Source organism: Lepus europaeus, chromosome 17, assembly GCF_033115175.1.
Source record: "Lepus europaeus isolate LE1 chromosome 17, mLepTim1.pri, whole genome shotgun sequence".
Taxonomy (NCBI): domain Eukaryota; kingdom Metazoa; phylum Chordata; class Mammalia; order Lagomorpha; family Leporidae; genus Lepus; species Lepus europaeus.
The window spans coordinates 12655009-12793974 of NC_084843.1; the positions used below are offsets into that span (position 1 = coordinate 12655009).

Here is a 138966-nt window from a genome sequence, read left to right on the forward strand (position 1 = left end):
AAATTCACAGGTAGGCAAGGCAGCGAGTCCAACAACTTTATGGAAACGGTGACTTCAGAAAGGACACCTGGCCTGGGAAAGTCACCCTGGACTGTGAGTGCCAACAGGAGCACTGGGAGGAGACTCTGAGCCAGCTTGTCCTCCATCACAACCCCACGTACTGCGTGCCCACTGCATTCCAGGCTCCCTGCACAACGTGCAGTGTCCTCATCAGCTCCGTGCGTCCTGCCACATCACAGAGGCCAGGACCTTCACGGACCCCATTCTACAAGCTCAGAGAGGCTGCTCCCTCGCCCTGGGGCACACAGCTGACTGGCAGCAGACACAGAGCATGGCTGGAGACCGTACCACGTGAGGCACCACTTGCCCTATCTGAAGGCGTCTCTCCTGGTTACCCTGGCGACAGCGTCTCTGTTATTTCTGACCTGGGACTGCTAAGGGCCTCAAAGGTTATAAGCTCTGCTCTTTTAATTACATCCACCTGACAAAAGTCACCTTAATTAGAAAGCCTCCACCTAAGAAAATGCAGCCACAGGGGCTGGGCCGAGCTGTCCCCCAGGGCGGGTCTTTCTGATGTGACAGTCACTGCGTCACGGTTCAGCTCTCTGCACCCCAGGCCTGGACAACCCCACCACTCCAGCCAGCTGCTGTCTCTGGCCCCCAGCCCTTCACTTTTGGGGTTCGTCATATGGCCACCGTCACAGAGAAGCCTCAGCGGTTCCACTGCCCACGGGACAAGACAGAAACCCCTGCCTGGCGTTCAGCATCCGCGCCCTGCAGCCACAGCTTCCAACCTCAAGGACTTTTCCAGGCCACGCCTCCCGCTGGCAGCCCAGAGTGTCGGTCCTCCGCCCAGAACACGAGCTGACCATAGCCAAACCTCGGCAGGGGACAAGGGCAGATACTGGAGGTGGTGGCCTGCACTGCCACGCCCGCCCCACCCCCGGGGAGGGGAGCACAGACTCTCAGACCTGATTGGCAAGTGTCCAAGAGGTTAGGGAGCCAGGCCGGAGGCACAGAGAGAAACTGAGGCACTGTTGGAGCCACTCCTGTGTCGCTCTTGCTCTGAGGCAAGAATACGCTTTGGGAGTGATGCCCTACCCGCCCCCAGAAGGGAAGCTTAATAATGCGGCCCACCCCTCAGCCCCCTCGGCATCCCCAATTCCTCTCCATCCCTCTCATCTGTACTTCTGTGACACTCCCCACACCACACCCATCAGAGGGGCACTCACAACGCCCCCAGAGCAGGGTAGGGGTCAGGCCAGCCTCCCCACAGCGCTGTGAGCGTGCAGTGACCAGGACTAGCATCATGGTGGACCACTGAGGTTCCAACCAGAACCCGAGAGAGGACTCCACCCTGGGAACCTAGTGGGGCTGGTCTGCACTGCCCCCCCCCCCAGGCTGCTGTGTGCACCCAGATGGGCCTGGCCAAACCCCTCCCCCAGCCCCAGGGGAGACCGGCGATGCTGGCAGCCTATGACTTATGGCCGGGACAATGCTGAGTGGTAGTGTGCTGGCAGGAGGTGACTGGGGCAGGGGGACGAGGGTGAGAGCTGGCACGGGGTCGCTGCCCGCCCAGGTACCTGTGAGGCCACAGAGAATGCAGGCGCCTTATACAGGAGCCGGGCGTGGACCCAGTGGGAGCTGCTCCCGCCTCATGGCCGCTTCCCTCCCAGCTGTGCCCTTCCGGCCACACCGCCCCACACCCTGGCACAGATGCCGAAACCTGTGCCCTCCAGGCCAGCGCCCTCGGCTGTGCCTCAGCCTCCCTCCTCCCACTTCTCCATCTTTTGGAAGCTTCGATTCACCTTGCATGGGCTGCAGCAGGCTCCCCGACGGTGCCTACCATGCTGTCGCGGCCCCCACCCCCCACCGAGAGTTCTCCTTGTCCCAATCCCTGGCACAATCTCCTGTCACCTCAGGAGACAAATTCTCTTATCTGTGCGAGAAAAGGAAAAACAGACATTCACCAGCGCTGTCAGTGGCCTGCATGATAGGCCGTAACCTAAATGCCCCTCACCAGGGGCCGCTCTGTAAACGAGGCAGCATCCATCTAGCGGAATTCTGTATGTCGGGTGGGAGGAAAGAATCCAGGCGGGAGGCTGCATCTGGGCAGGTCACGGTGGGAGCAGGCCTGGGGGAGGCGGGCCAACAGATTTCAACTTACGCGCTTCATGTTCTAATTTTTTTTTTAATTTATTTATTTGAAAGAGTTACAGAGAGAGGTAGAGAGAAAGAGAGATCTTCCATCTGCTGGTTCACTCCTTAAATGGCTGCAATGGCTGGAGCTGAGCTGATCCGAAGCCAGGAGCTTCTTCTGGGCCTCCCACGTGGGTGCAGGGATGGAAGGACTTGGGCCATCCTCTGCTGCTTTCCCAGGCGCATTAGCAAGGAGCTGGATTGGAAGTGGAACAGCCAGGACTTGAACCTGAGCCTATATGGGATGCCGGCACTGAAGGCCAGGGCTTTAACCTGCCGCACCACAGCACTAGCCCCATAAGTTCTAATTTTTAAAAGGAGCTTCTATTCACTGAGTCACTGATCTTTTTAAAAATTTTTTATGTATTCAAGAAGCAGAAACGACAGACAGTTCACTCCCTAAATGCCCACCACAGCTGACCCAAGCCTAAACTGGAGCTAGGTCTCCCATGTGGCTGGCAGGAACCCCACTACGTGAGCCATCACCTCTACCTCCCAGGATTTGCATTAGCAGGAAGCTGGGGTCAGGAGCCAGAGCTGGGGACCGAACCCAGGAACTCCAGTGTGTGACACGGGTTCTGCACCAGCACCTTAACCACTGCCACAAACACCTGCCCTGGTAATTGTTTAAAATTTTCTCTGAACACTCTCATCTCTCACGCCAACTCGAGGCCCTCTGCCTTTGGCTTTCACGTCTTAGTTGGCCCCTTGTTTCACTGGGAGTGGGGCCAGGTTTCTCTGGTTCTGGAAGAAGACTGCGCTCAGGTTCGCTGTGTGCTGCCTCCCAGGCCCCTGCCGCCATGCCTGGCTCCTGGGCATTGTGACTCTCCGGCGCCCTGCCCTGGGGTCAAGGGCCATGCTTCGTGTGCTAGAGACGCACTATGGTGTCTCATCTCACCTCCTTCTGGCAAGGAGACACACTCAACCTCGGGGAAGCCTGTGCCGGTGAGGGGCAGGGCCTCTCATTCCCCACCAGGACGAGGCCAGGAAAATGGCTCCAGCCAAGTCTGCAGTGAGCCCAGGAGCCTGGAGTCCCCCACACTCCCAAGGAGGGCAGCCCGGCGCAGAGCACGGCCCACGCAGTAGAGGGTGGGGAGCACGGAGCTCCATGAGGAACAGTCTCGGTAACTCCCAGGCTGGCCACTGATCAGCACTGGTCCATTTCTGGTGACCCCTTGGCTGGGAGGGAGGAGAAGTGTGGGAACCAGCAGATGAAAGACTGGCCTCCCAGCACACCCCGGTCAGGCCCAGCATGGAGCTGTCCACACTTGGCGTTCAGCAGCTACCGAGGGAAGCTCGCTGAGCCCACCACGAGAGAGCCTGGCATCTTGGATCAGGACCCACCGTCACAACAAAGAGGAGAGAGGCAGCCGCTCTCCCCTGATGGTTATTTCTGGTATTTCAGGTCCACTCAGTCCACTCCATTGTCACCATCTCCCCACAGCCCTCCCTTTACTGTGGTTCACGCCCAAGGCTGCCATGTTCCAGAGCTGGCAGCAAGTCCGCGTGGAGTGGTCACCACGACACATCGGCCTCCATCCGTTCTCCACCTGCTCTGAGTTCCACCCCGCTGGGATTTCAAGGCCTGCCACCAGCTGTGTTTTTGGAGCACAAGCCTCAGGGACTTCCAAGTCCCTTGGGAGAGACCACTGTTCAACTACCGTAGAATATAGATCATTAAAATTGTGTACGTGATGATGGGTCACCAGGGAGCCAAAAGATGCTACTATAATTTGGATTTGAACTCTGAAATGGATTGTGCAGGATATAGAAGGTGTAAAGAAGACAAGCACAACTCCAGAATTTAATTGGTTGTTGTGTTTTTTTTTTAACTCAGGTACTTTCTTTGCATTGTGGGGTTTGTTGGTTAGGATGAGAAGTTTCCTTCCTACCTATGGGACCACCAAGGAAAGGGGAAGGCAGTTAGGTGCCTGAGTGTTCTGGATGTACGGGGAGCTGGAAAGAAAATCTAAATGAGCCTCACATTGTTTGCTGTTTCCTAATTTTTTAAGGCTCTGTGCTTTATTCATGGTCTATACTGCATTCTTTCATTGACCCATTGAGAGAGGAACTTACAAGTTGTGCCCTGACTTCAGGTTATGCCTGTGTGAAAACATCAGAGCAGGAGCCCAAGCTGCAATCAGCAATGCAACAGCAGGTGGGGCCTCGCCTCTCCTTTGTTCTAGTACTTTCCACCAGGCCTTTTAGAAACATTTGAGGCTTATTTCAGAACAGCTGGCCTCTTCTTTCCATAGTTCCCATAGGTAGAAGTTTGGTCACAAGAAGAAAGCAACACTCCCAACACTGAAGTCTTTGCCACCATTTCCGCAAGTGTACCTACCGTGGCTGCTCACTTTAAAGCAGGGGCCAAAGATAATCCCAAATAATTTGTAATTAAAGATCATCATTTAAAATGTATAATTTTGTAAGTCTAGCAGCGATTAACTACATTAGGGACTTCGATGACACCCGTCACAATTAAGTGTTTTCGGTGTTGAGCCAATTAAGGGTTAACAGGCTGCAAATACCATCTTTGCACATTTTTGCTTAATGAATTCGTAGTGGGAAACTATTCTCATTAGGTTAATTTGTCAACACAACCAAGTTACATCACCAGGACTTTTCTCTGGGCTCACAAATGCAAGTGCCCGTGCACAGCACTGTTCGTTTTAGCGTTGGTTGTGGCCACTGGAACGAGCATTTTCCATGCAAGGAAAGACTTTGAGAGAAGCTGTTGAGGTCTTGGACTAGGCCTGTTTATGTCGCTTTATGGAGCTCTCTGGGGCTTTCTGCCTGTATTTCCCTAGTAGGTTGTCATGCCAGAGAGTAAAACACGGATCTGTGTACCTGTCGAGGGAGGGCGCAGCCCCTAAGACGGGCCTGATGGCCGCAGGGAAAACCTCTCTCCTCCCTGAGCGGGCTCGGCGAGGGAGGGCTGTGTTGTTTCTCTCACGAACTTCAGAAAGCACACGGTCTCCCCCCAGACCATTTCCACTGCCTTCTGAGAAGGTTGGCTATCGTGGCGGCGGAGGGGAAAACACACTGTCTCGCTCCAAGGCTGTCTGTGTGCTAATTAGTGGGCTTAGAATTAGTGCAGGAAAATTAATCAATCTCAATGCCAAGGCTTTTCCAGAAGGAGCGCCATCAATCTCCAGCCGGGTCTTTGAGTTCCGCGTCGTCTGAGTCTTAGTTGTGTCCGAGGCAAGCGCTCCTGCTGGTTTTAAGAGCAGTGGGGGTGGAAACCTCTGGTGTGGTTTGAGCACGAGGAGCCAGGTGGTGGAGCTGTGTTATGAGTGCAACACCGAAAGATAATTTCAGATGAGGACATGACTCGGGACAGACTGGCGTGGAGCGTGGGAACTGTCCACAGTGTTCACACGGTGCAGCACCACGGATGTGAGGACAGCGTGCATGTTAAATGATCCTGTGTCCACACTGAGCAGGAAAATTCTGGAAGAATATACTCAATTCTGATGATGGGGTTATCTCTCCAGGGCAAGCTCATGGGTCGTTTCTCCTTTTTTCCTTATCCCCTCTCCCCATTGTCTAATTCTTTACTGTGAGTATTACTTGGTGATCAGAACAAAGCTATTTTTATTAAGAAGGGAGTGAGTCTGCGAATCCCACTGGCCTGGGCATCAGTGTGGGGGGAAGAACCCACAAAGCCTAGCCAATAAGATGCCAAGGACAAAAGGAAAAAATGTGAATTCACAGTGGTCTAGTTTACTTTTTTAATCCCTAAAAGTTATTTTTGGCTAATTACACGAAAAAAAGACAAGTTTGGGTGGAAGGGGTTTAATCTGGGTTTGGATTTGGTTTTAATTACAGCAGCAGGCTTCTCAAAACGTCGCCAGCACACAACAAACAGGGAACATGGCACACAGTGGAAAAATTACTTATTTGAATGTTTATCACTTCATTCATTCCACAAGCATGGATGAAACTCTCCTAGCCCTATGCCAATGAGCTCCTTGCATGGAGCGGGGACTGGGAACAGGGGTCAGACCAGCCTGCCCCGGAGCAGTCCACAGGCTCATCCCTAAGTGTGTGTGGGGTGAGGTTGGGGGGCTTCCCATGAAGGGGGTTAGCCAGGGCTAACAAACACAGGACCAGCCTACACCAGGGAACAAAGGGAGGCTCTCTGTAAGGTGAGCCCTGAACATCCAGACTGGCGCAGGCAACGCATCAGCAAAGGGTCATCCACTGTCCTCAGCTCAGGGTGCAGCCGATAACAGCCCCAGCTTCCACTGTGCCGTGCTGAGCAGTGGCTGGCGGCCAAGCCACAGGGAATTCACTGTGCCTGCAGATGCAGGGCTGAAATACAGGGACGCCTCAACATGTTCATGGGAAAATGAAATTAGAAGATATTTAACTTGGTGCAAAAACTATTTAGAAGCTTGTGCATAGTTTTTCAATTAGGCAAATGATGCATATGTGTGATTTTCCACCAGCTTTTTGAAGACCTTTGTATGCATGGCTTTCAAAAGTGTTTGCCACCAAAGCAAATATATTTTTAATTCCATTTTCCACCAACTTTTAAAATATTTTAAAGATCTATATTTATTTATAAGTCAAAATTACATAGAGAGAGGGAAAGACAGACAGAGGGAGGGGGGAGGGAGGGGGAGAGAGAGAGAGAGAGAGATCCTCCATCTGCTGGCTCACTGTCCACATGGCCACAAAGGCCAGACCAAAGCCAGGAGCCAAGAGCTTCTTCTTGCTCACCCACATGGGTGCAGGGGCCCGAGCACTTGGGCCATCCTCCGCCACTTCCTCAGGTACATCAGCAGGGATCTGGATCAGAAGCAGAGCAGCCGAGACTCGAACCGGGGCCCAGATGGGATGCTGGCACGTCAGGTGGTGGCTTCACCTGCTGCACCACAGCGCTAGCTCCTCTGTGAACTTTTTGAAACACTGTTGTGCAGGACAAAATCTGTGCTCGCTGCAAGACCTGCCCAGGAAATTGCTCCCTCGCCCAAATCCCTGCTCTCAGCTCCTTCGTCTGCGTGTATCTCTCCCTCATAACAGCACAATGCAGAAAAACATTTGGGGCATTCTGACTTTCCGGTCTGGGTTCTGGGAGGTCATGTATGCATGCATGTGCGTGTGTATGTATGTATGTATGTATGCATGCATGTACATATGCAGTGGGGCTCCATCCGTCCATCGAGAGCTCCATGCACATTGAAGCTGACACTTGGCCTATTCAGGTCACAGTTTGCAAACACAGAGGTTGGCAGCTGGCTCTGTGTCCCTGAGTTACACCTGACCGAGAAGCCCACAGTCTCCCTCCGCTCCCAGCGGCGGGTGCTGTCATGGCTGCACTGTTTGTCCAGCTTGTTGGCAGCCACCTGTGCTGCTGACCTCATCTGGCCTGGCTTAATGCTATCATAAATCTAAAAGTTCCTGATCCCATTTCACCGATGAGGACCCTGAAAGATAAAGTGGTTGAGGCACCTATGCCGGAAGCAAGATTTGAATCCAAACTCTCCAATGCCAAAAGCACAGTGATGCGGCACAGGCCCCCATGCCCGTCGGCGCCCTGGTCTCCACCTGAGGAGCCCGGGCCCTGCAGGCAGAGCACCGCTGAGCTGAAGTGCATCCTGTGCCCTGGGAGCAATGCTGTCCCCGGACGCTGGGCTCTGGAAGCTTCGCGTACAGGAGCAGTGTTCTTAAACCACGGAAACCAGCCATTGGTCAATGAAGAATGGAATGGAATGGAATGGAATGGAATGGAGTGGAGTGGAATGGAGTGGAGTGGAATGGGGTGGGGTGGGATGGAATGGAGTGGAGTGGGGTGGGGTGGGGTGGGACGGAAATGAACCAGTCAATGCAAGTAGCAAGGGTAAATATCATTTCCAGAATCGTATCTGAGTTTCATGCGTGTGTGTGCAGGGCCGTGGGGAATGGCTGTCAGGTTAGCCTTCCTTCCTGCTCCGGCCAGTCCAGAATCCCAGCCGTCTCAGTCCATTTTCTGTTGGTGTACCAAAAAGCCTGAGCTCAGGTAATCCAGGAAGAATGGAAGTGTGTTGGGCCCATGGCTCTGGAGGCTGCGAAGAGCCAGAGCATGGCGCCGGCCTCTGGCAGGTCATCTTGCATCAGAGCATCTTGTGGTCAGACAGAGCAAAGGAGCCGGAGAGAGCCGCTCTGTAACAGAGCCGCTCCCATAATCCCTCACTCATCCATTAGCCTATGGGTGGCTTAGTCTACCACATGGCCATCAAATCACCTCCCACAGGAACCTCTCTCAAACACTGTCACCATGTGATGAGGATTAACTTTCAAGCGTATGCATCTGGGGGACACATTTTAACCATAGTACCAGCATTCCCCACGCACCCAACCCCACGCACTGACACGGGGCCACCTTCCCCCATGCTTCATTGTGTGTTACAGGACTGTTATCACCCAACATGCCATTTAAAAGTGTGTGTATGTGTGTGTGTGTATGGGTGTATGGGTGCGCAGGTGACTGTCCGTTTGGCCACACCCCACTCACTGTCCACTTTCCACTCTTCCCTGCCGGCGCCCTGGGCTTCTGCAGGCTGACCCCATCAAAGGTCACCTCCTCGGTTTTCTGCTGTTTGAGCGTGGCCAGGAGGAGACCTCAAGACTGTTTCTCCCCACTCTGTCCTGGGTCAGCAGGGCACCCCCAATAAAGACTGTGCCCAGGACCACCACCTGCACATTGGCAGCTCCAGCTCTCACTGGGCTCCTCCCCTTGTCCCTCCAGCCCTGAGGGTAGCAGCAGCATCCCACCACCTTGGGCACATCCACTTCCACTGTTTCCTTAACCCAGCCCTGTGTCTGTGGAGTCTTCTATTTGAACCATTGAGGGGGGATTGTGTCTTGCTGGCCCTTGGACAAGGCTGATCCAGTGTGTGAGTGTGCGTGTGTGTGTGTGTGTGTGTGTTTCTATAGGTATGGGTGTGTGGGAACATGCATGTACAAGTATGCACGTGGGTGTGAGTTGCACACATGTGTGTACATGCATGTGTGAGTGTGTGCGCACACTGGATCCCACTGTAAGACATGTTTCTCACAGCACATTGTAACCAAAAGTTTAATGATCCCTGGCCCAGGAGAATTCTAATGCAAAACAGCTTGGGGAATACAGGTCTGGTGGTGGTGGCTTCAGCAGCAGGGGGGAGGGGAGAGGAAATGTGTGGAAAACACAGGCGAGGAGTCGGGGCTACCAGGGCTCAGCCTGGGTCTTCTTGGCTCTGACCCACACCCTGCGTGGGCTCCAGCAGAACTCGCAATCTGAGAGTCTGTTCTGGAAGCTGATTTATTTGGATATTCCAAGGCCCACATCTATGAACTGCATACATATTTTTAATCTAAGAAAATATCAAAATGCCATCAACAGCTTGCTTCAAAGGCTGCACAGTCCCTCCTTGGGGATGATCCTCCTCTGAGGACCAAGTTGCTTTCACATCAGAGCAGCCCCTTGGACTCTGTGCTAAAACCACATCACATCGCGTGCGTCCCCTCTCATTCCCCAGTGATGAGTCATTGTCTTCCCCTGAATATTTTTATACCTAACTCATGATCGGGCTGCTTTGCCAGCACTGTGAGCAGAAGCTGTCCACAGCCACCCCTCCGAGAGACGCAGGCCGGGGCTGTGGATCAGTCCTGCAGATTCTCTGGGGGAGTCCCCAAGTGCACGGCGCACAGCAGGAGGAGCATCCCCTCCCACTTTGGGAGCTGGGAGCCAAGTGCAAAACCGCACGCATCTCGAGGTGCATGATCAGAGAGGCGTGCAGCTGGCATTCTGTGCAGGACTGCCAGCCCCAAGGACAGTGGGGCTCGTCCATCAGACGACCACGCACACTGCATTGCAACCAGCATTTTGCCCCTCTTTTGGAAGTTCAAGCTTGTGCTCCTGACACGGGCATACTTGTAGCGCCCCCACCAGCCTGGGGTGGACAGGATCACAATACTCTGTCGTCGGTGCCCAGCCTGGGTCCAGAGCAAAGGCACAGGGCAACATGCGTGGGCCTCTGGTGAGCCTGAGCAGCAATCCTGAACCTGCTATTTCTGAGCTGAAGGACATTGGACCACCCTTTACCACTCTGAGAGCCGTGTCCCCATCCATAAAACCAGGATGGTAATACCTGCTGCAAAGAATCACCATGGGAATTAAATACAGCATCAGGTGAAAAGTCCTTAGCAACCTAACAGTTGCTGGATCTTCCGAGCCTCCATTTTCTCATCTGTAAAATGGGGGAAATTATATCTATGTCCACAGCAGTCTTTAGGAATAACTCTTAAATGAGACAAGTGGCCAAAGGAACTGCACAGGAGAATGATGCTATAGTTTGTGTGACTTCTCCTGGAATAGTTTCAAACTTAGAGAAAGCGGCAGAGGTGCGATGATTCCCGTCTACCCCTGTATATACCCGAGTCCGTGAACAAGGACGCCTTTCTGCCTCACTCTCTTATTTCCTGTCTCCTATATGCAAACACGCACACAGACATTAAACTGTTTCTGAAAATTCTGAGAATAAGATGGAGCCCTATTGTCCTTTTTTCACTCCACGTTTCGGAGTGGAAGCAAGGGCATGCCTCACCACGATTGTCAAAATCAGGAAATCGATACCAATAAAAGTGCGTTATCTAATCGTACTTGGATTTCACCAACTGTCCCACTAATGTTCTTTGGCCCGGACGCCGATCCAGGATGCCATGTTTCATGTACTTGTCATCTGTCCTTTGTCCCTTGAATCCAGAACACTCCTCACAGTCCTGACCTGGTTGGAAGGGGAGGAAGGAGTATGTGGTAGAATGTCCCCGACTAGGTGTGTCTGATGTGTTCTCGAGGTCGGATTCAGGTTAGCCGTCTTCAGCAGGGACATCGTGGTGGGGGTGTCATACTTTCCCAGAGTCCCATGTTGGGAGGTCGCCAGTGTTGACTGCCTGTCCTTGGCATGGTAACCGTGACCTTGGCTCATGTGATGTCAGTCACATTTCTCTATAGATGGTCACCATTTCCCCTTGATATGAATACAATCCTATGGCGAGATACTTTGTGTTGATATCCTGCTCCCAACACAATTCCAACCAGTAACCTCAGCATCCACGGGTGATCTTGCCTGGGACAATTATGCCTGGAGTGGATGCCAAATGGTAATTTTCAATTCCTTCTTTCTTCACCCGTTATTTGAAAGCTACTGAGATGCGAAGCTCCCCCTTTTATCTCTTCATTAATTTATGTATACCACGAGTGTGACACGGCTGCTTCTTATTTTAGGCCCCTGAATTCGTGAATTCAGAGAACATGTGAGAGTCCGGCACGCCAGTGTGTTCCCTTTTGCCACGAATAAGCCCTACTGTTAATTACAATGATGACCAAAACTTAACTCAGTGCGTGCCACGTTTCAGGCTAACGTTCAGCATTTGCTTCACATTATCTCTTTTAATTCTCAACAGTGACCCCATGAGACAAGTCCCATTATTGTACATGAAGAAGCTTTGGAGAAGTTGTGGGGCCAGAATCAATGGTGCATCCAAAGGCACCGTCTGTCCTTTGAGTCCTTGCACTTTCTGCGGTTGCTTTTTTTTTAATTGTTTTGTTTTAAGAGTTACTTATTTATTTGCAAGCCACAGTTAGAGAGAGAGAGGGAGAGACAGAGAGGGAGAAAGAGAGAGAGACAGAGATATTTTGTATCTTCTGGTTCACTCTGTAAATGGCCACAATGGCCAGGGCTGGGCCAGACCTGGGCCAGACCTGAGGCCTGGAGCCCGGAACTTCCTCCTGGTCCCCCACATGCGTGGCAGGGGCTCCAGCACTTGGGCCATCATCTGCTGCTTTCCCCGGTGCGTTAGTAGGGAACCGGATGGAAAACGGAAGAGCCGGCACTCAGAACCGGTGCTCTGATGGGGGCTGGCTCAGCCCACTGCCCCGCGACACCGGCCCCTGAGACTTCGCCCTCCAGCACTTCCGTGCAGAATCACCTCAAAGCACCAGAGGGACGGTCTTGTCCAGGCTCAGCTCCCCGACAGGGCAGCATCGGAGAGGCCTCCAGGGCCTTGATGCTTGTGCACGCAGGACTGCAGAGCGATGCCTGGCGCCCTAGAATACCCCCAGGCGAGGGCCTCTGAGACCCCGCCCATCCACCCCTGTGCTGCCGGGTGGGGAAAAGGAACCAAGAGGGAGACCGTCGCTGGCCTAGGGCTTCACACCGCGGTAAGGGCCCGGCCACACTGCCTGCAGTAAAGCAGTGAGCAGGGCAGCTCCAGTCCCTGTCATCGCCACAGTGGCCCCAGTGCACAGCCCGGAGCCGAGGAGCCGAGACGCGGAGGAGCCAGGCCGGCCCTCCCCACCTGCCCCTCCGTGCACCCTGGGTCCCTGCCCGCCAAGGAGCCCAACACTGTCCACCCCTCCATCCCGCCTCACTTCCTTCCAGCCCTGAGATCAGGGCACAGCGTGGGCCCTGTTCCTAGCCCTGTCTGATCAGCTTGATCCCAATTAGGAGCAAGTGGCTTTTTGTTCTGTTACGGTAAAATATACATAACATCAACTCTATCATTTTGACTAATTTGTGAAAGATTTATTTATGTATTTGAAAGGCAGAACAACAGAGAAGGAGAAAGATGAGAGAGAGAGAGAGAGAGAGATCTTCTACCCACTGGTTCACTCCCCAAATGGCCACATTAGCCCAGTCTGCCCTGGGAGGAGGCAGGAGTTAGGAACTCCATCCGGGTCTCCCACGTGGGTCGCAGGGAGCAGGGGCACGAATACGTGGGCCATCTCCAGCTGCCTTTCCAGGCACATTAGCAGAGAGCTGGATCAGAAGCCGGGCAGCTGGGTCTCGAACCAGGGCTCTGATGTGAGATGCGGGGGTCGCAGGCAGCAGCTTCACCCACAGCCCCGACCAGGACTATTTTAAACGTATAGCTCAGTGGCAGGAAGCACACTCAGTGCTGCGCAACCACCCCCACCATCCACAGCGGAACCTTGCCTCGTCACCTCTGTGTACGCGGAGCGATAGCCCAACCCCACCCCACAGCCCCGGTGCTCACTGCTCCACCTTCTGTCACTGTGAATTTGACTCCTCTGGGACCTCACGTTGGGGGGGGGGGGGTGCATCACGAGGTATTCGCCCTTCTGTGGCTGCATATTTCGGTGAGCACCATGTCGCCCAGGCTTGTACACCCAGGTCATAGCCTGGATCAGAATCTCATTCCTTTTTAGCTGAATGACACTCGCGTGTGGGCTCATCTGTGTATTAGTCAGCAAACGCTTGGGTTGTTTCGACTTCGGGGCTGTTGCAAAGACGCTGCTCTCTACGGGAGCGTACAAATCCCTCTTCAAGTGCCTGCTGGCGGGCAACACCCCGAGTTGAATTGCTGGATCGAGGGTAATTCTATGCTTCATTTGAGGAACTGTCATACTGTTTTCCAAGAACTGAGTCACTTTTAACACTCAAGTGCCCGGGAGTACCCCTCCCCCCTCTCCACTGTATTTCAGAACCACCGAGTGGATAATGATAATGAGCGCTGGCTTGGGCCTCCAGGGATTTCGAGAGCCGCAGAAAACACCACACTTCCCTGAAAATCCGCCGTCCCACATGGCGGGGGACGGGACATGGATGCCTTGGAAAATGCCGTGGCCGTTCGCGCTGCGTGGGGAAGAGGTCCTTGCCCACGGTGACCGCAGACAGAAGTGGCAGCCCCCCCTCTGCGGGCCTGGAGGGCACCAGCCCCACCAAAGCCGAGAGCACGCTCTGCCCTTCATCCTAATTACCATCCAGCGTCTCCACGCCCCCCGGGGACTGGCGACTTGTTTGTTCGGGCTGACATATCTATTATTACTCTTTAGGTAGTTAGGAGAATCATTTGCAGTGTTCATTAACAAGTATCACCTTATGGATTACTAAACAGCAGCTCTGCTTCAGCTAATGAGCCCCAATAGTGTAATACTTTACATATTTTATAGCGAGACAATTAAGCCCTGTCTTGCTTTTATAGCAGACCTTAAAATAAATCGCCGGCGATACATGGAGGAGACAGAGGTAATGGCACGTGTAGTATGTTTGTGCTCAGAATCAGGAAGCTGGGTTCTTCTCCAGTCAACCCCTCGCGACACACAGAGGAAGAAAGGACAGGTTTTTCAGAGCTTCCTTGCGCAATTTTCCAGCCTCTTGATTGCAAAGTTCTTAAATAACATGTAGGTGGCTCCCAAGCAGAGAGGCAGACAAGAGAAAGACAGCTGGGAGGAAGAGTGGAGCTGGGCCTTGTCTTTGCAAGCAGGGATGGAAGACGGATGGAAAACACCCATGTGTAGTCAACGGTTTCCTCTGCTGGGTGTTGATATCCACCCCTCGCTTCAGATAGTAAACCCGACAAAGTAGGGATTGGTAGCCCCACGGCACAGACAGAGAGACGGAGGCGTGGAGAGGTGGCTGCTTACTCAAGTCCGTGCGACTGTGGTAGCTGAACCAGGTCTCCCTGACCCCAAACGCGCGGCGCCTTCCAGGTCAAGGTCTCTTCTCTCGCATGAGCTTCTCGGAGGTGCTCACTTTCCCAGGAGCGTGGGGTCAGCTCTGTCCAGAAGGTGCGCTCTTCTTCTGCATGGTGCCGACTCAGGCCAAAGAGCAGATGGCCCCTGTCTTGCCTCTTTAGCAAGACCCCCACTCTACCCACAGTTCTCGCTTTCCACCCCCTTTAGCCGTCATAAAGATGTCGATGACAATGAGTTCCAGATGCCAGATAAATAGGGTCACCTCCGCCCCACAACCCTGCGAGAAAGGAGCAGGACAATTCTAGACTCTGTGCTACAACCAGCAAAGGGTAGACTCTGGTGATGAGCGGTTTTACCGTAAGCTACGCCCCAGCCCCCTGAGCCCATCCGTCTGCTGCTCTACTTCCCCTCCAAGCACACCCCGGGGGACAGGTGTGTGTGGGCAGCTGCTCTGGGGTGGGCTGTGGCTACTGACGGGCTTCCAGGAGTCTCCCCGAGCTCAAGACTCACCCAGAACCTGGTCTTCCCACCCGTGAGTGACGGTGGGTCCTTGGTTTTTGCCTTCGAAGCATGCGCCTTTAGCCACTGCTGGAGTCTTGTGGCCTTTTCCTGGAGTAGAGACGTGGCCCCCAGGGCTGGTCTTGGTGCCGTTTACCCTAATGGTTCTCTAGGGGCTGTGGCCAGCCTTCCGTGGCGGAGGCCACCTGCCACAAGGGAGGATCCTGCCCTGGATGAAGCCGTCGGGGACACTTTCCACGGCTGTGCAAAACTTCCATTCGAGCCTTCAAATGTTTATCTGTTGGGGACTGGTTAAGTGCATAGATCCACATATTCACATAGGAGCAAACCTAGGGATCTGCCAAACACTGGCACTTTAGCTGTAGCTGTGAACAAACAAATTCAGCCACCACTCCGAACACCAGTAAGATACTTAGACGATCTCTTCTAAAGTGAGGGGAAAAAAATCCAGAGTCTAATGGATTACCTTTTGTGGAATAAGAATGTATATTCGCATTTGCTTGTATTAATATGTTAAGTCCTGAAGTCTGGGTACGAAGAAGAAGTTACTTCTTCCTGGTCCCTTCCAGGCACAGCTCGAAGGCTGGGGGAAGAAGCCGATAAGAATCTCATCAGACAGACCTCGCAGGCTGAGCCTGTAAAGGCATTAGCTTGTATTTAAAAGTCTCAAATGCCCAGGAAGGGGCAAAACAGAACTCAGACCCAATGGGCAATGACCCAGCCACACCCCGCTACCATCCGTCCCAGTGTGGGGTGGCCTAGCAGACCCGGTGTGGTACTGGGCATCTCCGTTTCTCCCGCCTGCAGTGTGCACAGGAGGGATTCAAGAAAAGACAAATCGGACAGCAAGGAGAAGTCAGGTGTTGGATGTGACATCCACCGCTGCTGCTTCCTACTGGTCCACCGGGAGCCATGGTGGGCACCAGAGGTAACAGTGGTGAGTGAGATGGACAAGGCCCTTGCTCTTGTCCAGCTTATTCCACGGGTACATCCAGGCAACCGACACGTAAGCATGTAAACGGATGAACTCAGGAATGACTTGTGCTGGAGAGCAGCAGGCACTGCAGGGTAACCTGAGTTGACACAAGACCCCCAAGAAGGCAGCCCATGTTGCAATCGGAGGACAGATTGTCCCAGGGAGCGAAGCGAATGAGAGGACGAGGACAGGAACAAACTTAGAAGTGTGAGCAGTGAAGGGTGGCCTGGGAGAGGTGCACGGAGGGGTGGAAGCTGATGAGGTCAGAGACGTTGCCCATTGGGCCGCTTTGGACAGCCTTGCTGGCCCTGGTATGAAGCCAACAAAGTTCATTTCCAGGTAATGAGGAAACCGCCTGGAAGCTTTATTCAGGAGAGTGGTGCGACCCATCTCACTGTCAAAGGGCAGGAGAAGAAGCTAAGCACCAGATAAGACACCACTTCAGGTTTGGACTTGGAAGGATGCATGGAGATGAATTGAAGGAATCCAACTTAAAGCACAATTTTTAAAGATTTATTTTATTTGAAAGGCAAAGGTACAGAGACAGGAGGAAGGAGAGACAGGGAGAAAGAGAGAGCAATCTTCCATCTGCTGGTTCACTCCCCAAATGGCTGTAATGGTCAGGGCGGGCCCAAGCTGAAGCCAGGAGCCAGGAGCTTCATCCAGGTCTCCCACATAGGAACAGAGGCCCAGAGACTTGGACCATCTTCTGCTGCCTTCCCAGGCCATAGCAGGGAGAAGATTGGGGGTGGGGCAGCCAGGACACAAGTCGGCACCTATACGGGATGCCAGCATTGCAGTCAGTGGCTTAACCCACTGCGCCACAGCGCCACCCCCAGACCTTACCATTTTACCCAGTGCTTGCTCTTTCCCTCAAGATCCTGCATTCAGGGGGGTCTTCCAAGAACTTGGGGGCCAAGACTGAGTGCCAGCAGACTGGGAGATGCCAGTGTCATGGACGGTTATACATAGCGAGCCCCAAAGTACCAGTCCCAGGTTTGCCTTTCAGTGGCCTTGTGGACCAAGGGAGGTTCCAGTCTCGGCTCCACTTTGGGGAAGTGGAGCTAAGAACATCTAGTCCACCCACTCCCAAGGCCACAAGAAGAGAAGATAGGCGGGAAGGCGTTCACCAGACATCAGGGATTAGTGTCATCAGCCTGCTACAGCAGGTGAGAAGGAAGAGTGGCTGCTTAGAGCAAGCTTATGACAAGTCTGGGGCCTTTGGTCCCAGCCTCCTGCTGCTCTCTCAGTCAGGCTACCTCGTCTCTCGGGACCTCTGCCTCGACACCACGCAGCAGCTCCTTCGCCTGTCCTGCTCTGCCTTGGAAGCCCCGTTCTCTGTGCTGTCCATCCCTGCTTCTCACGGGCCCCACTGTAATTACACAGTAGACAAAGCTCCCACGATGCCATCTGCCACCTTGTTCTGCATCTGAAGAGGAAAAACTCGTCCCCTGGTTCCAGATCTCAAGCCCAGACCATAGCCTCATGTCTGGAGTGCAGTAAGGGCTCAGGAAGTGTGCACAGGTGAATGACGCCACACTGAGTTTCCAAACTATCATTTACCTGGGTGTATTAGTTAGCTCTTGCTGCATAACCAATCACCCCAAAAAGTAGGGCCCTAACACAATAAACATAAACCACTTCTCATGGCTCGGTGGTGGGCCAGCAGCTCTGGTCTGGGTGACACAACTGGGGACAGATAGTCTGGCAGGGCCCCGCGTGCCTGGGACTGCTGATTTGACGGGAGCCCCTCTTCCCGAGGTCTCTCAAGGAGACCAACTTGCTATTTTCACAAACTTGCAAATGGGTTCCCAATAGCAAGAGGACACAAGCCCAGATGCGTTAAGACAGCACCGCACATGCGTTGTCCGCCGGCAAAGGCAAGTTGCACATCCGAGGTCAATCAGGGTTGGTCTGAGAAGGGCCCATGGAGGAGATACAACCTTAGGGGCCATTATTGTGACCACCTGCCCCTTGGCTGGGCCCACAATCCATAAACTCCTCTGGGAAGCTGAGCGTTAGAGGGCACCAAGGGAGCCAGAGAGATCAAGAAGTGACAGACTGGGAGCTGTTGGGTCAGACTGGAATCTTAAGAAAGGAACTAGAAACTTCTATCAGCATGATCCCACTCATACATCAGCTCTCAACTGTGCATCAGCCAGGATGTGCATAACAAACAGACAAAAAATACCAGTGTCTTACAACTTATACTGTTTTTTTCCCTTGCTTGCAGATCTGTGGGTCCCTTGGGTTCATTTATGGTTTAGGCTTAGCTGGGATTTCTCTCTCCTCCATGTCTCCTGGGGTTTAGACTGAAATGGAAATGGCTTCTCAGAGTACACGCTTCTCATGACAAGGGCGGAGGCACGAAAGAGAGAGTCCAACTGTGCAATCGCACTTCCATCCTCTGCTCACACCACATCTGGGAACATCCCGTTAACCAAAGCAAGATAAAAGACCAAGCCAAAGCCAAGGGGCAGGCAGGTTCCTCCTGTCCACCATGAAATCGTGGCAAGGTGGGGAAGTGGAGAAGCAGCCAGTCAGGGTTAGAGTTAGGGTGAGGGTTAGAGTTGGTTAGTGTTAGGATTTAGGGGTTAAGGTTAGGGTTAGAGTTAGGGTTAAGGTTAGGGTTAGGGTTAGGGTTAGAGTTAGGGTTAGGGTTTAGGGGTTAGGGTTAGGGTTAGAGTTAGGGTTAGGGTTTAGGGGTTAAGGTTAGGGTTAGGGTTAGGGTTAGAGTTAGGGTTTAGGGGTCAGGGTTAGAGTTAGGGTTTATGGGTTAAGGTTATTGTTAGGGTTAATTTTAGGGTTTAGGGGTTAAGGTTAAGATTAGGGTTAGAGTTAGGGTTTAGGAGTCAGGGTCAGAGTTAGGGTTTATGGGTTAAGGTTATTGTTAGGGTTAATTTTAGGGTTTATGGGTTAAGGTTAGGGTTTAGGGGTTAAGGTTAAGATTAGAGTTAGAGTTAGGGTTTAGGGGTTAGTGTTAGGGTCAGGGTTAGAGTTAGGGTTAGCTGACTTTTCCACTCCCCCCAGCTCAGGTCCATCACTTCAAAGCTGGAGGTAAAAGGCAGCCAGCCAGCTTGGTCCTGCCAGGGGACCAGCACCTCCCCTGAAGCAGTGCTCTGCCCTGACCCCACAGTACAAGTAGCCAAAGTGATGCCATGGGGTACAGTTCTGTCTTCCCATAGAGAAGCAAGACCTGAGGCCATGGGGCTACACGTGTCAGAACAGACGTATCCCACTTGGCCTGTTTTGCCACTTCTCGTCATTGCTAGCATTCAGTGTCACCAGCATCTCACCGTCAGGGCTGAAAGTAGGGCTATTGGCTGAGCGCCATATCTGACAGAGACTCTTGTCCAAGACATATTTTTATCATTAAACCTCTTGGAACAGTTAAAACAGCAGAACACTTTTGGAGGTGCCTGGGCAAAACTTCCTCAGGAAACACGTTGATTTCAACCACCTGGGCAGAGCAGATGCTCTGATCTTCTTTTTATCTTGCTGAACACCTTTATTGATTTATTACCTCCTCTAACACGTGTAAAGGGAGAGTCCCTGCAAGAGCTCCCACAGCTTTCCCAGGCCCCAGGAACTGGGGATGTCAGCAAACGGGCTTTTTAGGGTGCACCTGCTAAGTGCCAGGCACTGCATCGGGAACGTCAGCGATGCAGACAATGGCGCATGCTTGAGGGAGAGGGAAGGACTGGGTTCAGGTGATGAATTCTATAGGCATTCGAGGAAGGGGAGTTTCCAGAGCTGTCTGAGCAGAGATGCTGGACCTGACAAATAAGGGAGCTAGGACTGAGAAAGATTGGATGATGGGCACAATAAGAATGGGGCAACCAGAACTGGAACCCAGTTCTCCTGAATTTGCATTCCAGCTACCTCCCTCACTGACAACTTTCCCGAAGTGTCTCTCTTAGCCTTGGCCTAAGATTCCACCGATGGAGGTGGATTGGAAGAAACTCCACTGTGACTTTCGAAAGCGAGGTCTCAGGCCACACTTGACCATCCTCAGTCATGTAATCTCCAGCAAGTTCTTCTGTTGGTACTGGACGCTTTATCTGTAAGGGGGGTAAAAATCAAAGACTAGCAGAATGGAAGCGATCGGGAAGACCACCCAGTCCAGCCAGCCACAGCTTGCTCGATGCCCTTCAGTGGGGGAGACAGCCCATACTTGAATACTTCCGATGGTGCGGAACTCCCCCCTCTCTAGGGAAGCCTTCGGCAGCTTTGGAAAGCTGTGATGAAAAATCCTTTTGTGCAGTGAGCTGGACTTCGCTCCCCTACAATCTGCCCCCTCTCCCCGCCCACCAAGCTGAGCAGAACTCCTTGCTTAGGAGGGATCTCCCCCATCGGAAGATCTGTGGGGCCCCAAGTCTTCTCTCCTGCCTCTTGGACCTGGTTTCACGTCTCTTCAGCAACTGGATCTCTCTTCCCTGGACAAAGTTTCACTCCTTTTTTTAAAATTTTATTTATTTTTACTTATTTAAAAGATGGAGAATCAGAGACAGAGGCAGACAGAGATCTTCTGTTTGCTGATTCACCCCCCAGGCACCCACAACAGCTGAGGTTGGACCAAGACAAAGCCGGAAGCCAGGAACTCAGCCCCAAGTCCCCTGTCCGAGCAGCAGGGACCCACATACTTGAGCCGTCCCCTGCTCTCTCTCAGGGTGCTCATTTCCAGGAAGCTGGGATGGGAGCAGAGCCAGGGCTCCAACCCAGGCACTGTGCTACAGGACATAGGAGTCCCAAGCAGCCTCTTAGCCACCAGGGCAAACACGAAGCCCTCACTCCTCTTCAGAGCTCTTGAAGTCAAAGATGGAAGTCAGAGATGGGGTCTCAGGAGACGGCTGTAGGGAAAGCCCCCTGCCCATCGCTGGTGTGCGTAGCCTCTTGGGCTAACAACAGAGCAGCACTTCCTCCCACACCCGTAGCTTGTCCCGGACTTCCTTTCAGCCAACTGAGTCTGTTCCGCACGTGTTGAGAAGCCACACTTCTCTGGTTTCCATTAGGTGCCTGCATCCGGGTTAATCCAAATATGGAATCTTACAAGTGTCTCGCGTATACTCCGCCTTCCTCAGTTCAGCTCTCTGCTCCAGTATGGCAAGCGCACTTATGTCGTTTAGGATTTGTTTGTTTGTTTATCGATTTGAGACACATGCAAGCGCTCTTACTTTGAAACTTTAGAGTACGTCGAGACCTATGAGAGTGGAACCGTCTCATGTATTTATGTGTCTATTTTTATTTTCTTCGTGTGGGTCTTTAAATTACACAATCTCATCACACACACACACACACACACAAAGTTGTCAATGGACATTTCACAGGAAAGGAATTGCTGATGACTCTTCCAGGCCAGCTCTCTGCTGTGGCCTGGGAAAGCAGTGGAGGATGGCCCAACTGCTTGGGCCCCTGCACCCATGACCCAGAAGAACCTCCTGGCTCCTGGCTTTGGATTGGTCTAGTTCCAGCCATAGTGGCCATCTGGGGAGCAAACCATCTGATGGAAGACCCCTCTATCCATCTCTCCCTCTCTCTATCTGTAACTCTGCCTCTCAAAGAAAATAAATAAATCTTTAAAAAATAGAAAGATTGATTCCCTCTAAGAAAAAATATAGTGTAGGAAATAGTAGAATGACAATTTATAATGCTGAAAGTAAAGCAAGTAGATGATAGATATAGAGATAGATAGGCAGTCATGCTAGAAATCTATGTTCAGCAAAAATAACCTTGGGACTAGTGTTGTGGCACAGAGGGTAAATCCACTGCCTACAACACTGGCATCCCATTTGGGCATCCATTTGTGTCCCAACTGCTCCACTTCTGATCCGGCTCCCTGTTAACGACCGGGAAGAAGCAGAAGAGGGTCCAAATATCTGGACCCCTGCCACCCACTTGGGGACCCAGGTGAATCTCCTGACTCCTTGCTTCCACCTGGCTCAGGGCAGGCTGTTTCAGCCATTTGGGGAGTGAACCAGTAGATGGAGGATCTCTCTCTCTCTCTCTCTCTCTCTCTCTATATATATATATATATATATATATATATATATCCCTATCTTTAACTCTAAATTTCTAATAAATTATCAAATATTTTTAAAATAGCCTTTTTTTTATTTGACAGGTAGAGTTCTAGACAGTGAGAGAGAGAGACAGAGAAAAAGATCTTCCTTCCTGCGGCACCAGCATCCCATATGGACGCCAGATTCTAGTCCTGGCTGCTCCTCTTCCAGTCCAGCTCTCTGCTGTGGCCCAGGAGGGCAGTGGAGGATGGCCCAAGTGCTTGGGCACCTGCACCCGCATGGGAGACCAGGAGGAAGTACCTGGCTCCTAGCTTTGGATCAGCGCAGCGCCGGCCATGGTGGCCATTTGGGGGGTGAACCAACAGAAGGAAGACCTTTCTCTCTGTCTCTCTCACACACACACTAACTCTACCTGTCAAATAAGTAAAAAAAATTAAGAAAGTTTATAGCCAGCATATCTGTACTATCCAGAAATGACGTATTGGGGGGAGGGGGCAGGAAGCATTGTGGTGTAGCAGGTTGAGCACTGCTGGCTCCCATATGGACACTGGTTCATGTCTCAGCTGCTCTACTTCCAATCCAGCTCCCTGCTAATGACCCAGGAAAAGCAGCAGAAGATGGCCCAATTGTTTGATCCCTGTCACCCACGTGGGAGACTTGGATTAAGCTCCTGGTTCCTGGCTTTCGCATGGCCCCGCCCTGGCTATTGCAGCCATCTGGGGAGTAAACTAGCAGATGAAAGATCTCTTTCTCTCTCTAGCTCTGATTTTCAGATAAATAAATAAATATTTAAAAAGAAAGAATGGGTCCGGCGCTGTGGCACAGTGGGTTAACGCCCTGGCCTAAAGCGCCAGCATCTCACATGGGCCCCGGTTTGAGACCCGGCTGCTCTACTTCTGATCCAGCTCTCTGCTATGGCCTGGGAAAGCAGTGGATGACCCAAATCCTTGGGCCCCTGCACCCACATGGGAGACCCAGAAGAAGCTCCTGGCTCCTGGCTTTGGATTGCCACAGCTCCAGCTGTTGCGGCCAGTTGAGGAGTGAACCAGTGGATGGAAGACCTCTCTCTCTCTCTGTTTGTCTCCCTCTCCCTCTCCCTCTCTCTCTCTCTCTCTCTCTCTCTGCCTCTCCTCTTTCTGTGTAACTCTGACTTTCAAATAAATAAATAAATCTTTTAAAAAAAGAAGAATAAAGGAAGAGGGGAAGGAGAGAAGAGAGAGAGAGAGAGAAAGAAAGAAAGAAAGAAAGAAAGAAAGAAAGAAAGAAAGAAAGAAAGAAAGAAAGAAAGAAAGAAAGAGAGGGGGTGAGAGAGGGAGGAAGGGAAGAAAAGAAATTATATAGGAATTCCTCCTTCAGGCTGGGGAATATGAAACCAGACTTAATTTCAATCTACATGATAGAATGACAAGTGCCACACACATATGCTAAACATATGGATTAAAGATAAAATATCCCAGGGTGGGTATTTTTTTTCTTTTTCTTTTTTTTTTTTTCTTTTTTTTTTTTTTTTTTTTTTTTTTTGACAGGCAGAGTTAGACAGTGAGAGAGAGAGAGACAGAGAGAAAGGTCTTCCTTCCATTGGTTCACCCCCTAAATGGCCGCTATGGCAGGCGCACTGTGCTGATCCGAAGCCAGAAGCCAAGTGCTTCCTCCAAGCACTTGGGCCATCCTCCACTGCCCTCCTGGGCCACAGCAGAGAGCTGGACTGGAAGAGGAGCAACCGGGACAGAATCTGGTGCCCCAACCAGGACTAGAACCTGGGCTGCTGGCACCACAGGTGGAGGATTAGCCTAGTGAGCCGTGGCGCCGGCCCCAGGGTGGGTATTTAACACCTGGATGAACCACTTCCTGAGACGACTGCATATCACATCAGAGTGCCTGAGTTTAAGTCCAGGCCCCACTTCTTGAATTTCCAAGACAGAGGAAAGAGGAGACATTAATATAGGTCCTACAGGCACTGAAGAGGTAATAAGAAAATAAATAAAAGAATTTTATATACAACTTCGTAATTATAAACTCATTAACTTACATGGAATGGAAACATTTCTGAAAGGACAAATTACTAAAATTGATGAAAGATAAAGAGAAAATTTGGTCTTGAAATCAATTCTGTATCATTTAAAGAAATTGAATTCATGATGAGAACAAAACCTCCTAGAAGAAATTACAGACTTAGACAATTTCATTGGTAAAATCTAACAAACACTTCAGGAAAAATTAACACTAATCTTATCCAAACTCTTTCAGACTATGGAGAAGGCAGGAAAACCTCCTAATTCATTCTATGATGCCAGGCTCATATGATAACAAAGCCCGAGAAAAACGCGACAAGAAGGAAAAAGAGACCCATGTCCCTCATGAACATGGACGTAAATATTCTCAATAAATATTAAGAATCAAATCCAGCACTATTTGAAAAGGGTAATCAAGTAGGATTGCAGAGTTTGTTGAAAATCAGTGGAATTCACTAGATGAACAGAATAGAGGCTAGAACCGTATATTCATCTCGGGGATACAAGGGCAGCATTTGATGAAATTCAACACACATTTGTGATTTTAAAAAGAAGAGACAGGCTCTGAGAGAGTTAGGAGCAGAGGGGAGCTCCCTCAACCTGCTCAGTGGTGACCTGAGAACCTGGCCACTAACACAGTCCCCGTGGTCAGGTGGTTGACTGTTTTCCCCCTAAGGTTAAGAAAAACACATGGGTGATCTCTTTCACCTCTTGTAGTTGGTGTCTTAGAGAGCCCAACCGATTCCAGAGCAATCAGAAGGAATGGTTTAGCAATGGATGAACTAAACTGGCCTCTACTTGCAGATAACGTTGTCACATAGACAAGCTTAATGACTCTACACCACCACCGTGAAAGCTGATAAAGATACAAGATTAATTCACAAAAATCAATTGTATTAACAAGAACCACTTAGATAATTGCATTTGACAATCAATTTAATTTGTAATAGCATCAAAAACAGACTGCTGAAGAATAAAAGTTTTAAAATGTGTATTACTTCTACATTAAAACCTAAACTACATTACCAAAAAAAAAAAAAAAAAACTTCTCAAGGAAGCTAAATGAGTGAACTTACCATGTTTACAATTTGAAAGACTCAGTATTATTATGATACTGATTCATCCCAAATGAACCTACAGATTTGACACAATTCCAATAAATTGAAATGTGGATAATTAAAATTTATATGGAAATGCAAAGAACTTGGAATTGCCCAAGGAATTTTGAACACAATGAGCAAAATGGAAAAAGTTGCACTTCTTTCTTTCTGATTATAAAACCACAATAATTAAGACAGTGTGGTAGTAGAGTGAGAATAGACATATGGAGTCCAGAAATAAACAAATTCATAATGGTCAATGGTGTCCAACAAAGGCGCCAAGCCAACTCAACAGGGAAAGGAAGTTTTTCCACAAACGATGCTGGGACAAGTAGCTATCATCATAGAGAGAAAAACGAGTCTTGACCCATAGTTCAAAATTATACCCAAAAATTAGCTCTGGATGACTCTTCATGAGCCCAGACATAAAAGTTAAGATTCTCAAATTTCTGAAGAAAGATAAGAGAAAAACGTTTATGCCCTTGAAGTAGGCTCAAGCTTCTTAGGTGGAACACATGCTCGAAACACTGATCTTCAAAAAACAAAGTGAATTTCACCCAAAATTAAAACTTCTGTTCTCCAAAGGAAGGAAAAGTCATAAGCAACAAACTATAAGAAAAGATTCCCAAAGAATGCGCACCCAGAATGTAGGAAGGACTCATCTACCTCAATGAGCAGGAACATAACCCAAGGAGTGAAACAAGGACACATGACGAGACACCACGTCACAGAAGCAGACGTTGCGAGAGGCAACCAGCACGAGAAGATGCTCAACTTCATGGTCATCGGGACAGGCACAAAGGATAATGAAATTCCACAACACATTATTTAAAATATATTTATATAGATGCAAATGAGAAGATGCAGAAGACGCCCTGTTTAAGGGGTTCTGCTCCCCTAAAGTACCTACTCCAAGGACTCGAACCCTGTCACCCTGTCAGGAAGTGCTTGCCGAGTCTAGCTACCTGGCCGTGGTGTTTCTCTTCCGACCTCTCTGCCTGGGGCCATCGTCTAGAGCACCAGCTTTCCCAGCGCAGGCCTGCCTGCTTCCAGAATGTTCTGGCTCCAGTGCCACCAGCTCTCCCCTTTGTCTCTCCAGCTTCCGTGGTGAGTGGCTTCCTGCCCTTGCTCATAGCTGGGTACTTCACTGCACTGACTCCGTCTGGCGTCCGGGCTCCTCCGTGTCACCTGTGCTACGGTCGTTTGGTTCCCTCTCTGTAAGCACCTGCCAGGGCTCCAGTTCTCCTGGCCAGTCCTTGACCATACAGGTGGCTGAGGTCACACCGTGTGTAGGAGCCTTGAGATGTGCAGAACAGCCACTGTCACTGCTTGTTCAGAGTCTCCCGGATGAGATCCCAGTTAGCAGTGGGGTATTTTTCTCACCACTGGGCAGAACCCTGGATGCCATGTCCCTTCCTATGGAACACATTCAACACCTCTCTGCCTAGCCAATAACACGCAACAGCTCAGGCCTGTGGCTGTTTGTCTAACAACTCCACTCCCAACGTGGTTCGGGCAGAGTTTGCACGCTGTTGGGTTCTCAGTGGAGAACATGGGGATTTGCCAGGCAAAGGTGCCCCCTTCCCCCCATCCAGAATCGGGTGCACCATCTGCAGGGCCCAGTGCAAAATGAAACACAGGGCACCTTATTCAAAGGTCAAAGCAGCGACAGCAGAGGTTAATGGAGCGCGGGACCCTGAGTGGGTGGGTAGGTTGTGCGTTCTTCCACCGCCGTCACCTCTGCCTGGCACCACGGGGTCACAGCTGCTTGAGGGACGGGGGATGTAAGGCCATAACACAGTGCTGAGTGCCACCAGAACACGGCCACGTGTGGGTTGTGCGTGGTCCCGGGAGGTGACTGTGCCAGGAATAAAAGCATTCTTTGAGCCACACAGGCAGTTTGCAGGGAGGACAAGAAGGGGGGATGAGAGAAAGTGACTTCACAAGCAACTTAGCCAGGGCAAGGGACCCTGTTTTCCCAAACGTTCAAACTGTCAGCCCTGTGCCCTACACGGCGTCGCCGCGACTACCCAGGCTTGGCAAGCTCACTCACCTGCCTCCCGTGGTTCAGCCACTGACTTCGTGTTAGCTACCTAAGATCCAGCCACGCTGACAGAGAGGAGGAATCTGTTGGTATGGACCAGCAGAACAGCAGATGATCACCAAGGAATGCCAAGTCGATCTACACAGAGAGAAAGAGATCTGCAAGGCAGACACAGAAGTGACGTGTCTACTGGCCACACAGGACGTGAAAGAGGCTGGATGCAGACCCAGCCCAGCGCTGGCCTTCAGCAGTGGAGCCACGGATATAGCCTGGATCAGGAAAGATACGTGAGTCTGAACTGCCGCTCTGCCGCCTGCTACCTGATCTTGGGATAAAATAGTTCGTGCTTTGGATCCTCAATTGTATTGTCTGTAAAATAGGCTTTCTCTGGATTTCTCTGCGACTCTCCTGCTGGGAATAGGAGACTAGGACATGGCATCCTGGAGGCATGCAGAGGGCCCCTTGCCCAGGTCTCTTCTGTAGGGGTCACATAGTCCCCCTAGCCAAGGCCAACTGTCTCCTGCAGCTCCACTTGGCTCAGGGGAAGGCCCATACACCCAGGCTGCTGGGTCGAGGGGACGTGCGCCAAGCCCTCTTAGTGGACCCCCTTGAGTCTCTCTCCCTTGACTTGAAGTGGGAAGGAAATGCCCCCTTCCTGAGGTGGGCGTTCAGCACAGTGGTCAAGACAGAGTGGAGCCGGAATCCTGTATCGAGTACCTGGGTCTGAGTTCCATCTCTGATTCTAGCTTCTGCTGATGCACAGCCTGGGAGGCAGCAGGTAATGGCTCCAGTGCGTGTGTCTGTGCCACCAGGTGAGGGACCCAGACTTGCTCCTGGCTCCTGGCTGTAGCCTGGCCCTGCCCTGGCTGCTGCAAACATTTGGGGAATGAGCCAGCAAATGAAAGACCAGTCTCTGTCTCTCTCTCTTTCTCTCTCTCTTCCTCTGACTTTCAAATAAATTTTAAAGATTTTTTTTTTAAAAGAATGAGATTCCCGGTGTGGGGCAGGACGGGGAGAAGGGAGCCGCAGGGGTTGTCAAGTGGGAAATGGCACCACATTCCAATCAGTGCCCAAATCCTCCGTCCTGATGGCTTCACTTCCAGCCTTTCCTAGCCTCCTGGTGGGCACCACTTTTGCATCCTACTGCATGGAAATGAGTGTCTAGATGCGGAAACTATATGGAGTTTTCAGAAAGACTGCATTAAAATGGAGATAAGAACTAACAGAAGTCATGGCGTCTGGTGGACGCATGTTCCGTGGGGGGAGACGCTAACACAGAGTGCTGTGGACCGGCTGCCAGGCAGGGTGGCGAGCAGCGAGCCCTGGGGTTCGGGACCATCTCTGCATGCAGCAGGGAGGAGCCGTTGGAGAGGCCGAGAGCGGGATCGGCAAAGCCCACCAGGATGCTGCTACTGGCACACGGAGAAAGCCGGTGGGAGCCTGGGCCCTCGGACACAGTCTTTCAGACAGAGGGAGAGGCTCCTGGCTGGGAGACAGGGACCGGTGCCCCCGCCACTATCCGGAGACAACAGAATCCGAGCAGCCGGTTTCCGGGAGTGGTGGTGGTGCTGGTAACGTCACTGGCTGGGCCTTGTGGTCAGGGATTCTTTGCTGCTAGAACTGATCTGGGTCATGAGAATGCTACGCGTCCTGGGGGAACGCTCTGTGGGTTTTCTGTGGCGTCTCGATTGGAGCTGTCCTCCAGCTAACCAGTGAAAACCGTCCCTCTCCCAGACCCATCATGCCTATAAAACCCTACTCAGTCAGTCTTCCGAACAGCTCCCCCCTCTTCCGGACTGCACTCGGTGCTGCTGGGAGATTTTTCTTCCACTTTTGCTTTTCTTTAGGGATGCCTTAGAGCTGATGAGTTTTGGTTTTTTGCTTGTTTTTGGTTTTTTGTCCTTCACTTTTGTTCTCTCTCTCTCTTTTTTTTTTTTTTTTTGTTTTTGTTTTGATAAACCACTTCTGCTTTTCACACCCATCTTTGTCCCTGCTCTTCACAAGACACAAACCCGCCAGAGGCAAACAGAGCTATAGGAACCCCAGATTCCTGCACACTTCCTTCCACCTGCCTAGTCAACAGATACTCACTGAGCAGCGGTGGGGCGCCAGGTGCTCCTCTGTGTTGTACTGAGCGCGGAGAGCCATGGTTACAGAGCATGTTGTCCTTGAGGAAGCGCCATTAACCCATTGCACGGGGGACCACGTGGCTAAGGGTCAGGGTGGAGGCCGTGAGGACAGAAGCCCGGAGTGCTAGAACAGGACAGAGCCCTCCTGTTGGTCATATCACTGCCTATTTACAGCTCGGGACTCACGGAACCTCAGAAGCAACATGATGGTCTGAGAAAGCATCCTCTGGGCCCAGGACAGCCGCTGCTCCTTAACAAGCCACGAGAAGAGGCTGCCTCGGCACCTGTTCCACTCTGCCGCCCCTCCCCCACGCTCACCATGCTTCCCACGGAGCTAAGCGCTCAGCGAACATTCATGGAGCAGGTGAATGGATGGCAGCCTCCAACCTAAGCTGGCAGCTTATTTAACATATTTGACAAATGCACAGCACTGATGAGACACTGCCCTAGTGTTTGCTAAACATGAACTTAATCCTGGGAACAACCCTTAGGAGGTAAATATTATGACCAACCTCCAACCACAGGTGGCTTGGACAGGTGAATTCCGGCTCCAGGATCGCCGGTTTTAAGCCCACACCAGTGGCACTCAAAATGTTGTCCCCACAGCACCAGCACTCACATGAAAATGCATGTCTTAGGCCCCAGTAAGCTCTCGTTAGCAAGCCAGCCACCTGATGCCTGCTCTATTTGGAAAAGTCCTGGCCCACACCTGCTGCCTGTCAAACCCACCCAATCACGAGAACGTCTGTGGCCTTGTTAAGACAATGACTTCTGGTGGATTGCAAAGCTAAGTGTGAAATACATAAGTCTGGGCCAGTGCTGCAGCTCACTAGGCTAATCCTCCGCCTGCGGCGCTGGCACCCCGGGTTCTAGTCCCACTTGGGGCGCCAGTTCTGTCCCGGTTGCTCCTCTTCCAGCCCAGCTCTCTGCTGTGGCCCAGGAAGGCAGTGGAGGATGGCCCAAGTGCTTGGGCCCTGCACCCGCATGGGAGATCAGGAGGAAGCACCTAACTCCTGGCCTCGGATCGGCGCAGTGCGCCGACCATAGCGGCCATTTGAGGGGTGAACCAACTGAAAAAGGAAGACCTTTCTCTCTGTCTCTCTCTCTCTCACTGTCTAACTCTGCCTATCAAAAAAGAAAGAAAGAAAGAAAAGAAATATATAAGTCTGAGCGTTCTAGTAAGAAGCGGAGAGGTGACTTTTATAGTCTCCAAGTGGGGCTATCGTCCTAGCCAAGAGAAAAAACTTGGGAAGTTTTCTGTGATCACGTCAACTGGTCAACTGGTCTGATCACATAAAGCTCTCAAATTTCTGTTGTTAGAGAGAATAAAACAAGGCTCAAAGACAACTCACTGATGAAGAGAACTTTCTTACAACATATATTAATGTTAATACTCAAAATGACCGAAGAGCTCCAACAAATCAAGAGGAAAAACACATGCCACCCAATGGAAAAATGTGTAAAGAATATGCATTGGCAATTCAGAGAACAAAAGTGATCTAACCACAGGAAGAGATTTGCAACTACACAAATAACTGGAGGAATGGAAAGAAAAAGAGTGGGGTGTTATTACCCTCATCAAAATGAATAAAAATAACCAAGTTTTAAATGGAGAAGATACAGAGAAATAGCCAGTCTCACACATGGTTGACAGAAATGTTAAGTTGGCAGTGTTCTGGAAGTACACTTGGGTGGAAACTCCATTTTGAAATAATGTATACTTTGACCCAGAAATTCCATTTTTAAAGAAGCTATCCTATAAATACGCTCCTGCACCCCAAGATACATGCATGATGATGTTAACAGAAGCATTGTTTGAAATGGTGAAGAAAAAATAGGATTTGGCAATTGTTAAAAATACATCGAGGGAGAAATACAGACAAGGTGCTTCCTAAAGTTCATGGGCAAATAGAATGAAAACATTGTTATTGTGGTGCAGAAGTACTTTGAAATCCATGCATATTTTTATAACTCCATTTCCTGAGACATTTTTGAAGATCTCTCATACGCAGGGATTTCAAAATACTTTTGCACCAAAATTAATCTTTTAATTCCATTTTATGAACTCTGCACAGTATCTTCCCACTGACATAGGAAAATATCTAACGTGTACAATGAAGAGAATAAACACAAAACAAAAGACAATAGTGTCTTCGATGCTCCTCCAACCCCAGACCTACTGAGTCAGATGGGAGGAAGGGGCAGGAAGAAACTTGAAATCAGTATTTTGTAAAACTACCCATCAGGCAACTCCTAGAAACATCCGTCTGGGCTACTCACATTTTAACCCTGCCTGGAAGAAAACAGGGTTGAAAGAGTGTGGGTGTGGGTGTGCGGGTCGGGGGGGTGTGTCTGGCAGACGGTTGCTTTCCTCTCCTGAAAGTTGAGTCAAACCTAACAGCCATTCCATCCCTGAGTTGGGAGGACGGCACAGGTATAAATCTCCCTCCGTCAGAAGCCGGCACCAGAGGCCAGCCCCAGCAGGTGCACCTTGTTCACAACTTCCTAATCAGAAAAGCAGATTCCACCTCCTGCAGGAATGTTAATGCCACCTCAGCCAGGTATTTGCAGCTCAGCCTCAGAAGTCCAAGGCTCCGGGCGAAAGTTGGCCTTTATTGCTCCCTGAGATCATCCTGGCCGAGGATTTCCTGTCGTAAATAGTTTTGACATCTTAGCTAAGAAGTTGTTGAGCTGAACACCTTTGGCTGAAATATGACCTCTGCCTGCCTCTCCGTAGTGGCCAAGCTGTGGCAGTTTTTGGACCAGGGGAAGCTGGAGAAAATTCAGACAGGCCAGGGAAGGGCTATGAAAAGCGCCATTTCTCCTCCCAGAACTCCTGGTTTCCGACTACTATTGGAAACCAACAAGGGCACAATGAAAAAGAATTAGGTGTAAGTCAGGAGAACTTTCTAGTTAATATCTCTAAGCTAAAAGGATAAATCCAGGAGTGGCATTCGGTGTAGCAGTTAAGACACTTGCTTGGGACTCCTGTATCCCATGTTAGAGTGCCTGGGTTCAAGCCCCAGCTCCGCTCCCAATTCCAGCTTCCTGCCAATGTGCACCCTGGGAGGCAGCAGGTGATGGCTCGGTTATTGGGTCCTTGCTGCTCACATTGGAGGCCTGAGATGGAGTACCAGGCTCCTGGCTTCAGCCTGGTCCAGCCGGGCAGCCGGGCTGTTGCAAGTATTTGAGGGTGAACCAATAGATGAGATTTTCTCTCTCTCTCTCTCTCTCACTCTCTCTCCCCCACAAAGAAATATATAATCTTAAAAAAACAAAAAAAAGCAATAACTCTGGGGGTGTGGCTTTTAACACTGATGTCCTCTAGAATATTCTTGAAGCTCAATCTGCCCAAAACAGAAAAAAAAGCACCACACTGAGCCTCCAAGGCCGCGGGGTTGGGCCCGGCTGTACCGCTGTTTACCAAGCAATATGGGCCCAAGCAGGTCTTTAAGCCTCCCTCGCCTTGGATTGCAGGTGTGCAGGGAGATGGATGCCACACTTGCTCAGCTGAGCTCATGGGTTGCTGGCAGGATGCTATCAGGACCGGGCTGTGAGCAGGGCTTTGTCCAGTACTCTCCAAGTGAAGGGTTGGCCTGGTACCCAGGCAGAAGCGGGCCCAGTGCAGGCTCCACACTAAGTACCAGACACAGAGAAAAGAGGTGAGTGGACAAAGCATTGTCCCAGAACAGGCAGTGACAGATGTCCACCCTGGGAACAGCCAACTTTTGTAATGAAATAGTTTCTCAACCTGTCGGTGTGGGGACGAGAGACATCACCTGCTGAGCCAGGCCAAATGAACCCAAGGAACCATTTTTCTTCCTGGAGCCTGCGGGAGTCATGATCTGACCCTTAGAAGTGACCCCTGGAAGCAGAGGTTCTGGAGACGGGTCTCCCACGGCCCACTCACAGGGGCTCACGTACATGCTCGCATCACATATTCCATCGCCGGTGATGTCATGTTGGTAGCTCAAGTCAGCCAAAAGGGAATATTGGAATATTTCCACCCTGGAAATCGGTAAATGCTACAACTCAGGGCACTTTTTACTTCCTTTAAAATGTTTTATCTATTTTCATTTTATTTGAAAGGCAGGGAAAGAGAGAGGGACAGAAATTTCTAGCACTGGTTCACTCCCCAAATGCGCACAACATCCAGGGCGGGGCCAGGCAGAAGCCAGAAGCCGGGAACTCCAGCTGGGTCTCCCACGTGAAGGGCGAGGACCCAAGGACTTGAGCCATCACCTGCTACCTCCCAGGGTGCGCATCAGCAGGGAGCTGGATTGGAATCAGAGACCGGACTCGAGCCAGGAGCTCCAGATGCTGGCGGCCCGAGCAGCGTCCTCAGTGCTGTGCCAAACATCTGTCCCTTTTCCTCCCTCTCCCCTCCCCCTTCTTCCCTTCTTCCCTCCCTTCTTTTTTTTAAAGATTTATTTATTTACTTGAAAGTCAGAGTTACACAGAGAGGTAGAGACAGAGAGAGAGGTCTTCCATCCGCTGGTTCACTCCCCAGATGGCCACAACATCTGGAGTTGCACCAATCTGAAACCAGGAGCCAGGAGCTTCCTCCATGTCTCCCATGCGGGTGCAAGGGCCCAAGGACTTGGGCCATCTTCCACTGCCTTCCCAGGCCGTAGCAGAGAGCTGGATCAGAAGTGGAGCAGCTGGGACTAGAACCAGTGCCCATATGGGATGCCGGCACTGTAAGCGGCGGCTTTACCCGCTATGCCACAGCGCTGGCCCCCCTCCCTCCCTTCTTTCCCTCATGTTTTCTATTTTTTTCTTTTGTGTGTGTTGCACAGAGCAGTTTGTGAACACACAACAGCACATCACCGAGACAGGCTGTAAGTGTTGGGCTGCAGAGCCCACTACAAACGTTGAGAAGAGCAGACAGGGAAGTTCCTCCTTCACTCACGAAAGGAGATAACCATGAAACAAGCCATCTGGTGCAACCAGGCAGCCTTCTCAGAGGAGCTGGCCTTCCGGAGGGGGGGGGAGTTATACAGTGAGATTGCCTTCTCCCTGCCTAGCGTCGGTGCAAACCCACCTGCCCTAACACGCATGCTCCAATATCAGACCCAGTGCCAATGCCTCCGGGCAGTCTTCCCTGATACTCCTCATCTAACTCTGTAGAAAACTCCCGTCCTCTCAGTGTCCCTACGCAGATAGTAGAGGGCACTCAGACTCTGGAGCGGCCATGCTCTGGTTACAAATCCTGTTTTGACCACTGCCTAGCCACTTAAGAGGAAATCAGGCAGGCGCCGCGGCTCACTTGGCTAATCCTCTGCCTGCGGCACCGGCACCCCGGGTTCTAGTCCCAGTTGGGGCGCCGGATTCTGTCCTGGTTGCCCCTCTTCCAAGCCAGCTCTCTGCTGTGGCCTGGGAAGGCAGTGGAGGATGGCCCAGGTCCTTGGGCCCTGCACCCGCATGGGAGACCAGGGGAAGCACCTGGCTCCTGGCTTCGGATCAGCACGGTGCGCCTGCCGCAACGGCCACTGGGGAGTGAACCAACGGAAAAAGGAAGACCTTTCTCTCTGTCTCTCTCTCTCACTCCACTCTGCTTGTTAAAAAAAAAAAAAAAAAAAAAGAGGGAATCAATGAAAATGAAGTTCAATACTCTATAGTGCCAAGAACTGGCGAGAGAGCAGAACCAAGCAGTTCTTTTGAACCATCATCTCCCTTCCTGCAGGCGAGAGCTTTGTGTCTCGGACTGGACAGCGTCTCATCAGAACAGCGACCGTGTCTTCAGCCCTCAGGCCTCCGCAGCGCCTGCAAGGGCCCGAACACTGGAAATCCTCGTGAGTTACCTGGAGGGGCAGGCAGGCAGCTTTCCTTCCCTTCCGCAGCACCTGAATCAGATGCAAGAAAACCCAGGTGGGAACAGGTGGGAACAGGTGCGTGGTCAGCCCTGTAAGGACGAGCGTTCGGTGCAGAGGTTGGCACACAGCTTAGGATGCCCAGGTCCCACGGCAGGGTACTTGGATTTCGTCCCCAGCTCCAGCCACCACTCTGGATTCCAGCTTCTTACTAATGTGGATCCTGGGAGGCAGTGCTGATGGCTCAAGGGGTTGGGTTCTGCCATCCACATGGAGACCTGGACTGAGCTCCTGGCTCCCAGCTTCGCCCTCTCCCTCAGGTATTGGGGGCATCTGGGGAGTGAACCAGCAGTTGGGATCTCTCTCTCTCTCTCTCTCTCGCTCTCACTCTCGCTCTCTCTCACTCATAACTAAATGTTTAAAACCATTTTTAAAAACAACGACAAGTGTCTATGGAACCGTGTGCCACACAGCTCAGGTGTCACATGCTGAACCCTTCTCCAGGACCCGCACTCTGCTGGAGGGAGCCACCTTGTCCAAGGTTACACTCCTTCCTGGGGCAGGCAATGCCCAGGGACCAGCCCGTGCAGGAACTCAAAGACCCAGCACCCTGGGACATCTCTGAAGGGGCCTGGCAGCTCCAGGAACCCCCAAGGGATCCACTGAGTCCTCGGCCGCAATTTTATCCCCGCCAGCTTCTGCCGCCACCCAGTCCTGCTCCTCTCACCCTTGCAGGTTCCATCCTAGGAGCATCGCCCAACAGTAGTCCCGCGTGCTGACCTCTATCTCAGACCCAAGGTCATGTCCAGCCTGTCTGAGCCCTGTCGGTAACCAGGTCACACTGCCCAGCCCCTCATCCCTGTGGTTAAGACCAGGCAGTGAGATTTCAGCCCTGTGAGAGTGTGGTTCATCCATAAATAATTGAGCACCGTCCTGGGCAACCTCCATCCCACCTCTGTGCTGGCCAAGGCCCTGGAGGAAGAATTTAGCAAGGGAGCTGCCCCTCCCTCCTGATCCCACGCCTTTGCACAATCGACACCTCTCTCTGGTCAAGGTCAGAAGCAGACCTGGAGATGAGAACATACTTACAAGTGTCCTCCCCCAGGAAAGACCGGCAGGTGCAGGTCAAGCAGGGCAGGAAAGGGGAGACCCCCAGCAAGGGTGCAGCTGTCGGCAAAGCCCCAGCCCCAGCCCCAGGTGGGCACAGTCCCACAGGAGCTCCGGGGGGCAGCTATCCCCAGAGTCTGTGCTGCCTCCAGGCCAGGGAGCTGGGCCCTCGTGCTCCCGTACCAGCCGGTCGGGACCCACCCGGGGGACCTTAGCTCAGGCACTTTCAGCCCCCTGTCTGCGCCAGGTGGCTGCAGCGCTCAAGGTGGCTTCCTGGGGAGGGTTTTAGGCGACAGTCACAGGAATCGAGCACAGAGAAGCTCTGGGTGGGGACATAAAGGGGCACCCACGGCGTCCGGGCGGAACTCCACCAGCACCCACTGCAGCACAGGACCAGAACAGAGAAAGGTCTGGGGGACACTGCGGCGGCAGGATCAGCGGGCTTGGCCAGAATCCCAGGCCTCCCTGAGCCTCACCCTCACCGTCTGCAGGATCACGACAACCCAGCCAACAAGCGACATTGTACAATTCAGATAGAACGAGATGTCGGGAGTGTTTTGTGAATTGCGGGACGATTCCTGTCCCAAAAGGTGCAGGCTGCTGTCACCAACGTAATGGAGGCCCCATCCAAACCCCAGCTGAGGATTGCCACCCCTCGTGCTCTCCCTTGTCGATTTCATTCACTCGCTCTTTTACTCGCATCTGTGTCTACACTGCACGCTGTTAAGCCCCTAGTTCAAAATAACCTGATAAAATGCGCCTGGGGGACCTGCGGGCTCCAGACGCAGATTCAAGGGTCAGGTTGGCCCCAAGCACAGAACTCAGGAGCCCCAGCAATGGCAGAGGTGCCCTGCGGCAGACCCCAGGTCCTGAGCGCTCTGCAGCCAGCTCATCCTAATCACCGGGACTCCAAGCCCCGCGGAGAGCAGAGGGCTGCTTGTGCAGGGCTGTGTGAGAGGCGCTCCGGAGCTAACTCAGCCCCGGCCCTGGCCTGAGAAAGACCCTGCCTGGCCGGCGGCCTTGGCCCCTTTCCCGCATGGCCCATCCTGTGCCATGGGGTGGAAATGCAGTGCACCGTCAACCCACGCGGACTGGCTATGCCCGGAACAGCAAAGTTCAGCTGATCCCCAGGGCCGGTGAGGAGAAGGGCTCGGAAAGTGCCGACCCGGTTCATTTCATCCGTATTTTTGTGGAGCTGCTGAACCGGAAGTTCCACAGATACTGAGCGCTGGCCTGGGAGCTGCGCGGTGTGGCCCGAGGCCCCAGCTTTGCCCATGGCTTATTGGAGGAAGCCACGTCTCTCCCATTCCCTCACCTGCACAGCGGGGCCAGAACACTTCTCCCCCCGTGCTAAAGCATCGTGAGGACCAGGAGGGAAGGAGAGGAGGCTCCTCCTCGAAGCAGGAGCCCGTCTGTGCAGGTGGACGAGGGCTAGGGTGCGGCAGCATCTTCCACTTTGGTGTCACCTGCTCGGTGCCAAACACTCTCCCCGGTCCCCAGGGATGGACAGCATCCCTTTCGCAGGTGACAGCACTGAGGCCAGCTGGAGATTCTCCCCAAGGAGTCCAGGCCTGGAGAAACCAGCAACGAGTAAACTCCTGGCCTGCATTCATCCCGGAAGGGAATTGGGAGCCATGAGCTGCTGCCCACAGCGAGCAGCGCCCCTCCTGCTGAAGCTCTGTCGCCTGTGGTCTGCTCTCGGGAGGCCTCGACCACTTCGCGCCAAAAGGCCATACCTGGTGCATGTGAGCCCTCAGACTGTGCCAGGCATGGTGCTGGTGCACTTTATTTATTTACTTATTTATTTGAAACAGAGCAATTACAGAGAGAGAGAGAGAGAGAGAGAGAGAGCGCTTCCATCTCTTTCTTACCTCCCCAAAATGGTGGAAATGTCCAGGGCTGAGCCAAGCTGATGCCAGGAGACCAAAGCTCCATCCAGATTTCCCACGTGGTGGCCAGGCCCAAGCACATGGGCCATCCTCCACTGCCTTCCCAGGTTCACTAGCAGGGAGCCCAGTAGGACACACAGCAGCTGGGGCTCCGGGCACTGGGAGCTCAAATTCCATTGCCAGGCAGTGCGGGTGCCACACCAGCATCCTCCCCAGGGGAGGAGGCGCGGCAATGGCTTGCTGGCCTCCTTCCGGTTTTTTAGTTACATTCGTCACTGCCATGTGTGACAGTGAAAACCAGACGGAATCCCCGTGACGAGGAGAGGGTCTTGCCAACCCTGTGCAGTGGGACCATGCCCGCAGTGGGCACCCGGGGCCACTGGGCGAGGAGCACCTGTCAGCTGCTCAGCACAGCCAGGGCCACGACACCGCCCACACCTGGGTCTGACCTCTCTCTTCTCCCCTGGGCTTCAGATGGTCATAGAACCAGTGAAGGGCAGAAGCCACTAGAGCTCTTCAAAGCTCCAACCAGACCACGGTCACGCACACCCCCCTCTGCCACCCAGGAGCCTCTGTCCTGCTCTCGGGCACACTGCCGGGGCTGCAGATGGTGTGGCATGCCGCCAGTCCAGCACCAAACAGGGCACACTGGACTGGAGCTAAGCAGGGATCAGAACCTGAATCTCACCTCCTCCAGGAAGTCTTCTCTGACCACCCCAGCCCTCCCCGTCAAAGTCTTCCTGGATTTTAAAACCAAGCCACCTCTGGCCCTGCTCACTCAATGCGTCACACGTGGCTTGCTCGGAGCCTCACCCAGCCTCTCGGCAGCTCCATGCTTGCTCTGAGGACCCCTGGCCCCTAGCTCAGCGCTCGCTTCCTCACAGCCGCTCCCTCAATGTGCACGGAGAGAATGCGGTTAGTGTACCCCTTGGATCAGCACAGGGTAGCCAGTGTGATCACCCACAACCCCGATGCGTGTGTTCAACGGGGCGTGTTACCTGCCTTCACTTCCCTCCCCAGGCACCAGCCCTGCCACACAGCCTGGTCAGTGCCCTGCACACTGTGGAGCAAGCAGCTACAGCTCCCACTCATCTGGGCAACACTAAGCCCCCTGTGCCAGCAAAGGCCAGTCCAGCTGGGGCTCCGCGAGGGGCGGCTCCACACAAAACCCCCTAGAGGCCCAGGCAGAATTCCCTTGAGCCTCAATTTGCCTAGCTGTACAATGGGAGAACAAATTAGAAGGCTGATCCTAGCTTGGCCACTGGGTGGGACCCATGCTGGCTTCTCTGTGTTCCTAGTTCAGTTCCATCTTGAATGGCAGCTGCTCTCAAAACTGCCAGCCCCGGGGGCTGTGGGCAGGCTGCAGGGCCCTGCAGGGAGGAGAAGGAGGGATCCGCCTTTGGGAAGCCCCAGTCTGGACCTTTTCCTTGATTTTTCCTTTTTTCCCCACACTCGGTCTGAGAGCCACCCGGGTGAGCAGCTTGTCTTCCAAGCCGGGAAGCTGTACCCCAAGATCAGCCCCATCCACTGCAGACTGGAGCCCAGGCAGCCTGGACACAACACCACACCTACATTGGCGGCTGCGTCCTGTGTCCTCCATGGGCTGGCGGGTCCGTCACGAACGTCGCCCTCCGTGCAGACTTGGTCACTAAGCTACCGGAGCTCGGTCAGCAGAGCTCTTCTCGTGTAGCTGGGCGTCCTGCGCCTGTGTTTGCTAAATCTGGTGATGCTACTGCAGGGTCCGGGTGCTCCGGGGATGCTGACCACGCCACACCCTGGGCAGCAGCCTTGCTTTCTACACAGACTGCAGCAGCAGCTCTAAGTGTGTGCCTGTGGGGGGGGGCGAGCGTGCACTGTGTGCGTTCCCGGCGGTACCCTGCTGGGGACGTGAGAATAAATCATCTCCATCCAACTCTAAACAAAACGTGCAGGGCGGGGGAAGACACCCCAAGGATGGGCTAAACTAGGCTAAGAGGAGAGCTTTTTCCTGGCCTCTCCTATTGGGCTCTCTCTTCATTACTTAGGAGCCATCCCGCCTGGCTGCCATGGAAGGGTCACTCTGCAAAGGGTTCAAGGTCGATGGATCCAACTCCCTCCCTGCTCAGGTAAGAGAACTGCAGCCCAGAGAGGGCAAGGGGCTTGCCCATGGTCACACAGCTATCGGAGACCGAGCTGGAACCGGCATTTGGGTCTTCGGTCTCAAACTTCAGGACTGTCCCCTGCCTGAGTTGACCCTCTGGTCACAGGGCATAGGCTGAGGGAAAGCCAGACTGCTGGAAGCCCGTGGCAGCTGCTCAGTCTGCACACCCCAGGAATCCGTGCGACGATGCCCGCTGAGCTCCCACTGCATGTGGGGTCCATTCCGTTTACTCCACAGCCCCACCATGTATTTCATTATCGCCCTCGCTTATGGGTGAGGACGCCGAGGCTGAGAAATCTGCCCTGATCACGCGGCTGGCGGGGTTCGTGGCACTTGAAGGAGATGCTCACTTGGAGCCCAGGCAGGAAGCTGGCACCCTGTCTAACTAAACGGGCTCCTAGGAGCCGATCCTTCAGGTGTGTCCAGGGCCAGTGTAATGGGGGTGCGTTAGGACGGGACATTTCAGCAGCGGGGTCTGAGCCCAACGCCCATGCCAAGGGCAGCTGTATCTCCTGGCCCCCTCTCCTCTTGCCCAGAGCCTTCATTTAAGCTAAGATTCACAAACCCACCTCCCTGTGAGATTTTCCCAAGACCGATGCTCACGCTGGCGCACTGTTCACTCACTGGCTCCCAGGAAAATAAGTCACTTTTTGGTGAGTGGCCGGCTCAGGGCACTGGAGTGGGCACAGAGCTCTGCACACAGGCCCCTCCCTGGGGAAGCACCCCCTGCATGTTAGTGGGTGCTCCTGAAATCCACCACCGCCCAGGGGGGCAGCCAGGTGTACAGAAGACAAGGTCGCTCTCCTCTCCCGCAGCGACCTCCACTGAGAGCCAGGGAACGGGCTCTGCATCCATCTGCGGTGCCCTGGGAGCGGGACGAATCTCACCTCCAAGCTCCCCTGGCCAGGTCTACTGGCTTGCACCTGCTCTTTCCAAGTCCCCAGGCCTGACTGCCAGTGCCCACTGGGCTTTGTCCTCTTGCCATCATTCCTTGCCTACCTCCTGGCCCTCCTGGTAGCTGGCCCCTTCCTCCTGCCCCTCTAGCCATGGCAGCATCCTGCTCCCCAAAAGGTCCCCCCACCGCTGCTGTCTCCCTCCCCGCTGGCACATGCTGCAGGGTCCCTTCCTGGGACAGCCTGCAGATGAGCGCGCCCTGAGGCCAGACAGCACCTCCTCTCAGATCTCTGCTCCGGGGGCAGGGGCGGTGCTGCAGTTGCACCAGGGATCAGAGTGCCTGGGATCCAGGCCCACCTCCGCTTCCAGTCCCGCTCCCTGCTGACACACCTGAGAGGTGGCAGATGAGGTGGCCCACAGGAAGCGTAATTAAACTGCACTAATGATCCAAATGAAGTATAAATATATTATAACCTGGAAACAAAACAGTAACGAAATCAATACTGGGGAAACCGCAAATTCTGACCAGGGGAAGGTTGGAAGGCAGAGCTGCTGTGAGCCCCACTTCGGCCTCTGTACCAGCAGCCATGGAGATCGTGGCCTGCAGCTAGAACATGCTCTGTGCCAAGCTCTGAACTCCACGCGCATTGTCTCCTGTAATCCCCCAGACAGCATCCCCAGAGCTGGGGCATCTCCTGAGCCCTGTTTTATTTTTTATTTTTTATTTTTTTAAAGACTTTATTTATTTATTTATTTGAGAGGCAGAGTTACAGACAGTGAGAGGGAGAGATAGAGAGAAAGGTCCTCCCTCCGCTGGTTCACTCCCCACATGGCCACACCGGCCAGAGCTACACAGATCCAAAGCCAGGAGCCAGGAGCTTCTTCTGAGTCTCCCACATGGGTGCAGGGGCCCCAGGACTTGGGCCATCTTCTGCTGCTTTCTCAGGCCACAGCAGAGAGCTGGATCAGAAGTGGAGCAGCTGGGACTAGAACCAGCACCCATTGGAGGCAGAGTGATCAAGAGAGAGGGTGAAAGAGAGAGAGAGGAGAGAGAGAGGGTTGGTTTACTCCTCAAATGCTCGCAACAGCCAGTGATACGCCAGGCCAAAGCCAGGAGCCGGGAACCCCACCCAGGCCCTGCATGTGAGTGAACCAAGTGCTTCAGCCCTTGTCTGCTGGCTCTCAGCTGTTAGCAGGTGCTCAGAGACAGAGACAACAGAGACAGGCAGCAGCGCCAGGGAAGGAGACACAGGAAGGCAGGCCTCGAGGGGACGGGGAGAAGAGGGCCCTGGCCAGAGCAGGGCAGCCCTGGCCAGAGCAGGGACGGCTGTGGTGCGGGGCCTGGGGACCGCTGCCCATCCTGTGCTCTCGCAGCTGCGGCGGGGGGGGGGGGCTTCTGCTGGAGAGGGAAGCGCTTGGACAGCAGATGGGGGGGGGCCCAAGGGTGGGCTCTGGGTGGGGAAAGGCCCAGCAGCCGCTCCTGCATGTGGAGCGCCTGAGGAAGGTGTGACCAGGAAGAGATGAGGCGGGATTCGCAAGCCCTGTGAGCCCAGGCACTTACGAAGAAGCCCGGCAGGAAAGCGCTCCACCCTCGCTCGTCTCTCCAGCACACACACACACACATACACACACATACAGCCATGTATGCATTCACAAATATGCATGTACACATGTGCATATACCCACACGTATGCCTATGTGTGTGTGCGTACACACTTATCCATACATGAACCTGCATATACACATCTATACACTGGCACACATACACACCTATACATGTGTGCACATATATGCCATCATGCACATATATGTTTTGTATGCACATATGTGTGCGTGCCTATAACCTGTACATGCATGTAGACATGCACATATACACACGTATACATGCACACCTATGCCCATAATACACAAGTATACATACATATGAACACACACCCCTATGTGCATGTGCCCCTACATATACATACATAACCCATAGCCACTAACATATATACACATAGATAAACATGCCTATGTGTACACATGTGTACACCCACACTCAACCTTACATACTCCATACAGATATACTCCAGCATCACGTACACATAACACATGTGCACAGCCACACACATGACCACAAACACCCACACGTGGCACGGCAGCGTGGGCACACACACCCCTCACACAGCTCCTGGGCCCCTTCCCTGCCTGCGGCCCGGCCCTCACCTGCCTCTCGGAAGCTCTTGGGAGAAACACGACAGAGGGGGAGAGAGGGGCTGGGTGGTGGGGGCAGTGACAAGAATGCCTGCCAGGGAGCAGCAGGACGGGCCGCCCCCAGACCCAGGCCACACTGCCCCACTCGCCACCCCAGCGAGGTGAGCATGTGTCCTTCCGTGCCGGGCACTATCTGCGGCACACACGGGGGCTGCAGCGCTGGCTCCCCAGGGTCCGCCTGGAAAGCCGCCAGCCCTCCTCCCCCAGAGGAGCCCCCATAAGTCCCCAGAGCAGCCCGGCCCCACCATGGCCCCAGGCTGTCCATTGCTCCCTCCGCCTGCCAGCCCAGGTGAGGAGGGCACTGTTGCAGAACCCTTCGCCATCCGTGGCTCCCTTGAAATGGAGAAGGCCGTGGAGAGAGTCGCTTCCTAGCTCGCAGAAGGAGCTGCTCGGATGATTAAGCAACACACCGGCAACACCCAGGGAGTGCTTTGTGCCAGCGTGGACTAAGGAAACACTAGCAGGCTTGCTGGGCATTCGGTTCCTAAAGAATGCGAATTCTGTTGAGCGCCCTGACACCTCCGGAGATTTCCCCAGTGTCTCCTCACCAAGGCTGGGAGCAGGGAGGCCGCAGAAGCAAGCTGGGCCTCCAGCAGGCCCCGGATGGGCATCTTGGCCTGAGACCAGAGCCCAGCACCAGCACGCAGAGGCCCTCGCCATGGCTAAACCGCACTCACTATTACTTAATTACACCTGCAGGTCAGCTCCTAATTTGCTGAGGGTGCAATCGAGCTGCCTGGGTGTAATTACTTACCGGGGACACCACTTACCCATGAGCCACTGCGGGAGGAGCCCCAGAGCCTCACTTGGCTCTGCTCAAAGAGGCTGCGGCCCCACGGCTAGGGTTGCCAGGGCCACAGACACCAGCGGCCCAGAGCCGGGGATGGCAGCCCTCACCCGGCCACTTCCCAAAAGCCACCTTCATGCCAGGAACCTTGGAAAGGGACTGGGAGGATACCCCAGTACCCCAGGCTACCCCTCCTGATGGGCCCCTACTCAGAGGGTCTCCCTGGGGAGGGGGCTCCAGGGTGTGAGCTGCTCTGCCTCTGTTGTGCCTCAGCTACCTGCTACCTGGGGCCAGCAAGGGAGGTAGTGGCCAACACTGCTGGTGCGCAGTGGGACTGAGGGCACAACCACAGGGCACCCAAGGCCCCAGGTCAAGGAGCTAAGCTGCCTTCCGAGACCCCTGGAACCCTGGAGGGGAGGGGATGCTCAGGGATGCAAGGTGACCAGAGTGGCAGGGTCAACTCTGTGGTCCCCACAGAAGGAGGAGGCATCCGTGTTTCCCCCTCCCAAATACACACACATGTCCATGCACATACATGTCCATGCACATAGATGCACACACATGCAGGCCTTCTCAGGAAAGGGGTCACTGGCCACTTGCCTGCCATCCCTTGTGCATGCACACGGCTCTGCCCTGTGTGCCCGCTGCTTCCTCCGTCACACCCTTGGGAAGGTCACGCCCACGGGAGGACACGTGCAGGTCTGGAACTGTCACTCTCTCCTGAGGTCACCAGAAAGACCTCAAGTCACAGCGGGTAGGTTATTAAAGGTGTGGAAGGTTAGAGTGGACGACACTGGAAGTGGGCGTTTAGCCTAATGGTTACAAGGCCAGCTGAGACGCCCGTGTCCCAGGTCGGAGTGCCGGGTCACAGTCCCGGCTCCACTCCCAATTCCAGCTGCCTGCTCACATGCACCCTGGGAGGCAGCAGGCCACGCCTCAAGTGGCTGGGTCCCTGCCACCCAACTGAGAGATCTGGATTGAGCTGCCAGCCCCCGGCTTCGGCCTGGCTCAGTAGCAGCTGTTGTAGGCATTTGAAGAACTCTCCCTCTCTCTCTCCCATCCTTCCTCCCTCCCTCTCTCTGCTTCTCAAATAAATAAATAATACAGACATTGGAGTCAGGCAGACATGGGTTCACATCACAAACAAAGGTAACACCATACGCGCAAGCCTCAGTAATCACATCTGTGAAATGGGCTTTTTTCTATTTTTTCTATGACACTTCCTCTCAGAGTTGCTGTAAGGATGCGAGGAGGTAATGTACATAAAGCATTCAGTGCACAACTTGGGCAAGGGGAAGCATGTGAACCTGCCAGTTTCGGGGTGGGTATTGGGGTGCAGGGGCGTAAGCTACCACTTGGGATGCCTGCAGCTCATATCAGAGTCCCTGGGCTTGAGTGCTGCCTCCACTTCCAACCCAGCTTCCTGCTAACACACACCCTGGAAGCAGCAGATGATGGCCAAGCACTTGAGTCTCTGCCACCCATGTAGGAGACCAGAATGGAGTCCCTGGCTCCTGGTGTCAGCCTGGTCCAGCCCTAGCTATTGGGCAGTGAATCAGTGGATAAAAGATCTCTCTACTTTCTGTCTTTCCATCAATCTGCCTTTCAAATAAATAAAAACAGACAAATATTTTTTAAAAACACACTAGTTTGGGGGTCGGCCCCATGGCTCGCTTGGTTAATCCTCCCCCTGCAGTGCCAGCATCCCATATAGGCACCGAGTTCTAGTCCCGGTTGCTCCTCTTCCAGTCCAGCTCTCTGCTGTGGCCCGGGAAGGCAGTGGAGGATGGCTCAAGTGCTTGGGCCCCTGCACCCACATGGGAGACCAGGAGGAAGCTCCTGGCTCCTGGCTTCGGATCGGCACAGTGCGCCAGCCGTGGCAGCCATTTGGGGGGTGAACCAACAGAAGGAAGACCTTCCTCTCTGTCTCTCTCTCTCACTATCTAACTCTGCCTGTCAAAAAAATAAATAAATAAAATTTAAAAAAATAAAATCACTAGTTTGGAGAATGAGAGTGAGCAAATTCTGAAGTCATTCACACCTCAGATGAAATACTGCCTCAGCCCTGCCCAGCCCTGAGACCATGGGCAAGGAGCCCACCTGGCGTGTCTCCCTGTGAACAAAATGAGATCGATCTCACAACAGTCTCTGCGTGGCATTGGTGTGAGATTCCTTGTGGTGCATGAAGCATACCTAGCACACAGGAGTCACTCAAAAGATGAAGGTCTTAGAATGTTTCTACTGAGTCATTGTGATTTCCAAGCAGATATAACAGCCCCCCCCCCAAAAGACGGCATATGGATTTGTAGCCTGACTAATTAAGCATGTGCCGCTTTAAGGAATGTTGCTGGAAATTTCTGAGGATGTCTTGATAAATGAGGGCCAGAGATGCTACAGCTGATCTTGCCCTCTTCTTGGACTTCTATGAGCTGGACAGGGTGGTGGGCAGAAATGGGCAGCCCCCACGGGCTTCACCACAGGGGACAGCCTCTCTCCTGGGGTCCGGAAATAGCGTGTCTGGTTTACCCAGCTCCACCAAGGACCTCATGTTTGGAGAGAAACGGAAGCTGAATTTGGAGCAGAGTCCAGAGCCCAGGCTGCCCAGGCAAGAGTCACCGTGTGGGTGTCCGCTCACCAATCAGGGCATCACCGCTTGGGCAAGAGAATTAACAGGAATTACGGTTATGTCTTTCAAATAATCCTGATAGCTGCCCATCCCAAACTCATGGGCGGAGTTTGTTTCCAAATAGGCTGGGATCGGGAAGGGGTGGTCCCCCTTCCCCTTTGAGAAGGTTGACCCGAGTTGATGGTGGTGCTAGCTTGCTAGGGTGGTTATAACGAAGCACCCCCGCTGGGGTGGTTGAGCTCACAATTCCAGGCACTGGAAACCCAAGTCAAGGTGTCAGCAGGTTTGGTCCTCTGGCAGAAGGATCTCTTCCAGGCTGTGGGTTGTACTTGGCTGTCTTCACGCCACCTTCCTCTGCGTCCAAGCACTCTCTTCTGAGAAGATGCCAGTCGTAATGCTCCACAGATCCCACGTTAACTTGATGACCTCCGTAAAGACCCCACCTCCAAACAAGGTCCCATGCTGTAGCACCAGAGTTAGAACTGGAACGTGAATTTGTGGGGAGAGCACAACTGAACCCACACCACAGCTCCTGCAGTGGGGACCCTATGCGTTCCTCTCTGTGCTCTGCCTTTGTGTAAATCGGGGACGGAGAGGGCAGGGAGGGTGGTGGCGCTTCCGACAACTGTCACGTCCCCAGATTACACTCCACGGAGAGAGGTCTTCCTGCTGCCTCCAAAGAGACAAGGCACCTTCAGCACATAGAGGGCTTCCTGGCACCACAAACATCCAGGCCCAGGCCACTCAGCCACCAGGGGCACCTTTTGCACAACTCCTTCTTGGGAGGGAAGCCGGGCTGACCAACTTCCATAACGGAGCCACCTTGCCCAGCAGGAACAGCGGTACAGCGGCTGGACCCAGCCATGGGAGAGTACCAGTTCTAGGCAGAAGAGCAGAGACCGCCCAGATCCTGGTCTGCCCTGGGAACCCCATCGCAAAGAACACATGGGCACTTAGGAGGTGCAGGGCCAGGTGCTGACGGAGCAGGAGGTCGTATTGCTGCATTTGAAACCGCCTGCAAGACCCGCCCTTCTCTGCCCTCCTAGGAAGTCTACGAGCACGTGTTGCACACACACGCCTTCCACACTAATGATGCTCCATGCACAGCTGTTTGGCTTTTAGCAAGTAATACATCTTAGAGATTCCTCCATTTTAAGAACATGAATTATGCCCCATTCTTTTTGGCTGCTGCATACTACCCCATGCCAGGGTAAATCACTTTACCAATCCCTACTGATGGACACTTAGATGGCTTCAAAGAGAGCAGTGTTACGGTGCAGGAGGTTAAGCTGCTGCTTGCAATGCCACATCCCAGATCGGAGGGATGGTTTGCACCCCAGCTGCCCCACTTCTGATCCAGTTTCTTGCTAATGCACCTGGGAAGGCAGCAGATGATGGTCCAAGTTCACAGGCCCTTGACATGCACCCAAATGGAGTTCTGGGATCTTGGCTTCAGCCTGGCTCAACTTGGGGTGTGGCAGCCATATGGGGAGTGAACCAGCAGATGAAAGACCGATCTCTCTCTCTCTTTCTCTCTCTCTCTCCCTCCCTCCTCATCTCATCACTCTGCCTTTCAAATAAGTTAATTAAATAAATCTTTGAAAAAAATACTTCAAAGATTCTCCTATAGCAAATAATTCTGGGTAATTAATCTTATATATATGTCACTTCACGATTGAATAAGTACAGGCATACTTCAAAAAGGTCGTGAAACATGGAATTAAAAGCTAAATTTATTTTGGTGCAAAAATAAATGAGGGGTCTTCAGAAAGTTCATAAAAATGTGCATAATGAAATCTATGCAGATTTCAAAATTGCTTGTGCCAAAAGAAATTCATCTTTTAATTCCATTTTTCCATGAGGTTTTTGAAGTACCTTCCTATATGGATGTAATAAATCCCTGTGCATGAAAGTCGATAAATAAATATTGTGTGAGGGAGGGAGGGAGGCCCGGAGGAGGGGCAGAGCTCAGGGGAGAGGCTTTGCATCCTTCCTGGGTACGGCTGCCTCCCTGGTCCCAGGCAAGCGGGGCACAGACATAGCGCTGGCGTGGGAACTGCCATCAGACACGAAGTGCTGGGGTCGTGCTGGGTCCTACCCTTCTAGCGACCCCACCCACCCACCAGACACGGATCCAATCCCTGTTGCTGGGAGGATAGAGCAAGACAGAGAGCTGGCCAGGAGAGAACAGGAGGCCGCCTCCCTCCCTCCCCGGCACCCTACTGGCCCGCCCTAGAGACAGCAGTTGGCAGGGAGGGATCCTGGACAGGACCAGCCTCTGGAGGTGCCGTGGGCACCACACGGATACAAGGGAGAACACTGGCGCCGCATGGTAGTGTCTGGAGCAGAAGCACCCCTGTGCACGGGCTGACTGACCACCTAACCCAGGGGCCAGAGGCCAGGGGATGGGGGGCTTCTGAAGTGAGCACTAGGCCTGATGCTAGTCTCTGGGCCTGCCTGACCCCTTCCCGGGGTCCAGAATCGCGTGGCCCTCAGGCTGTTCTGGGGATGACAACAGCTGCTGGTGGACCTGTGTCATCTGCCCCCCCTCCCCTGGTCCCACAGGTGTTGTCTTTTCTTCCTTCCTGGACTGGTGAACACGGCCGGCCTGGAGCATATTCCAAACAAAGCTGCCTGGTTGGCTGGGGAAGCTCGGGCTTTGGGGGAACTGGTTGTGGGGTGGCCAGGAGCGTGGGCAGAGAAGAGGGTCTCTAAAGTCTCTAAAGTGCTCTGGCTTTTCCTAAACCTCAGCCGTGGATGCCCCTCCCCCGCCCTCCCCCATAGGTCCCTGGAGCTGCCCTCAACCAAGCAGGGCAAGTGACATGCAAGTGACATCTGAATCAACATGGCATCATTTGCTTAACAAAGCAGCGCCTGCCACTTGAGGTGATCTACAGTATTAGACAGCACTTGTGCCATTCACCGAAGGGCATACTTGCGCCATTCAGAGCTCGGGACCAGGAAGCAGGAGGCCGGTGGAGTGAACCATTCAGGAGGCAGATCGGCTTGGCCAAAGGGGTCACAGTGCTGGGGACACGGAAAAGCCAGATGCCCTCCACACACACACACAAACACACACACCCATGTACCTTACTAAGCTCCCACAAATGTTCTCAATCATGTGTCCCCCCTCCCAGGTGGGGGAGGTCTCAACTGTGCCCCCTGCACACACACACACACACACGCACTTCTAAGCTCTCTCACACTCACACGTATATGCAAATGCTCACCAGCACTCAGGCTGCCAACACTCACATGCACAGGTGTGCTCTCAGCCCCACTCACAAGGGCAACCGCACCTGTGGTCACGGGACCCCCTGAGGGTCCCAGGGACATCATTCAGAACAGACAGTTCTCCACAACCAAGGCATCTTTGTAACTCTGCAGTAATGAAGGCCCCCACCACTGAGTCAGAGCTTGTGGAGTAGACTGGGCTCTGCGTGAGCAGGCGGGCCGGGGAGGGGGCCCAGGCAGGAGCACTCAGCTCAACACCGATTCACATTGTACCCCAAGCCACAGGGCCACCATCCACCCAAGAAAGATACCTTTTCCTAAACCGTACAAACAACACGTCTTCCAGCAACCCACCCCCCGCCATGTACAAACACACACACATGTACGTGATCACAGGCTCAAAGTTACCCCCTGCAGGTACAGGTGCAGCCACTGTGTGCAGGCAAAGCTCCTGGCCACACACAGACACGGAGCTTTCCTGCTCCATCCCAGGGACCCAGGCAGAGTTCCCTCACCCCTGAGCTGCGCTGATGACCACGCCTTCATCCCCTATCCCAAGCCCCATGCCCCTCAGCTAGGGCCCCAGAAGGGCCTGGGTGCCAGGATCCCACCCTCGGGAACAGGAGTCCCCAACTCACTGCAGGTGCCCCTCTCACCCAACCCGGAAAGAGGCCTCTGCCTGGCACTTCCACCTGAGGGCAGAAGCTGGGCACTGTGGGAACAGCTGGGTGACCATGAAGACGCCCCAGATCCTGCTCTGTAGTGGGTGTGCAGGTGTCTGGGGGCAGGAAGTGCTGGCTCCTACCTCCCAGGTCCTTGCAGACCCGTGGAGTCCAGTGCAAGAGGGGCTCTGTCTAGATCCACGGTTTCTAAATATGCCAGACCCTCTGCCGAGGCCAGATCACCCGCCAAAGTCCAGAAACCCAGCAGGCTGCGAAGGCCTCACCTTAACCTCCTAAGCGACCCCTGAAACTTTTCTACCTGCAGAAGCCTCCCCGCCAGGAAGAGGCAGGCGCCCCAAGGCAGGACGTGGAGGACCAGGAGGCGACCTGAGCCGTTCTCCCGGGGCGCGCTGCCCGGGGGGATGGGCAAGCCGGGCAAGCTCAGCACCGGCTCCCCCGGTTTGGGGGGCGAGAGGGGGAGGGGCGTCCACGTTCTCTGGGGAGCAGAGCCCCGCGAGGTGACCCCGTTTCAGAATGAAATTGAGCTGCCATTTTCATCTTCTTCCCAAATGTCAGCAGCGTTAGATCAGATTAGGAACTAATCTCTTGCCAAAATTCATTTCTGAACAAGAGAGGTGGCTGCGGGCGGGCGGGGTGGTTTGTTGTTGGTTTCCGTCTTCCCCGCCCTTTCTCTCCCGGTGGCTGGGGCGGGAGCGGGGCTACAAAACGGCGCGGAGGCCTGGAGGGGAGAGGAGGGCGCGGGGAGGGCGCGGGAGGAAATCCACCATGGGGGTGGGCGCGCCACCGCAGCCAGCGCCCCGCGCCCCGAGCTCCGCCGCCGCAGCCCGGAGCTTTCGCGCTGCTGCTGCCCGCGCCTGGGCGGCTCCGGGACCCGGGGGCACGCGCGGGGCGTCCTCTCTGGACTGCAGAAATAGAGGACCAGGGGCCAGGGTGGGCAGGGCCTGCGGGACAGACGCTAGCAAGGTCCCCATGCTTGCGCCGCCCGCAGGACTTCGGTCCCTTCCCAAACCCCACCAGACACCCCCCACCACGCCCCCAGCCTCCCACGCGGTAGTAAATGAAAAATGAAAAGCAATGGCAACCTAGAGAGAAGGAAAAGGGAGAAATACACGCCCCGGCGAACTGGTCAGTACCTTGCAGAAGGCCTCATTTGACAAGTGACCAGAACACGGCCGCTGGCCTGAATGCATAATTACCCCCAAGTGAAAATTCCCCCATCTAATTTGATATTTGGTTCTTTGCAGAAGCTATAGCCTTCGTAAATAATATACAAAGTAAGAAACCTAATCCCGCCTGCTAGAATGTTTAATTCATCATTATGCGAGCTAATTGGAAGGTGATTATATGGTAATTGCTCATTAGTGGTGTATATTTATCGCTGTACCTTATGTCAAGGCCATGGGAATTCTGTGGAGTCTGTTCTCTCATTTCAAGGATCAGTTTCAGAAGCAGGAGCGAAGCAGGCAAGATCAAGTTCTTCCTGACGTCAGGGTCCAGCTCGAGCTATGGCCACCCGGGCTATATATAGGCCCTGGAGCTGGCTGCGGCCAGGGGCTGGCCTGGGGCTCTGGGAGGTTCGGGCAGCCAGACCTCTCCTTTTTTGCCAAAAGCAACCCCATCCCTGCCCCCAGGCTCCTCTGGGGGGGGGGGGGCTCTCAGGTGCTCCTGGCCATGGGGGGCTTCGTGGAGGAGGTTCCTCAGGCAGGTGTGTGGAATGGCAGTGAGCGTGGGTAAGGGGGGTGGGGGATGATGCTTGATTTGGAGATTTAGGTGGGAGGTCAGACCCAGAAGGTAAGGTTTGGGAGAAAGAGGTGGAGTTTGCAATGATGGAGACCCCCCCCCCCCTTCCTTTCCTCTGATCTCTCAAGGGTGAGCAACTCCCAACCTCCCCGATGGAAAAAAAAAAATCCTCCCACCCAACTAAGTGAGGCGCTGGCTCTACGTGCAGGGTTGGTGCCTGGGGAGGAGAAGCCACAGTCTCTCCGGGGGAGGGGAGCCAGGGTAAATGAGCTCAAGGCCCAAAGAACCGCAGGAAATGAGCCCAACCAAGCTCCAAGATTAGGGCCTGGAATGGGAATTTGGGAGAGACGGGAGGGCAAGTCTAAAATTCCTAGGGCGCGGAGGGAAGACTGGGGCTCCAGCTGCAGGTGGAGGTGGGAGCAGGAAGGAGGCTCTGCGCCTCCCACTGCCCGAGGACCAGGCCCGACGCTGGAGAGCTCTGGGCGTGCGTCCTCGCACGTGGCTGTGAGCTTTGGCGCGCTCTGGCGCCCCCTTGAAGGAGTGCGACGCGCCTGTGCCCTGTGGCGACCCCAGTCCAGGGCGCCCCGACTTGCAGCCCTGGGGCTTTCCCAAGCACCCCCGCCGGGCAGCAGCCTGGGAGGAACAAAAGGCCAATTAGATGCCGGGGCGAGACTGATGAATGGACCTTTCGCTTTCAAGCGTGGCACCGCCTCGGGTTCCCTGGCGCACAGGGCAGCGCCGAGAGAGGCTGCCTCCCCGAGCAGGGTCACGACTGGGGTCAGAGGGTTCTCAAAACTCCCACTTCCCCTTCGCTACGGGGCTGGTTGGGGCGGGGTGGGAGGGGAGCGCGGGTAGTTAATCAGCCGGCCGCGCCGCGGGCTCGGATCCGGGGCTGGGCGACCCCGCAACTCGGCATCCGGGTCCGTTGGTCCCACGCTGTAGGCCCGGTGTCCTCTGCCACCCAGCCCGCGGCTGCCCCAAGGAGGCCCCCAAATAAATCAAGCAATGGGTTCTGGAAAGACGAAGGCCTGCAGAGGAGAACGCGCAGTTTCAAATAAAAAAAAAGAAAAAGAAAGAAAGAAAAGAAACAGCACTGCCGCTTGCCCAGCTCCGGAGTTGGTGCTGCGCTTGCGGACACGGCGCCACCGCCAGCGCCCTCGCTGGACACAGGTGCGCCTGGATCCCAAGCCACACCAGTGCCGCCCCGGTGCTGGCCGAGACGCACAGCTCAGGACCCACTCCAACGCAAATGCGCCCCAAGTCACCCCCAGCGGCCGCCCCCACCCTGGGTGATGTGCAGCTCCGGCCCAAGTCCCCGCGGCACGCAGGTCGCCTGAGCCGCGTTTGCACACCCTCCTGGGCACTCGGCAGCCTCTCGACTGCGCGTTCTCGCGCTCACTCAAAACCATCCGGGTGCCCCCAAGAGCCGGACCTCCTAACACACGCAGTCCGCAGAGGTCTCGCCGGCCTCCGACCAAACACACAGCCACGAAACACAAACAAGTCCTGGCTGAGCCCCAAGACTGCACCTCCACAATCCACACAAGCAACTCTCACGGACTGGCACGCTTACCGCGTGCACACCCACAGCCGCAGACCCTCACACCAACTTGCAACGGCCCCAACGTGAGCACCCCAGGCCGTCTGCCCCCGGGCCAGGCCTCCGAACCACCACGGTCCCTCCCCAACCGGCCTGCGGGTCCAAGACTTTGTTTGCTGCGACTCGAGGCGGAGATGGGGAGGAGCTGACGTTGCAAAGCCGCGCGCGCAGGCCCGAGCCCCCTTTCTGCCTGGCCCGCTTGACGCGCCTCTCCGGCTGCCACAATCCGCCCCTCGCACAAAAGTGGCCCGGCAGGTTTCCGGGCGCAGCCAACGCGCCCGCTCCGGCTCGGCCAGGAGCAAAGGCGGAGGGAGGTGGCAGCCCCGCACACGCAGAGCGAGGGACAGAAGCGGTAAATGGCCCGAGGTCCAAGGCTTCTCCCACCACCGGAGTTGCCGGCGCCTTCGCCAGGGCGCAGACTCCCGATGGAGACACGCACGCTGAACCAACGCGTGCCCTGGAGGGGAACGTAGCCCCGGCACACTCGCGTTGCGGTGCCATCGACTGTCTCGGGGCAAAGCAAACTGCGAGCCTCGATTGTCTCCAGGGCATCCACTTGGCCTGGGGCGGCGGGGCGGGGTGGGGTGGGGGCACGCACAGAGGAAGCTCGAGGGTGGATGAAACTCGCAACCCGCCTCCCGACTCGGGGTCACGGGCAGGACACACGGCGACGTGCGTACTGGTCGCCTTGTGCTGAGAATAGCGCGCAGTCCGACCACGGTGTCCATCCAGCCCCGCCCAGGGGCACAGCAAGCCTGGCCCCCGTGGAACACGAGGGGGCAGTCCGCTCCCACACGCCCCCTGCCCAAAGCGAGCACGCCCTGCGGAAGGGGCGAAGGCGCGGGGCACACGCGTCTCGCGCCCCGTGCCCCGCGCGCCCCACACCCAGATAGTCATCGTGGGATGGCATCCCGCAAATATTTATATTCCTCTGCGCCATGGCAGCCCGCGTGCACATTAGACGCTCTAATCCTGCCACTTTAAATAGATGAATTAATAAAGCAAACGAGCGGCTAATAAGCTGACCGTCCGGCCTTTTGGAGGCGGGGGAAGGACTCGAAAGTGCGCCAAATTTGTTTGCAGTGGATCAAGGCGAGCCGCCTCTGCTTCACTTTCTTTATCTTAATTCCGACTTGAAAAGATATAATTATCTAGTTTGAACAGAGCTGGTATCAAATCCTTCTTTGGGCCGGGAAGGGGGGCGTTGGAGTGGATTGCGGCTCTCTGAGCCGCTCGGTGCAGCCGGAGATAGCGCGTAATGAAGATGTGGAGGCCCGAGATACAAAGGGCATTAACCTCATTAGCATGAAACCTTTTCTTCTTACCATTGTGGGACCCTTTCAGCCGCCTAATCCCCCCTATTTTCAAAGCTTGGTTTGTAATAAAGCTTTTAGTTTTTTTTTTTCTCAAAGCTAATAGTATTCTCTGATGATTTTATTGCTGTTACACTACATAGGACATTTACCAAAAAAAAAAAAAAAATCCACACCACCCCCCTTTTCTTATGCTTTAAGGAAAAAAATTTAAATAGATGGCTCCTGCAGAAAGAAAGCTTATCAATGAGAATTTTTTTTTTCTGGAAAGGCCAGTCTGAATTTTAACAGGACTGGGCTTGATGTGCCAGGCGTTTCGGGTGAGTGGAAAGGAAAGGTAACTTGGACGTGGTTGAGCGAGGAGGATGGTGCTTTGGGAGCAGAGGTTGCAAAGTGCTCCGGACAGCTAACGGCCACTGAGGTTTGCACTGCCCTAGAGGCACTGGAAGTCTCCCACAGGTGCCCGGGACTGGGCCACACCTGTCTCTGTGGGAGGCAAGCCTTGGTCTCCCCAAGGCCACCCTCTCTTGCCTTGACATCCCCCACAAACCACACACCTTCCCAGAGGGGTCCGGGTGAACATGCACTCACGATGAGCCGGTGGGTTCTGCAGAAGAACAGAGACAGAGAAAGAGGGGGAGACAGGCAGAGACGGGGGAGGAGAGAGAGGGACAGAGAATGAATTCTACATTAGAGGAGGGGAGGGAAAAAAGAAAGAAAAAATTTCCATAGTGCCCTATAGTCCCCACACGTGCACAGAATGTCTAATCTTAACTTTTCAAGGCAGGATGTTAACAAAGCTTGTATTTTTGCCCTGCATTGTAACTCGGCCTTATCACAGTGTAAAGGGTGGGGAGATTGTCCTAAATTATGTCCAGGCAGCCCCCCTGGATCCATGGATTAAGAGATTAAAGCAGACCACTGGGCAAGGCCTCCTCTTTCCCCTTCATATTCCTGGTATGATAATTGCTTAAACTGATTTGCACTTTCACAAAAGCTTGCAGGACGCTTTGTAGCTGGGACAGAACAGACGAGGTTTCTCTATCAATGGAAATAAAACTGATTAATGCAGCCTATCAGGATGAGAAGCAAATGAAGCATGCAAAAACAACCTCGTACCCCCAAAAAGGGGGAAGGAGGGAGGGAAGAAAGCTAAGTTTCCTCCAAGACTGGTTACAACTTCTTCTTTAACATGAAAATTAAGACTTGAAGGTTTCTCAGAATGCTTGCCTTATAAGGCTGCTGATGACCACGGGTTCATCCCATCACCTACAGAAGATTGGGGCCAGTGAGAGAGAGAGAGAAAGAGAGAGAGAAAAGAAAAGAAGGAAAGAAAGAAGGGAGAGAGGGAAGAGGAGGGAGAGAGATGGGGGGGGGGTGTTAGTTGCATTTGGAGGTTTGAAGTCAGAAACAAAGTTTAGAAGTCCCAGGACTCTGATTCTACTTAGCTTTCTGCAGTCGTGGTGAGTGCCCCTCAAGGCATAACCATATGTCCAGATTAAAAGGAAGCAGCAGCAGAGGTTAGGAGAAGCAGCAGCAGCATTTGAAATGTGAAGTTCACACGAAACTCCCTCAGCAGGGCACACACCGGGCCAAGGTCTGGTTACAAAACTTTTCTCCGCTCCCTTTTATAAAGGACTTAACTTGTCCTAACCACCTTCCTCCTCCCTGTCCTCTCTCTTTAAAATGCCCAAGAGTCCATTCTGGCCCTTTTTTTTTGGGGGGGGGGGGCAGCGTTGGGGTAGGTTGGGTTTTTGAGCCTAGCAGAACCACATTCAAATTACAGAATCCTTCCTTAAATGATCCATTTCAATTTCCCGAGACAGCTACTCTGAGGGCATATTGATAAATCTTTATTGACAAAATATTGACGTTGACATACTTCTTGGAAGTATATAGTGTGTTAGAATTCTAACAAATTAACACAAAACACAAAAATATTTACATTCTGGTATAGAAGACATTAAGGAAGCATTTGTCACTCTCTTTAGTAAGTCTATGATCTTGGAATAGAAACTCAGTGCTTGAAAACTTGCCGCGTGTCCGTGGCCACACTACCATCCCTGCTAACTACAGTCCTTCGGTTTTTCCAATAGGTTTAAAGTTTGGAATGGCCATGACTAGTGAATGGTTGAACTCTGCCAATTTCTCCAACCACTAAAAGGAGAAGTTTACCTCGGGGTTTTTTAGCCTCAGGATGTTAGGAAAGGGAATGTCCAAGAAACAGAATGAATTCAGATTATTTTTTTTTTTTCCAGCACAAGTCCTGACTCTTCTTCGTGGGCACCCTCTCCTGCCACTCCCAGCCCCCTGACCTGCTCCCGGTTTCTCTGTAAGAGGACCACTATCGCTGAGCTACTTCATTTAGCTTTCACAATCACTTGGACATCAGAAGGTATCAAAAAGTGTTTACAGACTGCACATTTCTCGGAAAAAATCAAAATAAAAAGCACACAGAACCTGTCTTTAAAAGGAAACAAAATTACAATTCATTTTGTCTTTAGACACCATTCGCCCGACAACTGCTACATGCAATTCAAGTTTTTGAAACAGGTGTAGGATGGGGCTAAATATGGAATTTTGCTTGTTATTACTAATTACTTTGTAAAGATTGGGGAGAAAACACTGCGAAGTGCAAAACAAAAAGTCCTGTGCCTGCTTGGGTTGTTTGTTTGTTTGTTTGCTTTTATCACCATTATTGTCATTTTTTTTAAGTGGACTGCGATAAACGGAATACCTGCCAATCATCTCGTCTTGCTGGTTTGGCGTTTGACTGACAGCTCCCCTTGTCAGAGCGTTCAGCTTTGCCACATTCGGATCTCTCTCGCTCGCTCTCTCTCCCACCCATCCCCATCTCTCTGTCTCTCGCTCTCTCACTCACTCACTCACTCAGCTGCCTCTTTAGACGAGGGTCGCATGTTGATGAAGGAGACTCCATCCTCTGCCATCTCAGCACGGCCTCGGATTAGGGACCCTGCGCCCTCGCGGTCCGAAGTCTGCAAAGCGCCCGGGTGCTCGTCCAGATCCCCTGTCCCTTCCCGATGAATGTGTGTGCGGTTTGTTTTTGTCTTGTAGGGTTTTCCGTCTTCCCCTGCTCTCCCTGCCTGTGGTGCTCGGTGTTGTCCATGTCGGTGGGGTGCGGTCTGTGTTTCAGTCGTCTGAGGTCACATCTATTTCCTCGGGGCTCGCCTGCTTGGTGGCGATCCTCCACCGGTTAATGTGGTGTGTCCCTTTTTTCTTTTGCTGCGAATCTGAGCCTTCTTCCTCCAGTTTCTGCCTTTTGAACTTCGTCCTCCGATTCTGAAACCATACTTTTACCTGTGAGCAGAGGCAGACGGGGTGGTCAGGTCTGTGCCAGCGCTCTGCCCTCGACCCCCAGCCAGACTTGGAGGAGGCCCAGGCCCGTGCCCACCCTCAGAGTGGGCCTCCCTGGATGGCCTGGAAGCAGGGTGACTCCCCTGCTGAGTCCTCCTGGGAGTCTCACCCAGGGCCCAGGGTGTGCTGAACTTCTGGAAGGCTCTGAACAGGGCATTCACATCCTGCTGAGAGCAGTGGCCTTGAAACACATGGGACCCCCCCCAACAAAAGTAACAAGTAAGGAAAAATAGAGATGTGTTCCTGACTCCCCCCCAGCAAGGGGTGCCAGGCAGACCTCCATCCCCGCTGCCGCAGCTTCGCACACGGCCCAATGTGTTTTCTGTTTTCCGGAGATCTGGTGGGCATTGCCTAAACACAGCGCCTCCTCTCCAACACTGGCTCTCCGTGGCCACGCAGGGTTTGCCTGAGCTGTGGTCCCCTGATGGGGGGACTCTCACAGGTGAGCAGAAAGCAGCTGAGACTGGAGGAAGCCCCGGGGTTGGAGGATCAACCCAGTTGCACCTTTCCCGCTAGGAAAAGCAGCTCAGAAGTGAAAGCCGCCGGAAGTCTATGAGTTAGAGAAATCAGGGCGCCACTGAGAAAGAGAGGGAAAGTGACGAGAGGGAGGCCTCCTCTCCCTCCTCCCAGGCAGCGCCAGAAAGGGCCAGGGTCACCCTGGGACTGGGTGCCCCAGAGCTGACGTCTGGGGACGGTGGGATGGGAGTCAGCTATGTCCAGTGGTGCTCTGGAGAAGCCGGGCAGTGGGTCCCCGTTCAACAACCACACCAAAAAAGACCACGTCCTCGCGTCCCCGTGCTGGGGCCGGTGGGGAGCACACTTTCCATCCCGTCAGCTCCTCTGGCGATAGCCGCGCCCCAGTCCAGCCCCAGCCCCCTGGGGCCCCGAGGTCCGCTCGGCTCGTTCCTTTGAAAGCGCCGGCCGGTCCCGGCTCGCTCTCCCCGAATGCCCCAGTCCCCTAGAGTGCCCCAGGAAAAAGCCGAGCGGGAACAAGGCTGAGTTTAATTTGCTTTGAGTTTGCTAATTGAAGGGGAGGACGGTTCACTTCTCCCCGGCGCTCGCCCAAGGCGCGCGCCGGTGCGCTCGGGGCTTGACACGCACACAAAGACTCCAGGCGGCGTGCGCAGCGAGCCGGACAAAGACCACCGCCCGCCTCGGCGGTCCCGGAGACAGCAGTCCGGCCCGCGCCTCGGGCCGGCTCCGCGCAAACTCGCCCGGCCCTCTTCGGGTTCGTCCGGGGCAGGAGGGGAGGGGAGCATCTTAAAACAAAGCCTCGACCTTTCTGCGCTTCCCAGAAAGAAAAAAAAAAAGTTACAACTTAATCTGCCCGAAAGCGTTACTGTTTACCGGGAACTCTGACCCCGCCGGCGGCTCCGCGTACAGTAGCGCCTACTGTAGCCCCAGGCCCCCTCCCCGCGCCCGGACAAGCCGCAGCCAGGCCCGCACGGGACGCTGCTGCGCCACAGGGCCTGTCCCCTCGGGCAGATCCTCTCTGCAGCCTCCTAGCGTCATCACTCGGATTTCGGGTGCTCTCAGGTCGCCTGGCCTCCACTTTCTGGTTCCCCCATTCCTTTAAGGTCCCGCAGGCACTCGGAACTCGCCCCGACTCCACTCCCCACTCTATCCTGCTTGGGCCGCAAGTCTTGGGCTACTCTGCCGCGATCTCCCGCGTCCTGGACCCCAGCCCGGGGTCCCCACGACTCTCGCCAAAACGTCCCAACACAAGTGCGGAGGCGTCTCGGTCAGAGCTACCCGGCAAGCCCAGATGGGCAGAGGGAGCAACTCAGAGCTTCGCGCAGAACTTGGGGCAGGGGTGGCCCTTACAGTGCCCGCTGGAGCCTGTGAAAGCTGGGCACCTCCAAGCTTAACAAAACCGGAGCGCGGGCGCGGACCCAACTCCCGGGCTCCTTCAAGGCGGCTGCGCTGGGGCCCAGCTGCGGGAACCTGGAGATTTGGGGCAGCGAGCTTCGGAAGGGTCTTTGCGCCCGGGCCGCACCCACCTGAGTTTCCGTGAGGCTGAGGCTATGCGCCAGCTGTTTCCTTTCGGCGCCCACCACGTAGTGATTCTTCTCGAAGGCGTGTTCCAGCCTTAGAAGCTGGGACGGGGAGAAGGCGGTCCGGATCCGCTTGGGCTTTCGGGCGAGCGCGTTGTGCAAAAGGAAACTCTCGGGGCTTGTGTCGTTCCCTGCGGGGGTACAGCAGAAGTCCCGTTAGGGGGGTCGCTCTGACCGAAGTGCGCGCTTCTCCCGAGCCGGGCTGGCCTGGCTCCGCGCTCAGGGCCTGCGCATCGCCTGCACTGCACGACCGGCAGGGGCCGGTGGCCCTCCCGGGGCTCGCGTAGGGGACGCCGGCTCAGCTGCCAGACTGGAACCGCCGCCGGGGCTCCAGCTGGGCGGCACCCAACTGGTCCCCAGGCTCCTGACCTCGGCGGGTTCGGTAGTCGCCCTGGCGCCGCAGGCCTGGCCACCTCCGCGCCCGGCGCCGGGGGAAGAGATGGGAGCGGCAGAGCCGGGCCAGGGGGTCGGCGCCCACCACCCATAGAAACGGCTTTCTGGTCTTGATAGCTCCCCGGGGAACACTGGCCACAGGTGGGGAGGCGGCGGGCCGCTGTCCAGTTTCCTCGCAGACTCGGTGAAATCTTGTCTTGTTAACCCCGCGGGAAGTACAGAAGCCGGGCGGGTCGGTGCAGCCCGACCCGGACAGAAGCGCCGGCCGCGGGTGTGCCCGGAGCCCGCCGCCGCTGCCTGCCGAGGACCCGGCTCCAGAGAACCGGGGGACCGATGCGAGCGCACGCACCGGAGCCCCGGCTTTCCGAGCTGCGGGCGCCCGCTCCGACTCCCCGCGGCCCCGGCAGCTCCCGGGCTGCTGCGGACCTGCTAGGGGGATCAGGGCCTTGGCTGGCGAAGGAAGAGGAAGGGGCGCCCCAAACTTTCTGAGCAAAGCCAGAGTTTCTGGTTCGCTCCTTAGGGTTGGAAATCGCGAAACCAGAAACCCAAACAAAGAAAAAAACAAACTGACAGCCCAGGTGGCAATGGAGGCAGATCCAGTCCCGGAGTAAGGGGGGAGGGTTTTGGGGGGTCGGGGTGAGCTTTAATTACGGGGAAGGGGTGACATCTACCCGATTCTTCTCGGCTCCTGGCCGCAACGCAAGGGTTAATGGATGGACAGGAGGCCGAGTATTGATCGGTGCCGCCGGAGGAAGGACTTTTACCCACTCCGATCCCTAAACTAATTACTGCACTTTTTTTTTTTGGCAAGTTTTAACTTTTCTCCCACCCCCTACCCCGAGAAAACCAATTTTGTTTTTTAAAGCAAGAAATGAAAACACCCAAATAGATCTCCCCCGCCCAGGCCGTCTCCTGACCCTGTCCACTTCTCTTAAAAGGAAGAAAAACAAAACAAAACAAAAAATCAGCCCGAACCCGCTTCCCCGCGGTGGCCGCTCGGCGCCCCCAAAGCGGATCGCTGCGAGCGGGCCGAGCCCCGGAGGCTTTCCACCCGCTCGGGTCGCCGTCCTTCCTCCGGCCTCCGAAAAGCAAAGGGGGGAAAACACCGTGCTTCGCTCCAAGGGCACAGGGGTCTGCTCGCCTCGGTGAGGCGGCGCCAAACCGAGAAATCGCGGGTCTGGACCAGTAGTGGGTAGTGAAGTGGTCAGAACACGGTCGAAGGTGAACCTGGTGGCCGGGCCCTCCCCGCGCCCCTTGGATCCAGGACGAGCGGGCGAAGCGCCGAGGGGAACCCGCGGGCTCTGGGCTCTCGGGCGGCGGACACGCAGAGCCGGCTGCCCCGGCCTGCCCCGACCCGAGCGCACTCCGGCACAACTTCGCCGTCCGCGCCCCTGCCGAGGGGCCCATCGGCTGGCAGCCAGCGCCCCAGACTGGCCGCGGCCTCGGAGACCGGGGATCCGCACCACACCTGGCCCCACGCCGCCCAGTTTCCGAAGCGGGCACGCCGGCCCGCGAGAGCCGGGGGAGCCTCCGCTGAGGCCTTGCCCGGCGCCCACCTCGAGCAGGCCGGGCGCTGGGGAGGATGCAGCGGGCGGAGCGCGCTGCAGTCCCGCGACGTGGCACGTACCTTGGAAGCGATGACCCAGATATCGATAACGGTGGATGAGCCAGGGGTAGAAGGTGGACGGGTCCCGCTGCTGCGAGGCGAACAGGGGGTGTGGCGAGTGCGAGGAGGGCAGGGGGTGGGCGGCCAGGGCGTGCGGCGGCGGCACCGGGTGCACTGGCACGGCGGGGTTGGGCGGGTGCGAGACCGCCTCGGCGAACACCAAGTCCGGGTTGGAGTAGACGCCCCTGCCGGCGGCGGCGGCGGCGGCGGCCGAGTGGAAGCCGTTGAGGAACGGATTTATGGGGCTGGAGTTGGCGTAGCTGAGCGCCGCGGGACGGATGGGGTCCTCGGAGCGCGAGGCGGGCAGGGGACTGTCCTTGGCCACCAGCGACTCGATGGTGAAGCAGCGCTTGGGCGCCGGCTGGAACATGCTGCGCCGAGGAGCGCGCGCCCCGGGCTCCCTGCTCCCGGCGACCGCGGCGCGCTGCCTCCGCCGCCCGCTGCCCGCGGCGAGGACGGGCGAGAATTGGGGACTCGTTTGTTTGGGGTGGGGGTGGGGGGGAGGAAAGGAAGAAAGAAAGGAAAGGAAGAAGGAGAGGAGGGGGAGGGGGAGGGAGAGGCAACGCCGAGGGTCCCGAGAATCTTGCACCAAACGCGCCCAACCTGGAGAGAGGGGGAAAAATCCTTCCAGAAGAATTTGCAGGCGTGGATTGGGGTGATTTTTTTTTTTTTTTTGGCGAGATGGCGTGGGGGGATCGGAGTTAGAGGCAGAGAGGAGGGGGGGAAGTTTCTCGGGGGAGGCAGGAAAAAAAAGTTTTCTGTCCTCTGCAAAAGGCGGGCAGGGCGCCCTAAGTCCAAGGACAATCCATGGAAGTGTTCGCTTCTTCACAAGTTGTGCAAACGATTTGTTAGTTCATGAGCCTAATTAGTGCGGGGATCACATAAACAGCTTCCTCCGAAGCCTGGTAAATGGCTTGATGATTGGTCGCTATTACTCGCCCTGAGCTGGAAGGGGGGAGACTCTTTAAAGTGCGTCAGAGGGAGGCGAGCGCCTGGGAACCCGGAGGCCTGGATCCCAGCCGAGAGTGGAACGGAGTCGGCGCCGCCGCCCGGGCCGAGCCTCCTGCCGCCCGCCGGGCCGCCCGACCTCTCCGCGCCTTCGCCCCGCGCGCCCAGCTCACTCGCTCCCGCGGCGCCTGCTGCGGCCTCTCCTCCTCCTCCTTCGCCTCCTCCTCTTCCTCCGATTTCCTCTCCTCCTCTTCCTCCTTCTCCTCTTTCCCCACCTCCTCCCCTTCAGCCTCCTCCTCCTCCTCCTCCTCCTCCTCCTCCTCCTCCTCCTCCTCCTCCTCCACCACCACCACCACCACCAGCACCACCACCTCCACCTCCACCTCCACCTCCTCCGCTCCCTCCGGGGCGCCCCGGTGCCTGCCGAGTCCCGGGCGGGCGCCGCCGCAGCTACAGCCCCCTGGATCCCGAGCCTGCTGCGCCCGCGCTGGGAGGACAGACGGACAGACCGATACGCAGACTCCTGGCGCCCTACGGCCCTCGGCGGCCCTGTGTCGGGGGGATCTAGGATCGCCCGGGAGCACCGCGAGGGTAAGCGGGCGGGGACTGGCTCCCCGCAAGGGCTGAAGGCGCCGCGCCGCGATACCGATCCCCACCCCCCAGCCCAACTCCGCGCGGTTTCCTAGGCGAGGGGGGGGAGTCTTCCCACCCGTCCAACCACGCGTAGCCTTGAGGTCCCAGGGTCGGTGCGGCCGCGGTCCCTGACCCAGCTCGTCCGTTTGCAAGCGGAGATCCGAGCAGCTTTTGGCTGTGCGGGGCGGTGGGCGTCCGGCCGGCGCCCGCTCCCGGGGCAGACCCTCGCCTTCTCCGTCTGGGCGTGGGAGCGCGCACCTCCTAGCCCCAGACAGTTCCTTTTGGAACCCCCGGGGCTTGGGGTGGGGGGTTCCTAGGTCAGGGCCCAGACTGACCCGGGGCCACTACTGCTTCGCCGCCGTGGTTACTAAGTGCCGTCATTGTTATTCCCGCTGCTGCTAGGTCGGTATTATTGTTATTATTATTTCTATTATTACTCTGCCATCTGTTGTTCCTGGGCTGGGATGCAGCGCAAACTCAGGGCTCCTAGCTAGGGACTGCGGATCGGGTCTCCGGTGTTCGGCCGTGTCCGCATTTTCGAACTCGCCTTCGGTTTTGGGATGATTTTAGGGCCGAGTTCGCTCGTCCCCATTGGCTCGCTGGGCGGCGTAATTATGATCACATCCCCCAGGCTGCTGGCGCTGCTCTCTGTTTATTGGTGGTTAAAGATCCATTATCTATTCATCAGCCGCCTCTTTTTTTTCCTCTTTTTTCCCCCCTTTTGCCAATTACATTCTTATAAAGTGAAGTACCAGCAGGTATTTTGCACGTTTACAATTAATGACTTTTTAAGAAATCTGGCGTCCTTTAAATCTATCGCTCCCAGGCCCCTGTCATTTATCTTAAGGACCAAGAAAAGCCTTGGTTTGGTCACTCGGTTGCGATTACTGGAGACCCTGGAGAAGTCCATCGAGGGGGTGGGCGGAGGGGGAGGCAGCTGCATGACACGGCACACGCCCTCCCACAGTCAGGGTCTTGGGAGGACTTTCGCTTCCCCAGCTGACCCCTGTCCCGCCCTGGTTTCACCTGCTGCGTATTCGTGTGTGCCCATTGCTGACTTTGTCACAGGTATAGTGGTGTATAGGTGGAAGGTGTTTCCACAACCCCCTCCAAGGAGCCCTCCCAGGCAAGAGAGGAATGGGGAGGAGCATTTCTTGGGGTTGTTGGGACCCCAAGAGCATTACTGGGGAGCTATCAGGGAGCATCTTTGCTTCCTCACTCAGCCTTCCTGGTGTGGGAGGGTACATGCGCGTACACGCACACACACACGTGCACACGCGCAGAAAGCAGCTGTGAGCCTGTGTTGCCCTCACAGAGGGAGAAAGGGGCCCTCTGCTTCAGGCTTCCAACCTCTTGCAAACCATCTCTGGTCTGGCGTCCTGGCCTTGCTTTCCTCTTTTATTTATTTATTTATTTATTTCCCCCCTAGACCCAAAGATGCCGGGTGCTGGGCCACGCCCCTCTGGTGCCTTAGAAGACTGCAACTCCCCAAGGCCTGCACCACAGTCTGCAGAGTATTGTCTCCACCTTGAAAATCACTCCTTCCATTAGGCTATAGGGCTGGAGGCTCGGCCTCGCTCAGAGCAGCAGGCAGCCTGAAGCCGTGTGGAAGGGTGGAAGTCTCTGGCCTGTGCCCTGCCAGCCAGTCCTGGGTGGAGACAGGGGTCAGCCCTCTGGTTTCCGAAGCCGGAATGAACACCCAGTGTGGGCAGCAGGTGGATCCGGGCACCCTAAGGCAAGTGGCAGCGGGCACTTCTCCCTGTGACTCTGCAGGACGGGAGAGGGACCATCCTACCTCTCCCTCAGGCCAGGCGCTCCAAATGTGGTCCTAAGACTCTGGGGTTCCAAATCAAGGCCATTGAAAGCCCACCGAAGCCCGTGGAACGGGGAATGGGCACTTATTGCACCGTGATCTTGGCCGATGGTAGACATCGCTGACCTTAAGGGCAAGGGGAGCCCAGTGTGCCTGGGACACAGAGCAGGACCCGGCTGTGTGGGATCTGGAGGGGCGTCTCCTCCGCTTTCAAACCTTCAGTCCCTAGCACTAAGGTGGAGTCCACTAGGAGCCGATGACGGGCTGGAGACCTGACCTTTCGGCTGGCCACATTTGCCCAGAGCCAGACTGCTCCACACCCCCACTCCCATCATGGGGTATCCTAGGCAAATTGTCCTCCAAGGGCCAGAGTTGTCCTAAGGGCTCCGGATGGTACAGGTGGGCGAGGCTGAAGGAACCGGCGGGGTCTGGTGCTCATCCCGCTGAGGGGGGCACGGTAGGGCCGGCTCCTTCGCCCCAAGCTTCCGGCTCCACCACCCCCACGCCCCAAGCAGCGCTGTGGCCGCCGGCCCCGGTGGGGGGAAAGCAGGCTTCCGGTGAATCGGGGGCGGTGCGGAAGTATTGGAAACTGGGTAATATATGCTAATGAATGCGTCCAGACCAGAGCAGACCGAGAAGGTTCTCGTCGCCCAGCCCCGACGTGTGAGGGAATTAACCAGGGAAGTCAGTCATTAACCACGCGGGCGGGCGGGCGGGCGGGCGAAGGCGCGCCGGGGGCCGGGCGCTCGGCTCTGCACTCTGAGCTCCTCGGTCGCTTGGGGCCTCGTAGATGCAACCTCGCTTTGTTCCTTGGTCGCCCAACGAGTGGGTTTTGGGTTAAGACCCTCAGACGATGTCTGAGGCCCCAGCCCAGAGCCAAGAGCTTGCTCCCCCCGCGGCCCGCGGGCGCCCTGCGCCGCTGCGCGTTTGGTGCGGTAGTCTCAGGTTTTGGTGCGGTAGGCACTGTGCGGGCGCTGGACGAGCAGACACCTACGGAGGTTCCAACCCCTGGTCTGGACTTACTGGACGACCTTGGGCCAGGCGGCCACCTCTCCTGACCTCTTTGTCCTACCTAAAAGCACAGCCAGTGCTGCCTGGGAGGCAGAGGCGGTAGCAGTGGGGCCCGGGCTTTTTTTTTGGGGGGGGGGATGGTTCTGCTGGTGATAGAACTGTTCTACGCCCTCCTTGCGGTGGCACTTACACAACTGTGAGCCGTTCAAAACTCAGAACAGTGCACGCCACGCAGGATGACTTGTATGTGATTATACCGCCACCCCAAACAGGCTTCCCTTCACAGGCTGCCCGTGTGACCCTGGGCAAGTTACCTAACCTCGCTGTGCCTGCGTCTTCTCTCCTCTGAAACAGACACAAATGACCGTACCTTAGCCCTGGGGACTGTTCCATGACATAAGCAAGGTGTGCAGACAGCGTCCGGTGCGTGGTGACCCTCCACAGCGGCCGCTGTGTTATTTCCTGTTCACCCCACGACTTGCTGCTGACCCGGCCTCCGTAGAGCTGCAGAAGACCTGAGCCTCTGCTGGTCTCACACGGCAGCTTGCCAGCTCGCTCCTGTGTGCCCCCAACTCCGGCCCCCAAAGGCCAGGAACTTCCCGAGGGAGGTGTTGGGGTGAGAGAGGCCTGGATGTCCGGCTCCTCGGAGGTGCCCGCCAGGGAAAGATCGCCACGGATCTCTGATAAGCTGTGCGCTCACCTTTCCTGCAAGGCGGCGCCTCTCCCTGGCTGGTTTCCGGCTAGGCCTGCGCGGGATCTGCGGGATCTGCGGTGGGGGCGCAGCTTCCCGCAGCACAGGCTAGGTGTGTGCCTTAAGTTGTCTCACCTGTGAAAAGGAACTAGCGTCTTAATGATTGTTGCGAGATCGGGCTTGGCGCGCTGTGAGCGGTGAGCACATTTCAGGTTAGGCCGTGGCCCCGTGTGGTCCAGCCCGCCCGCAGCCCTCCGCCACGGCCGGGTCAGGCACGGGTTGCGCCTTTCTGGAGAGCGGTACGAGGAACCCTCCCCGCGCTGCGGCCGCGCAGAACCGTGAGCCCGTTCCCTGGCCTGGAGGCGTCCGAAGGTGCCCAGAGATGGGGAGGTCCACTGGCTGGCCAAGAATTCCTACATCCCATTGTAATTCGCAGTCCCTCCGGCCCCTCCGTGAAAAGTAGAATTAATGCCTTAAAGTCATTTCTTAAAAAAAAATATATGTATATATGGCAAATCCCTTTCTGGTGTGCTCCCCAGAGGCCGCCGGCCTGGCCGCGATCGGTGTGCGCACAGCGGCGCCTAGCGGCGAGGGCCGGGCGTGGGCGCCCTACGCTCGCTCGGTGTCCCTGAGCGGGTGCGCCCCAGGCGCGCAGAAGCTGAGCCCCCGTGCCAGCGTCTGCCGCGACCGCAATCCCAGGCTGGGGGCGCGGGAGAGGAGTCTGGGGAGGCTCACTGGCGACAGCGGAGAGGGGACCACTCAGGAATGCTTCCCTCTCCCCCACCCCAGCCGTCTGCTCTGGCTCTCCCCGCCACAGTCCACGTCCACGCTGGAAGAGCAGCTTCACTGGGAGTCGGGCTGCCTTCCCCGGGGGCAGGGAGGAGGGGACAGCGCCAAGGGCCGTGCGGCCGGGGCAAGTGCAGCCACAACTCAATGCCTGAAGCCCCAGATACCCTGGCTCGACCACAAAGATTCAAGGCATGGGCCGCAGATGGCCGGCACGCGACTCGCCTCGGGTGGAGTCGAGAGGGCCGGGGTCGCCGGGTGCAGCTCTCCCGGATTTGCTCCCCCTCGCGGCCAGCCGAGGCCGCCCTAGACCCCGGTCCTGGTGGGGGTGATGACGGATCACCGGCCACACCCTGGAGCACACCGCTGAGCAGCCACGATGGGGCTCTGAGGACTAGGTCCTGCCTCCGAGGCGCGTGGACCATTCGTCCCCGGGGGAGACCGTGGGATCTGCTCAGATGTGCCGGAAACCCGTGTCATGTGAATGCTGTCCTAGAGCCGAGTAACTGCCCCGAGCGCCGAGCTGAGCGCTGAGCCTTCTCGGGAGGGTCTCCGCCCAGCCCTGGCCTCCGCTGCCCTGGGTGGCCGCGGGAGACAGGCGCTGCCCTTCTCCGGATTCGGCAGCTGCTAGGAGCGTCTGGGCTTCCCGAGATCCAGCCGTTGTGAGACCCAAGGCTTCAGAGCCAAGAACTCTGCCCCGACGCCGGGAGCCACCGCGGACCCAGCTGTCTGTTGCCTCTTTCATAGAGTTCAAAGTCCTCAGTGCGTGGGCACACGCTGGCCGGAGTCATCGTGGAAAGAACTGAACACAGTCAAAGGGGTCTCATTTTCCCTCTCCCTTCGCTGCCTTCAAATCAAAGCCCAAGACCAAGCAAGGGCAGGCTCAGGGGCTCCCATGCCCATAGGACTGCCTGGCCTGGGCCTGGACAGCTTGGTCTCTCCTGCACTGTCCCGCACCTGGGAGGGAGTGGGGCTGTCAAAATCCCTCCAATCGTCCCCCAAAGTTTTGACCCCATCCTGCCGGGGGTCCCAGCCAGGGCCAGCCAGGGTGAGAGGCGTACAGGCAGCATTCCCTCCTCTGCTCTCTGCCACTCCTGGTGAGCCTCCTGTCCCAGAGCCCTGGACCCGCCTGGGAATGGAACACACCTCTTCCGAATGTCGGTGATCTCCCGGGTTCCTGGCACGCTGGCCTGCGGCAGGCCCCTCTCACCTCTCACTGGGGAGTCAATCTTTTCTCTTAGGACCTCCTCATTGTCTAGACTGCATGGCTGGGCTTAGAAAGGGAATCAGGACGCCGCAGCTCTCCTTGAAACTTGGGCAACACGCGGGGAGGTCTTAGAGGAACGTCAGGTTCTGGCGCCAGTACCCCACGGTTGCAGCGTTGAGAAGTGTGTCGGCTCACACCACACACCGGTGATCTCAGCGGGCCTGGCACTTGGTGAGATGAGTCCCCGAAGGAGCCATATACCTATGTTCTGGATGAGGAAGCTGAGGCTTCCAGGCAGTGTGCAAAGGCCCGTGGTGCACCCCCACCGTCTGGCCTTGGGAGCAGTGGTTACCCCATGAGGAGCCCTGGCCGCTCCCCGCCCCCCCCCCCCGCCCCGCCAAGAGTCCCCAGACACCTGCGCTCTGGCCAAGGAGAAGGCAGGGAAGGGACCCAGTCAGGCGACGGAAGGGGCACCCAGATCATGGTGCACAGCAAGGCGCGTCCAGGCCGCCCCACAGCGTCTCAACCCTGGAGTTTGCGTCTCACGCACTCGCCCACCGTTGCCCTCCGGACCACCTGCCCCAGACCCTTCTTTCTCCGTCCCCGGTTGCCCCTTCGTACTCAAGCCTCGGTTGAGGAATGGAATGGCTGTCGGTGGCCTCGCCACGCCAGGGAGCAGACGGGCCGCAGGGGAGCGCTGAACACCGACCACCGAGACTCGGTGCGCCAAATATCCCTGGCCGCTCGGTGGAGGGGGGGTCGACTCAAAGCGGCCCAGGGACCCGCCCCCCTCCACAAGGACCCCACCCCTCCGCGAGTAGCCGGGTCTTTAACCTTCAGGGCTGGCCCCCCAAGCCAGGGGAAGGAGCGGGCTGCTCCAGGCCCCGAAGCTGCCCGCATTCCACAGTCACAAAGGCCGGGCTGGGCGCCTGGAGTTAGCACAGCAGGCTCCGCAGCGGCTCTATTTTGTATCCCCCTCTGCGCCTGGGCGCTGGGACCGCCGTGCGCCTGGATTCCCCCGAGGCCCGGCCGACAGGCGCTTCGTGGCCAGCCCGGGGCGGCGGGAAGGGAGGCCGCGAGTGGGACCCGAGGGGGAGTCTGGGGGCCTGCAGCAGCCGCATCCCGTTTGGGCCTCCGACATCTCTGCGCTGGGCCCGAAGGGGCCCCCAGCCCCCGCCCCGAGCCCCGGCGAGGACCCGGAGAGGCCCGACCGCGGGCGCTCTCCGCTTAGCCCGGCCGCCAGCGGCTCGCCGGGGGCTGCGCGGCGAAGGGTGGCATCGCGGCGGCGCGGGCAGGGACCGCATTGGTTCAATATTAGCTTTTCATTCCAGTCTATTGTGCCCATCTGAGATAATATTGACTCTGAGGTGAGAGCCCACAGACGACAGGGCTTGTCTAACACTCCGCTCGAAGGGACGAGAACCACAAGTGGAGAGTTAAAGAGACTGCAAACAATCGCGGCGGCCGCGGCGGCGCGCCCCTGGGCCGAGAACGGCCCTCGGCAGCGTGGCGCTGGACACGGCGTGCGCCCCGCGCCCCGCGCCGGGACCGGGCGCTCGCGGGCCGCTCTGAGAAGGGGGTGCGGTGCGTTCCCACCGTAAAGAGCCCTGGGTTAGCCCGCACACCCCTCTCTCCCAGACAGTTGCTTTTGAGGTAACTCGTTCGCACGCAGTTGTGGGTTGCCAGCGAGCCAGCGTTCTTTCTCCCTCTTACACGATACAACCCTTGGGGTAACTCTGGCGTCGAGGTCTCTCCGGCTTCCCCAAGCCCAGGAAGAGCAGCCACGCGCAGCCATGACGATCGAATTGCGCCTCTTGATTCCACGTCCAGCCCTCTCCACGCAGCCCGGCTGCGGGGCTACCCGCAGCTGCAAAGCCCCTTGCACAGAAAGATTTCCTCCCATTTCCGAATGGCCTCTCACGGCCGGCGCCGGGAAATGCGCTTTATGTGTCAGGGCTAGAACACCTAGGTTTGCGCCAAACACGCGGGGCTGGCGGGGAACGTGGGGAGCAGGAAGCCCTCGGGAGTCGTCTGTGTCATTTGCGCCCTCCCCGCGGTTGGCGTCTGACCTCTGTAAGAGGTAATTCGTTCACCCCGTTGCCCCAGTGAGGAGCTGTTGGTCTGGGATCTTGTCTGAGATACTAGGGCTGGCGTCGGGAGACCGTGGTGCGCCGATCCGTGTTCGCTCCCGCGCCCTGCCCAGAGCTGGCTCTCACGATCGGAGCTCCTGCACCGCACCTGGGGTATTTCAGAGCAGGACAGCCGCGATCTAGAACATATGCGGGCCGTTTGTGTTGAGCGCTTCTTGTCATGTGTAATATTATTACATGTACGTAATGTGTTTGTATTATATGTATATAATTGCACTCGATGATTTCATCACATTACATGCTAGTTAAATGTATTTAGCATTTAGTTCTGTATTGCATTATTGTTACCTTCCTTAAGCGACATAGATGTTTTGTTATGTCATGCATGTTGTATACAGTTCTGGAGACACAGATACGCATTTAGGTGTATGGGGCAGTCTCTATTTGCCTTCACGTTTATACAAAGTCCTGATCGAAACCCCTGTGAGGCCAGCAGACATCCTTGGGGTCCCGCTGCGGCAGGACCAGGGTAACTCCGGAAAGTGGCTCCCCGAGCGTGCACTCCCCGGGTTGCGGCGGCCGCCTCGCTCGGGCTGTGCTGGTTGTTTGGGTGCCCTGCCGATCCCTACGCGGATGTCATGAATTAGCAATGAATTTGGGCGCGGGCAGCATACGCTCAGCTGAGGCGTCCGGGAAAGCAGCGAGGCTTCCCGGCTCCCGACCCCCGACTGCCGGCTCTGTGGCGGTGCCCGACGCGCGCGCGGGGACGAGCGCGCCTGGCCTAGGTCGCCGCTGCCCTTCGCCGCCGCCCTGCCCGGCCCCAGGCGAGGGAGAGCTGGCGCGGGCTTGGGCCGCTTGCAGCTCCGAGGGTCCTAAGTACAGTCCGCTTTTGATGTCGATGAAAAGCCAAAATGAGCGGCAGTCCTGGTTTCCATCGGAGGGCAGGGGTTAGACGCACTGGGGGCTTCAGATGTCCCTGGGGTATCGCCCCTTCACAAGACCAGAGCCGCGCAAGGGGTTCGGTTTAGGGAGAAAAAGAAAGGGGGGAAAAAGCAGGACAAGAGCAGGTGGTCAGCTAAAGTAGCCAAAACAGAAAACAGAGTTGTCACTGGAGCTGGACCAACAGGAGGCTGCTGATCCCGGGGCCTGGGCGGCGGGAGGGGGAGGAGGAAGACCCCCGGAAGGGAGTCCAGACTGTGAGGGGCCGGTGGGCTTGTTGTTAAAAGTGATCCTGCAAATGGTCACCTGGTGAACACCTTCTGAAACAAAACAGGGAAACCTGGCTACAACCGGATGCGCGGCTTTGGCTCCCCATTTCAGCTCCTCCTGGGGTTCCTGCCTCTGATGGGGTCCAACCCCCAGCCTCGGGGAAAGCTGTTGTGGATGTGGAGGAGGTCTGGCATCGCTGGGGAGGGGTGGGGGGGAGGTAAGAGGAGGGAGAAGAATGTCTTCCTGTTGCTCAAAGAACACAGCGCATTGCCCCTTCCCCAAGGGCTGCCCTCTGTGGGTCTGGCCGCTGGGGAGTCCCCTGAATGCGCCCAGCTCAGGCTGCCAGGCCGATGCATGAGAGCATCGAGCGCCCGCTGTATGGATGTGCCCCCCACCCTGACATGGGCTGGGACACACCTGGGCCAGCTGCAGCCTTTTCTCCATCCAGGTGACCCTGCCCAGGGTGCGAGAAAACTGTATCCTAATGGCGTCCAGCTCAGTCGTCCACTCTTTCTGCCCCTTGATCAGTTCCTGGTGATCCTGGCTTAAAGGGCCACAGCTCAGGTGTGTGGGGAGTCACGCCTTGTCGACTGCCAGGGTCTCTGGCAGGAGAAAGAATCCATTTCTGTCACCGAGGGCACCTGTCCCAGGTGCAGGGCTGGATGCCTGTCATAGGGTTTATCTCATCCAGTCTTCCCACAAGTGCTGTAAACTAATTCAGTGAATTCCATTCCCATTTCCACCCAAGAAAATTGAGGCTGTGAGGCAGTGTGGGGTTCACCCAAAGTCACACACGCAACTAACGTGTGCAAGAGTCTGGATTCCAAGCCACATCCATCCGACTCTGACAGCTTTTACTTTCTCCTCCCACCTCTCATTTCCTACCCAAGTGCCTCCTTGTCTGCACTGTGGAGGTCAAGTCCCACAGCGTGAGGAAAGATAACACTTTGCTCTTCAGTTCCCTCCGAAACGAACAACTGCAGGATACAGAGCCTGGATCCCACAGAGGCCACGGAGCCTGGATCCCATGTCCCCTCCAGAGCAGTTGCTCCAGGTGCAGAGGAGACAGTAGATCCTTGGTAGGGGGATGCATGTGAGAGTTACAAGGAGCCTGTCCACAACTCCCTCTGTCACCTCTCTGACCAGCCCTGTGGGGCAGATACTGCCATCGTTGCCCAATTTTAGAGGCAGAAATGGGCGCAGTGAGGTTACACAGCGTGTTCACTGCCCTGCCCAGCCACACAGAGCCCTGGCACCACCCAGGCCGACCCATGCCAAGCCTCCCAGTTTTTGAGATTACCACATATGGGACCATTTAGCCAATGGAGTTAGGCCTTGTGCTCTGTTGGGCAATTGCGAGGTTGTTTTCTCCTTTTCATGTTTTAGGTGTTCCTGCAAATACATTTCAGGATCCAAGTCCGACTCTGCCCCTCATGTCCTCCACCCTTGTCCCTGTGCACACCCATCTGATGGCAGGGCCATCAAGGAGCCAGAACCAGGAGTTGCCCCTTGTCTGTGGTCGGGTGCTGTTCAGAGAGCAGAGTATGGGTTTTAGCTATAACTCTAAGTTTTGATTCATTACCACTTGCCTTACATGTATCACTAAAACTCAAATGTGTGATCAAGGGCTTACAGTTGTGTGTGTGTGTGTGTGTCCTGACTTCCATAGTACTTTTTAAAATTTCGCTTTAGACAATATTTCCTCTGCTGAGATCCAAGGGGAAGAGTTTGTGGGAGGAGGAACCCTTTGGTCCCCTGTCTCAAGAGATAACCAAGAATCCTCCAGGAATGGCTGTAGGGATCACTGACCATAAGGGAATGCATGCGGGCCCCCCACCCCCACCTCAAGGGCCTGCCAGGGAAGGGGTCTCAGCCTCCAGGGAGCCAGGGCTCCCTCATCAGGCTCTTTCTGCTCATGTCCCCACCCCATGAAAGCACGTTTTTGTCATGGTTAGAAAAGTGTATATTTTTATGTTATACCAGAGTACATACCAAAGTCAGTAACAAGCATCCCAATTTCTGTTCCCCAGGGGCAAACATTTGGGGACACTAACTTGTGACATCTTGGGAAGGAAGAGACGTGAGATGATGTCTGCCCATTTTTGATATTGTTGTTCAGTGAAGGAAAGAAGAGAAGGGAGCAGGCTGTGGGCTTATGTGAAGTAATGGGTAGCACTGGTCTGCAGGCCCGGGATTCCTTGCGGTGGCTGTCTCTGGGAAGGGCTTTGACTGGGGCACAGGGGCACATTCAGGCTGCCGGAGTTGCTTTGTATCCTGATGTCGGGCTGGTAACATCGGAGAAGCACAGATTGAGAAGTGTTGCATAGCTTACTATAGGTTGTCATGCCTTAATAAAGAAAAAGAAATGTAATAATGCTGCAAACGAGCAAAACTGGATAGGTGAGGAAGAGGCCACAGACTGGGTTACAAAGTATAAGCTAAGAGAAGCCACACGCGGAGCTTCCCCCCTCCCGGCCAGCAGCAGTTCAGTCCAAGAGGGTTGGCGCCTTCAAAGGGTAACTCAGTCTTGAGATGCTGGTGGGACCCAGGCTGTGCCAGACTCACTCTTTCTTGGTGCTGCTAGCCTACAGGGGAGACCTTGCTTTTCCCAGGAGGGCTGGGAGCCCCTTCTCAGCCTTACCAGAATCCATGCTTGATGACAAAGGCAGGTGCACTTTTAAACAGAACCCAAAATGTTCTTTCCAGTCGCTATCTGGCACTCAGATTGTGGTCCCTCGCAGGAGCCGTGTTGTAAAGGGCAGTCCCATCTCTATTTATAAAGGACAGAATTCTCGCCTCGACAGGAAGGCAAGTGAGTTGAGTTTTTGTGATTATGTGCCCCCCCACACACACACACACACAAATGACAGGGAAGCATTTTAACCTCCAAAAAACCCCTTGCCTCTCTATGCCAGGCTTCATGTTGGCATTTGAGATTGAAAGCCGAGAAACCCCATGAGTCCTCCCCAGGTGCGCTGTGTGTGAGCAGAGGACTACTGGTAACTGTGGGTGCAGTGGACTCTAGCAGGCGTTGTGTGACGTCGTCAGAATCAAGCCGTACAGAAACAGGAGTGAGTGTTGCTTGGGAAGGGAGAACGAAATTTTAAGCAACGAGAGTGGATGAGACACAGAATCGGATAAAAGCCTTTGCAGAGTCTCTAGGGGGCCATGGGCAGTGGAGGGCAGTGGTCCTGGCTTCGAATCTGCCTCCCGAAGGGATGCCTACGCTCTTCACTGCCGTACTTTACTCTTCCACTGGTGGGGTGGGAGAATTGTTTTTGACTTCTACCTTATTCACAGGGAGTAGAGGTGGGCAACACTTGCAATTGCAAAGAGGACATTTCAAAGGCGTGAGAATCTAGAAGAACGGCCACAGGTGGATTCGACCGAGTCATGAATCAGAAACTCCAACCCCGGAGAAGAGACGAAGGCCAGTCACCCAGGTCGGCAGCCGATGTGAGGCTCGCACAGAATGTGTGGGTGCCGTGCTGAGGGCCGAGTGCGTGCTGTGCCCCAGACTCTTTGAGGAGGACCACTTCAAATCAGACGTTCATAGGATTGGGGGTCCTTCGTTCATTCCACCAGTATTGAGCACTGACCATGTATAAGGAAGTTTGTGGCTGACCTGCAATTAAGAGGGTTAACAAAGGGATCCATCAAGGTCCTTGGCTTTGAGAACTAGCTGGGAACAGGTAACTGTCCAGACCCAGAATGCCCAGGAAGGAGGCTGGTGGTGTTGCGTTGGAACGACACAAGGCAAACAACATTTTCGGTTTCTTCCCAAGAAACTTCTGTGATGGAAGAGGACTGCCATGCCAGAAGCTTCTGTTGGAGAAAGCGACACATTCCAGTCGCTGGTGGACTTGACACAGGGCAAGCAGGTGCGGGTGACAGACGCGGGAAGAAAATACTGAGCGAGGGCCAAAGAGGGAATAAGCATTTATTGAGCGCTCACTGTATGTCAGGTACCATATGTGTACCATCATATTTAATTGTCATCGAAGATTTCAAGAGAAAGAACCACACCCCTGTTTTATGTGAGTTTTAAAATCAGGGCTCACAGTGGCTGGTGCTGTGGCATAATGGATAAAGCCACAGCCTGCAATGCTGGCATCCCATATGGGCCCTGGTTCAAGTCCTGACTTCTCCACTTCCCACACCTCTGTGCTATGGCCTGGGAAAGCAGTAGAAGATGGCTCAGGTCCTTGGGCCCCTGCACCAGCGTGGGAGACCAGGAAGGAGTTCCTGGCTCCTGGCTTCTGATCAGCCCAGCTCTGTCCATTGCAGCCATTTGGGGAGTGAACCAGCAGAGGGAAGACTTCACCCCCTTCCCCACCTCTGCCTCTATGTAACTCTGCCTTTCAAATAAATAAATAAATCTAAAAAAAGAAAAGAAAAGAAATCAGGGGTCACAGAGGTGAAGTAAAATTTCCAAAGATGCACACAAACAATGACAGAGAAAAGATTCACATCTGTGTCTGCCTCCTGTCCCTGTCTTCGGGCCACATTCATCCAGAAGTCTCGGGTAATTGCCAGCGAGAGCTACTGGTCTCACGCAGTTGTTCTGAGGATAACATTGGACCAGGGAGTCAAAATGCCTTTGTGGTGTGCCAGCGTTGAAAAGCGTTAACTGTGAAGATGACTGGCAGCTACGTCCTACCCTCACTCATCAAACGAGTCACTCCACAAAGATTCCGGGCACGTTCTGGGTTCTCTAGCAGGGGGAGGGGAAAGCAAGTAAAATCCCTGCCTCCAAGGAGCTGACATTCTGGTGGGCAGTGAGCTGATGGGAAGGAAAGCATTGACCAGCCACCTGCAAGAGGCTCAATTGTTTGAACCCTGAAGAATTAGATATCACCCAAGTGTCCCTTGATGGGACCTGGTAATGACAATCTTACGGTGTTTCCACATTACTGGAAACTGGGTAGCTATTTACAGGGATGGAAGTAGCTATCTCAAATTTGTAGTAGCACAGAAAGATTTCTGAGACCCATTAAGGAGAAAAAAACAAGTTCCAGTACCATACATAATATGATCCCAGGAATGTTTAAATAAACCCTCCGTGTGTGTGTGCGTGTGTGTGTGTGTTCATGCGTGTTAACAAAAATACATAGTCACTCAGAGAAACGCTCTGGGAAAGCACATACTAAGCTGACAGCCATGTTGCCTCCAGGTTGAGAAGGCGTGGACCAGGCGGTTTGAGGGCCTGCAGTGTAGACTTCTGTGTTGTTCTTGCTGACAATGGAAGAGCATTCAGCTACTGCTTGTGTCATCAAACAAGGCGGTCCCGGCGTGCGGGTGCAGTTTAGTTAGAGCGATAAGGTTGTGGGACGGCCATTGCTGCTCCGCTCATCTCCTTTGCTGTTGATTCAATGCATCTGCAGGGAGCTGCACGCACACACAGGGCCTGGTGCCAGCACCTGCAAGTGGAATTGCAGCCCAGTGGCCCAGCCCGGACCTCCTGCCTCTCCCCAGCCCATCTGCACTTTGTACTGAGAGCTTTTGTAAGAGCATCATGGGGTGTTGGACAGAAACCCTTGATCGCCCAGTTCTGAGGCACACGCAATTATTTCACAGTTAAGTAGCCTCAAGGATCTCTGCAATAGATATGACTTCACCGTGAGAGCATCGGCCTCTCCCAGCAGAAAGTGAGCTCAGGCTGGGTGGAGCCTATGTGGGTGGGGCCTATGTGGGTGGCATCTGTGTGCAAGGGGTGGCTTCCAACGGGGTCCCCCTGGTCCCTGAACCAAGGCAAGCAAGCTGGCCATAGCTGTAGCCCATCTCTGAAAACCAACTCATGTCTCCTGCCAAGACCTCTCACACCATCTCTGTCTGTGACCTTGGGCACATCTTGGCTGTTCCTGGGTCTTGAATGGTGTCGTTTCCACCTTCTACTTCTGATTGCTCTTGGGCCGGCCATGGCTGGAGAGCACTGGCCCTTCACTGATGGGCATGTGCTGTGTGTGAGCGACGGGAAGCAAGAGGCAAGACCCCCAGCCTGGAAGGGCTCTTCACCGTGGAGTCAAATGACTGGGCCTGGGGGGGCTGGCAAAGCTGCTGGAGAGCAGGAGTGGCCCCCCTCCACTCTTCCGTCGCCATCTCTGCATCTCCTGGGCAAGGCTGGCCTCCAGTTCTGCAGACACAACAGGTGGAGCCCCTGGCCAGGCCGGGTGGCTTCACGTCCTTGGAGAATAACAGCCAACCCAGGAAACGAGGAAAACGAAGTTGTCAGGGTAGGAGCTGGTGTGACCTAAAGCCAGGGTGACCTGTAGGAGGACTGCAGATGGAACTCAGGGTGCTTTTGGTCAGCCCACTGACTCCGCCAACTTTTATTGAGCACCTGCTGTATGCCATGCACGTGGCTAGGCTGTGGGGGCCCAAGTGCGAGTGACCTGATAAACATAGGGTTTCCAGACTTGGGTGCCAGTGCCTGGATGCTTCGCTGGGCAGGCCAATGCCCTCAACTAGAGAAGCCTCAGGTGTGTGTCCTCCTCTGGGGCTGCAACCTGTCTTAGTGCCCAAGGAGCAGACAGCTGCCGGAGGAGGCCAAGCATGCTAGACACGAGGGCAGGGGCTGGGGCAGATGTGATCCTAGCCTGTGCCCGGAAACTCCACAGGACCCCTGGTCAAGGCCAAGGTCGAACAAGTGGAACACCCACCATGGGTGCGTGGTGTTTACTCAGAAGAGAAGGAACGGGGTGGCGGGAGAATCAGCACCAAGCTGACCCAACCTCTCATTCCCCCTCCACACTCACTAGCTGTGTGACCAGGTAACTGAGTCAACCTCCTGCGCAGCCTCGGTTTCTCCATCTATAAAATGGGAACAATGAATTCTGCTTGTTCTTCCCTGTGAGGATGATTCTGAAGGCCAAGCCAGGTTCTCGGCAGAAAAGCGAATTGCAGAGCACTTCCAATACGAGTGATGTGGTCGGTGTACACTTCGAAGCAGTGGTCTTTCTGCTTCCTCCCCTTCACCCCTGCCCACGTGCCTGTACCACCACCCAGACCCCTGCTCTGTCAGCTGGCTGAGGTTCCCCAGAGGAGCAAGTACAGACATCCCTGGCCCATTCACCCTCTGTGGCCTGAAGGGGTCCGTCCAGAGCCCACAGGCCCGCCCTGAAACTCATTAAACCAATGCTTCCTAGGTGGCTCCTCCCAGCCAAGAGTGCTGGGGTGGGGGGTGATCTGCCCAACAGGTGGCCGCAAGTGACCTTTTCAGGGCATTTGTGGGCTCCTTTGCAAGGAGAGGCTATGCCAGGGTCTTGTGAGTGCCTCGTAGCAAGAGGGATTCTGGGGGCACTAGGAGCCTGGGCCGTAGAAGCCCCAGCACCTCCTGGCCCCTCACACCCTCAGCCTTGGCCAAGTCACTTCAGTTCTCTGGGCAGCTTTGTCAGGTGTGCGTTGTTTTTTTCATATCATAAAAGCGGTCACTGATTATAAAAAATGTGAACATGGCAAAAGAAGAAAAAGTCAAAAATGAAGGTAGCGCCCATCTTGCGCTGGGCAGCTGGCTAGAAATGTACTTCTTCTTCTTCTTCTTCTTCTTCTTCTTCTTCTTCTTTTTTTTTTTTTTTTTTTTGATAGGCAGAGTGGATAGTGAGAGAGAGACAGAGAGAAAGGTCTTCCTTTGCCATTGGTTCACCCTCCAATGGCCGCTGCTGCCGGCGCATCGTGCTGATCCGAAGCCAGGAGCCAGGTGCTTCTCCTGGTCTCCCATGGGGTGCAGGGCCCAAGGACTTGGGCCATCCTCCACTGCCTTCCCGGGCCATAGCAGAGAGCTGGCCTGGAAGAAGGGCAACCGGGATAGAATCCGGCACCCCAACCGGGACTAGAACCCAGTGTGCCGGTGCCGCAAGGCGGATGATTAGCCTGTTAAGCCACAGCGCCGGCCGAAATGTTCTTCTAAAAACTTCGAGAGCAGCACGTGCCCCTTAGACACACGTGGGGATCGCGAAGATGTCTTGCTCTCCGGCTTGCTGTCTGCCGTGCTCATCAGACTGGGAGCTGCCATCTGCAGGTGCGCAGCTCTGCCTCCCTCGCCCCACCGGTGCGAGGTCCCAGCCGTGGGTCTTTACTGGAGGCGGACACCCTGAGATAAAAGTCGTTCTCCGCCCCCGCAGCACATTGTCTATTAATCCTTCCTTCTTAAGACATCGACAGTGGTGAGTGAACAGCGTATTTTATGGCTGCAATTCTAACTTGCCTAATTGCTAGTGAGGCTGGGCATCTGTTTGTGCCTGTCGTGCTTGGCTGTACTTCTTCTGCGGGAGGCAGCTGGCTTGTACCTTTCTACGGCTGATTTTTTTTTTCTAATTTTAAAGCAATACTTTACATAGTCAAGTTCTTAACCTATGGCTCTTGACATAAATCATATTTTCTCAGTGTGTATTTCCCACACCAAAGATTTAATTATTTATGCAGGCAAAATTGTGGCTTTTTCCCCTTTACAGATTCTGAGGCTTTTTCCTGTTTCATTGTCAACATGGTGGAATTATTCTTTAGACTCTTCTTTCATTTTTATAATTTTTATGAATATATATATATCTTTAATACATCTGAATTTTTTTCTGAGTGTGGCATGAAGTAACCACCTCTTCCTCTTTTTTTCTCCAAATGGATGACCAATTATTTTTACACTTATTTATGGAATAAGACAGCCTTTCTCCACTTAATGGAAGAAGAATCTTTATCACATACTGAATTCCCATATTTTATTCCATTAGCCGATTTGATTATATTTGTTCTATTTTACGTTCTGTTTTATTCATTAATGTATTTCAGATTCCTACAACAACTATGGTTCATTACTCTGACTTTACACAATCTTTTAAAATCCAATAAAGCAAACTTTTCATTTTTCTTCTATTTGAAAAAATGTCCATTCTCATGAATCTGTTCTCCTAGATCATGCTTAAATCAACTTGCCAATTATTCTAATCACAAATTTTATTGCTATTATGTAAATATTATAAACTAACTTGGGAGAGAATTGAAAATTGTTGTAATATTTAGTCATCCCGGTTAGAAGCACAGTAATTTATTTAGATTTTCTTTGCTATAATTCATTATTTGGTTCTAAACACGTCTTAGATATTTCCTGCATGAATTAGTCATTGCGTTTTTAGTTTTGTGGATGATTTATGCTTTGTTTTTGCTATTGTGAATAGAATAATTTTTCATTTTATATTTTCAATTGCTATTACTACTATATGAAAAAGCTGTTTGGTTTGTGTCTGGAAATCCTTGTGAACTCTCTTATTGTTTCTATTAAGTAATCAGCTGAGTCTCTTGGATTTTCCATTTAATAACTGCTTTACTTATTACCACATTAAAGTATGTCTGGTGTAGGAAATGAAAACGCAAAAGGAAAAATCAAAAAGTGTAAAACCTCTCTTCAGAAATAGTCACTCTTAACATTTTGATGAATGTCCTCACACTATGCATAGCTAAAATGCTAACATAATATATATACAGCATTATACACATAGCTACTGAAGCAGATGCATGTATATGTCTAAGAATTAAGTAGACAACATATATAGTTTTTCGAATGGCATCACAATGTGCATAGTATTTTATAACAACTTTTCCTATTTGATTCAATATTACAAACCTTTTTCAACATTATTCTTCCGTACTATAATTTCAACAGGTGCACTAAATATGTGAATTTATTTAAGCATTTCCTCTAACTTCAGACATGTAGCTTGAGTCCATCTCTTATTATTACAAATTCTGTAGCAAACTTTTTATTAGCTACATCTTTGTGAATATTCGCGATGATTTTTTTCTCTCTCTCTTTTTAAAGATTTAGTTATTTATTTGATAAGCAGAGTTACAGACAGAGAAGGAGAGACAGAAAGAGGGAGAGATCTTCCACCTGCTGGTTCACTCTCCAGATGGCCGCAACAGCCAGAGCTGGGCTGATCCAAGCCAGGAGCTTCTTCCAGGTCTCCCACGTGGGTGCAGGGGCCTAAGGACTTGGACCAACTTCCACTGATTTCCCAGGCAGGGAAATTAGCAGGGAGCTGGATAGAAGTAGAGCAGCCGGGACTCAAAAAATCACTGCCCACATGAGATGCTGGCATTGCAGGCAGAGGCTTGACCTACTATGCCACAGAGCCAGCCCCTTACAATGATTTCTTTTGGAGCGATTTCTAGGAGTAGAATTTCTAGGTCCAAAGGTGTGTGGCGATCTAAGGCTTTTGTGACAAATTGACAAACGGTCCTCCAGAAAGCTCGTGCCCGTTTCTTCTCCCACTTTTACTTTCTCACGCAGGAGTTTTTCTTTCTGTTGTGCCCTAGGAGTTCTTAACCTCCCTGGCCTCATCCTTTTCACAGTCACAGAGGGTTTTGCCAGACACCAACCTCCCCGGGAGTTCCTTCTGTTGCCCGGGGTTAGCCCAGGGGCTCCTGCCTCCCAGACCGAGACGCTGTACTTGTCCACGGGCGTCGTGGGCATCCGTCCTCCAAGGCTGAGCTCAAAGGGTTAACTCAACCTCAGTCCCCCACTGCCTGCAGCAGGAAGGTGGCCAGCAGCCTCCATGAGATGTTCCCCACCCGCAGAGAGCACTCCCTGCAAGTAACAGGCGACCCCCCCCACCACACATACCCCGCTTTAGATAAAAATGTCCCTTCCCTGTCATTTTTTATCGGGGGAAGAGGCGTCATATTTCTCCCCCTCAGGTGCTGGCTTGGCAAGAAGCTCACCTAATCCAGAAACCCTCCCAGCAAGGGGAGTGTGTCTGGAAGTGGCGGAGGACTACGCACACGTCTACATTGACAAGTCGTAACATATCCTTCTATGGTGTTTTTGCTCTTTTGAAAATGTTAATAAAAACTTAATGTGGAAAAAAACAACTTTTTCCAAATATGTGTACCAATGGGCCCGAGGCAACTCATACTTTCTTATAAAATAAAGTAGGTCACTCACATCAATCACGTTGTCTGAGCACATTTTTTCCAAATTAGGAATTCTCAATCCATCATACCACATCGTGGCATCCTTCTACAAACATTTCCTTTTAATACGCTCTTTAACACGATAAGCAAATCTAATAGAATACATTAGTGTCACTCAGTGATGGAGTGCTTCCTCCTGTTGCAATCCACATCGAGTTCGGAGAAACGTTTTTTTCCAACAAAACATGACAATGGTCCCAGCTCTGCCAAGGCCACACTTGTTAGCCCGAGAGAGAGCCCTGGGGTTTCCTTCTCACCTCTCCAGCTGTCACTTATGAGGGGACCTTAAAAAGATGGTGGAAAAATGAAAGGAAAAGATAAGTTTCTTTGGGGTGCAAGAGCATTTTGAAATCCGTGCCTGTGAGGAATCTTCAACAAGTACATGAGAAAAACTGTATTATGAAAAAAAAAGCTATGCCTGGATTTCAAAAATATTTACATCCCCAATAGATGGGTCTTTTTATTTCATTTTCTGTGAAGTGTCTTCCTGTGTGGAGACTTGAGAGACGTGTGTGTCCCCAAACCAAGGCATCAATCCGGATTCTGCCTGCAGGGAGTGTGTTTCAACGTAGCCTGCAGATTTGGCGTGCTGCACACGAGCACATCCTAGCCTGTGCACATCCAGAGCTTGCCCTGGGCTTCCTGTGAAACCCACGTTGCTCCTAGAACCCTTCCAAATCGCTTGGATCTTGCAAAAAGATCACGTGAGCTTGGCTGTGTCCGTGTGAGATTCTCCAACACAGGTTACTGTCTCTTGCAAGTGGCTTTGGACCCAGTGTGAGAAGCATGCTCTGTTTATAACCCACTTGAGATAAATATATTTGTATGCTCATCTATTTGACAACATTTACCTGGCAAAAACAGTGTTTGTTTCCACTTGGATCGCTGGTTCTTAGATTCATGTGTTCAGTGTTAGCACTTGAGTTTCTTGAGGCATTTTTTTTCCCGGTCATTTGGATGGAGTTTTGGAATAAAACGTTTGGGAAGGTTGGGAATGGGAGAGGTTTGTCGAGCACCCAGGAATTCCACGGTTTCGGGCTTTTGGCCACCTATCAGGAAAACATCGAATGGAAATGGGAAAGTTCAGGCTGTTTTCTGAATGTCTGGTATCTTGCATCTTTCACCTGGACACGGGTGGTGGGGACACCGATTAGATTGCCTGCTCCGCGAGTTCCCGTGGTGGGCAGGAGGAAGGTCAAGTTAGGGACTCTGATCCGCTGCGATTCCTGCCAGTGTACCGCCTTTGCCCAGGGCGCGTGCTCAGGCCAAGGATCCCAAGAAGCAACCTCAGCTCATTCAACAAAGACGCCTGTGCACGGGGCTGGGGAGGACAAGAGATGAGAAGCCACTTGCTAGCAGCTGAAGGTGACGCGGAGAAGGACAAAATGCTTCGGGGGAGGGGGGTTACTGCTGCAAGCGGGGGCGGATGAGAGAGAAGACGAAGACAATGTCTCAGACCAGTCCCAGGTGGTGAGTGAGCTTCGGGTGCACACAAACGGGAGGGGCGCCTACACAGCAGGACGAAGGGGCAGGCATAGGAAGGCTTGCAGGGGCTGGGGCACCTGGCGGATAACTCGGCACCAGTGAAAGGCAGGCTGCATAAACATAAAGAAAGTCGTGGGAAGAAATCATGGAGGCAGACAAGAGGTATGTGTGAGAGCCACGGGGGTTGTCCCTCCACCCCCCCCCCCCACGCAACATGGCTCTGGTCACATCGCACATTTTCTTGGAGCAAGAGGCTTATTAAGGTGACAGTATTTATGCCGAGGCCTTGGACAGCCAGGCTCTTCCGTTTCACGTGTCTCTTCGCCTATGCTGGAGCGATGATGGCTTCGCTGTGGCTGCTGTTTGGGACCCCGTCCTGGAAATGCCGCGGGACTCAAAACCAGCATTCACAGAATTCGAGGACTCTCCTAAGTGCCATTGTTTCCCACGCGCTGGTTAAAGACGCTGCCACTTCCCTTCCAGACCACAGCCCCAGAGGGGAGCGGGCAAGGCAAACTCTAGGGGCTCTGGGCCTTCGCTGGTTTGCCCAGCGAACATTTATTGAGCAACTACTATGCTTTGAAGGTGAATCTCGGTGTGAAGGAAACAGACAGGGTCTCTGCCTCCATGAGTTTCCTCGCCGATGGGAAAGACGCAAGATGAACAAGCTAAGTTTGGAGAGTTGTAGGGGAAAGAAAGGGAAGAGGCACAGCACTGAGCTAGGGAGCGACTGGAGGTGGGGGAGGCGTCCCCATCCGAGACGCCGCCGGTCAGAGAAGGCCTGCAGAGCAAGAAGGAGAGGAGCACTAACCAGAGAGCAGGGAGAGCAGAGGACACAACAGGTGCAAACGCCAGGTGAGGCGAAACAAGCCAGCGCATGAGGGGGCTGGCAGCAGCTGGGGCTCGAGGCTGGCAGGAGGCAGTCTGGGATTGGGGGCCCATGGGACGCTCCCGCGGGGTTTCCAGCAGGGTAGTGCCTGAGTGGCAAAGGTAGGGGTCCCCACCGCGGAGCCACCATTAGCCGTCATCCGCTCTGGCCTCACCGTTGCCGACTTCCCCGCCGAGTCAAACCCATTGCTCGCAGAGCATCAGCTTTTATTTTTACAGCAATCTTTGTACCCAAACCACCGTAGCATTTTTAATAACCAGCTGGCAGGGAGTCAGACATCTGTACTTGAAAAAAAGCCCAAGCCAAGTATTTCTAAATGTTTTATATTTACTTGTAACGTTAGAATAACCATGAGGTTGCTCTTTGCATAATCGGAACCATTCTCATTAGAGTCCCACAGATCTCGGGCTGCGTGGGCTTGGGTGGTGGTTTGCATTACGGCGCTGACACTGATCTTCCTCGAACATTTGTGGAAAAAGGGGAAGACTGAGTGAAGCCCGGGAGAGTTAGGAAAATAACTCCAGGAAGATAAGCGTCAGCTTGGCCCTGGGGTACCATGGAAAGAGTTCAGCCTTCCAAGTCCAGCAGTGCTGGGCAACTTTGCACCAATCACTTAACTTCTCTGTGCTTCGGCAAAAAGGGCATGATAATAGAATCTACATGTGGAGGCCGGCGCTGTGGCTCAATAGGCTAATCCTCTGCCTTGCGGCGTCGGCACACCGGGTTCTAGTCCCGGTCGGGGCACCGATCCTGTCCCGGTTGCCCCTCTTCCAGGCCAGCTCTCTGCTGTGGCCCAGGGAGTGCAGTGGAGGATGGCCCAAGTCCTTGGGCCCTGCACCCCATGGGAGACCAGGAGAAGCACCTGGCTCCTGCCATCGGATCAGCGCGGTGCGCTGGCCGCAGCGCGCTACCGCGGCGGCCATTGGAGGGTGAACCAACGGCAAAAGGAAGACCTTTCTCTCTGTCTCTCTCTCTCACTGTCCACTCTGCCTGTCAAAAATTTAAAAAAAAAAAAAAAAAAAAAAAAGAATCTACATGTGGAGTCCCGGTGAGGTCTCAGTGACATAACTTGGATAGAAAAGTCTGGAACAAGGCTGCTTTCTGTTTTGCCTTCCTCCTGAGCTAGGATTTAACACCTGAGATTGAAACACCACCCCCACTGATTTCATTCTTTTTTCTAAAGTCAAGATGCAAGATTTAACAAAGAAAAATAAGGTGTTGCACTGGCTTGTTCAATTTTGAACTTCAGATAAATGACAAATGAGTGTTTGTGCAAGTGTGCTTCATACAATATTTGGGATATACTTACAGTACTTGTTGTTTACACGAGATTTATTTTTTAAAAGATTTATTTATTTGAAAGACAAAGTTAGAGAGAGAGAGATCTTCCATCCGCTGGTTCACTCCCCAGATGGCCTCAATGGCTGGAGCTGCGCTGATCCAAAGCCAGGAGCCAGGAGCTTCTTCTGGTCTCCCACGTGGGTGCAGGGCCCAAGCGCTTGGGCCATCCTCCACTGCCTTCCTAGGTGCAATTGCAAAGCTTTACCCGCTGTGCCCCTATCTGAAATTTCAATCTGCCTTAGCAGGCTCTAGTTTATCTGGAAACCCTACTTTGGAGGTTAAATGTGCTGAGAACATTATGAAAGGGTGCTGGTAAGACCCGGCCCGGACTCTGTCCACTAACTGGGCACTTGAGTGAGAGGCCGTTCAACGCCCCTTAAGGACCCTGCCTTGAATGGGCCCTGCACATAGTAGCTGCTAACTAAAGATGAGCAGCTAAAAGACCACAAGACTCTGTCACAAGACAGTTGGGTTTGGGAAGCACGTGCACTTGGCTTTCCCCTGGGACAGGTGAGAAGCCAGATCCCCTCCCCTGCTCCCCACAGCCAGAGTCAACCTGGAATCCAAAGGAGGTGGCGGCGGGGCTCCTGTCTTTTCTCCTGGCCACCTGAGGCCAACACGGAGCCAGGCCTGCACCATGCTCATCCCAGCCCCCGACCCGGCTCCCCCTACAACAGCATGGGCTGCGGGAATAGTTACCACCAACGCCTTTCACATTGGATTAAAAAAGCAGAGGAAACTTCCAAGTGTGCAGCCCCTTCTGGCACGCAGGCGGCGTCTGGGCTGCGGGGAGGGGAACGGTGGGCTTGGAGCTGGGCGAAGCTGCTGGGCCAAGGTGAAGTCAGGTGCGGCCCCCTCTGAGCCTCCTGGGTGCAGCAAAAGCCGGCATTTCCCCAGATCTCAGGGCTGGGCCCGACATCAAGAAAAGAAGCCGGCCTGTAAATTCCTAGTTAGTTCATTTTCGAAGACTTCTGAATGTGTTTCGAATTTTCTCTAAATGAAGATAATCATAAAAGGTTAAGATATTTAAACAGAGCGCCACCTGATCCCTGCCTTGGTCTCTATGCTTAATTAGTTCCCCAACATATGGTTCGGAGCTTCTTATAAAAACAGGGTAATGACTCGAGATATATTTGGGTATTAGGTCGAATGATGTTAAAGGGACATTCAGAGTCATCTCAAAGGCCTCAACCTGCCCTTGATCTGTGCTGGGAGCTTTGGCTGACATCTGTTTCAAAGAGATATCAGAAAACTTTCCAGCGGCCACACGATAAAGCGAAAATCCACACGGAGATAGGCATCAGCCACTCAAATGCTTAGGGTTCAGCATTGCCCGAGCAATGTGTGGCCCTGGGACCCAAGTCAGGGTGGGGGCGGCTGGTGGGGGAGGGCTGCCCGAGATGCAGACACTCAGCTCTGCAGAGGACTCGAGGCCTTGGCTCGTCTGGAGGGAGCAGAGGGCTCTCAGATGTCCCCAGGGCCCTTGAATTCCAGGGCCTGGTACTAGACCCGGTGCTCCTGAGGATGGCACCCCTTTCAGGTCACCTGGAGTCATTTCCGCACGCCACCCCGGGAAGGCACTTCCAGCGTAGGAGCGAGGGTCTGCACGGCTCAACCCCACTCCCCCACCGCCGCACCCCTCAGGAAGGCGTGCGCACCTCTCTCCATATCTTTCCTTTTTTAAAAGATGTGTTTTATTTATTTGAAAGGCAGTGTGGGAAGAGAGATCGATATTTCATTCATGAGTTCACTCCCCAAATGGCTACAGCAACCAGAACTGTGCTGATCCAAGGAGCTTCTTCAGGGTCTCTCACGTGGGTGCAGGGGCCCAAGGACTTGGGCCATCATCTTCCACTGCTTTCCCAGGCTCATTAGAAGGGAGCTGGATCGGAAGTGGAGCAGCAGGGAGTTGAACCGGTATCCAGATGGGATGCCCGAGCTTTGACCTGCTGTGCCATAGCACCAGCCCCTCAATATCCTCTTAATAGGTGCTTGGTCCACAGAACATGGCTCCCAGGTAGCCCCTCCCCAACTGTCAGAGTCCTGCCGCTAAGCCTTTCCTATACAGGCACTGTGGGTCCAACCTGTTTGTGAAAATCCAGGCCACACACGGGAAATGGCCGTTCCACTCAACACGGTCACCCAGGGCCGTACAACCTGCCGCAGGGGGCTCAGCTCATCCCGCTGACTTCAGTGCCCTGCATCTGCCCCAAATGTGTTCATTCACCCACACACTCCCCCGCCCCTTGAACAAGCACTCACCCAGCACCTGCTGGGTGGGAGGGCGGAGGTCCTGTCCTGCTCTCCGGGAGCTCCCAGTGGAAGGAGGCAGATCTGACAGCTGCAGGAAACACGGGCGAGAGAGGTGTGGGCAACACGACACAGGAAATATGAGAGGAAGTGACCACGGGAAGCAGCTTCATGGGCAACATGGTTGCACTCTGGGGGATTGGCCTGTTGGGATGGTGGTGTCTGAGGGTGGCACAGCACTCCTGGTAGAGGGAAAGGCACAAACAGAAGCCCAGAGAAAGGAAACCACTGTGTGGCCCCAAACCAGTGAGACAGTGAGATGCTATCCAGGTCGCAAACAGCGTGCACATCCCTGATCCTCTGCTCCTCAAACATCCTTGGGACGTCAGCAAGGCCAGGTCCACTACCGCTGTTTTCTAAGTAAGAAATCGGGGTGCGGGGAGTTCACGCATTTCCCAAGGCCTCACAAGTCAGAAGCAGTGCAGTCCAGATTCAAGTTCAGGTATGGACTTCCCAGGTCCACAGAAGGCTGAACAGCTCAGCCGGTCAGATGGCAGGGGGTCTCCCACGAGGACTTAGGAGGCGACCACTTCCTTTGCAGTCACTAGGATCCACACGGCCTGTGAGTGGGCAGCTGGGAGCAGCGGCCATGGCAGTCAGCCCGCTGTCAGTAGCAGCCAGCGGGGCCGGGGGCCAGAGGAAGAAGGGGATGCGGATGTGGGACTGGGGAGGAGGGCTCCGGTTGTGCAGAAGGCAGCACAGAGGCTCCAACAAGCACCGCAGCTCTGCGTGTAGTGGGGGGCTGGCTCTGAGTCTCCCCACGACAGCGGCGACTTCAGCCTCCAAGACAGCTACAGTTCAGAGCCGCTCTGTGAGCCAGGCCCTTTCTCATCGGTTATCTCCTCTAGGCCTGACAGCCCGATGGAGTGACGTTTCTGATTATCTCGGGTGTGGACAGCAGCCCCCTGAGGTCTCACATGCCACTCGGATGGCCACCAGGGGGAGGCTCCCCGCTGCGCCAGGCCTGCAAGCCCCACCTCACCTACAGTCTGCCCCAAAGTTACCTTTTCCCTCTGTTACCTCCCCTGGGTCCCAGAGGGATCTTGCTGCCCCAGCCCAGCTCAGCTCTGGACTGTGACAGAGAGAGCACCACCCCAGGAGCTGGAGACCCGCCCCGGGGCATCGCAGCAGGAGACCAGGAGTGACATCAAAGCCAGCAGGGGTAGCAGAGCAGGGAGGTACAGACGTGAGCAGGGCCCGGCTGGTCCCTCCCATGTCATTCCTGTGGCCCTGCCGACGAGCTAGGGCCTCTTTGAAGGTCTAGGACACCCCAACCCCGGGTGCAAGGTAGAAGTCACGCCAGCCACAGCCAAGCCAGGGGCTGGGAAGTGGGGGTTGAGCAGTGTCTATGAAAAAATGAGGATTCAGTCTCATGCCCATCTGGCCTGGCTTCTCCTCCAGGGGTCCCCCCGACCCCACTGCCTCTCTGCAGCAGCTTGGGACACAGTCTACACCCACACTGTGTGGATGCAGACCCCTGGTGGCTGGGTCAGCCATTCACTTGCTCTGTCTCCAGAGCCCAGGATACAGCCTGTAACATAGTAGATGCTCGGCTAACGTTTGTTCATCAAATGAATAATTATGAGCACTTTTCTGTCTCGTTACACAGTCTTCAATAACCATGGCTATGATGACTACGTAACTGTCCAAACCAGTCTCCTATAGTGAGACTTTACATGGTTTCTGATTAATAACTACCATTCTTATTTATTTATTTATGAAAGAGAGGGAGAGAGATGGGGGGCGGAGAGAGAGAGAGAGAGAGAGAGGAAATGGCGGAAAGAGATCTTTCATCAGCTGGCAATAGACAAGGCTGTGCCAGGCCCAGTCTCGGTTTCCTACATGTGTGGCGGGGACCCAACTGCCGGGCTATCACCTGCTACCTCCTAGGGGGCACCTTAGCAAGAAGCTGGAGTTGGGAGCAGAGCTGGCATTTGAGCTGATATGGGGATACGGACATCCCAAGGGGGCAATCTTAACTGCTGTGCCACATGCCCAGCCTAATAACTGTAATTTATTTATTTATTTACTTATTTTTTAAAGATTTATCTATTTCATTTGAAAGTCAGGGTTAAAGAGAAGCAGAGGCAGAGAGAAATAGAGAGAGAGAGGTCTTCTATCTACTGGTTCACTCCCTAAATGGCCACAATTGCCAGAGATGGGCTGATCTGAAGCCAGGAGCCAGGAGCATCTTCTGGGTTTCCCACATGGGTGCAGGGGCCCAAGGACTTAGGGCATCTTCTACTGCTTTCCCAGGCCATAGCAGAGAGCTGGATCAGAAGTGGAGCAGCTGCAACTCGAATCGGTGACAATATGGGATGTCGGCACTGCAGGCGGTGGCTTCACCCTCTATGCTGCAGCGCTGGCCTCAGCAATTTATTTTTTAAAGGTTTATTTGGGGCTAGAGCTATGACACAATGGGTAAAGCTGCTGCCTTCAGTGCCAGTATCCCATATGAGCGCCGGTTCGAGTCCCCGTCTGCTCCACTTCTGGTCCAGCTCTCTGCTATGGCCTGGGAAAGCAGTAGAAGATGGCCCAAGTGCTTGGGCCCCTGTACCCACGTGGGAGACTCAGAAGAAGCTCCTAGCTTCTAGCTTTAGATCAGCACAGCTCTGGCCATTGCGGCCAATTGGGGAGTGAACCAGTGGATGGAAGACCTCTCTCTGTCTCTCTCTCTCCCTGCTTCTCCTCTCTCTCTGTAACTCTGACTTTCAAATAAATACACAAATCTCTTTTTTAAAAAAAATAAAGGTTTATTTATTTATTTGAAAGGTAGAGTGGGACAGAGATAGAGACATATGTTCCATCCATTCATTCACTGCCCAAACGCCCACAATAGCCAGGGCTGGACCATGCTGAAGTCAGGAGCCAGGGACTCCATCGGAGTCTCCCATAGGGGGGCAGTGGCTCAAACACCTGGACCATCTTCTGCTGCCTTCCAAGGAGCACTAGCAGAGAGCTGCGTTGGAAATGGAGCAGCCAGGACTCAAAACAGCGCTCCAATATGGAATACGGGTTACAATATTGCAAGTGGCAGCTTAGCCCTCTGTCACAATGCCAGCCCCAAATAACTACTGTTTAGTAAGCTGCTTATTAAGTGCCCAAGAAGATCTTTTTAAAAATTATTTATTTTGGGGCTGGCGCTGTGGCGCAGCGGGTTAATGCCCTGGCCTGGAGCGCCGGTATCCCATATGGGCACCGGTTCTAGTCCCAGCAGCTCCACTTCCGATTCAGCTCTCTGCTATGGCCTGGGAAAGCAGTAGAGGATGCCCCAAGTCCTTGGGCCCCTGCACCTGCGTGGGAGACCCGGAGGAAGCTCCTGGCTCCTGGCTTCAGATGGGCGCAATTCCGGCCGTTGCAGCCAACTAGGGAATGAACCATCGGATGGAAGACCTCTCTCTCTCTCTCTGCCTCTCCTCTCTCTGTGTAACTCTGACTCTCAAGTAAAAAATAAATAAATCTTAAAAAAATTATTTATTTTACTTATTTGAAAGGCAGAAAGAGAGAGAAAGAGAGAGACGAAGAGTAATCTCCCCTCTGCTGGTTCATTCCCCAAATGGCCACAACAGCTGGGACTGGCCAGAAAAGCTGGGGACCAGGAACTCAGGAAGCAGGTGGCTTTTGCCTCCCAATGCCCACTGTCTCCCACGGTGAGCCCATCATCTCCACGGCAGCAGGATCTTTCTGTCTCATATGTCTCTGAGCCAGCACAGGGCCTGGCCCAAGACCGAGTTCAAAGGCATTCACTAAATAAAGGCGAAAGCTCTTCCCAAGGGTGCAATTATTTTACTCCTCCCTACAGGCCTACATTATGTTTTTAAGTTTCTGACACTTAATAATTGTGCATATTAATGGGTGCAGCATGGCATCTAATTACATGTTTATAGCGTGTGATGACCGGGCCGGCCACATCAAGCACCTGTCATTGTTTGGCTCATTCAGACCCTCACTATTAGCTATTTTGAAATATATCAGGCCACTTCAAAAAGTCCCTGGAAAAGTGGAATCCAAAGATAAGCTTATTTTAATGCAAAACGTCTTGAAATGTGTGCATAATTTTTTTCATAATGAACCTTTCCATGAACTTTTTGAAGACCCTGCATGCAAGATATTCCTGTCAACGGTAGCTATCCAACTGTGCTGTATCATTGGAAGTTCCTCCTCCCGAGACTGGCATGGTGGAGCCATAGGTTAAGCTGCCCATGACAGTGGCATCCCATATCAGAGCACTGGTTTGAATCCTGGCTGCTCCCCTTCTGATCCAGCTCCCTGCTAATGCGCTTGAGAAGGCACCAGAAGATGGCGCAAGTGCTTGGGTCCCTGCGCCCATGTGGGAGACCTGGATGAAGTTCCAGCTTCCTGGCTTTGGCCTGGCCCAGCCTTACCTGTCATGGCCATTTGGGGATGGAGGATTGTTCCCCCCCCCCTCCCCTTCCCTCTGTCTGTCCTCTGTCACTCTGCCTTTCAAATAAATAAAAATATTTTTAAAAATGGTCCTGTTCGACTGCACCCCTGTACCTGGGAGCCTTCCTCTCCCCATCCCTCCCCCCCTTCTCAGCCTCTGGTGACCTCTCTGTCTACTTCCATGTCTCCATTTTGGAAGTCACTTGCGTACCAGGCAAAGGCACTTGCGTCCCTGTCTTCACAAGTCCCTGTCTTCATCCCAGCTGCAGTGATGCCATTCGGGCGGCTTCCAACCATCGTGAGAACGAGCGTCACTGTGTCTGGCTGATATCACTCCAGATCACCACAAAGGAATGTGACGTGTCACTCAGCCCCAGTGATCTCGTTGGGAGTACCTACATCATGTCCATGAGAGTCTTAGAAATTGCAAAGATGCTCAGGAATCCACAGAACAGTCGCAGCCATGCCTGTAGCCCTGAAGTCCCAGGACTGCTACAGCCTCACTCCCACCAGGGGTTTAGTGCCCCAGGGACTGCCAAGCCTTCGTCCCTGTCCTGTCTCACCGCTGTGGGCCACTGCAGAGACCCTCCCGGCAGGCTCTGTGCTGAGGCCAAGGAGGGAGGGAGACGAGGACAGCTTGTCGAGGTTGTCCAGTTGACATCTGGCCCCCAAAACACATGGAGCACCCAGAAGCCTGGTTGGGTACAAAGGCTGCCCTGGGATTGTGTGAGGCCAGTTCAGGTGCAGCAGGACAGCCACAGCCTGGTCGCAGCGCCTTTCTGGACAGCGGGCTGAATGAGCACAGGGTCACCAGGCTGTACAGGGACTTGGTGAGCGCTGCCCGGTCATGTTGACTTCCCACTTATGTGGCATCACTAACGCCCCTGGGAGGCATTTTGACTCTTCCAAGACTTCCCCCGGGAAATGCCTCCTCCTTCAGGAGGAAGACAGAGCAGGTGCCATAGAGATCGAGAAAGATATCTTTACCTGTCTAAGGTCAGCCAGCAGGAAGCGGGTAGGGGGTGGAGGAGCCAGGGCTGGAGCCTCATACCCTACCTCCAGGCTCCAGCCAGAGGCTGCGGATGGGGCTGGGTACCACGAGCAGACTGCCCAGAAGTTAGAGGCCAGCGCACTTCATCCTGCAAACATGGGCCTATGTCCACCCAGCCAAAAGGATGCCACTCACATCTCAAACACCGTAGATCTGTGTATTTGTTACATTTCTCTAGATTGCAATACAATGTCTAGTCTAACAACATCAGCCTTTTGTAACTGTTCCCACGTCCGAAGCCGCACTCTTAGAGAAGAGGCTCCCTTTTGGAACCTGCAGCAAGGTCTGTGTGTCGGGCAGCAACCCAGACGGCAGCCGCTCAGACTGGAGGAGCCTTCAGTTGTCTGAGCAGAAGGGAGAAGTGGTTTGGACACACCCACGTGATGCAACTGCTCTCAGAGGCAGCTCAGAGGGGTAGCATGCAGGATAAAGAGAGGTTAAGTCCAAATTGGTCAAATAACCCATAGGAAAAACACCAATGGGCATGAGCCCATAACTCACAAAAGAAGAAAAAGGTCCATAAGCGTATGAAGCTTGCCTGGGAGCATCCTCAGTGTTCAGCCTGCACAGCCTCCCAACCCCATCCCTCACTGACCTTACAGGGACCAACCATTGCAAGTTGTCATGGGAAGAGTTCGCGCCACTTCCCACTGTGGAAGCCTAGGAGGCCAATTCCTCTCTCGGCACATCCTTGGGGCCATGGAGAGTCAGGCTCAGGACCATGCTCAGCCTACTAAAAGGTGTCACCATGGCCCCAAGGGGCGGGATGCAGGAGGAAAGGTGAGAGGTGATTGACCTCAGTGGATGATGGTTTGGAAGGCTGACGTCCAAGACCAACGTGCATCCAGGCTGCTTCCTTCTGAATGCTCCGAGGGAGAATCTGCGCCGCGCCCATCTCCGAGCTCCTGGCTGTTGCTGACAATCCTTGGCTTGCAGACTCATCACTGCCATCTCAGCCTGCACGCTCACGTGGCCTGTTCCTCTCTGTCTCTACGTGTCTGTTTCCGAGTGTGCTGGATGAGAGCGGCCCCCGTCTCTCATCCAGTACACTCTCGCTTAAACTTGACTACGTGTCCAAAGACCCTGGTTCCTATCGGTCGCATCCACGGGGTCTGGTGGACATGAATTTAGGATATCTGCAGTCCCAGAGGGAGGAAGGAGCCACACTGAAGCCTCTGTCTTGGGGGAACAGCGAGGTTCTTCTGTAGCCCATGTGCTGTGAGCTTCCACTTGGGCTTCTAGGGTTAAGAGCCCTGGAACAAAGGGCCAAGTTCGATCTACGGCGGCATCTTTCAAAAGGGTCTAATCCGGCTCTCTTGGCGCATTATCCTAGAGCCGACTCTGAAGATTTTGCTTGAAGGACCTTGAGAGATCACACCCACCATCTTATGGTTGGAAATGCTGACGTCCAGAGAAATCAAATTCCTTTTCTCAAGCGGCCCCGCCCCTTGACTCTGCCCAGTGCCGTTTGTACGTGGTCCTTGTCTTAAATACTTCATTCTGACGACAGTGGTGGCATCAGTGGGTGACTTGCAGAGATCGGGGAGACTTTAAGCCCTTTGTAATCTACATCAGCCTCAAGTTCAAGGGACACCTCAAATGTTAACTAATGATACTGCTGTTACCCGCTGTTCTGAAAAGTGGGAAGAAGCGGCAAGTCTCTTCTTGTAACACACAGCCTCCACTGATGCTTCTGTGACCCTTGGCTCCTCCTCCTTCCCAACCACGTGGTCCCTGGACCCCTCCAGTGTGGAACTCTAGAGCCTTCCAACAACTGTCAGTGCCCACTACCACCTCCTGCGTGCTGAGGGTTCGCCACGCACCATCCGCAGGGCTGCACAGGCGTCTGCTCGGCTTTCTCTCCAGCAGCCCTTTGCGACAGGCACTGCTGTTCTAGCACATAGGGAAACAGTGGCCAAGTCTGGTCCCCAGGCGTGTTTGATTGTTCTCTGATCTGAATGACTCTAGGTGGGACAAGCACTCTCCACTTGTCCAAGGTTCCGTCATCCCCCGTCATTGTAACCCCAGTTCCTTAAAAGATAAGATAATGTCTTCTTACTAGACAGGTAGAGAGGGCTCCTCGGGGCCAGCGCCATGGCTCACTTGGTTAATCCTCTGCCTGCGGTGCTAGCATCCCATATGGGTACCAGTTCTAGTCCCAGTTGCTCCTCTTCCAGTTCAGCTCTCTGCTGTGGCCTGGGAAGGCAGTGGAGGATGGCCCAAGTGCTTGGGCCCTGCACCCACATGGAGACCAGGAGGAAGCACCTGGCTCCTGGCTTCAGATTGGCATGGCGCGCCGACCATGACAGCCATTTGGAGGGTGAACCAACCTGTCAAATAAAAAAAAAGAGAGAGAGAGAGAGAGAGGGCTCCTCCTGTCTGCTGGGCCACTCCCCGGGCACCCAGTTGCATCAGGCCAAAGCTGGGAGGCACAAACTCAACCCAGGTGTCCCATGTGAGGTGGCGGGAACCCAATTACTCGAGCCAGCCCTGCTGCCTCCGGGGGTCGGCATGAGCTGGAGACAGGAGCCAGGCATCAAACCTAGGTGCTGTGACGTGGGACACAGGTGTCATAAGCAGCATCTTAACCACAAGATCACATGCCTGCTCCTCTGTATCGAGATGTCCACACACCATAGGAGCCACCCACGTCGAGTGTGCAATTCACCGGTTTTTAGTATATTAATCGGTGCGGGCAACCACCTCCACACTCTCCATCACTTCTAGAGTCACCCCTGGCCTTTAGCTCCTGCCTCCCTATCCTCCCCGCCCTGCTGCAGTCCAATGCAAGCACTAATGCGTCCACTCTATAGATTTGCCCATTCTAAGCATTTCATACCAGTGGCACCATAGGACCTGCAGCCTTGTGTGTCTAGCTTTTTCCATGTGGTATAACATCTCTGAAGTTCATCCACGTGGTGGTTTGCATCATCACTTCCTTGGGTGATGACATTCCACTGTAGGGATGCACTGTTTTTGTTTTGACAGACACTCGCGAGACAATGTTTTCTCGGCAGTTGGTGGAAGTTCCTGCTCTAAGCGCTTTATCTCATTTAATCCGCACAACAACCTTGTGAAGTAGGTGTTATTAGCCTTGTTTTACAGAGACGGAAATTGAGGCACAGAGAGATTGTCTATCTGGTCCAAGGTCACACAGCAAGCGGCGATCTGCTTGGCTGCTGAGTTTGTGGCTCCTGGTGGCACACGAGCCCTCTTTTATTAAGATCCTTAAGGGCAACTGGCATCAGCCCCCACTTACCCTTAAATGAAATAAAAAATGGCACACGAGGAGGAGGAGCCTTCTCTTTCCATCACCCCCCACCTTGACTCCCTCTCTGGATGTCCAGTTCCCCCTCGGTCAGCAGTCTGGAGAGCCACTCTACAGCACAGAGGGACCCCCTCAGTCAACAAACAGTGTTTGGGACACAAGCCCCTTCTAGGAGCCCTGCAAAGGTCTTACTATTTGGGACCTCACTAATTCAATATCTGTGATCGTTTCCCGAGGCTGGATTGGGTGAGCAAACACAGCTTCAGAGAGGGTGAAAGTCACCGTGTGCAGAGGGCTGCGGATGGTGCCAGAGCATCCCAGCGGTGCAGCGGCTCAGATGTGAGCCAGACCTCACTCCGGTCTGTCCTTAAGCAGTCCCCTGAGGACACAGCCGGCAATTCGCTAACTGGCAGGGGACAGCGCTCGAAACAGGTGCTGCTTCACACCCATTCTGTAGTTCTTGGAACCCAAATCCTGCTGGTCAGTTTCATTTCTTCAGCGGAAAAGCTGCCTCCCACCAATCAGACATCAGCCAACGGAGGCAGTGAGCCCCCAGATGCCCCTGGGACCACCTCTCGGTGAGAAGCATCTGTGATGACGTCTTAGGAAGGGTCCAGCAGCAGAGGGCTCTGGAGGGAGCTTCCGAACTTGGAGACCCCGTCTCCCTTTCACAAGCCCCTGTTATTCTTTCCATAGAGAAATTCCACCCAGCCAAGAAGTCCGAGGCCAGGGAGACGAGCCCTGACCACCTTAAGCCTGGGGAGTCCGGGCTGCCTTTGATCTGGGCATTGCCTGGGGTCCTGCGAGGGAGAGTGGGGGAGTGTCTGCCAATCCCAGGATTCCACAGAGAAATCTCCAGCTCTTTCTAGAACCTTCCACCTGGGTTGTAACAGGTTATGGGCTCAGGTTGCCTCACCCCAGCTGAGTTGGGGGTTAATCATCTTAGAGTAGCAAAGAGATTCCTATCTCCTGCTGTCTTCCAGGGGATGTCCTTGGCCCTTCCTGCTGAGCACCTCCCGCTGGGGTAGGGAGAGGCAAACGCAGAGACCCAGGAAAATACAGGGGTCTGTGACTCACTGTGCCCTGGCTTCCGCCAGCCCCACTGCTATGGCTGCAGAAGATACTGGGTAGGGAAAGCCAGAGAACTGGGGCTTTGGCGCTGGCCTCCTCTCTGGATCCCTGTTCTCCCTCCAGGAAAGGAAACGCAACTGGAAGGGACTGAAAACAGCCTCTAACTCATATCCCAGATCTGATCTGCTGGTAGAAGCTGCCTGGAGGACCGTGTTAGGAAGTTTGAGGACTAGCAGCAGAGAGCTGGAATCAACTGGCCATGCCTGCATGAGCAAGGAAGAGAGAAAGCAGGGGCACGTTGACTTGCCACAAGAAAATGTAATTTAAAGATACAGCTTGGGGCCAGCGCTGTGTCTCACTTGGTTAATCCTCCACCTGCGGCGCCGGCATCCCATGTGGGCGCCGGGTTCTAGTCCTGGTTGCTCCTCTTCCAATCTAACTCTCTGCTGTGGCCCGGGAGTGCAGTGGAGGATGGCCCAAGTGCTTGGGCCCTGCACCCGCATGGGAGACCAGGAAGAGGCTCCTGGCTCCTGCCTTCGGATCAGCGCGGCTCCGGCTGTGGCGGCCACTTGGGGAATGAACCAGCGGAGGGAGGGCCTTTCTGTCTCTCTCTCACACTCTCTATAACTCTACCTGTCAAATAGATATATATATAAAATGATACAGCTTATTTTGCTGCAAACATTTTTGAGACCTGTGTCCAGGTTTTTCATAATACCCATTTTCCATGAACTTTTGGAAGTGCCCATGTGTATCTGCATCTCGCGATGATGCTTCGCAAAGTCCTCTTGGGCTTAGATCTTGCACGGTTTGATGATTCCTTTTGCCCGCACTGTTCTCATTGCCTTCTCCCACGACCTCTTTCAAGGGTCCTCCCACCCAGCAAGAATTGACAGTGGTCTGGGGGTAATTGCTTGCAGAGTTGGGCCTTAGAACTTAAAGAGAACGAAGGCCAGGGGAGACCGATGTCCTTTAAGACCTGACACAGGCCCAAATGAGAGTCCCTGGTCACCACTGCATTGAATAGCCCATGTGGACAACCCCATTCCGAGGCTGCTCACCACGAGACAAATGCAAAATGTGGCCTCCATGGGCCAGGCTGCGGCGTGGAAGACCCAGAAGCAAACTGCCATCGCCAGGAAATGAAAGGAATTTTGAGCAGAGGCCTGCTGGAAGGAGGCAGTCTCTCTGTACTCTGGAGATACAAATACAGGGAACTTCAAAAGTTCCTGGAAAAATGGAATTAAAAGTTGATTTTCATGGTGGTGCTGTGGCATAGCGGGTAAAGCTGCTGCCTGCAGTGCTGGCATCCTATATGGGCTTGAGTCCTGGCTGCTCCACTTCCGATTCAGCTCTCTGCTATGGCCTAGGAGAGCAGCAGAAGTCCTTGGGCCCCTGCACCCACGTGGGAGACCTGGAAGAAGCTCCTGGCTCCCAGCTTCAGATGGGCCCAGCTCCAGCCATTGCAGCCATTTGGGGAGTGAACCAGCAGATGGAAGACCTCTCTCTCTCTCTCTCTCTCTCTCTGCCTCTGCCTCTCTGTAACTCTGCCTTTCAAATAAACAAATAAATCTTTTTTTTTTTAAGTTGATTTTCGTGCAAAAGGTTTTGCAACCATGCCAAAAGTTCATGGAAGAAACTGTTCAGGGATTTCAACAAGTTTTGCACCCGAATCAACTTATCTTGTAATTCTGTTTTTCCGTGAACTTTTTGAAGCGCCTGCACAGTACCTCCCCCGAAGGGGCCCTCATGATGGTGATGCAACCAGATACACACGCACAGGGCTCCAACCCACCCGATCAAGGCGGTCCAGCGCTCGTGGTATTGCTCCCCAGGCTCCCTCGTTGGTGGCACAGGGCCTGCGGCTATGAAATGTGTTCTGAAACCGGCCCTCCCTTGGGCAGGGTGGGGGCGAGCTCACCACTGAGGCCCCACCTTTACCAGTTTCAATAATACGATTAGTCATTTTTCATTCTTGAGATGTCTGGATGGGTGGGTGCCTGTGTGCATGCGTGAGTGTGTGTGCGCTTTGCCGAGAAGAAGGGGAAAATCCATATTCTCTCTCTTCTGACCGAATTAATCAAATAAATCTTCTGTAAGGAGCTGCTAAATGAATCACAGATGTCTCTGCGCTTTTACAGGTTGCAGAAGGCACCCGTTACAGTTCTTTTAATTTATCAGAGGAAAAAAGATGCCCTCCTGTGCCCCTTTCGCTCTCGCAATAATAATCAGAGCCAGTCTATTTTCCAAGGGTCCGAGACTCATTTTCAAAAAATGTGTATCAATAGATGTAACAGCAGGAAGACTATCTTGCCAAGTTCCAGCCTCCAGGACGGTGAAGGTGCCTGGCTGGGGAGAGCTTTTATAAAACCACATTTAATAAAAGAGAGTGTTATATTAAGTATGTTTGCTAGTGTATTTAAGCATATGGTTTCCATATCAGGCATCAAGATGACAAACACATGCTCTACCTTCCTCCTAACCTTTGCTGGAGACATCCTTCCTAGGGGGTGTTGGGATGGGAGGGTTTCTTCGTGGACGTGAGCGTGGGGTTTTGTTTTGCCTTTCACAACTGTGGCTCACGCAGAAAAACATGGCGGCCGGCTCAGAGCGCGTGTGAAGCCCTGGCCTTATCTGCTTATGGCATCAGCCCCCAGAAACTTGCCTTGCACGCAGTCTGCATCGACCCCAAGGCTCAGCCCTGGCCTTCTCCGAGGCGCTTGCCTAGAGGCTGGTCAGCTTCACGGTGTGAATCGGTTTCAGCTGCAAAGAACTGGAGCTCCTGGCTTTGCGATGGGAACCCCTGGGGGAAAGCGCGCTTGGAGGATGGTGTCCCTGTTTACCTGCAGGCCGTCTGACTGTCTGCAGAGCCCCATGTGGTCCCCGGGGGCTGGGTGAGTGCTGGGGATTTTGTCTTACTCCTGGAGATCAAGGGCGATCGGCTGTGGCCGTCGGTGGTGGTGGGGGCGGTGGGGGTTCATAAACAGCCCACCACTCTCAAAAGGGTGAAACAATCCACCCCCACCCAGTTCCCAGACAATCACAGAAGCCCAAATGCCCAAGGAGCAAGAGGATTGGGTGGGGGCCCCTGCAGGGAGGCTGCCCAGCCCACCCCTACCCCCACCCCAGCCCGAGCAGATTTGCCCAAGCGAGTTATAAATCTACCGGTACCATTTCTTTTTCGTCACTTGCCTAATCCCGTGCCCTTCGTTTCATGTGCTGTAATTATTAACATCTGCTTTCAGAGCCTGGCCCGCGTGGAGCTCGCAAAGGCAGTTTTCAGCGCAGAACAATGGCGACAGCTGTTTCATTTAGCCTAGGGCCAGCACTTCCTGTTCAGTCTACATCTGCCCTCCTGTGTCCAATTTCTGCTCCAGGGTTTTGTGTTTTGTTTTCTGTTTTTTTTCCCCCTTCCTCTGACCTTGCTATATGTTTAAGAAGAATTTCTAACTTAGCACCCCAGCTAGTATTTCTAGCACATTTGCTTATTAGATTGGCGACAGCCAGAGGGAGACAGGAGAAAGCCCAGATTGTCTCCAGTAGCAAATGCCGTAGAAGGCAGGGGCAGAGGAGGGCTGGCTGGGGACCCAGGAGCCAGGTTCTCGCGAGAGTCCTAGGGTAGCGAGTTGGCGCTTGTGTGACCTCTCTGGAGCTTAGACACAAGGAAGATGGACTCAACTCACCTGTCCCCCAGCCAGGGGTCCTCTGCGTGGCTTATTTGGTAAGGGATCACACGAGCTTCCCACTGGGGGAGCCCTGTGTCCATGGGTGGCCACCGATGTGCAAGGGCCCTTCTTTGGGGACAGAGCAAGCTCGCCTGATGACTCACTGGACCCTCGTCCACTTATTCCCATGGAGTCACCAGCGATGTCATCGAAAGCCCTTCCAGTCTGCACAGGAAGATCCAGAGAGGGACAGGAAACGCTGTGGAGAAGAGACTAAGGAGCCGAGCTTTTGCTATGTCTGGACCCCCTTAGCATGTGTGACTGCCCGGCTCCTGCCCTGCCATCCACCCCACCTTGCCTGCGTCCATCCGATCCACACCTAGGGTCCCTGTGCGCTGCAGTCCAGGAGGCCGGTGAGCCCTGAGGCTCCACCACGGGGCTGGGTTAGAGTGCGGGCACTGCCTCCAGGGCTTGCTGGACAGAGGCCATCTCGGCCGGGGCGGGAACTTGTAGGATGGGATAAGCGTCCTGCGGGTGCAGCACGCTCACCGTGGGAGCCAGCGGTTGGACACAGCGGGATGACCCGATAGCACTTACAGAGCCCAAGGCATCAGGACTGGCAGAGGCCCTGGGGATTCGCTGCTCCTTCCTGCAGAGGCAGCCGCTGGGCACAGAGAGGCACCGACCATTCTGCACGAGTCGCCTGCTCCAGCTCAGGACTGTAAAGAAGCGCGTGGAAGAAAATCTCCATTGGCTCCTGAGAGCTTGAGGCATCTTCTCCATCTCGGTGCGAGATGTCTCCTTCAATCCTCCACCTTCTTGGCCCTTCTCAGTGGCTCGCATGAAGTTAGCTGGGGTCCTCCCCGCCCAGATGGGGAGAGCACAGTAGGTGGGGGGCTCCAGCAGCAGCAGTCAGGGCCCGAGACCCATTCCGGGGCCACACTTCCTGGCCTCCAGTGGACAACTCAAACTCAGTGGCTCCTAAGCCAAGGCTGGCACAGCTGTGATGCTGGGGTCGGGGCCTGGCAAGGACAGGCAGGCACGGGGAGCGGCACAGCTCCCACACCCAGGGAGCCCCACACTTCCCACCATTGGCAGAGGCATTGCAGGGAAGCCCCTAGATTCTGAATTCGAGAACCAGGCAGCATAGCCACAGAGGGGCCGCTGGCCTCTGGGCAGGTGGCCGCCTGTGCCCCCTGCACCTGCAGGAGAGCTTCCTCCCCCAGGCGCCCGCCCCAGCCCCTCTCCCTGCCCCCCTCGCAGGCTCTGCCTCCCCCTCCACCTTCCTTCTCTTTCTCACTCTCTCCTTTTCTTCTTAAAGTTAATTGCAACTTTTTTCTCAGCGCCCTGATCTGGATAAGCCACATCTCATTAGAAGAAGATTTAGCTTCAGCCAAAGCAGGCTGGAGAAGGAATCCCTAATCAACAGAGAAAAGATTTGGGTGTAATTGCTCTCTCCTGCCGTCCTGCCCCCCCCCCCACCACCTCCGCACTCTCTCTGCTCATTAATCCAAACAGAAAGGCGCCATCGAACATCTTGCTGTTCGCAGCGAACAAATCCAGTGCTTTGGGGTTCTTGGGGGTGTGTGTTTGGGGAGTGCTTTGGTTGCTGGGGTGAATATTGGGGTGCTTTGGTTAGGAGGTGGGTTGCAAAGCCATGTTGATTATTGGGGTGAGTGGGACATCCGTCAATAGAGCATTGATGGTTGGGGTGGTTTATGGGAGTGAACTGCTTTTGGAGTTGGGAGATGGGTGGGTGACATGGTTTTGTGGTTCAGGGGTGCATGAGTGGCCCTTGGGTTGCACGGCACATGTGTGTATGTGTGTGTGTGCACATGCGTGCACATGGAGTGCTCTGTGTGCCGGACGTGTGTGCCACATGCGCAAGTACCCCTCTGGTGTTTCCCTCTCCCCTGAGTCAGAGGCCCGCCGATGCGTTAACAGTGCCACACGGGAAAATGAATTTAGGAGCAGCGGTTTGCGCTTGTAGCGACCCTGGGTCCTTGAACACCCACTGGTGGAAGCGTGCAGCCTGCTCATTTGGAGATGTTTCATTTTGACCATGTATAATGGGGGTGGGGTGGGGTGGAATCTTGCAACGGAAGAAGCAATGCACGCTCAGAAAGGAAAAAAACAGCCACACTACACCTTCCTGGAGAGGAGCGAATGTCACCAGGGGCTACATCCTGAAAGGAGGCTCTCACAGCGCCCGGACCTGTCCTCCTTCTGTCATTCCAGAAACGGGCCGTGCATCTGCGCCCCACAGTGGCTTGTGTTCTACACGACTCTGCACTTGGCTTTTTTATTATCTGTGTTAATTTTCAAAGAAGATTTATTTATCTACCTGAAAGGCAGAATGACAGAGAGCAAGAGAGACAGAGATCTTCCACCTGCCGGTTCACTCTCCAAAGGCTCACCAAAGACCAGGCTGGGCCAGGGCAAAGCCAGCAGCCCTGAATTCCGTCCAGACCTCCCACGTGGGAGGCCGGAACCTGAGTTCTTGAGCCATCTTCCGCTGCCTTCCCAGGCACATTGGCAGGAAGCCGGATGGGGAGAGGAGTAACTGGGACTCCAACAGGTGCTCCGATATGGGATGCCGGTATTGCAAGAGGCAGCTTGGCCCGTTGCACCGTAACACCCAACTTTGCGTTTTTCATTTAACAGTAGATTTCGGACATCCTTCTCTGTCAGCATGCACTTTCACTAATGTTGTGTTTTCACTTGTAAAGCTCGTTAATTGAGAAAAATGAAACGGTAGCTCTGCTGCACAAGCCACCGTACTGGAGAGCCAGCCCTTCCCCCAGGGAGCATGGTGACGGCCCCGCCTGATGCTGAGCCTCCCTTAATCCCCAGGACACCCCAGAAGGAGCTCCTACCCACTCATTGATGAGGACACCAATGCTGAGAGGGGCTGCGTAACTTGCCAAAGTCACACCGAAGGTGGCAGAGCCAGCGCTTGAACCCAGGCAGTCTGGATGCAGGGGTCTGGCCCCGGTCGCTGCCTTCCAGAGAGAGAGAAGGAAACAAACAAGACGGGGGGGGGGGAGGGTGAAAGGAGAGGAGATCCGTCCCTGCTGCTCCCACACTCGCTGGAGAACTCAAGACCCCTGCTAGCCCCCCTCCCACATCGCCCACTCTGTCCCAGCCCAGGCTCGCAGGGTCCCTCTCTGTCCTCATCAGGGTCCTCCACGGTTCCCCAGCCCTGGCCTGGGTGCTCTCTGCAAGCCCTGGGGCTGCCACTGTCAGGAGAACCGAGGAACCTCCGGCCCACATCGCCCGTCCCAGTCCCCAGAGGTCGAAGCCTGGCTGCAGCCTTTCCATGTTGCCCTGGGCACAGCCTGTGCCCCACTGTACTCCTTCCACCTAATCATTGTCCAATGGCAGTGATGCCCACAGGAGTGGGGCTCCCCGAGAATGAGGGTGTGCAGGCCAGGCCACGGTTGAGCTGCAGCCACAGGGGGAGGCGCTCAGCTGGAAAGAGCAGACGAGTGCGGAAAGTCCAGGTGCCCCGTGACCGGAGCCCTGGGCTCCAGGCTGGCCTGGAGCTGAGCCCCCCTTCAGTCAGGCCCCAGTTCCGCCAGCTCCCACCAGCACAGCGCCTTCTGCGCTCTCTTCCTCACCGCATGGCCAGGGCAAGATGAGCGTCTGCAGAGAGAGTAAGTCCTGTTTGCGATGCTGAAGGAACCTGATCTGCGGAGAGATTTGCAAAGGCAGCTCAGTGAGCAGCTGAGTGCAGGGACGAGTGGGCGCCTGTGACAACGCTGCAAGCCCAAGGTGGACCCCGCACAGCCCGCCAGGGTCCCTCGCCACAGTGATACATTTACCAGATATTGAAACGATGACACTTTGAAGATATTGGGTTATGTGAAACAAATTATGGAAATTAATAACGGTGTGTGTATGCCAAGGGTTTTGTTCCATCTGCACTCTTTACCTTTCTTACCGTGGCTATGTGAAAGTTTAAAATTACATATGTGGGGGCCGGCTTTATGGCACGGTGGGATAAGCCACTGTTTGCAATGCCAACATCCCATATGAGCGCCAGTTCAAGTCCCAGCAGCTCTGCTTCTGATCCAGTTCCCTGCTAATGTTCCTGGGAAAGCAGCAGAAAACAACCCGAGTTCTTGGGCCCCTGCACCCACATAGGAGACCCAAATGGAGTTCCAGGCTCCTGGCTTTGGCCTGGCCCAACCTCAGACCGCTGTGGCCATGGGGGAGGGGTGAACCAGTGGATGGAACATCTCTCTCTTTCCCCGTAACTCTTCCTTTCATATAAGTAAGTGCATACATCTTTTACAAAATCAATTAAGTAAAATTTATGACTCCCATCATTTTTGTCCTGGACAGCACTGACCTAGAAGGCAACGTAGCCTTTTGAGAATAGTATTAGTCCCATTTTAGCAATGCATAAATGGGCTGGGATGCTGAGCGGCTTGGCCAAGGATGCCAGCTAATGGCTTCAGGGATCAGAATTCACAGGACAAGAGGCCAGAGAGTTCCACCTGGAGGAGTCTACTGCTTCCACCAGATCCTATGTGCAAGTGTTTAGTGCCAGTGAGCACTGAGGCACACTGGGAGTCTGGGGAGAACACCGGAGAAGCCTGGGATTCCACCTCTCCGGGGCTTGCCGGGAACGTTAAGTCCCAGGGTAATTGTGCATGGTGCTCAGGCAGGCTTTGGGGGTCTCCGTGTGAACGTGGGGTCCCTTCCGCACTCTGGGCTTCAGCTCCTGTATCAGTCGATGAGGGGCTGGACTGGATGTTCTTGGAGGCCCACCAGGACCCCTGGGGGTCTCAGCAGATCCTTCCCTCCCAGGGCTGGGGGTGAGCTGAACACCCCGCTTTGCCCACGGCTGAGTGACAACCTCGTCCATGCCATCTGGAAGACGGGGGCGAGAAGAGCGTGGATTTTGGAGAACTGCTCCGAGTGTCAGTGAGACAATGCCGGCGATGCACCCAGGAGGTGCGTGATAAATGCAGTAACTAGGTTAACCAGCTGGCTTGGATAGTGCAGGGTCAGTAGCCTCAGATTCTGGGGCAGTATCTGTCTTGGCACCTCCCCCTAACCTGACACACTCAACGGCTGAATTTGATCTAAGGCAGTTTCACCTTGAACTTGGCTTTTGAAGGGTTTGTTACCACTGCAACTCGATTCCTTGATTGAATGGGTAACAGAAGCAACTGGGACAGACGAGGGCAGCTGGGCAGGGGCCCGCAGGGAGACTGGCGGTTCTCGTCAGAAGCATCTTCTAGATTGTTTGGAGTAAGTCCAGAAATTTCCTCGCCCAGCCAGAAGTCAAGGGCTTACTTCTTTCCCCCAGCAGCAAGGGTCAAATGTCCTCTTCTGCCCTTTGGAGGAGCAATGCAGATCCACGGCCACAGCCCTTTCTCCTGCCCCTTTCACTGTGGGAGGACCCTGCCCCGAATGGTGGGTAAACAGCCTCCTCTGTTAGGTAAAGGCTTTTTCATCTCGCCTCCTGCGTTCAACCTCTTTGTCACGACTCTGCAAATCTTCAAATCTGGAATCTGGAATCTGCTTTGGGAGTAAGGGGAACTTGATTTTGTATCCCAAGTGGTTATCTTGCACTCAATGGGGAGAACCCTGAGTTCAAAGTGTAGGCTCTCAACCGTCTCTGGCGTTCGTCGGCTGCCATCTGCTGGGCAGTTCTGGAATAGCATGGTCCCCTCGCTCACTTGCTCACTTGCTGAGAAGGATCTGTAGGTCAGCCATGGTCTTAGGCACTTGGATTATCAGGCAACGAAATAGACGAATTCCCTTGTTCTTTGCATTACAGTCTTGCTAAGTGCATGGGACAATTTAAGGAGAATTGTAGGGGAGATTGGAAATCCTGGGAGGGAGAAGATGAGTTAGAGGTTTCATCTGCTAGAGAGACAGACAGACAGACAGATAGCCAGAGCTCACATCCACTAGTTTACTCCCCCAGATGCCTCCAATGGCTGGGGTGGGCTGGACAGAGGCCAGGAGCCAGGAACTCAATCTGGGTCTCCCAAGTGGATGGAAAAAGCCCAGCGACCTGATCCATCACTACCGCCTCCCAGGGTCTGTGTTAGCAGGAAGCTGGAGTCAGGGGCTGGGGCTCAGACCCAGGCATTCCGACATGGGATGCGGGCATCCCAGCCAGGGTCTTACCCACCAGGCCCGACACCCACACCCCTCACCCCCGGAATTGCAGTTTTAAATAGTTTTTAGGGTTAGGCTCACCAAGAAGGTGACTTTCAAACACAACTTGAAGGAACCGAGGGGAGTGTCGTGGACTCCGATATGTGACATGGGAGTCTTGAGTGGTGTCTTAAGCACTCAACTAAATGTTCACCCCATGATCCGTAATAGTTAAGACCTCGACCAGATAGACACTGCACCCTCAGAAAAAGTTCTGCTATGGAAAGAGAGGAAGAGAACGGGGTCTGGAAAAGGACATCAGCCTAACCCATAACGTTTTATTTCTCCGTAAGAGACAGTGGACACACCTATGGCAAAATAATAACTGGTAGTTACTTTCCAGTTGCTTCATTTACTAGATGAATTCATTAATTCAACAATGTGTGTGTGGCCCCTGTGTTCCCGGTGAGTGAGCTGTGGGTTCCCACATCACAAGGAAGCTGGCAGTGAAGCCAAGCCCACATAACCTGAGGTCTTGGCTCACTTTGCTAACTCACCCTTGCTGGACTGGATTTGCTGATATCTCACTGAGGAGCTGTGCACCTGAGCCCCTAGGAGATCCTGGACTGTAGCTTTCTTTTCTTGTACTAGCTTTATCTGCTTTTGCAATCAGGATAATACTTGTTTTAAAAAAATGAATTGGGCAGTGTTCCTTCTTCTATGTTCTGGAACATGATGCAAAATTTGTGTTGGTTGTCCCTTAAATGTCCGAGAGAATTCTCCAGGAAAAGCACCTTGGACGCTTTTTAAGTGACGAACTCATTTTTTTTTAATAATTAGAAGACTATTCAGTTGTTTTGGTTGGACTTTGGTAATGTGTGGTATTTGAGAAACAAATAGACTAGGTCCATGTCTTTCAAGATGTTGAACTTATAAGCATAAAATTGCTCAAAGTATCTGCTTATTGTCTTTTTAATGGCTACGAAATCTGTAACAATATCCATCTCACTTCTGACAATGGTAATGTGTCTTCTTACTGTTGATTTTTGTCAGTCTCTAGAGATTAACCAGTTTTATTGACTTTTTGAAGAACAACCCTTTTGTTTCATTGTTTTCCCCATTATTCTGCTGTCTTCAGTTTCATAGATTTCCGCTCCTGTTTGTGTTTCCTTCCTTCCACTTTCTTTGAGTACAATTTTGTCTCCTTCTCGTTGTTGAAGTCAGAACTTGGATTATTGATTCAAGATGTTTCCTCTTTTCAACATTAGCATTCAGTGCTATAAATTTCCCTCTCAACACTGCTTTAGCTCTACCTTAGAGTTCTGTGAATTTCTAATTTCCTTTGATAGTCTCTCTTTGGCCTTGACCTATTTAGAAATAGGCTGTTCAACTTCCAGACATCTGGAGACTTTTCTGTTGTCTTACGCTCACTGCATTTCAATAACTTTCTCTGGTTTTACTTTATTCTTATGAGACCAGGACTTCGCCCACTTGGTGTACTGCTCCATCACTACTGCTGAGAACAGGACAACAGTATGTGCTCAATAAATAAGGATGAATGATTGAATTATTTCACTTATAATCATTAAGAAGAAACTTGAAGTTTTAGATGGGGAGAGAAATATCAGGAAGTTGATGGTGATTCTTCCTGGGTGGAGAAATATGACCATCTTTTCTTTGTCTTAATCTTTTATATCTTTGAGGTTCTCTGCAATAAGCATTGCTACATTTACAATTAGGTGAAGACATGATAAAAGTGGGAGCCGCCATTTCTGACTATTTTTACTCCCTCTCTGGTAGGTCCTATCCGAATGTGAGTTGCTGAAAAGCTGAAGATGAGATGCAGGACAAAAGGACCCCCAAGGAGGTCCTGGAGTTGACCAAACCCAGACCCTCAGACGGGCATGGCCCCTGCCAGCCCCTCAACTTTTGTAGGCTTCCGAGATCGTGGCTACAATAACCTTATCATTGAGTCCATGTGCATCTGGAGTCACAGGGTCCATTGCAAACTTCTCATATGAAGGCCTTTTGAGATCTCATGAATTAGTGTGCATCCCAGACAAGCTGGTTTGATGTTGTAAATAGAGCATCCATTTTACTTTGAGGAAGCAGTGTTGATCAGTGGTTGTTTTCAGAATTTACAGTGCACAAAAGATTGCTAAAAAATAGGACAAAACAGAGAGGTGATATTGTATGTTTTCTTTATCTTAACGCCACCATTATATTATTAATATATAATTATAATAATTAATAATACCTTATATTAATTAATACCTTTAGCCACACCTCTTCATATTTTTAAAAAAATTGAATTTCTTTATTGAGAGAGAGACAGAGAGAGCTTCCATCTTCTGCTTCACTCCCCCAAATGCCTTCAATGGCTGGGGCTGGGCTGGGGTTGAAGCCAGGATCTGGGAACTCAGTCTAAGTCTCTCACGTTGGTGACAGGAACCCAACGACTTGGATCAACACTGCTGCCTCCCAGGGTCTGTATTAGCAGGAAGCTGGAGTCAGGAACCAGAGCCGGGGACCAAACCAGGAACCCCAACACAAGACACTGGCATTTTAGCTGCTAAGCTAAATGACCCCTCCTCATTGTATGTTCTCATGACAACTTATTTGGGGAGCCAAGTGGACGAGACAATTTGATGAAACCCAGACACCCAAGCTGACCGCTGAAAGAGTTCTTGGGCGAGGACAGTTTCTGAAGACGGTGAGCAGACTTTTCTACTATTGAAAATAATCCAGAGAACTTGGTTTCACTTTTTCAGTTTTCTTCCACAAAGTGATTGCCTAGATCCGGAAATCCTTGTCACCCTCTTCTACTTTTGAGATGAGATGATTTTCTCTAAGATCCAGGGGCTTCTTGGGGCCCGGGATTGGACAGCTTTGTAACCTGCTGCCTGTGGCTGTTTCAGGTCATTCCTTGGGCTTCCACGTGAAAGGCAGGGAAGGTAGTGTGGCAGCAGCTACGTCATCCTTGGGCCTGGGCCATGAGGGCATCAAGGTCAAGGAGCAAATCCGTATCAGCCTGTCCAGGTTAGAGACCAGGCAACTCAAGAGAAGCTTCAAGGAGTTTTTCCCATCCCTCACTTTTCCTGGCAAACTTGGCCCCAGAATTCCAACCATTGTTTTCAACCTGAACATGAGGGCCCATACCATGTTTTCAGGTGATCCAGGAAAATTCTTTCTTTTGAGTTCCCATACACAACACAGAGCTGCTTGGAACAGAAAGAACTTGTCTTTGCTACAACCCTACAGAGTGGGAATTGGCTTTCATCCTGCCCTGGGATTCCGGTGGTGAAGTGGCTGGGTCTCTTTTGTTAGTTGGTTTCCCACGTGGAACAAACTCTTTGTCTTGAAAGAGTGGCCTCTGGGGCGGGTTCTATGCCCCATCCTCTACTTCCCACCTCACAGTGGCCCCTCTCCTTAGCTGGGCCTTACTTGGGGTAGGACAGCCAAGAAGAGGCTGGAACCTGGAGCCCCCGTGCATCCCAGAGCAGCTAGGAGAGCAGGCACTGGATGCAGCCACTGTGACCAGATCTGGGGCTGGGCCAGTGCAGGCGGACCAGGACATCAAGTCGGAGGAAGTACAGGCAGCAATTTGCAAGATCTCGTGCTTGGGCTGTCATCACATTTTCCTGTGTTGTCATTGACAAGTGTTTGCTTTCTCTCCAGAGCAGGTACGAGACGGGGCGAAGGAAGGCAGGCCACGCCCACATGCCGGGTCTGCCCAGCCGCACGGATGAGGCAAGGTGCGGAGGTGCGGGGAGGATGCCCCGGAAGTCCAGGGGTGCCGTTTGCTCCTTGGGCGCCCGAAGGTGCATGCCAGGGCCCAGGGTGGTGGCCACCAGGAAGCAACACACCTCAGTATAACTTGCCTTAACACAGCTCCCCTCGATGGGAACGGGCTTTTCCAGAAAACAAACGTGAGTTCAGTTAGCAAACAGCGGGGTCCTCTCTCGTCGTGATCATGAGGAAAGCCCAGCTTGTTGGCCCCCAGGGAGAGTTTCAGCAAAGGAGAGGAGAGAGAAGAGGTAGCAGGAAGCAACAAGAGCTCAGCCCGTGCCGGAGACCTCCTGTCCAGATTGGGAAGATCCTGGCATGCACGCTTGGGGGCGGGAGACAAGCAGCAGCTCCTACATGCTGCCTCTCTCCCAGAGACACTCAAACGGGGGCTTCTCCCAGCGTTGCCTGGGGCCGCTGTTGCACATGCGTACACACACACACACACATCGCTGGGAGTTTGTTAAAATGTAGATTCTGGTGCCCGAGGTCTGGCCTGAGAATCTGCATTTCTCAGGGATCCTAGACAAGGTCAATGTTGCTGGTGCACGGAATTCTCTTAGAATCAGCAGCAAAGCATCTGAGGATACTGGCTCTGCTCCCACACTTCTGCATTCCTCCGACCTAAGCGCAAACCAGAGAAGATATAAATGACCCAGTTGCGTGGCCTGGGAAGCTTGGTGATAATGGCCAAAGCCGGGGCCTGGTGACCAAGTGAGTGCTCCAGGAACTCCAGCTCCCGCTCCTCCCCGCATCCGTCCCTCTGAGGGTGGGCCGTGTACCCGGCTGGGGTCAGCTGCCTCCAGGGAAAGGCAGGCTGGTCACCGGGTACAAGCGTATAGAGCTTCTCACCTTTGTGAAGCCACTGCGGTCCGGACCGAGGGGCCAGAGCCATGACCTGCCCCTCCCCGCTCCCTCCCTCCCTCATTTCTTCACCACATATTGAACAACCATCACAGCAGGCCTGGAGCTCAGCCCTGGGATTCCAGGAGCAAATGGTTCTCTCGAGAAGCTTAGCTCCTGGTCAGAAACAAGACAGGTGCACTTCTCAAGAGTGTGGACAAAAGCTAATTCAGATGTTTTTATTTATTACAGGGGCAACACACGAGGTCTTCAACCAGTTCGTGGAGAGCGTTGTGAATAAACTATGTATGGGTTTCAATAATTTCTGCATCAAAATAAATTTGTTCTAACAGGTCTGACCAGGAGGTAGGTGGAGGCACCAAGAAAGGGAAGGCACCCGTTTGCAATGAGCCCTTACTACGGTATCATGAATTCGGCTAAAATCGAAGCAAGAACCAACATCAAATTTATGGTAAAGCTTGGGTGGAAGAATGGCAAAATCATCGAAGCTTTGCAAGTAGTCTATGGGGACAGCGCCCCGAAGAAGTCAGCAGTGTACAAGTGGGTAACGCGCTTTAAGAAGGGGAGAGACGACGTGGAAGACGAAGCCCGCAGCGGCAGACCATCCACGTCAATTTGCGAGGAGAAAATCCGTCTCGTCCGGGCCCTCATCGAAGAGGACCGCCGGCTGACCGCAGAAGCCATAGCCAACACCATCGACATCTCCATCGGCTCGGCCTACACGATCCTCACGGAAAAGCTCAAGCTGAGCAAACTGTCTGCGCAGTGGGTGCCCAGGCTGCTGCACCCGGACCAGCTGAAGGCAAAGGCAGAGCTTCCCGTGGGAATCCTAAACAAGTGGGACCAAGACCCTGGGCTGTAACAGGAGCTGAGACGCGGCCTTCCCAGGACGATCCTGTACACGGAGCATCATCAAAACAATGGCTACCCGGAGGCGGAAGTGGCCCAGCCAAAGCCAGAGCAGACTGGTCAAGGAGAGACGTTACGGCGGCAGACCCCGGGGATGCTGGAGGCCTTTTGCTCGTGGACATCTGCTTCTTAAGAGAGTGTGTGGGGAGAGCCACGCTGCAGCAGGAACACACCCAGGAAGTGCAGCGGGGCGTCCTTCCCCTCGTGACAATGCTCCTGCTCTCTCCTCTCTCAAACAAGGGCAAACAGAGCGGGGGTGGGGGGAGGGGTTCAAAGAGAAATCACTGGGCATCCACCCGACAGCCCCGATGCGGCTCCTTTGGGTTCTTTCTGTTTCCTGACCTTAACAACTCTTTAAAGGGCACTGTGTTTCTTCTGCCAATGATGCCAAAAGGACTTATCGACCTCAGGTCCTTGGGGATGGACTCAATGGCTGCTTACCAGTGTGTCTTGAACTTAAGGGGCCTATGTAGGGAAATTTGAATCTTTTAGTTTTGTCTTTCAATTCCATTTTCCCACAGCCTTTTTGAAGTCCCCTCCTATTTCTGACACCTTAGCTTTGCCTTTCGAAGACCTGCTGTGTAGCAGCCATTGTGTTAAACATGACATTAGGACCATCTTTCTCAGCCTCATAACAGCCTACATAGCAGGTACTCTGGTTTTCTCTGTTTTTGAAGATTTATTTATTGAAAGGCAGAGTTACAGAGACAAAAGAAGAGAGAGAGAGAAGGAGAGAGAGAGAAGAAGAGAGAGAGAGAGAGAAAAGAGAGAGAGACAATGAAGCTTCCACCCACTGGTTCACTGCCCAAATGTCTGCAACGGCCAGGGCTGGGTCAGATTGAAGCTAGGAGCCTGGAACTCCATCCAGGTCTCCCACATGAATGGCAGGAGCCCAAGGACTTGGGCCATCTTCCGCTACTTTCCCAGGTGCATTAGCAGGGAGCTGGATTGGAAGTGGAGGGGCCAGGACTTGAACCAGTGCTCATGTGGGATGCTGGCACCACAGGTGGCTGCTTAACCTGCTGTGCCACTCCGCCAGCCTCTGGCAGGTAATGTTCTTAAAACCACTTCAAAGATGAGGGCACCGAGGCTTAGAGAGGGTAAGGACCCTTGCCAAGGACACCAGCCATGCAGAAGAAGAACTGGGGTGAAGACCCCGGCGGGCTGCTTCCAGTGCAGGCCTAGTGCCTACTCCTGGGCACCTCCCTTCCCTGGGCGGGGGAGCTCCTGGGAAGCCAGGGACACTGGTGCTGAGTGAGTTAGAAACATGGCAGGCCATTGGATGATATGGGTGACATGAACCACAGAACCACTGGGGTTCAATGACTTGATACACACATGCCTGTCTCCCCTGGATGGACAGACCTTCTTCATGGTCCAAGGGCTTGAATTCTTGCCCAGCATCCCTCTCCTTCCCTTGGGGACAGCCAAGGACACACTGCTTGCTTGGCTTTGCTATGTCTTGCTAAGAAAAAGCAGCATCTTGTCTGTTTCCTAGGCCTTCTGGGATGTCCACACACACACACATATGTGATCATGTATGATTACACAGCCTCACACCCCACAACATGCTCACCCTCGAACAAAGGCACACCACCATGCACAGCGTGCACACATACACACACTCACACACACACCACACACACACACACCTGCCCGCATTCCTGTGGGCGTCTGCTAAGACTGTGATCAGGCGAGACAAAGTCTCTGCCACTCTCCGCTTTGCACCTGTGGTATTTGCTTCTGTGTTTACCTCTCGCAAGACGAGTTTGTTTCGCTAAAGTCACTGTGGCCCAGAAATTCTTTCTACTTTTAAAGCCCAACACGCAGCACTGCCTGACCCCTTCCCTTGACACCCGAAACAGACAGGAAGAGGCCTCAAAAGTCCAGAGGATCGATGGTCTCTATTTTCAAAATGCTCCCTCCGTGGTTGGATACTTCTGCACCCAGTTTTCATTCATCTCAGGGGTTGGGGCCTGCCGTCTGCTTTTGTGTGGGAAAAACCTCTCCTAACCAGTCACTGTTTACCTGGTTCGGGGCCTAGCCTTTGCTGTCTGCTCCTGCATGAATCTGATGCCCACCACATGCTGGTCCCGTGCCACTGGCTGGCGTCCCCTCGGACAACGTCCACTAAGAGGGCTTCTGCTGTCCTGGTCTTCAAAAACTGCAAGTGCTGTTGACCCAGGGTCAAGTGCAGTCTTGGGGACACCGACTATCAACACCCAAGTAAGCCAAGGAGACCTAGAGGCCCAGGTACTGTGTACTGGAGGAGTCCAAGAGAGGGCAGAGTGCGGGAGCTGGAGTGGGTGTGGAAGGCTTCCTGGAGGAGGTGAGGTTCCTCATGGGCTTTTGTTGTGGGTGGAATTATATCCTCCTCCAAGTTCAGATATTCAAGTCCTAACGTCCAGTACCTAAGAAAGCAACCTTATTTGGAAATAGGGTCACAGCTGGTATAACTAGCTAAGTGGAGGTAGGTTGGAATAGGGTAGGCTCCTGGTCCAAGATGACTGACATCTCTATAAACAGGGGAAATTCTAAGACAGACGTGTGCACAGGGAGAGCGCCACGTGGAGACGGAGGCAGAGATGCGGTGCTGCTTCTGCAAGCCCATGCCGGAGAAGGCCAGCACCACCGGGAGCCGGGAGAGGCCTGGGGCCGAGTCCCCTGCAGGAGGAGTTGGATGGGACGAAACTTAGAAGGAAGCAACCCCAGACATTGACCTTTGACCTTCAGCCTCCTGAACGGGAGACGATTACCATCTGTGGTTTGAGCCCCGGGCCCTGGCCCTTGGTTACAGCAGCCCTAGCGAGCTGCTGGAGGCTGCACGGACAGGAAGCGGTGTGTGCTACACAGAGAAAGCAACGTGGCCACCAGCTGCCCCACCATAGGCCCTGACAACCCACTCCTGCTCCCACCTCCATCATCTCCACGCTGCCGGAGGAGAAAAGGCCTGGGGGCCAGGGTGGAGAGGTGGGGGCCAGGTGGGCCTGGGCTGTCTGGTTGCAGATGGCCCCCGTGGCCAGGAGCAGCTGAAGAACACTTGGCGGCATCCCTGCTGCCTCCCCAGCAGGGGGTAGGACTCTGCACCGATGGGCAGGGCTGCCCTAGCTAGCACACACCTGGCTGGGAGTCGCAGGAAAACAGTGTTTGTGCGGCTCTGCACTGAAGGGCACTGGATCCACGCAAAGCTCATCAGTGAGACACAAGGGGCTTGGCTCGAGCCACAGGATCTGGTGTCTGCTGTGAGTCCTTCCCCCGGGCTCCGGCCTGGGTTGAGACAGGAGAACGGCTGTCCCCTTAACATCTGTGGATGTGACCCTTTCAGAAGCAGGGTCTCTGCCGAAGTGACCACCTGGTGACAGCGGCTCAAATCCACTGACTGCTGTCCTTACGAGACAAGGGGCATTTGACACAGACACACGAAGAGCAAGCAGGTGGCCGCACAAAGACAGAGGCACCCCCAGGGAGAAGGCAGCAGGAGCGTGGAGGCCAAGAAGGCCCGGGTGCAGTGGCCAGCCCAGAAAGGCCACCCCACCAGAAACAGAGAGGTGAGCAAGGTCCCTGTACAGGCAGCACGACCCCGCGGGCACCTGGACTTCAGACCTAGGACCTGCACCGCCGCGAGAGAACAGGGGCCTGATGTTTGCAGCCCGCAGTTGGTGGCATCTTCTTAGGCAGCTGCAAGAGATGGAGATGGGCAACTCCTCCCCAACCTGCCATGGCAGAGCGCAGCCCCGTCTCTCCCCATCACCCATTGCTGCAAGGTGTTCTTGCAGAAATCTTGATCCAGGACATACATCCATGAAGAGCGAAGCTGCTGGCCAGGGCAGACACAACTCCCAAGGTCTCACCCCCCTTGGAGTGCGGGAGTGGCTGCTCCCAGCTGGTTGGAAGCCAGCGGGGCCAGGAAAAGGCTGATGCCGGCACTGAGAAAGTGGATGACCCACAGTCCTGACTGCCACACCCGGGCCCCCAGCCGCCCCTGGCTCTGCACCCCCCACCCCCTAGCCGCCCCCTCTCTCCTTCCTGGCCACACTTGCTGCCTTCTGGTCCTTCCCAACTGTTCTCCATGTACCTGACACATGTCCCTCCGTCTGGAGTCATGCCCCACCCCAGGCTGCCACCTATCGCCACCTGCTGGCTCCTTCTTACCTCTCAGATGGCAGCCTGGACTGCCCCTCCAGGAGGCCTCACTGCTCACCTGGTGCAGGGCGTTCCTGGGGCTCTGCTGAGCTGCTTGGCAGCATGCTAGAATACAAGGCTGACCGCACTGCGAGTCTGCTCGCTCGTCTGTGGCCCTGATCCCCGGTGGCCAGCGACTCCATGAGACCGCAGTCCTTGGGTCTCAAGGACATTGGAGAACTATGTGGCTGAACAAACAGTGTCTTTACTGCAGAACACCTCGCAGCCTGTAGTGCACGGCACCTAGGACACAGCTGATGCTCAGTGAAGATTTGCTGAGAAACCATTGGTGGGTGAATCCCAAAGGCCTCCAGGCCCCGGCTGGCTGACTGTGGACACCGAGCCAGAATGCCACTGGTTCCTGTAAAAGTGAGTGTAAGAGACAAGTCTCAGGGGTACAAAGCAGAGGCCTGGACTGCTGGGCCTGAAGCAGGCAGGCCAAAGGACAGCCTCAGCCTCACCTTTACCCAAGGGACATCCCTGGGTCCCTGCGTGACAGACCTCGCTAGAGGAGGCCGCCACTCCGCCTGCGCTGGCTTGCCGCTGTGTGGGGTAGGGACATGGAGGAAGGACCCGCTGTGTTGCATACTGAACATGGTAGAAGGAATTGAAGCAAACAAAAGGATACGCTGTGCAAAGTGTGTCTTCCTCGCCACTGGTACCCCAGGCTCCCTGTGATCTGCCTCTGGCAACTGTGTCCCACTGTCACGTGTGTCCTGGAGATGCTTGTGTGGACATAAAGCATGTACATTAAGAGAACTCTTTGTTCCATGTGAGCATGTTATACATACCCTTCTGCACCCTGTTCTTGCTCTTGTTCGCTTGTTTTGCCTTTGAACCTAGCTGGGAGGTTCATCTGTGTCCACCCACCCCACTCCTTTTTTTTTTTTTTAAGATTTATTTTATTTATTTGAAAGACAGAGTTATAGAGAGAGGTAGAGACAGAGAGAGAGGTCTTCCATCTGCTGGTTCACTCCCCAGATGGCCACAATGGCCAGAGCTGCGCCGATCCGAAGGCGGGAACCCGGAGCTTCTTCCAGGTCTCCCACATGGGTGCAGGGGCCCAAGGACTGGGCCATCTTCTACCACTTTCCCAGGCCATAGCAGAGCTGGATCGGAAGAGGAGCAGCCGGGACTAGAACCGGCGCCGGTTGCTGGCGCTTCAGGCCAGGGCTTTAACCCGCTGCATCACAGCACCGGCCCCCACCTCACTCCTTATCTGGACCATCTGCTGGTGTTCTGTTCTAGTCAATGACACCACCCCCTCACGAAGCGGGCTCCTGGGGTACCCCCTGGCTCTCGAAGCAAAGGGTCCCTTGCACATTTGTCACACATGGAGGAGCGTGTCAGAGAAACATTTGTAAGTGGAGGTGCCAGGCTAAGGGCCATGTGTCCTGTAGCGTCCATGACATGGTGCCTGTGTGCCTCTCGAGGAGGCGCTGCCACTTTGCTCTCTCACCCAGGATGGACTCCACAGAGAACCCGGGTCCCTGCCTGCCGGCCCACGGTGTGCCTTCAACCCCAAACCAGCCTGGTTTGGGCTGGTGTCTACTCCTCCCACAGACCACCTCGGTCCCTCTCTGGAGTCCAGCTCCCTGTGGCCCTGTGACCCTTGAAATCCTGAAATCCCTGATTCCACCTGCAGCTTTGTCTTTCCTTACCCCAGGGCTGGCTCAGAGCGAGGCCCCAGAAGGAGCAAGCAGCTGTTCCAGGAGGGAGCAGGCGACCTCCCAGAAATCTCTCCCTGTGAAATGCACAGGTCCCTGGACAGAGCGTCTGTGAAAGTGTGCAGAGGGGCCCTGCGCCCAGGAAATGGGCCCTGGTGGAGCATGTCGGGAAGAGCAGGCAGACCAAAGGGGAGGAGTTTCACACGGTCCTCCACAAGGAGCTGTCCCCCCCCCCCCATGCTCTGCCCCCTAGTCCCTGGACTTAAACTAGGGGTGGCGTCCAGGTTATAATTTGACCCTTGACCTTCATCTTGGTAGAAAGAGTGTTCTTCATCAACCACCTTCCTTTTCCGCCTTCACCCATGACCTGAGGTGGGACTGCTGGGTCTGAGCCCAGTTCTGGCTTCAACTGCCCCAAATAACCCAAAAAGTCCCCTCTCTAAACCTCAGACCTGCGCCCTGGAATGTGGGGTGCTGGCCGTGGGACAGCCCTGGGGTTCTGGCCCTAATGGGAGCCTTTTGATTATCCTAGGTTACTGACAGGGGATCTGGAAAATGAGGACAGTGGCTCTGCTGGATGGGGCCGTGGGAGCTGGATGCCCACCCCAGCTGGTTCTCAGGCCATCTGCCTGTCACCATGAGAGGCGGGTGGGGGCCGCCTGCTCAGAGCAGCTAACTGGCTCCCTGCTCTCCATGTAAGTGTTGAGCCTTGCAAACACACTCAGGAGGCCTCCCATGACCTCCTTGTACCCCAGGGATCCCCACCTTCAGTCTCAAGCACAAATTTTTTAAAAATTTGTAATAAAGTGATCTTGGCCCATCTCTCATATCTCGATGCTGGTCCCAGACAAAGCTCCCACTCAGCCACCAGCTGAGACCCAGGGGAGCCTCCTTCCATGTTAAGAACATACCTGGGGGCAGCCACACTAATCACGGAGGTAGCAGGCCACAAGGACACACCTGCTCGGCCAGCCTCAGCTCAGTCCCATGATAGGACACCAGAGCCCGGGCACCACGACCCGTGCCGAAGAATCCAGTCAGGATCAAAGCCCCATGCAGGCAGCTGAGCCTCTCTACCCAGGAGGGAGGGAGCAGGTGTCAGGGCCTCAAGGTGGGGCCTGCGGCTCAGCCAGAGACCCTCAGGGGTCCTAACTGCCTTGGGGCTGCAGATGAGACTCCGGCTTGGAGGCAGGGGTGGGGGTGATTAGGATGGTGGGGTGGGGGGGCTATAGACTCCTAAAGAGCAGCTGCCCAGGAGCCGGGAGGTGGGGCCAGGCCAGCCAGGGAGGTCACTGCAGTCAGAGGTGGCTGCGATGTCACGGGTCCACCGGGTACAAACCTCTGTTTCTTCATCCATTAACTGAGGAGACCCTTCCCAGGGCTACTGGCCGGGAGAATGGGCTGCGCTGTGGAAGTGCCCACTGCCCACTGCCCACGGCCCACTGCCCACGCACGCACATTGGCTGTCACAGTGCCGTCGGCAGACTGCACGCCCGGTGTCTGTGTGCCCGAGGTCTGGATTCGGGGGCGTCTGTGTTCAACTCTCAGCCCTGCTCGGGTGTCTGTAGGATGCTGGCAGGACCATGGTGCTTGTCAGGGTTAGGGAGGGGGCACACACGCGGGGTCTGGGGCCCACAGGCACCCAGGCAAGGAAGCCCCCCCTTGTGTTGCCATTTCTTTTCTTGTTTGTTTTTCTTAAGATTTTATTTATTTATTTGAAAAGCAGAGTTTTACACATACACACAGAGATAGAGAGAGAGAGAGAGAGAGAGAGAGAGAGATCTTTCATACACTAGTTCACTCCCCGAAACGGCCACAATGGCCGGGTCTGAGCCAGGCTGAAGCCAGGAGCCTGGAACTCCATCCGGGTCTCCCATGTGGGTGGCAGAGGTCCAAGCACTTGGGCCATCTGCTGCTGCTTTCCCAGGCACATTAGCAGGGAGCTGGATCAGAAGCAGAGCAGCCAGGACTCGAACTGGCACTGATACAGGATGCCAGCATCGCAGGCAGTGGCTTAACCCTCTGGGTCACAACACTGGTCCCTGCTGCTGCCATTTCTGACCCCATCTCGCCCCTACCAGAGACACCCGGCATACCTGAAGGGCCCTTTCATTCCCCTGCAGCACCTACTAAGCCTTGGTTACAGAGGGTGGTCCGTGGCCCCAGCTTCAGCTCCCTGGAGAGAGCAGGTGTTGTGTCCCAGGGGACCTTACAAGACAGCACGAGGATGTCAGCTTCCTTCCCTCCCCACCTCTCTGGGCAGGGCACAGTGTCTTGGGCCCCTGAGGTGAGCCCTGCAACCAGGGGATGAGGAAGGATCAGTCCTAGCTGGGGACACTCACCCAGAGAGAGGGACAAGCGCCAGCCCACACACCAGCCACCCCTCTCTCTGACAACCAGGCACAGCCGACTCCCCAACCAGCCTCCGTCTCAGAAGTCAGACACGCAAGTGATGGACAACATCTGTATCTTCAAAACATCCATCATCCAATAGCAATCCAGGTCAGCAATGAGCTGAGAGCCCCGGGGGCCTGGCAGGCTTGGTTTCATTTGTAATCCTCATCTCCCTCTCGCAGGGATCCTATTACCCCCACTTTACAGATGCACAAACTAAGGCCCTGGTGGATCCCAGGTTGGCAGCGTGACCACTTGGTACCCCAAGGGCTTCAACCAGAGCCTCCCCATGTGGCCTTGAGGGCTCGGGACTGACTTCCCAGAGCAGTGCAGGTTGCACAATCCCCACCAGTCAGGCAGCAGGGAAAGGCATTCATGGAGCAGGAACAACATGTGCAAAGCACCAGGGTACAGAAGAGCATGGGGAGGGGCATGAGCCATTTGTTTAATTCTGGAGTCAGAGGCTTTCGGGGTGCTGGTGGGAGGTGCAGCCATGAAGGAGGAAGGAGCAAGGTCACCAAGTGTTTTGATCATCAGCCTAAAAACTGCAACTTCTGGGGGCAAAAAGGGAGCATTGACGGCTGTTGAGAAAGGGGAGAGAGCGCCTAACAGCTCACAGGCAGTAGAAGAGAGGCACCTTGGCAGGGGGGAGACGAGCCTGGGTGGGGTGAGCCGCACAGCTTCCTCAAGGCAATGGACTCTGACAGTTCCAGTAAGACGCAGCACCCAGACGAACAGAGCACGCTGGTAGCAGAAGGAAATTGCTGGACTAAGCCTCGGGCAAAGCCCAACGCCTGGGGCACTGTAGACTCAGCACCATTGTTCCCTGCGTCCACCTCCACATGGAGAACTTACCAAAACAGAACAATTCAGAAAGGGTTCCCTTTCTTAAAGCAGCCAGTCCCGGCCTCTCCATCTCTGGAGCACGGCCCTGGCTGCTATATTTAGATGCTGCCGAGGTGTTTCCCACGCCCCTTGGCACAGGAAGCGCGCTCCTGGCTCCCTCGCCTTTGCCAACCCAAGGGCCACTTTCTCACCAGAGTCTGGGGGCCTCCAAGCAGCCAAACCTCCACGGCTCCCCGAGCGTGGGTTCCACGAGGAACCACCTGGAACTTGGGACTTACTCTCCTCCAGCAGGAAAGGAAGCCTGCTTTCCCCCTTTGGCTGGGTTTTTCACCACGACTGGTTTTCATTAGCTTTTCAAGTGGAAAATAAAATCTCTCCAATGGCAAGATGCCATCGTCGTTGCGGACTCATTGTTCATTTAATACATTTTTTTTTTTTTTTTATGTGGAATGACCAGGGTCTGCGGCTGCCAGGGCCCTAGGGAGTCCGGTTTAGAAAGTTTCCTGGAAGGCCCTGTTGGAGGAGACCATGTCCAGTTGCCTCTTGTTAGACCTGGGCAGGTTTAGCAGGCTGGCCACTCCACCCCAACCCCAGCCTTTCTCTCCCAGTGTGAGTCCTGGTTCACATGGTGGAGAAGCTTCTCAGAGCCCCTCTTCCTCCTAGCCTTCCTGCACACTGGGGTTTACAGAAGAGGGAGAAAGAGAAAGCTAAACCAGGAGAGGAATCCAGCCGCAAAAGCCCCAACCCACGCTGCTCTGCGGAGCCAGAGAGGGGTCCACGCGGGCAGAGTTCTCCCATGAAGGAGCCAGCGCTTCAGGGCTGCACCCAGGAGGAGCCCCGCTCCCGGGCCAGCCCCGGGGTACTGAGCAGCAGGGAAAGATGCAGGTGAGAATAGGGGGACGTAGAGAGGCAGGAGGTGGAGAGAAAGGCAGGAAGCAGAGACAGGAAGTGGGGAGATGTCCAGTGTGGGCCCAGTGGGCTCAGCACCCTTTGCCAGCTGGGCTCCTCCTGTGATGGGTTGGGATTTTAAGCCTCTACCAGGAAAATGGAAGTCTGGAGATAATTTAAGCTCTCCTGGGTTTCTGCCAGCCATCTCCAGGGCTTCGTAAAATTTTCCTCTTACTCCTTTCGCATGCAGACCCAGCCCTACATCTTAGCAACCCCATCTTCAACACGAGGCTTTGCTTTTTTTCCTCTTGGGGGTTGGCGGCAGGTGGAGGGGGCATTAAAGAGATTTGGGGAATGAAGATGTGTGGGGTAAAGGGTCTATGGGGACAGCTGGAACTACGCCCTCTCCCCACGCCGCCACCCTCAAGACCCCTCCCCCCACGCATGTGCAGAAGCTCTTCCGGGAGGTGGGAAGGGAAGCGGGATGCAGGTATTGGGATGTCCTGCTTTGATCCTCAGCACAAAGCCGGCACCCACAGAGTTCTGGAACATACGCCCCACTGCTTGCAATGGCAGCTCCTTCTCAGAGTACGTGGGGCCTTTTTTTTCCTACTCTATTATATAAATATAGATCCGAGTCACACGCGATATAAAGTATAAGCATATGCACTTCTAAGTTCATGTTCTTCTATTCTCTGCTTCTAATCTCACCCCTCTGAGGATTAGTATTGCGATGTGTATCATTAATCTTTTTCTTATCTCATAAATGCACATTTACCTATTGGATTCCCCCACCCCCCAGACAAAATGGAGACATGTATTATCCTTACACTTGCTTTTTACACTGTTAGCAATATATCCTGGCTGCTGATCTGGCTCCTGATAGGGATCTGACTCACTCCTTTTTATTTTATTTTTTTTTTTTTTCTGACAGGCAGAGTTAGACAGTGAGAGAGAGACAGAGAAAGGTCTTCCTTCCATTGGTTCACCCCCCAAATGGCCGCTACAGCCGGCGCACCGCGCTGATCCGAAGCCAGGAGCCAGGTGCTTCTCCTTGTCTCCCATGCGGGCGCAGGGCCCAAGGACCTGGGCCATCCTCCACTGCCTTCCTGGGCCACAGCAGAGAGCTGGCCTGGAAGAGGAGCAACCGGGACAGAATCCAGCGCCCCGACTGGGACTAGAACCCGGGGTGCTGGTGCCACAGACGGAGGATTAGCCTGTTGAGCCACGTCGCCGGCCTGACTCACTCCTTTTAAGGGTCTCGTTGTTCCCTGTCCAGCTGGGGTACCATGATTTCGTTAACCGGGCTCCTGTCGCTGTCGTTCCAATGGGTTCCAGATCGGGGTTTTTGGTTGGGTGGGTGTGGTGTATGTAGCACTTTTTTTGCGATTATTGGCAGTGACCCTGTGGTGATGCCTGTGTGTCCCCTGCTATGCTGGGGTTTTTACGCTGTGGGACGCAGTGGGATTGCAGTGCCCAGAGGAAAGGTGTGTCAGTGGTGGTCGGCAGTGCCCCTAGCACCTCATGCAATTCACACTCGGTCCTCAGCTCCCAAACCAGCGTGTGATCCTCTCCCAGGGAACGCCTCTGTCAACCTCACTCCACTCCTAGGTGAGCCACCGCCATGACGTCATAAACCCTAAGGCACTCACTTAGGTGCAGGCGGCGGCGGCTGCGGATGCCCGGCTCCTACCTCCCGTGATCGGCTCCCACCCCCTTTCTGCAGATTTCCCCACCCGAGGGCTCCAGCAGTTCGGGGTGGGAGCGGCGAGGGGCTTGCAGTCGCAGGGCTACCTCTCACCACGCGCTCTACGGGGGCCTGCAACCATCCCGTCTGTGTTCGTCCTGGGATTCCACACACGCGGCTCTGGCCCGTGGCCCGTGACCCTCACGCACCCTCACGCACCCTCACGCAGCTGTGCTGACTAAGGAAGTCTGGCGGATCTGGGAGGAGTTCCGGTTTAGGACCCAGACCCTGATGCCACAGCGCCCCTGAAGGTGTCTGTCCTGACCATTCTGTGGCCCATCCCGCTCTTCCCACACCCCTACCCTCTCTCAGGAGAACAACTGCTGAACTAATCACAAAGCATCGGATTTCTTCTATATCGAAATTCCTGCTTTTGAAGTTGCATGGTCTTGGCATAGAACTTGAACGTTCCAAGCTTTAGGGTGCCTCCCCCTGCGGTGGTTGTGAGGATTACAAAGCCCGCAGAGGGGACGGGTGGTGTGGCCCAGCAGGGGAAGCCGCTACTTGGGATGCCCACGTTCCCTGTCAGAATGCCTGCAATTGACTGCTGCCTCCACTTCTGATCCAGCTTCCTGCTCCTGCACACCCTGGGATGCAGCAATGATGACTGAAGTCCTTGGGTCCCTGCCACCCACATGGGAGACCCAAACGGGGTTCCTGGCTGCTGGCTTCAGCACCACCCAATTCCAGCTCTCATGGGCATTTGGGGAGTGAACCAATAGATTTCTCTCTCTCTCTCCCCCCCCCCCCCCCCTCCCCCAGCTCTGCCTTTCAAGTAAATGCTACATCAAGGCTCTCTGGATTCTACGCTTTTTCTAACACACCACTGCTCTGGGGCCGGCAGTCCCAGTGCAAATCATGTGAAGATGGAGCACCGTGCTGTGTCTTTCTGAGACAAGAGCACCTTCAATGGAGTTATCGTGTCTCCTCATAGGACCGTGAAGCCATGTAGATTTGCTGGTGAGAAAGGATCCAGAAAGATCTAGAAAAACAGATACTCCATAATTGCACTTACACGAGGAACATAGAGGGAACCTCATAGGAAGCACAGTGGAGGTTGTGGGGGGTGGGCGGTGAGGGGAGTGGGGAGTTTCCTGGGGACAGAGTCCCCCTGCTTCCAGAGGAAGGCAGTTGTGGAGCTGGGTGGGAGCGATGGTTGCCCAGCAACGGGAACATGCCTGAGACCACAGCCTGGCCACTCACAAGGACTAAGATGTTATCCTTTAGTTGTGTCCATTTGACTACAACTAAATTAAAAAAAAAATCATACAACAAAATTCACAGGGCTCATGGGGAAAATGAAGTTGACTCAGAGACTTTGTCAAGAAAGTGTTTAAAAAGATGGCTTTCTAGTAATAATGGCGGCACAGTTCACACATGCAGATGGTTCAGGGATACATACATGTTGCAGTAAACATGGCACCTCACACTGAAGGGAAACGGAAACATCTAGAACAGAGGCTCTCAAACTGTTTGGCCTCACAGTCCCTTTACACTCTGAAAGCATAATGAAGGCTGCACTGAGGCACAGCAGCTTAAACCACTGCCTGCAGTGCCGGCATCCCATACGGGTGCTGGTTCGAGTCCCAGCTGCTCCACTTCTAATCCAGCTCCCTGCTAACACACCTGGGAAAGCAGCAGAAGATGGCCCAAGTCCATAGGCCCCTGCACCCGTGTGCAGAACACACCTGGAGAACAGTTGGTCTATTCTAGAATGAAGGCAGGGTCTCCGGGGAGTGAGAGGAGCCATGGGAGGGGGTGGGACATAGAGAGTTTATCCCAATGGGGAATCATTGGGAAGGGCCCCTACTGGGGGGCAGCTGCAGGAAGCCTGAGGGCGTGCAGCAAGACAAGCTCCCGTGAGACTCAGCCATGCCACCTGGCCCCAACTGTGTCCCCCGCAACTCAGCAATGGGGCCCAAAGCTGCCACGCCGAGCACCTCTGTGGGACGATGGCTTCTACACCTCCCACCCCGGACACTGGAGAGCAGTGAGGCTCTCTGGGTTGTCCCTGAATTCAGAGCAGGAGGAAGCAGTGTCCGGGGAGTGGCTTTGCTCTCTGTCCAGTTGGGGACGTCACAGCCCTGCCCTGCCTTGCTCTTGCAGACCCTACGTGAGCGGCAGCCAGTTTGTAATACGGCTTATTCAAAAACAAAACCCAATCCGCTTATGCTCGGTGTGGAATGAGTTCTGTGGGGCCCTAATCCCCGGTGGTCAGTCGCACTCGGCGGCGCTACCAGCTGTCCCTGTCCCCCGCACACGGCTTCTGCGAAGGTTACGGCCCCTTTCTAATGACAGGCAGCGGAAATCCAGTAATGCATTCCATGCAGGGGAGACTTAATCCCAAATATCATTTTTACTTATATGAGCAAAGTTAACCCGCTGATGACTCAATTCGACAAACACTGCCTCCCGATCGAGGTCATCCACTTACCTCACTGTTGCAGGGCTGCTTCTCGCATGAGCCTCTTCCCACAGTCTGGTCAAGCCTCTCCGATGGGTTTTACCCGGCAGATTGGCGGGCCCTGTCCTGGCGAGGAGATTGGCATCGTGATCCCTCAGATGCCAGGCAGAGCTCAAAGAACGGGGAACAGTAGGTCCTGCACGAGGACATCCGATGACAATGCCTTCGGGGGCCATGGAGCCTCTTAAGCTGGGAGACCTCTGGGCCTGCCGGGCGAAGTGGCCAGAGTTCTCTGCAGTAACAGAATCAACAACCCATAATTTCTCTTTTTGTTTTAAAGATTTATTTATTTATTTGAGAGGCAGAGTGATAGAGAGAGGGAGAGACAGAGAGAGTGATCTTTCATCTGCTGGTTCACTCCCCAACGGCCAGGGCTGGGCCAATCTGAAGTCAGGGGCCAGGTCTCCCATGTGGACACAGGGGCCTAAGCATTTGGGCCATCCTCCACTGCTTTTCCAGGTGCGTTAGCAGGGAGCTGGATAGGAAGAGGAGCAGCCGGGACATGAACCGGCGTTCATATGGGATGCTGGCACCACAGGCGGAGACTTAACCTACTATACCACAGCACTGGCCCCCCATACATCTCAAGAGAGGGAGAGAATTAGTACAAGGACCTGGCTCCCAGGAATGTGGACGCTGATCTAATCTGCAGGAGGAGTAGGCAGCCTGCAGAGCTGCGGATTCAGCCAAGTCTGAAACCAGGAAAAAGCAGGTGCCCCTGTCTGAAGACCATCAGGAAGGAGGGAAGCTCTCTTAGAAAGGGAAGGCTTTGTCTTTCTGATCTGTCGAAGCGAGGTGAGGCATTCAAGGATGAAGTGAGGCTCATCCACACAAGGGCTCTCTGCCTGACCTGAGATACCGACACGAATGTTCATCTCCCCTAGCAACACCATCACAGACACACCCAGAGTAATGTTTGACCAAATAGCTGGGCACCCCATGGCCCAGCCAAGTTGACCCAGAAAAGGAATCATCACACACACACACGCGCACACACACACACTAAAAACAAGAGGTAAACATGGTCTCCTAACCAGGAGGGAGAGAGTGGCGCCCACTCTGGAGCAAGGGAGAGCTGGAAACTGGGGGTCACCTCGGGCTGGTGGTGGCTTCCAGGCCTGGGGCTTTCCTGTGTGAGCTCTGCCTCATCCTGCAGCAGATGTAGACTTTGCAAGGCCCCCAGGGCCTATGGCGGGGAGGAGGTCAGACATTCGGGCAGCAATGTCCACTCCTAATCCTGAGAGCAGGCAGAGCCTGTCCCCGGCTGCGGGACCTCTCAAGGCAAGGCCACAGGTGAGACTGTGTCTCTGCTCCTGGCTCCACTTCCATGACTTCATGGGTTACTGCGAAGTCTCGAACCCACCAGTGGGAAGAGAGAAGGAACTCCTAAAGGAGAAAGGGAAGGGGCAAGAATTCAGAGAAGCTGCTCCAAACCCTGCACCAGGCAACGCCAGGCCACGATCGTCTCATTCAACAGGAGGAGCCCTGGAGGGGTCCCGGGCCGCCTGTAATTGATCGCGATGAAATGACAGAGCCGACCTAAGGGCGTGCCCACGAACTCTGAACCTGTGCTTGGTGATCTCGTTCATTTAATCCATGAGTGACATTAACTGAAACACAGATGAGAACGTGAGAGCCATTATCCGCCCCACCTCCACTCTGTAGATGAAGAAACTGAGGTACAGGAAGTGAACTGCCTTGCTTGGGATCATACAGCTACCAAGGGCAAGAGCTGGGATTTGAATCCAAAAAGTCCTCCCACAATTAAATCATTAACCACTGCACTGCACCACTTCCCACACGGTTGGGTTATATACTGAGCAGCCAAGGAGGTAGCCCACGGGCTTGGCTGAGCGGCATGAAAGCAGTTTGCCCAAGGGCTAAGACAGAACAGGGCAGCCTTCTACCGGGATCTCTGTGTCTCCTGTGTTCAGCCACAGGCACAGGCAGCCTCTGGAGGAAGGCTACCACCTACAGCAAGGCTGCAGGGAGCTGCCTGCCCCATGGACAGCAGTGTGGGAGCTCTGGGTGGCGGGGGGTGGTGAGCTGGTGTGCAGGAATAGAAGGGTAGGAAGCTGCCTCTTCTCCAAGGTTCTTTAGCCTCCTGCACCCCACTCCAGGCTGCCCATGACATTGGTAAGCTCCATGGTGACAGCCACTCTGTTTCCGCTCAACACGCAGCCGACAGTCAGCCCATCGACCCAGCAGACCCTGATGCAAACCCTTCCCAAGCCAGCCTCGGGCTTTGCTTTATCCTGAGGGAATAGCTAAGTTTGCCCTTCGGCTCCAGAACAATCTCTGAATTTTAATTCTGGATTTAATTTCATGTGAGTTGAGCCAAGAGCCATTTGGAGATGGATTAGCAGCCCTGACGTTCAGCCTGAAACCTTTGAAAAAAACAACCCAGTCCAGCACCCACCAAGCCTGGCCCCTGTGGCTCCAATAAGGTTTTGGGAGAAATGACCCCACTAGGCCAGTTCATCATCGGATTGGGAATGCTCCGTCTACCCAGCAGCAGGACTTGGCACCCCAGCGAGGCAGCAGAAATTAGAGGTGTGATGGCAGTGGCCATGGCTGCCTGGGGTGGGAGGTATTTCTCATGCTTCTCCTGGGGACCACCAGCATGTATGGGTCAGATCAGGAGTGCAAAAGGGAGTGTGAGCAATTGGGCTTGTATTGGGTGGGGTGCCCCAAAGGAACTGTAGCAACAGGAAGGACACACACACACTCACACTCACACACACACGCACACATCCCTATATATATACAACTATCCTCTCCTGTTGGGGATGGGAGAGATTGATTGATTCTAGGGAATTGGCTAATGAGGAGTCTGAGAAGTCTCAACGTTTGTGGTCTGCAAACTGCAGCCCAGGAGAACCCAGGGTGCAGATCCAGTCCGAGTCCAAAAGCCCAGGAACCAGGAGAGCCAATAGAGTGAGTTCCAGTCCCAAAGCTGGCTGCCCGGAGACCCAACACAAGCTGATGTCTAAGTTCAAGTCCAAGGCAGGAAAAGATGACTACCCCAGCTCAAGGCCATCAGGCAGGAGGAATCGCCTGTTACTTCCAAGAGAGTCAGCCTTTCTGTTCTCTGCAGGTTTTCACCTGGTTAGATGAGCCCCACCCCTACCCCCCAGTAGTAGGGAGAATCCGCTTTATTGGGTCTACTGATTCAAATGTTAATCTCATTCAAAAGCTCCCTCACAGACACACCCAGGCTAATGCTTGGTCAAATGTCTGGGAGTCCCTAGCCCAGCCAAGTGGACACACACATTGAATTAACTAGTACAGGGCTCCAGGAGGGGACACTTGGCAGGAAACTCAGAGGAGTGCTGCTCGAGAGATCGCATTTGGGCCAGACAAAGGCATGATGGCCTGCGGATGCCCCAGCCTGAGGCCAGTCAGGTGCAAAGCCCCATGGGACTGAGTGACTGCAGGAGGAGAGGTACCTTAGGAGGGACTCTGGAGGAAGCTAGGAACAGGAGATGTGGGGAGGACTTACACTCTGGGCCGCAACTGACAGATTAAAATGCTGATCGAAGTTTTGAAGACTACTACTTGCTGTTGAAACTGCTTGTTCGTGATAAACATTATAGCACCAACCATTCACCCGATGCTTGTAAACATTACCAACTTATTTGTGGGGTGATTTTTTTCTGTATTGTGACTGCCACCAGCTAGGAGTCCCAGTCTGAGGCAGGGGTTGGCTACAGGGACTGGCTCAAGCTTGTCCAAGGACATCCTCATTTGAGTGACGGTCACTGGTCCCTGGCGTCTGGTGCTCTGTTGCAGCCAGGCCCACGTGTTGTGGCTAGAAACACACATCCCTAGCACGTGGTCTGGACACAGAGAGGCTCTGGGATACCAGCTGGTTTCCCTGCTACCTGTGCTGTCAGACCCGCCCCCATGGGCTGCCCCACCACCTGCCCTGTCATACCCACCCGCGTGGGCTGCCCTGCCCATAGCCAAGCATGCCATTGGCCCTCACTGCCTCATCCACTCAGTGCTGGGAGAGAGGGTGGCACAGAGGTTTCAGGGAAAGCCTTCTCTGGGGAGCCTAATGGCATCCTAATGGCCTAATGGCCTAATGGCCAGTGAGTTCCAAAAGCAGATTCAAACCCAAGTTCTTGCTCCTCCCACCATGCCTGCTGGTGCCCAGTTCACTAAGCAAGTGGGAGCTGGGGGCATGTCTTCCCTCTGATGTCCGGTCTACATGCCTTGGAGAGATCTTGGTTCCCCATGGCCCAGGGGTCCCACTTCCGTGGCGCAAGAGACGTTGGTGATGGGACCATTCGGAAAACGTTGAATGGTAGCAAGAGGCCTTGAGGCCCAAGTTCTGCTCCTGACTTTGCCACTTGCCAAGCCCTGGGCCTGAGACATTTGGCTTCACGCACACTGGCAGGAGCTGTGGGTGATGGCTGTTGCCATTTGGTAGGCCCCTACTGCAAGTCACTGCACTGAGTGGCCTTGTCCTCCCCGGCTGACTGCCTTGTTGGCTTGGATTCTTCACTCCCCCATGCATGCGCACTCTTGCCAGGGCCACCCCTGCCACTGGCCTCAGCCTCTGTGATGCTGGTATGTAAGATGTGAACCAGGCTTCAGATGTGCCGGAGCCATGGGCTTGCCCTCTTCTTGTGTCTTGCTGCTGTGTGAAGAGGAGATTCTCGCTCGCAGCTGCTGCCACATTGGACTGGGCCTGCAGTGAGAATTATGGTGTAGACTTGAGTCAGCCAGACATGCAGCTTGAAGCGAGGTAGGCCCAGCCAAGCGCAGCTATATGAGCAGGTTCCAGCCAACTCTCGAAACCCTTAGGGATAAATACGACTGTGGTAAGCCTGAAATGTGGTTGATTATTGCACAGCAATGGTTGGTTGATCAAGTATTTTTTTAAAAAGATTATTTATTTATTTGAAAGTCAGAGTTACTCAGAGAGAGAAGAAGAGGCAGAGAGAGAGAGAGAGGTCTTCCATTTGCTGGTTCACTCCCCAATTGGCCACAATGACTGGAGCTGTGCCTATTCAAAGCCAGAAGCCAGGAGCTTCCTCCGGGACTCCCACATGGTGCAGGGGCCCAAGGACGTGGGCCATCTTCTACTGCTTTCCCAGGCCATAGCAGAGAGCTGGATCAGAAGTGGAGCAACTGGGACTCGAACCAGTGCCCATATGGGATGCCAGCACTGCAGGTGGCGGCTTTAACCGCTACACCACAGCGCCGGCCCCAATCAAGTATTTTGTAATTATTATTTGAGAGGCAGAGATACAAGCAGAGAGAGAGGGAGGTGGGTAGCTTCCATGTATTTGTTCACTCTGCAAGAACCCCCAACAGCCTCCGAGCCAGGACTGAAGCTGGGAACCTGGAACTCAAGCCAGGTGTCCCATGTGAGTGGCAGGGACCTAAGTGTCCAAGCCACCACTGCTCCCTCCCAGGACCCACAGTAGCAGGAAGCTGGAATCGGAACGTGAAGGCGGGACTCAAACCCAGGCACTCCAAATGAAGTGCGGGCGTCTCAGTGAGTGACGTAACACGAGGCCAAGTGCCTGCCACAGGACAGTTTCAAACCTCATGGCTCCATGAGGTAAGGCCCATTCGCTACTGCTTTACGGCTCAAAACTTGGAATGCATCGGCCTGTGTCATCAAATGAGCGAGTGGTGGAGTTGAGGTTTCCAACTAGAATTTCTGGGTCTAAAAGTCCAAATTATAGGTGTCGGTGCTGCCGCCGCCCAGCCCTGCCCGGATACACACCTGTGGTGATGTCTGTGACTCTGCAGGTGGCCTGGCAGGTGGCCCCCGCAGCCTGGAGCCGTCCCGGGGCCCAGACCCACCTCAGCATTCCATACACGTCCCAGGGAGGGCACCCCGCCTTTCACACACGTGGGTTTTGAGTCCCCCTCTAGCAACATTACAGCAGATCTTACTGTGTCATAACCAGCCAGAGGTCAAGAGTAATTTCTAGAATAAACCACCCGTGTATGTTGGTAAAGAGAAAAGGAGAAATGAAGGAAAGGGTTGCACTTGAGAAGGGAAAAGTCCCAAAGAGAGGAAGAAGGAGACGATGAAGGTTCTCCTGTTCCAGGGGCTGGCATGGGGCTGTCTTCCCGGCAGTCAGGGAGGTGACTCTGCAGTTAATCAGGAAAGCAGCAACAATGACTTGGTCCAGGGGCAGCGTCAAGTGAGGACCTGGAGAACAAGAGCAGGTGACATGGCCAAGTGCCCTGAAGCCACCGCCTGGAGGACCTGGGCAAGTTCAGTGGCCCCCTCCGAGTTCTTTGTCCCTGGCTCGAGGCAGGAGCCAGTTTCCGGTGAACTTGGTTCCTTATCTCTTCTCCAGCCTGGGTGCTGCCCTAAATAAGCTAGAGGAAGGACCAACCAGCAGGAACGCGATCCCCACGTCCTTGCTGCCCCGGGCCTACAGCCGGGGCTCCTCGCTCCCCTGGGGCTCTGCCACCCACAGCCGGGCAGAGGTGCTGCGGCCGCCCCCTCTGGCCCAGTGGAAAGAGGGGCTGCAGCACTGGATGGTGGTGAGAGAGTCTCGGGGAGTTGTCTGATGTAGTTGACAAGATCAGATGTCCCTGGCCTCTGTCAGGCTGTCCAAGGCAGCAGCCATCTGCCGCCTACACCCTAAAAACTCAGTGGTAGAGACTTGAGGAAATCGAAGGACAAAGGGGTGGGTCATCAAAGTGCACTCCAGCCGCGAGCCTGCTGCCTCCCAGGCCCAGGGCCTGGCTGTGGGAGCCAGCTCTTCCCAGGGCGGGTGCGCCTTTCCCAGCTTCGGCGTCTGGGTCAGGGCTATGCTATGTGTTTGTTTCTGGGCAGGCTGACACAAGCAGTGACTAAGCTTGGAAGTCGTAAAACTTGGTAATAAAACTGTCAATGGGGCTGTCAGCTGGGCCAGGATGCAGCCCTTGGGTGTCTTAGAGCTGAGCTGTCCCAGGCAGCCCCTGCCCGAGAGGCGCTGGAGTCCACGTAGCGTCCAAGGTCCTCTCTGATGGGCTGGCGTCCAAGAGCAGGGCTGAGCCTGGGTAGGGAGAAGGGCCAAGATCAGTGTGACCGCGTGACCTTACTCGTCATCCCTGCTCTGGGTCTAGGGGTGAGGGACCTTGGGGTTTGAGGAAGGGGACTGTCCCTCTGGGGGCTTGTTCCTTGATGGTGGCTGCACCACGGTCACATGACCCAGAGTCTACAGAGAAGGGCCCCATCTCAGTCGAGCCCTGTGACTCGGGCAGGAAGCATCCTCTTTTGTCTCGAGCTGTACATTGGGAATGGGAACACCACCGGCCCAGCCTGCCCCTTGGGCACTTGGCAAGGCTTGGGCAGATCCTGTTTTCAGACAATGGGGAAAGTGCAACGAGCCCCACAGTGACAACGAACAAGAGCAAGTCTTGAGTTCAAGCCAGCAGGCCTTTCCCAAGAGCTGGCTTCATGCTAGGCAACGTCTGCGCACCAGAGACGTAGGGACGAGTGACAGGGACACAGTCCCCGCCCACCGGGCTCGGCGCTCTGCGAGACCTGGAGGAGACGAAAGTGTATCCCAACAGCCTCACTAACAACACGGAGAGCAGCGGCCTCACTCGCTGCGTGCTTACCAGGGCCCAGTCTTGAGCTAAGTGTTCCACATACATTTGGTCCATACACAAACACGCAACGTGAGCATGGCTCTCTCCATTGTGATGATGAGAAAACTGAGGTAGAGTCGGGGGAAGCCAGTTCCCCGTGGATCCTCAGCCAGGAAGCAGAATTTGCATTAAGGACGTGGCCCTTGCTCTGCTGCACGCCTCAGCGGGCACGGCTGCCCAGGGTGCTTTCTTTCCCACCCTACAGCAGCTCCACTCGAAGTGCTGTCTGTGCTGTTGCATGGCCCTGGTCATTTCATACCAGCAGCGCTGGGGGAGAACCCCCCTCCATGGGCATCTCACGCCAGCTCTGCAAACTTGGACAAGGCCTGACCCTCTGTGCCCTTCAGTTCATTCATCTGGAAAACGAAGGAGTTGGGTGAGGTGGTCCTGGCATGTGATACTCAGTGGCCCTCTCTAGACACCTGTCCCCTGCTTGGATGCAGAGGGGAAGATCCGCTCAGCTTCCGATTGGCTGTGTGACGCAGGGTGCCTCCCTGAACCCATCTGGGCTGAACGTCTCCATCTGAGAACGAGGAACAAGACGTGGCGCTCTCCCCAACTCGCAGGCTTGTGGCGAGGATCAGGTAAGGCGGAGGCCATGGGGCTGGCAGCGTGGCACCGTGGGGTGAGCTGCTCCTTGGGATGCCTGCATCCCATGTCAGTGTGCCCAGTCAAGTCCCAGCTCTTGTACTTCTCAACCAACTTCCCGCTATTGCGGATGATGGTTCAAGCACTTGAGACCCTGCCACTAGTGTGGGAGACCAGGATGGAGCTCCTGGCTCCTGGCTCCTGGCTTCAGCCTGGCCCAGCCCTGGCCGTTGCACACATTGAGGAATGAATCAGCGGATGGAAAAGCTCGCACTTGCACTTGCACTTGCACTTGCACTTCTCTCTCTCTGCCTTTCAAGTAAACACAATTATTAGAAGGCCATGACAGTAGTTTGGGATTGCTGGGACAACGTGGAGGGGCCATCCCTACTGCCTACTGCCGACTGTCAGTGAGTGAGATGCAGGGAGATGGCGAGCCCGCCTGGGGACCCCGGTGACCGGCTACACAGAGCCGGGTGGGGGAGGCTGAACCTCCCTCTGTCAACACCAGCGCCCTCATGAAAGCTGCTCCTGTTATATAACCGGTTGTTTTCGTTATTCCAATAGCTGACAATCATTGCACTCACCCTGCAGCCGGCCCTCAGCCAGACCTTATGTGTTGCTCGGCAGTCTGAGCTCAGAAGAAGCAAAGCCCGGTCATTGAAACCTTCTCCTTTAGTCAAAATAGGTCACAGGAGTTTATGGGAGGCATCAAGGTTAATAACATGAGTCAGACAACCAGGGTTCAACTCCAGTGCAAGCTGGGACAGCCAGTGCGACCTCGGACACGATCACTCTCTAGACCTCAGCTTACCTGTCTGGAAAAGGGGGGTAGCCCTACTCATCTCGAAGGGGCGCTGTGAGCATTTAATGAGGTCACACCTCCACGGTGAGGGCAGCCCCAGGCTGTGGGCCTGCATGTTGGCAGGGGCCTGGCAGAGAGCGGAGGGGGCCGAGACGGGTAAGGTGGTGATGGAACAGCTGGGAGTAGACCAGGCCCTAAACCAGCCTGGTCCAGCCTTAGAAACACA

At 54.4% G+C, this 138966-nt stretch overlaps 1 protein-coding gene and 1 long non-coding RNA gene across 3 annotated transcripts; one reads left to right on the forward strand and one right to left on the reverse strand.

Annotated features, from left to right (window-relative positions):
- Positions 1–57383: 57383 nt before the first annotated feature.
- Positions 57384–64114, reverse strand: EMX2 (empty spiracles homeobox 2). 2 transcript variants are annotated; one of them, XM_062214080.1, is made up of 3 exons: positions 62994–63426; positions 60920–61104; positions 57384–58862 (listed from the first exon to the last, which is right to left on the reverse strand). In XM_062214080.1, the coding sequence occupies exons 1-3, from the start codon at positions 63400–63402 to the stop codon at positions 58695–58697; spliced, it is 762 nt and encodes a 253-aa protein (XP_062070064.1). In that variant the 5' UTR covers positions 63403–63426; the 3' UTR covers positions 57384–58694. The 2 variants fall into 2 exon arrangements, with proteins under 2 accessions (XP_062070064.1, XP_062070065.1); XM_062214081.1 differs by lacking the exon at positions 60920–61104 and having other exon boundaries at positions 58759–58862; positions 62994–64114.
- A 5-nt stretch (positions 64115–64119) lies between these two features.
- On the forward strand, positions 64120–121408 carry LOC133775657 (uncharacterized). The gene is made up of 3 exons (XR_009868294.1): positions 64120–64571; positions 113665–113741; positions 114868–121408. It is a non-coding gene; the product is annotated as an uncharacterized LOC133775657 (long non-coding RNA).
- Positions 121409–138966: the final 17558 nt, after the last annotated feature.

What these genes read in the sequence shown, in the direction of transcription:
- EMX2 (XM_062214080.1), bottom strand. Translation starts at nt 63,402, where the DNA reads ATGTTCCAGCCGGCGCCCAAGCGCTGCTTCACCATCGAGTCGCTGGTG. An exon ending in TCTGGGTCATCGCTTCCAAG is followed by an intron (nt 61,105 to 62,993) that starts GTACGTGCCACG and finishes GTACCCCCGCAG; the next exon opens with GGAACGACACAAGCCCCGAG. An exon ending in TCAGCCTCACGGAAACTCAG is followed by an intron (nt 58,863 to 60,919) that starts GTGGGTGCGGCC and finishes CTCTGCTCACAG; the next exon opens with GTAAAAGTATGGTTTCAGAA.